Source organism: Schistocerca nitens, chromosome 1 (assembly GCF_023898315.1).
Source record: "Schistocerca nitens isolate TAMUIC-IGC-003100 chromosome 1, iqSchNite1.1, whole genome shotgun sequence".
NCBI classification, from domain to species: Eukaryota; Metazoa; Arthropoda; class Insecta; order Orthoptera; family Acrididae; genus Schistocerca; species Schistocerca nitens.
The window spans coordinates 551,367,981-551,512,159 of NC_064614.1; the positions used below are offsets into that span (position 1 = coordinate 551,367,981).

General features: G+C 40.6%; 1 protein-coding gene across 2 annotated transcripts; it reads right to left on the reverse strand.

Moving 5' to 3' along the window:
* Positions 1-9,294: 9,294 nt before the first annotated feature.
* On the reverse strand, positions 9,295-111,652 carry LOC126254371 (polycomb protein EED). 2 transcript variants are annotated; one of them, XM_049955306.1, is made up of 8 exons: positions 111,367-111,651; positions 87,647-87,792; positions 51,569-51,740; positions 43,330-43,465; positions 30,871-31,034; positions 30,535-30,774; positions 19,073-19,225; positions 9,295-10,140 (listed from the first exon to the last, which is right to left on the reverse strand). In XM_049955306.1, exons 1-8 carry the CDS (start codon positions 111,463-111,465, stop codon positions 9,937-9,939), a joined length of 1,314 nt encoding a protein of 437 aa, XP_049811263.1. In that variant the 5' UTR covers positions 111,466-111,651; the 3' UTR covers positions 9,295-9,936. The 2 variants fall into 2 exon arrangements, with proteins under 2 accessions (XP_049811263.1, XP_049811264.1); XM_049955307.1 differs by lacking the exon at positions 87,647-87,792 and having other exon boundaries at positions 111,367-111,652.
* Between the last annotated feature and the right edge of the window lie 32,527 nt (positions 111,653-144,179).

Consider the following 144,179-nt stretch of genomic DNA (forward strand, 5'->3'; position numbering starts at 1 on the left):
TGTACAGTGCTTCATATCATTCTGTGAAGTGTTAATTTACATGCAGTGATATAGTTATTATTTGACTTAGCTTTTGTTAGTTATTCCATGCTGTTCATGTCTACACAATTCATTCATGTGTGTGTAGTGTTAAGTTATTGCTAAATATATGTGGGAATAAAGGAATTGTTTTCTCCAACACCCACATTTGGTGACCCCGATGGACTACGTTAACACCCGCGTCGGCTTCAGCATGTAACGAAGTTCTGCAACATTCACGTTTGTAACTTCCGCGGCGCGCTCGTTCCAGCACTATAACGACCGATTCGCCAGTCTCAATTCAACCTGAAGCCAGCAGTGCAATTAACAGGGTGACGATAAAACCTCCACCATTCTGGTTACATAATCCTCTATTGTGGTTTGCCCAGTTAGAAAGCCAGTTTGTCCTCGCACAAATATCGGCGGACGAAACTAAGTACAGCTATGTGGTTGCAGCACTTACAGAAGATCTAGCAGCAGAAGTACAAGATATCCTAGCCGCACCACCGGATACCGATCGTTATGCATCCATTAAAAACACATTAAAAACGCGTTTGTCACAATCAGAGGCAAAACGGCTAGAGAAGCTACTGTGCACTGAAGAACTCTGATATCGCACTCCATCACATCTCTTACGACATTTGCGCACACTGGCAAGTAACACTGTAACTGATGATGTGCTACGAAATATATGGTTGTCTCGGTTGCCGTCAGATACTCAAAAATATCTCACGGTATGTGCAGGCGATTTAAACGCACTGGCACAAACGGCCGTCAGGTTAATTGAAATGTACCCCACATTAAGTGTCTCAACATTTACGCCACAACAAGAAAATTCGCCCACAGTGACACTAGTCTCCCTACAATCACAACTGGCAGAGTTGACCGCACAGGCATTACAAACAACGCCGTCGACGGTCACGAAGTCGCAACCAATCACCATCACTACAGAACTTATGCTGGTACCACAAGACATTTGGTAATGATGCTCGAAAGTGTACGCCACCTTGCAAGTGGAAACATGAAGCAGACACTGTAGCAGCGATAACTTCCAGTGCAAACACTCGCTGACTTTTTGTGACAGACCGCGAAACAAAACTACAGTTTCTCGTCGATACAGGCGCAGAAATGTCTGTATATCCAGCAAACCGCCTATCACGCCGGAGCTGCGACGACTGTTATCTATTCACCGCCAATGACTCCAAAATTAGAACATACGGTCGAGTAACATTATTCCTTAACTTGGGGCTATGCTGTGTGTTTGAATGGCAATTTACAGTGGCTGATATATCACAGCCTATTATCGGAGAAGATTTTTTGTCCTTCTACGACTTACTGCCAGATCTGCGACGTCAGCGACTAACAGATTTTACTACTAGTCTACATACAACAGGAAAAGTCCGTTGTATCACACCACTAGAGGTACGCACAGTCACAGGCGACACACCATATATACGATTACTGAAAGGATACCCCGAGATCACACAGCAATCTCCTACTCTCCCACCAGTCAAGCATACAACCGTCCACCACATTTTGACCATGTCACGGCCGCCAACTCACGCTCGGCCTAGACGTTTAACGGCTGAAAAGCTAAAAGTGGTAAAGCAGGAATTTCGCAGCATGCTGTCACAAGGTATCTGCAGAGTTTCTAGTAGCAGTTGGGCATCCCCAATTCACATCGTGCCTAACAAGAAGAATGGATGGCGCCCCTGCGGTGACTACCGCCAACTCAATGCAAGGACCATTCCAGACCGGTACCCAGTTCCACATATAGAAGACTATTCTGCAAATGTTCACGGTAAGACTATATTTTCTAACATTGATCTAGTTCGAGCTTACTATCAGATCCCTATAACTGCAGAAGACATTCCTAAAACAGCGGTGACAACACCATTCGGTCTATTTGAATTCACCCGAATGCTATTCGGACTATGTAATGCCGCCCAGACCTTCCAACGTTTTATGGATGAGGTTACAAGAGATTTAGATTTTTGCTATGTGTATATAGATGATTTATTGGTGATGTATGCATCGGAAGAGGAGCATTTACAGCATTTGGCACAAGTGTTTGACCGCCTACACACACACACGAACTAGTAATTAATCCTGCCAAGTGTGTTTTTGGTGAGAAAGAGGTCCACTTTCTAGGATATTTGGTGAATGCACACGGTATTCGACCGCCACACAGTAAAGTAGAGGCCATAAACAAATACCCCCACACTGTCATAGTCAGAGAATTACGACGATTCATTGGAGTAGTGAATTTCTACCAACGCTTCATTCGCAATCATGCACTGATAACTGCACCATTGAATGAACTACTTAAAGGTGCACCTAAACCTAACCACAGTGTGCATTGGACTATCGAGGGGGACACCGAGTTTCACACTATAAAAAAAGCTATAGCAGAGGCCGCACAATTAGCACACCTGGTCGCGTATGCTCCACTCGCTCTCATGGTTGATGCTTCGTCCACTGCCATTGGTGCCGTACTTCAGCAACAAATTGATCAGTTATGGCAGCCCATTGCATTTTATAGTAATAAGTTGTCACCATCTCAGCAACACTGGGCAACATATGACCGTGAGCTGTACGCTGCTTATGCGGCAGTAAAAAAATTCAGACACGCATTAGAAGGGCGACAGTTCACGATTTACACAGATCATAAACTGCTTACCTATGCCTTTAAGGTAAAGCCAGAGAAAGCATCGCCCAGGCAGCTGCGACACTTAGATTATATCAGCCAGTTCACGACCAGCGTTGTGTATGTGGAAGGGAAGCTAAATGTTCCAGCTGATGCACTTTCTCGCATAGAAGCAGTGTCCATAGTAGCAGATGACATTGCACAGGTGGAAGCAGTGACAAAGGCCATTGATTACGACGCCCTCGCGCATGCGCAACAATGTGAGAGAGAGTTGCGTGATCTATTGCAACAAGAGAAAGGATTGAAGCTACACCTCATGACATTTCCTGAAGCAAGCATCGAGTTGTACTGTGACGTAGCAAGAGGAAAGATACGTCCATTTGTGCCACAGCAATTCAGAACACAGGCAATTGCATCAATGCACAATCTGTCACACCCAGGAGTAAGAGCCACACTCAGATTGGTCGAACAAAAATTTTTATGACTGTGTATGCACACAAACTGTAAAACATTTGTGAAGCAATGCTTGGCGTGTCAGAGGAATAAAATCACACAGCTCGTCAGGGCACCATTAGGCACATTTCTTCCACCAAATCAGCATTTTGACCACGTGCATGTTGACATCATCGTCCCACTCTCGACATCGGAAGGCTACAGTTATTGCCTCACGGTGGTTGACAGATATACTAGGCGGCCTGAGGTATTTCCGATTAAGGACATTACTGCAGAAACTATAGCTCAAAAATTTTTTCTTGGTTGGATTGCCCGGTTTGGAGTTCTACTGAGAATTACAACTGATCAAGGACGATAATTTGAAGCCTACGTTTTCAAATCACTGGCTACGTTATTAGGTACGAAACACATACGCACCATCCCGCATCAAATGCCATGGTTGAGCGTCTTCATCAACAGTTAAAGGCAGCACTGAGATGTCACGCAACACCGAATTGGACAGAGACACTACCTATCATACTTTTGGGTCTACGAAAGTCATTCAAAAGTGATCTGAAAGCAACAGTAGCAGAACTGGTGTATGGACAAACGTTACGCCTACCTGGAGAATTTCTGCACAGCATGGCAGATGATACAATTACAGCCTCAGAATTCGCCACAAGATTAAGAGAGCATATACGCCAATTGAGACTAACAATGCCTAGAAACCAGCTTGGAAAGCACTCGTTCGTTTTTGCGGAGCTAGACAAGTGCACACATGTATTCTTATGCAATGATACTGTGCGTAAACCACTGCAGCCACCATATGACGGACCATATCTGGTAGTCAGTAGGGATACCAATACTTTCCGCATGATTAACGGTACACCCACCACAGATGCAGTGGACCGTAGCAAGCCTGCATTTCTGGACGCAACAGACACCACAGCTACCACTGAACACAAACCAGAGAAGACAGGAGAAGCTACAAGATGTGTTCCTGTACCCCATGAACACCACAACGCTCAGCGAACACCTGTCACTGCAACACCAAGATCGACGTCGAGGACTACTACACCACTCCCTGACACAACCACTGACACACGTGATGCACCGCCCAGTTTCAAGAAAGTAGTAGTTACGAGAGCTGGACGGCGTGTAAAATTTAATCTGTGGTATTGTTAGCATTAAAGGGGGGAGTTATGTAGTGACCTATTTCTGACAATCGATCCCTACAAGTGAACAGTGCTTCATAAACATTCCGTGAAGTGTTAATTTATGTGCAGTGATATAGTTATTCTTTGACTTAGCTTTTGTTAGTTATTCCGTGCTGTTCATGTCTACACAATTCATTCATGTCTGTAGTGTTAAGTTATTGCTAAATATATGTGGGAATAAAGGAATTGTTTTCTCCAACACCCACAACGTTATTCATGAATTTCCAGCATGAGGAATATAGCTTATAATGTTCCTCGATAGAATGTGAAAGAAACTTCTGCCAATCTCTGCCTCTGTACTTTTGAGATTAGAAATACATGGTGCTGAGCCACACTGGGCAGCTGTTTTCATAGGTTAGGGTCGACCACTACAACCACAACATAAAACATGAAAGCATGTTGGTAATGTGGAAACATGTAGCATCTGCCCTCTAGAGTGCTGCACTGCACTGGGGTTAGTAGAAAATAGTTTTAGTAGTTCCTATTTGTCTCAGTACAGAGCAGTTACTAGTATTACATCGCATGGTGTTTCTATTTTAGATGTACATATTGCTAAAATAATCTTCACTCACTGATAATTATTCAAGGTTATACAGAACAATTTCAGCTCCAACTTGTATGTGCTAATTAAATGGTTGGATCAATATTTTGCAACCAAGATGAAAAAGTTGGTCCAAAATTTTGCAACAAAGATGAAAAACTGCTGTGAAATGCTTGACAATAGGCAATCTTGTTGTCCACACTTGAATGGAGATACAAATACACTCAATGAACAACAGAACAGTTTCTTTAAAACAATAAAGAGTCACATTCTTCTTGCAAGATTATCAATGTGAGTACTGAAATTTGATACAGAAATAAGGAAACTTCATTGTAATTGGTACAAAAAATTAAAATAGGATTCAAAATTCCTCGCAATAATTCCATTATGTACACACAGATTGTTCAGATGACTAAGCAAATGATTGAAGCAGAAAAGAAAAGTCAGTAATTTATGTTAACACAGTAAGCGAACTGGAATTATCGTTGGCTGTTCAAATGAGCCTTCGTTCTTCTGATTCCAATAATGGTACAGGTATCAACAAAGAAATTATGACTAAGTCACAATTGCGAGCTGATAAATATAAAGCAGCATCATTAAAATTATCAGCAACTCCCCAGTCATTAAAATTTCTGCAGATGAGGTATTGTCCAATGTTGTTGAACGAAAGTTATCTAAATATAAGTACATGTTTATTATAAATTCAATGAAAAAAACACAATGCTCTTATTTACCCCACTTATGAAAAAATAGTAGCAGCCCAACTTCAGTGTTACCAATTAGATACACACATAATGGAGACTTGTGCTGAAATCAGGGTACAGCACTCTTTAATCATAAATCAGAAAGAATTTTACACGTTTGAAAGAACAGTATGAAAACATAATCTCCAGAAATTTTAAAAAAAGTGAGGATTGTCAGTAAAAGGGGGTTTCGTTGGTTCTACGGGGCACAGCAAGTTTACCTATAGAAGTGATTCAGATGCTTATATTTTTATTACTTAATTGGTTCCACTGCAACCAGTGTCCACAGATAATCTATTACAAAAGGAAATAGTTACATGGAAAAACCCTGCACCTTCGTCACCTTGTTTTTGTAAACCTGTAAGACTAAAATTTTTGCATGAAAATGCTGGCTACTTTAAACGAGGAAAAGTATATTAACAATAAAATTGCATCTCTACTTCCTTTCGGAACTGTCTGGTACAGAAAAGAAATAATGATACATTATGAAATGATTTTCATAATGACTGATGGAAAGGTCTATAATGCTATAAAATCTACGAGATCATCTATGCACAGCTGCTTTTGCAGAGCAATGTCAAAACATTTTAGTATCTTGATTTTGTAACTATTATTATAGTGATACATTTTTCTAATTTTGTTACGGATTATCAACCTTACGCACATGGATTTGCTGCATTGAGTATTTACTTGACCTTGGATAAACACTTGAAAGTAAAAACTGGTGATCAAGCTCAACTGAAGACATAATGTGTTTTGATGATTCAGAAAAAAAGGATCCTTAGAAGGGGTATCAAATTATCAGTGTCTGCTTAAATCCTGGTGCTGGATGAAGACTTCACTCACCAATTTCACATTATCTTGCAGATCATGTCAAAGGGCTACTATGTGAACATCGAAGAATTTCAAAAATATTGTCCTGATACTGCAGAAATGCACGTAGACAAGTTGCCTTGGTATTAAATGTCTACAACAGTTCATAAAATCTTAATGCACAGAGCTCAGATAATAGTGTCAGCTATGTTGCCAATAGGTCAATTACCTGAAGATCCATAGGAAGCCACAAATAAAGATATCAGAAAATACTGTGAAGGATTTTCCAGGAAAAGTTCGCCACAAATACAACGGAAAATGTCTTTGATTGTCTCCTGGTATCTCTGGATCCACTTACATTGAGCATTATAAAAAAAAATGGAATACAAAAGAAGTAACGATCTGTCAATGGATGCCCTAGAACTTTTGCTCTTTCCTGATGAGGGGTCTGAAATTTTTCTAGAAATTTCTGATAAATATGATAATGACTTTGCTTTTGAGCCCGATAACTATCCTGACAGTGAAAGCGATTGATTTTTATATATTTTTATTTACACATTTTTTTAACTGTACACATGTGATAGCTATTACCTCAACAATTTTGAAAATAATTATTTCACAATTGTAATATTGTAACTGTCATTTCCTGTTTTAAAATTATAATATGTAATTTATGAGAGAATGTATAAGTGGACAAGGAAAAAAAATCCCCATGTTTTTCCTGGTTAGAAAATACACTTCCTCTGAGGCAAAAATATGCTTTTTCCATGTTAAGTGACAATATACCATCCCTCAGGATTGTAAAACTTATCCTTTGAATGGTTAAGGTTTTATACACTGGTGTAGAACATCCCGCCACTTTAGGAATCGAACCAAAAACTAGCATTTTGGAAAGATCTTTGATTTGCAGCAAAATTAATTAAAGCCAAATTTTGTTAGCATATCGACAAAAATAACTTCATTGTCTTGCAAGGCAATTAATAATCAACTACCAAAAACCTGGAAATAAAATCAGAAAACTGAAACTAACAACACATATTAGCTTTGCATAATTATGTGAATATTTTAATTCATTTTATAGCTCCCGACTACAGAAATACATTTTGATCTTGAGAGCAGTAAACCAAGAGGAAACAGCAAACTCATTAAACACGGTCCACGTGGAGACTACCTCCATCCCACTACAACTCTGACTGCTCTGCGCATGTGCGAATCTTGCAACTTGGGTGCGCCAGAAAAATGTTTCCAGGTAGCATCTGGCTGCTTGTTGCTACTGCTCATAGAGCTCGAGTCTAGTTACCTTGGATACAGCTAACGGCCACACTTCAAGTAGCCAGAAGCGGGAGAAGGTACTGAAGCAGTTTGTTGTTATTAAGTAATGCATAGTCTTCGTTCCTAAAGCCTTTGACACATTTTGCTGTTGGCAGACTCTTGTGTGTGCGCTGTGTTTTGTTGCTATAAATTGCGCATTTCTTGTGCAACTTAAGTTTTATTTTTTTCCCTTGTTTATGTTTTATTGCTGCTGTGTTATATTGCAGTAATAGGCTTAAGTAAAATTCTTTTTTAGAGTATCAGTTCTTACCAGTCAAGCCCACAAAAATTTAACTGAAAACTGAAACAACGAAAAATTCCCGGAATTCTTAAAATTTCCTGGGTTTTTCCCTGAACGTATACACCCTGTATAATGAACAACCTCAAAAACCTTTATACAACAATTTACATGTAAATCTAAAGCTTTTTTTCTACTTTTGGCCAACATTTCTGAGATCAAGGCCACTGTCTGTTGGTGTATATCAATGTGTAGCAAGGTCCATTATTCCACTTGACCTTTTTCCATGTTTCAGTCAGGCGACTGCAGTGTTCCTGCATTCAAGGCAATCTGTGTGGCCTTTGAAAAGTTGGGGCAGTGACTTCTGTAACCATAGCAAGGTGGTTGTTCAGGACGGAAAGGCTGTTTACCTGTTGTTCAGAACTGCATTGCTGCATTGTGGCCCATATATTCACTGCTGCTACACTTTATAGGCAATGGTGCCTCTGTCATTAACACAACTGCACACTTCCATTGAAACTGGCAGTGTCCATCTACCTCAAATCGAAGTACGTACAGTAGACTCTAGACACAGTTGCCCATGAAGTCTAGTGCTGCACAACCTCGGAGATGGAGTGACCCATGTATCATCCAGCCATGATCTGTACACAGTCAAGAAAGTTATATTTATGTTTTTTATCGTGTGGTCCATTCTAACCCTCGAGCAGGCATGCCAATTTCCATAACAAGAGCAGGTGAGCAGCGTACTTTGTACACATGTAAAGGATAGCTGTCTTTATGTGACCAAGGTAAACATGAATGAGTGAAATCACAGTTTAATCAGACCTCACCCAAATGTATTAAATAGCTAACTGTCTTGCAAACAACTGTGGAACTGTGCTGTTAGCTCTGAATCTGGGGAATTTTCTTGTGCAGTTGTAATTTTTTTCCTCACATATCTCAATCTGTATTTTATATCACTGCTGACATATGAACACGCAACTGATCACTATGTTAGCTGAAGCAGTAATGAAGAAATAGGTATGGGGCCGCAAATGTGTAACAATGGAATGGGACAAGACAATGTAATTTGTGGTTGGCACACTTTATACATAGCTGCATCCACCCAAGAGTTAAAGCCAATGGGCAATAAGCAAGGTCTGATGACATCCCTGTCACATGACAAGGAGCTTTTTCTTATTAATAGTAACATTTTGTGACTGCTATCAAATCTGAAACTTTCCACAAGAAAAGCACAACTGTAAGGCCATTGGTAATAAACCATGATAAAAACTGTCTTTTTTTCCTAATGGTTTAGGAATGATCTGTCAATGGAATCTCATTCAGTCAGTAAGAATATTTTCTTTTATTACAAAAGACATTAGTAGCCACCACATGGGTGGCAATGTAAATACATCAAGTAAAAATCAAGCACTCATTGGTAAATTCTTTCTAAAAAATTCTTATATTAACCTAGAATTATTATTTCTCATGAATACAATCATTTATTTCTCTGGACCTTAAATACATGGTGGTTGTGCCTCTTCTAACACTAAAACACACACACACACACACACACACACACACACACACACACACACACAGACGTACACGCACACGGGTTTATGAAGATATAAAAGCTGTTCTGTGTACATATAAAAACAATGTTGTCTACTCACTACAGCAAAATTAAGTTTCCCAGTCACAGAAAGAGTTGAAGTGGTGCTCTTTCATCCAGTTCCACATTAGACCGAAATTTCAATCCACAAACACACACTTGCTGTAACAACAATTCACTCCTGTTCATTAGCACCTTGTTTGCTAACTCACAAGTACTGCAGGCAGCTATTCAAAATGTGATTTCCCGAGAATGTTTCAGTAATTAAATGACACAGAGCCTTTTCTTCTATAAATTTTAAGTGACAAGTTGCTGCCTGAAATGCTGCCATTTGCTTGCTAAAGGTGTGTATGACGGTTTACATGTCCTCTAGATCTTGTTAGACCGGGATACGGTCCCATCTCCATATGGTACCATCATCACACACACACAGCAACACTGAGCCATCACGGCTAAGACTAGTTTGTCGGATTGCAGCAACACATCGAGGATGTGTTAGTGCTGTACAGCGTGACTGGCTAGGATCTGATACATCCAGATCCCAAACAAAAGTTTTCCCTACTTGGTTTCCCAGTGCCAGAATCTGCAAAAGTAAGAGACCACTATTAACTATTTTGCCTTGCTGTTCCAAAAATGTGGAAATATATTACCTGCAGAAATGATATCTTTACATATTGTATTTTAAAATAACTGCCACACTAATGCCTATTGTACATTTGTGCAAAATGAACTCCAGTGGTACATGTATTTTTACACATTTGTAAAACTCTCACTTATATGTTCGAACTTTCTCGGTATTAGAATATGTGTAGTGCAATCTTGCAGCTCCACACAAATTTAAGACACTAAAGCATTTCTTGCCAACAGGAATGAATGCTTAACTAAATGGTGTGTCAATCCAAGAATGATGACATGCATGATAAATTAAAATAGAATGAGAGAACATATAATATGGAATCTGAAGGGACTCTAGAATACTATGTAATATGGCTGGACATTGAGACAAGCAATAATAATGCAGCTGATAGGAAACCAAACTGTTTTATGCATATTTCACAAATGGTCACATAATAATGCTCTGTTAGATTTCCACATCACATCCAGGTGTCTCCATATGAATGCTGTGTCACACTGTAGTTTAATTTTCAACTGATATCAAATATTAATCCTACACCGAGCCTCAAATGGGGAAAATTTATCTGAGGAATGGTACGCAACAAAAATATGTTATCACAATTTAGAAAGATTTATAAACACAGTAATGGGAAGCCCTTGGTGAAATATACATAATGCAAGGAATAAAGGTAACAACTTACCTTGTAGTTGAGGTATTGTAGGGTCGATGGGCACATCGACCCAAGGTTTCGGACAGCATGTCTTTCTTCAGAGCAAATTAGTACATAAAACAAACAAACAAACACACACACACACACACACACACACACACACACACACACACACACACACAGGTTGGACAAAATTATGGGAATTCCATGAGAAATGCAAGCTTGAACATAAATGCAGATGCTGGCCAAGCTTGTAGTTTGAGCTGTTGTATTTAACCACAAACAGCACCTGTGCAACATCCTTAATGTGTTGCAAGTGTTAGTTGTGGTCACGAGCAGTGCTCTGTGTAATTGTGAGTGCATTATGCCGAAGATAAGTAAATTCAAATGCAGGCAAATTGTTGGTGCTTGTGTGCTGGTGGCTTCCATAACCAATATAGCTGAAGTGTTTGGTGTTTCAATAGGCACCATACTGAAGATTTATACCACATACAGGAAAGCAAAAAAACATTATCTGTTAAGTCACAACACGGATGAAGGTGTGTGGAGAGACAATCATTGAATAGGACTAAAATGACAATGAGAGGACAACAGCTGCAAAAGTCAATGCACAACTGAATGTCGCACTCGTGAACCCTGTCAGCACCAAAACAACACATAGTGAGCTCCATGAACAGGGAACTGCAAAGCAAACTGGAATTCCACAACCACTCATCAGTGATGCAAATGCCTGTAACAGAAAAACATGGTGCCGAAGTCATAAAACCTGGACTATGGAGCAATGGAAGAAAATTATTTGGTCAGATGAGTCTCACTGCACATTGTTTCCAACTTCTAGCAGAGATGACGTCCAAGAGGTTAAACGTGGCAGGAGTTCTGTGATGACTTGGGCAGCCATATCGTTGTATTCCATGGGCCCCATCAGTACTCTGCAAGGTCACATTACTGCAGAGGATTATCTGACCATTTTGGTAGGTCAGGTCCATCTCATGGTGTAATGTTTATTCCTTAGTGATAGTGCTGTGTTCCAAGATGACAGGGTGCCTTTTCACAAAACTCGCATCATCCAGGATGGTTTTGTGAGCACAGGGATGAATTGTCGCATCTCTCTTGGCCACCAGTCACCATATCTCTATATTAGTGAGCTTTTGTGGCCTGCTTTTGAAAGAAGAGTTTGTGATCGCCATTCATCTCCATCATCATTATTTGAACGTACCATTATTTTGCAAGAAGCTGTTTTTAATGCCAATGGTTTTCCTACATCGAAAGAGGCATGTAATGTATTTTTTTCTGTAATTTCCATACTTTTATCCACCACATGTAAATTGTCCTGGCCAACAGTTGAGCTGTAGTGTTGGTACAATATAATTGGATGGGACATTGCAGTCAGTGATACTCTCTTAATGGCTCTACCTCTCCAGGGGACAGTGCTTTGTAGAAGCACTATTCATAGAGGCAGAGGAGCTAACAAGGGAGTCTAATACTCCCACTTCTCAGAATATCCAGAAACAGCCGAAATGGGAAATAGGGAAAAACCCATAACACTGGAGTTTTAGTTTTCAGGATCCAACAGGGACATCCACTGGTCATCACAACCACCACCTCACATGATTGGAGGGTAATCAACCAAAAGGTTGTACTGGTTAGCAAACCCTTACAAGGAAAGCCAGCACAAAATTCCTGGCTGCAGAGTGAGAACAGTGCCTGAAACTGTACTTAAAGAGTTCTCGTAGGTCCGTCAAGATAATGAAAGCTATAGAGTGACAAAGGTGCTAACGCAGACACTGCAAGTGATATGGATAAACCAGCAACACCATGAAGAGACAATTGCTGTCCTGAATCACCTTCTAGGACGACAGGAGCCGGATGTGGCCCTGATCCACCAACCCTATCTACATAAAGGGAAGTTCTTAGAAAGAACTGGAAGTAAGTTGATTTATGCTAGAAATCCAAAGAACTCGAGAACATGTATTTCTATTAAGATGGAATTTCATTCATGCCAATGGTGGACTTCTGCTCCAGGGAGTTAGTGACCTTCAGTATGAAACAACATGACGAAGGAAATTGTATTGGCATTAGTTAACTTTCTTTACAAGGACAGTAATACTACTACTCAGCAAGTAAGGAGAGTGGTAGATGGCTAATAACAGAGGGACGAACAACTGCTGATTGGTTCTGATGCAAACACCCACAATTTGGTGTGGGGAAGCAGCAATGCCAACAGCAGAGGTGAGCACCTACTTTATTTCTACTGGAAAATAATCTGAAAATCTTGAATAGGTACAGGGAAACTACCTTCAGAAAGAGAAGAAGGGAAGAATAACTTAGATAACTTTCTGATCCACTCAAATGGGTAGTTATGTCATACAATGGCATATGGTGTATCTAGCCATCCTTATTCGACCACATGTACACAGATAAGCCAAAATATTATGACCACCTGTTTAATATCGAGATGGTCCACTTTTCAAACACAGTACAGCAGCGATTCTGCTTGGCATGTGTTCTGCAAGTACTTGATAGATTTCCAGAAGTATGTGGCACCAAATGTCCACTCACTAGTTACTAAATTCCTGCAAATTGCGGGACGGTGGTTTGTGGGCACGCAGCTAGTGCACGATGTGTGTTCCAATGGGTATAGATCAGGGGCATTTGTTAGCTAAGACATAAATGTGAGTTCACTATCATGCTCCTCAAAGCACTGCAGCACTATTCTGGCTTAGTGTCGTGGAGAGCTATCCTGCTGGAATATGTCACTGCCATATGAGGAGACTTCAATCATGAAGGGATGCAGTCGATTCGCAATAATGTTCACGTAGTTCACTACTGTCCTGGTGTCTTCCAGTACTACCACAGGTCCCACAGAAACCCAACTCAATGTACCCCATAGCATTATTCTGCTCTCACCAGCCTGCATCTGTGGCGTGGTACACATTTCCAGCAACCACTCACCCAGACGACAGTGTTTAAGGACCCAACTGGTTGACCTGGTCTAACAATAAATGTGATTTATTCAACAGGTGACACATTTCTACTGATCCACGGTGAAAACTCAATAAAGCTGTGCCCAAAGCTATCATAAATGACAATGTAACTGAAACAACAAATGAACATGTAAGGGTTGTGTGAAGTGGAGCTCCATGTTCAACAAAGGCCTTTTGAACGGTGTGCCCCAAAACATATGTGCCTAACCAGTCTTGTACTCTGTCGTCAGATTGGCCACAGATCACTGCCTATCCTGGATTGCACAGTGGGGGATCATCCAACTACTACGTTTTGTGATGACACGAGGAAGTCCAATACCATACAGCCTATTCATTATTTCACCATCCTTCAACCTCTTTCCTTAGGTCCTTATGACAATAGTACACAAACAGGCAACCAAATTCGCCATTTCAGAGATTCTAGTTTCCAGCCGCAGCGCCACAACAATATGCCCTTTGTTAAAACTGCTTATATCAGTGGATTTCTAAATCTGGGGCTTGTATCTTCGTTGTAATGACTATCCATTTGTCTCTTCTGCTTATATTCTTTCTTTACTGTGTCACGTGCCCACACCACCACCAAGAGGCACTCAACCTCGCAGAGGCCAGTGGTCATAATCTTTTGGCTCATCAGTGTATATTAACCTTTTGTTTGGAATGTATGTTAAACAGACTATGGCTTGTAGGAACCCTAGGAAAATAGACTGGGATTCATATAGGCAAGACCTAAACTCACATTTATCTGAAGTCGGAACTTCAAAAAGGAGCCCGGTAGATTTTGACGAAATGGCAGAAAGTGACATCTGCCAATAAGACCACTTATTTAAAAAACTGCACAGTCATCAAGAATGCGCAAATAGAACAACAATCTGGAAGTGTAAAGGAAGCAGTTCAAATTACTGTCCAACCTTGCATGAAAGAAAGGAGAATGGGTAAAATATTGGGGGCCCTGGTCAAAGATAACCTTGCGACCAAGCAAGTGAAGCTCTCTTCCTGAAACATATTCTGTGAGGAAGCGGAAGGTACAGCTACTTGCACTAGGCTTTATAAATCTTTGCTGAAATACTAACTAATCTTGGAGGTACTTTAAGAAGGATGGTGAGTATGCCAGGACAGTGAGTGAGATGCTGAATGTGCTGCTCCTCAAGACTTACTTCCCTCAATGCACTCTTGGCAGATAAAAAAAGATGAGGAGTCAGTCCTGAGAGACACTTGTTTACAGGTGATCAAAGGGAAAAGTGGGACTTAACTAGTTAATGTGCACATTAGAGACAAGAGGTTAACTGTGGTTCCTCTACATGTAAAGCAACACACACAACAAGCAGATAAATTACTTTTAAATTAACAGCCTCAGTTGCAATGTTTACCTAGATTTACCTAGGTTTCAGTTGGGATAACCCAACCTTCTTCAGAATAAGAGGAACTACGATTTTTCCATAATGGACAAGGTCTAAAACTAAAAACTATAATATAGTAATACATCGTCATATTGCAATAACTTATCTGGGAAACAGCCTTGGCCCCACTTCGCGACCGCAGTATGGCAGCAATGGAAGTTGTACTGGAACTGGCTGTAGCCTCGAGAGCGCATGCGCAATGGTGTCTCATGCGTACTTGTTAACACTGGTACCAACATGCACTCCTAAACTTAAAATTTTTGAATAACCAGGTGCGGCTAACAAAATTGACGTATACGTTATCCTGTAAGGAACAAAGATATATCAACTGTCTTAACATTTTTAATAATTTGTTGTACATCAAAAGTGAAGGGAGCAATGCGTTTACTATTTTAAGCCAGCCTAGCATATTCGGGCTGATCGTCGAACTTGACTGCATGAGGATAACTACGGGTTTGAAATACCAAATAATCCCAGCTATTCAGCAAATGGGAGTGCTAAAAACATGTTGGCAAGGGTATAATGATTACTCCCTAAAATTATGGCGGATGGAATGCTAGGCTGGCTTAAAATAGTAAACGCATTGCTCCCTTCACTTTTGACGTACAACAAATTATTACCAATATTAAGACAGTCGATATATCTTTGTTCCTTACAGGATAACGTACACGTCAATTTTGTTAGCCACACCTGGTTATTCAAAAATTTTAAGTTAAGGAGTACATGTTGGTACCAGTGTTAACATGTACGCATGAGAGACTATCGTGCATGCGCTCTTGCGGCTACAGCCAGTTCCAGTACAACATCCGTTGCTGCCGTACTGCGGTCGCGGAGTGGGGCCAAGGCTGTTTCCCAGGTAAGTTATTGCAATATGACAATGTATTACTATATTATAGTTTTTAGTTTTTTACCTTGTCCATTATGGACAAATTGTAATTCCTTTTATTCTGAAGAAGGTTGGGTTATCCCAACTGAAACCTAGGTAAATCTAGGTAAACATTGCAACTGAGGCTGTTGTTAATTTAAAATTAATATTTACACAGTTGCTGACAGGGCCACGAAATGTTAAAAATATTAAAATCACATATATCATGTAAAACAGCAATTCAGCAACTCCTTGGGAAGGCGAGGAGAGCTCTCCACATCTTCCTGGATATCGGTGGTCAGTGGGGTGGGGTGGTCGAGAGCTTTTTAGTTGTATGACCTTTGAATCTATGCTTAAATCTGCAGAAGAGCATGGCACTGAGATCACCACATGCAGGTGGCTTAAGACCACACTAAGTAGAAAAAGGTAGAGGCCACTTCAATGGATGAAAAAATGGTGATCAACACCACCAGGGGATGTCCACAAGGACTATGGAACCTGGTGGAAAGTTACATACTGTAAGCTTTTTTTCTTCTTAAGATACACAGACAATTTGGTCATAGTAATATTTAGCAAATTTGCTAGTACTGTTAGAACAGTGACAAAATGTGCACTAGACATTATGGAAAACTGTGCAAAAATAGGATCTAAGGGCCAGTCCCATGAAAACTATTGTAGTACCATTTACAAGGAAGCAAATCTAGTACACATCCTGGAATCTCTAGCACCTTAATGCAACTCTACAAGTAGAGGTGGTAGTGAAGTGTCTAGGGACAACCCTGGATGTGAAACTATCATGGACTCATTAAGAATATATGTTCCAAGGCAAAAAGCACTCTTATGAGCAGTAGAAGAACCTGTGGTAAAAACTAGGGTCTACACCCCAGGAGTACGTAATGGATAGACACCACTCTAATGAGACTTATTTTAATTCATGGGGCTACAGTATGGTGGAATAATGAACAGCAGAAGGTGGCTGCTAAGGAGCTTGGCAAGGGGCAGACATTGGCCTACTTAGTCATAACAGAAAGAATTAGCAGCACACCCAGTGCTGGGATGGAGATCATCCTGGCAGGACGTATCCCCATTACAGCTTTGGGTTACAATGGAAGTAGTGGCAGAGGCATATAGGTTAAAAACTGGAAATAACTGGATTCCTTTAAGATATCCAGACTCACACACCAATACATTGAGTATCAGCTCTGAAATCTATATCAGCCCCTGCAGTGTGATCAAAGATCATTCCAAAATGCCCTTGAGACACGGGGGAAAGTAAAAGGATTAATCTGGCTGTGGGTCTCCAGTTATCAGAAATTAGTAGCAGCAAACAAACTAAAACTATGTATCTGTATTATGAGGCAGCACATAGAATATTGGACTACATTCCAAAAACAAGAACATGGCAACCTAATGATGCTGAAACTACAAAAGAAGTCCTGTAATCCTGAACTTGAACAGGAAACAGCTTAAACTCATGATAGGACTCATGACTGGTCATGGTAATTTTAGCGAACACCTGCACACCATGGTCCAGAGAAAGAAGCCCTTAATTGTAGGCTATGTTGTGAGGAGGATGACACCACACCACACTTAATCTCCCAGTGTGAAGTTCTGGAGGGCAAAAGACACAGATTATTCAGGTCAGTAGAGCCTGAAGAAATTGTGTCTAATAACGAACTAGGAAAGAGTCCCCTACAGCTTCTTATGGGTACCAGTTGATTTTCCTACAATCAGTGAGTGAAACCAACATTAAATTCAGTTCTGGTGTGGAAAATATTGGGCTAAGACCACTGTTCTTTTTGTCTCCCTGCATTAACCAAATTAAATCAAATAATGGCGTTAAATTCTTCCTGGACACTTTGGTTTCCAAACTTCATCTGTTGCTAGGATTTTTTAAAAAAATATCGAACAATGGAAACTGTAGATAGGAATATCAACAATGCAGGAAAAGATAGATCACTACTTACCATCAAGACCTGTCAAGTTGCAGACAGGCACGATTAAAAGACACTCACATATAGCTTTCGGCCACAGCTTTTGTCAGTAAAGCGAGAGAGAGAAAGAGAAAGATAGACACACACACACACACACACACACACACACACACACACACACACACACACACACACCTGCGTGCGTGACCCCCAACTCCAGCGTCTCAGGCCAGATGCTTTTTCACAGTTCACCTGAGGGTTACAATTTTTAAAAATATTTCCCTCCAGTAGTTTCTCTGTTAACATCTTTTGCAGCCCCATTTGTCTTATAATGATTCCGTGAACTCAGTTTCAGTGCAGTTAATCTACCAATAATAACCACCTCTACTGTCAATCAATAAACCTATGCTGCATTCAAATGATGAAGTATTTGGGCAGTTTCCCCACAGATCAAGCATTATCATAATTCTACTTCTACAGAACTGGAAGACTGTCACTGACAAAACAAAGCCCAGAGTTTCCCAGAAACATTTATTCTATTTTGATTATACAGTGGCTGCTGCATATTCTTGGGTTTTGTCATGGAGGATAACAATATTTCTAAAGAAAAATTTCCAGTCAGTTTAGGAACATTGTGGACATCAACATTAACACGTGTCAAGTGTCCAAGTGTACAGAGAACTTAAATATCTTTAAAAAAGTTGAGTTCCAAACTGCACTATTTCTCAATATAATATTTGATAATTTTATACAATTTCTCACCAAAGTACTGACTTTGTTCAGTTCTACTGAGTGCCTTGACAGTGTGTGTGTGTGTGTGTGTGTGTGTGTGTGTGTGTGTGTGTGGGGGGGGGTGCGCGCGTGTATGTGGATGTGTTTGTGTGTGTGCGCGCGCGTGTGTGCGCGCGCGTGTGTGCGCGCGTGTGTGGGTGTGTGTGGGTGTGTGTGTGGGTGTGTTTTCATCCTTCTGAGCCATAAACCAAAAATAACCTTGTAATTGAGCTTCGACTCAAAGTGTACATATACAAACAAAGCAAAATTTCACAAACCTTTTGCCAAAAGTCCATGGCGAATCTGACAAACCATATTTCACACTCACGGTACTCAAAACGATGAATAATTGTAACGTTTGTGTCATTAGTTTTCAATTCTTTATCTTCTAGCCTCCCAGGTTTCCAACAGACAATACAGTTTTCACATGACTGCAAAGAAAATAAACACACAATTAATTACTTGAAATTAAAGCTACAAATCTCTCTCTCTCTCTCTCTCTTTTGCACACATGTCCCCATCCCCCCCTCCCCCATACACACAGTAACAAAAATTATGAAAAGTTTGTAGCTTTAAGAACTAAAATCATAAAAATTTATAAAAAATAATTTTCGCTGTGTCATGAAGATGTGAATGTATATAAAACTTATTTATTTCTCACATTTGATTTAGAAAAGTCACAGAAGTAACAATACTATAAACCAAAAGTTTCGTTAGGGTTCAACATTTCATGGATCATGAATTCCAGTTTTGACATGGATTTGGTAAGGAACACGCTTTAGCTTTGTCGAAATAAGGATCCCATATTTACCTGGGGAATCCTAGGAAGTGACGCAAAATGCTCACAGTTTTGACATGGATTTGGTACGGAACATGCTTTAGCTTTGTCGAAATAAGAATCCCATATTTACCTGGGGGATCCTAGGAAGTGACACAAAATGCTCACACGGTCAGGAAGACAGCTTTTAAACAAAAACCATCCAAATAATGCAAGTCTAAAAAACACGGTGATGTTTTGTACCCGATATTAAGTGCCACAGAAGCACGTAACAAAATTATTTCCTGAAAGAACCATTATGATTGTTCGCCTTGTATCTTGTATCATGTTAACTGACTGACAATTTATTTTTAGGGGTGTAATTGTGTTGAACATACTGTAGTAATGGACATTTGGAATGCAAATGGAATTGCTAGCACGTAATTTTCCTTACAATTACAATATCTATGAATATTTAGAAAAGCCAAACTTTAACAATTTCAGGTAGAAATCTGCAAGGTACAGTCATTACATCTGTTAACAGTCTAATATAAGAAATGACACACAATAAAAAAGATTACCGGGGGGGGGGGGGTAGTCAGAACTTTACTTCCAGTGAGTTGCTGGTTTGCCATTTCGGTATGCAAAGCACTTATAATGTGTATTTCACAGATATACAAGAACCATAACAGACAACAGAGCACCATACAAAATGCTTGTACAGTGCTGGAAAAAATTTAAGACAATCACTCAATATCACTTACCTCAATACTGTCATCAAGTTTACTTCTAGTTTACTTTCATAATAACTGTCATATTCTGCCTTGTTAGTGAAACACCTTGCAAATAAATAAATATATAAATAAATAATCAAACAAATTATCTAACTCAAATAATTAAGAAGTAATAATTTTTTTGCATTTTTAAAAATTATGATTAATCACCTAATTCTTAAGGAGAAAAGTGGTCTAGCTCTAATGCGGCTCATCATAGGACTCTGAATTTTGGTACAAAAACAGAACATTGTAAGTCTTTATTACTGTGCATTATACATAAATAAATAAATAAAAATAAAATAAAACTGTTTTATCCTATTGTTTTGGGGATTTGGTTCTTAAAAGGGCACCTCGAGACATTCCAATACCAAGCAGGCAATTCACCAATAAGGCAGGTATACAACTTTCAGGAAGAGCAAAACATCTAACTGACATCTGTCAACGACACAAAACCAAGTGGTATATTCAAAAGAAGTTGGAAACGAAGGAAAATCATGAAAAATAGAACATTAACAAAACAATGGAGATCAATCAAATTGTGTAATTTGTTTTGTAATGCACAGTAATGAACACCTCATGTTGTTGTTGTTGTTGTTGCTGCTGCTGTTGCTGTCTTCAGTCCACAGGCTGCTACTCTATCTTGTGCAAGCTTCATCTCAGAGTAACCTACATGCTGCTGCAACCCACATCCTTCTGAATCTGATTACTGTATTCATCTCTTTATCTCCCTCTACAACTTTTACCCTCCACACTGCCCTCCAATACTAAATTGGCGATTCCTTGATGCCTCAGAACATGTCCTACCAACCAATCCCTTCTTCTAGTCAAACTGTGCCACAAATTCCGCTTCTCCCCAATTCTATTCAGTACATCCTCATTCCCCCCATGAACCATAGACCTTGCCATTGGTGGGGAGGCTTGCGTGCCTCAGCGATACAGATAGCCGTACCGTAGGTGCAACCACAACGGAGGGGTATCTGTTGAGAGGCCAGACAAACGTGTGGTTCCTGAAGAGAGGCAGCAGCCTTTTCAGTAGCTGGCAACAGTCTGGATGATTGACTGATCTGGCCTTGTAACACTAACCAAAACGGCCTTGCTGTGCTGGTACTGCAAACGGCTGAAAGCAAGGGGAAACTACGGCCGTAATTTTTCCCGAGGGCATGCAGCTTTACTGTATGAATAAATGATGATGTCGTCTTCTTGGGTAAAATATTCCGGAGGTAAAATAGTCCCCCATTCGGATCTCCGGGCGGGGACTACTCAGGAGGACGTCATTATCAGGAGAAAGAAAATTGGCGTTCTACGGATCGGAGCGTGGAATGTCAGATCCCTTAATCGGGCAGGTAGGTTAGAAAATTTAAAAAGGGAAATGGATAGGTTAAAGTTAGATATAGTGGGAATTAGTGAAGTTCGGTGGCAGGAGGAACAAGACTTTAGGTCAGGTGAATACAGGGTTATAAATACAAAATCAAATAGGGGTAATGCAGGAGTAGGTTTAATAATGAATAAAACAATAGGAATGCGGGTAAGCTACTACAAACAGCACAGCGAACGCATTGTTGTGGCCAAGATAGACACGAAGCCCACGCCTACGACAGTAGTACAAGTCTATATGCCAACTAGCTCTGCAGATGACAAAGAAATTGGAGAAATGTATGATGAAATAAAAGAAATTATTCAGATAGTGAAGGGAGACAAAAATTTAATAGTCATGGGTGACTGGAATTCGGTAGTAGGAAAAGGGAGAGAAGGAAACGTAGTAGGTGAATATGGATTGGGGGTAAGAAATGAAAGAGGAAGCCGCCTGGTAGAATTTTGCGCCGAGCATAACTTAATCATAGCTAACACTTGGTTCAAGAATCATCAAAGAAGGTTGTATACATGGAAGTAGTCTGGAGATATTAAAAGGTATCAGATAGATTATATAATGGTAAAACAGAGATTTAGGAACCAGGTTTTAAATTGTAAGACATCTCCGGGGGCAGATGTGGACTCTGACCACAATCTATTGGTTATGAACTGTAGATTAAAACTGAAGAAACTGCAAAAAGGTGGGAATTTAAGGAGATGGGACCTGGATAAACTGAATAAACCAGTGGTTGTACAGAGTTTCAGGGAGAACATAAAGGAACAGTTGACAAGAATGGGGGAAAGAAATACAGTAGAAGAAGAATGGGTAGCTTTGAGGGATGAAGTAGCGAAGGCAGCAGAGGATCAAGTACGTAAAAAGATAAAAAGATGAGGGCTAATAGAAATCCTTGGGTGACAGAAGAGATATTGAATTTAATTGACGAAAGGAGAAAATATAAAAATGCAGTAAATGAAGCAGGTAAAAAGGAATACAAACGTCTCAAAAATGAGATCGACAGGAAGTGCAAAATGGCTAAGCAGGCATGGCTAGAGGACAAATGTAAGGATATAGAGGCTTATCTCACTAGAGGTAAGATAGATACTGCCTACAGGAAAATTAAAGAGACCTTTGGAGAAAAGAGAATGACTTGTATGAATATCAAGAGCTCAGATGGAAACCCAGTTCTAAGCAAAGAAGGGAAAGCAGAAAGGTGGAAGGAGTATATAAAGGGGCTATACAAAGGCAATTTTCTTGAGGACAATATTATGGAAATGGAAGAGGAGGTAGATGAAGATGAAATGGAAAATACGATACTGCGTGAAGAGTTTGACAGAGCACTGTAAGACCTGAGTCGAAACAAGGCCCCGGGAGTAGACAACATTCCATTAAAACTACTGACGGCCTTGGGAGAGCCAGTCCTGACAAAACTCTACCATCTGGAGAGCAAAATGTATGAGACAGGCGAAATACCCTCAGACTTCAAGAAGAATATAATAATTCCAATCCCAAAGAAAGCAGGCGTTGACAGATGTGAAAATTACCGAACTATCAGTTTAACAAGTCACGGCTGCAAAATACTAACGCGAATTCTTTACAGTCGAATGGAAAAACTGGTAGAAGCCGACCTTGGGGAAGATCAGTTTGGATTCCGTAGAAATATGGGGACACGTGAGGCAATACTGACCCTACGACTTATGTTAGAAGCTAGATTAAGAAAAGGCAAACCTACATTTCTAGCATTTGTAGACTTAGAGAAAGCTTTTGACAATGTTGACTGGAATACTCTCTTTCAAATTCTGAAGGTGGCAGGAGTAAAATACAGGGAGTGAAAGGTTATTTACAATTTGTACAGAAACCAGATGGCAGTTATAAGAGTCGAGGGGCATGAAAGGGAAGCAGGGATTGGGAAGGGAGTGAGACAGGGTTGCAGCCTCTCCCCAATGTTATTCAATCTGTATATTGAGCAAGCAGTAAAGAAAACAAAAGAAAAATTCGGAGTAGGTATTAAAATCCATGGAGAAGAAATAAAAACTTTGAGGTTCGCCGATGACATTGTAATTCTCTCAGAGACAGCAAAGGACTTGGAAGAGCAGTTGAACGGAATGGACATTGTCTTGAAAGGAGGATATAAGATGAACATCAACAAAAGCAAAACGAGAGTAATGGAATGTAGTCAAATTAAGTCGGGTGATGCTGAGGGAATTAGATTAGGAAATGAGACACTTAAAGCAGTAAAGGAGTTTTGCTATTTGGGGAGCAAAATAACTGATGATTGTCAAAGTAGAGAGGATATAAAATGTAGACTGGCAATGGCAAGGAAAGCGTTTCTGAAGAAGAGAAATTTGTTAACATCGAGTATAGATTTAAGTGTCAGGAAGTCCTTTCTGAAAGTATATGTATGGAGTGTAGCCATGTACGGAAGTGAAACATGGACGATAAATAGTTTGGACAAGAAGAGAATAGAAGCTTTCGAAATGTGGTGCTACAGAAGAATGCTGAAGATTATATGGGTAGATCACATAATGAATGAGGAGGTACTGAATAGGATTGGGGATAAGAGGAGTTTGTGGCACAACTTGACTAGAAGAAGGGATTGGTTGGTAGGACATGTTCTGAGGCATCAAGGGATCACAAATTTAGTATTGGAGGGCAGCGTGGAGGGTAAAAATCGTAGAGGGAGACCAAGAGATGAATACACTAAGCATATTCAGGAGGATGTAGGTTGCAGTAGGTACTGGGAGATGAAGAAGCTAGCACAGGATAGAGTAGCGTGGAGAGCTGCATCAAACCAGTCTCAGGACTGAAGACCACAACAACAACAACAACATCCTCATTAGTTACGTGATTTGCCCATCTAATCTTCAACATTTTTCTGTAGCACCACATTTTGAAAGCTTCTATTCTCTTCTTATATAAACTACTTATCGTCCATGTTTCACTTCCATACATGGCTACACTCCATACAAATACGTTCAGAAAAGATTTCCTGACACTTAAATCTATACTTGATATCACCAAATTTCTCTTCTTCAGAAAAGCTTTCCTTGCCATTGCCCGTCTACATTTTACATCTTCTCTACTTCGACCATCATGTTATTTTGCAGCTCAAATAGCAAAAGAGATCTACTACTTTAAGTGCTCATTTCTTAACCAAATTTCCTCACCATCAACTGATTTAATTTGACTACATTCCATTATCCTCATTTTGCTTTGTTGATGTTCATCTTTTATCCTCCTTTCAAGACACTGTCCATTCCATTCAATTCCTCTTCCAGGTCCTTTGTTGTCTCTTACAGAATTACAATGTCTTCAGCAAACCTCAAGGTTTTTATTTCTTCTCCATGCATTTTAATTGCTACTCTGAATTTTTCTTTTGTTTCCTTCACAGCTTGCTCTATAACAGATTGAATAACATCAAGGATAGGCGACAACCCCGTCTCACTCACTTCCTAACCACTGCTTCCCTTTCATGCCCCTCGATTCTTATGACTGCCATCTGGTTTCAACATTGTCAAAAGCTTTCTCTAAGTCTACAAAGGCTGGAAATGTAGGTTTGCCTTTCCTTAATCTATTTTCTAAGGTAAGTCTTTGGGCAGTATTGCCTCACGTGTTTCAGCATTTCTACGGAATCCAAATTGATCTTCCCCGAGGTCGGCTTCTACCAGTTTTCCCATTCATCTGTGAAGTATTTGTGTTAGTATTTTGCAACAATGACTTATTAAACTGACAGTTCAATAATTTTCACACCTGTCAACACCTGCTTTCTTTGGGATTGGAATTATTATATTCTTCTTGAAGTCTGATGGTATTTTGCCAGTCTCATACCTCTTGCTCACCAGATGGTGGAGTTTTGTCAGGGCTAGCTCTCCCAAGGCTATCAGTAGTTCTAATGGAATGTTGTCTACTCCCAGGGCCTTGTTTCAACTTAGGTCTTTCAGAGCTCTGTCAAATTCTTCACACAGTTTATCTCCCATTTCATCTTCATCTACGTACTCTTCCATTTCCATAATATTGCCCTCAAGTACATTGCCCTTACACAGACCCTCTATATACTCCTTCCTTTCTGCTTTCCCTTCTTTGCTTAGAACTGTTTACCATCTGAACTCTTGATATTCATGCAAGTGATTCTCTTTACTTCAAAGGTCTCTTTAATTTTCATGCAAGTAGTATCTATCTTACCCCTAGTGATATATGCCTCTCTATCATTACATTTGTCCTCTAGCCATCTCTGCCTAGCCATTTTGCACTTTCTGTCGATTTCATTTTTGAGACATTTGTATTCATTTTTGCCTGCTTCATTTACCGCATTTTTATATTTTCTCCTTTCATCAATTAAATTCAATGTCTCTTCTGTTACCCAAGGAGTTCTACTACCCCTTGTCTTTTTACCTACTTCATCCTCTGCTGCCTTCGCTATTTCATCTCTCTTCTAATGTATTTCTTTCCCCCATTCTTGTCAATCATTCCCTAATGCTCTTTCCCATGCTCACCTCATACCATTCTATTTTTGTACCAAAACTCACAGTCCAATGATAAGTCACTTTTGAACTAGACCATTTTCCCCATTAATCAGGTGATTCAAAATATTTGATAGGGCAAACATCTGCAACTGAGAAACATATTACTAAAATGAAAATTGTTTCAGTTGCTAGAAATTTTTTATTTATTACACAACTGATTTGAAGTCTGAAGCTTTATCTTCATGTGCCATCAACTGCGAACAAGATGAGGAGCAACTACCTTACAAGAACTATGGGGTTTATGTTCCAAAATGTAGGAAACACAAATGTGTGGCAGGCACAGCAGCCAGTCATTAGAGGTGAAATCCACACCAAACAAACGCATGGGACCAGAACAAAGATGCTGACATTGAGGGAGGGATCTGGACAAATCGAACTCGATAGTAGAGAAATAAATAAGAAACTACAATTATGCATAAGATCAGCAACTGGGGTGCCTGCCTCGACAGCCAACACGGAAGTGCACCCTGCCAGGAAGCCAGCTGACCTTCGTAGGAGCCACTGAGGCAGGGAACCGAAGCCGAAAAAGTGTGGTAAATAAGCTGACTGGTCTGCCTGCTTATGCATGTGTGGATTACGGGGTCGATAAAAATAAGACTACAAATATGAAAATAAATGTAATAACACATAAACACAAGTATTAGGCAAAAATGCCTGGAAGTCTGCATGACAGAACACACAACAATAAGAAGATAAAAGATAACAATGTAATGTAAAGGGAAGATGCTATTTACCATATAGCGAAATGCTGAGTTGCAGATAGACACAGAAAAGACTGCCACCAATAAATAAAGCTTTCGGCCATTAAGTCTTCCGTCAGCAACACACACACACACACACACACACACACACACACACACACAAACGACCACAGTCTCAGGTAACTGTGTGTGTGTATTGTTGACTAAGGCCTTAATGGCTGAAAGCTTCATTTATTCGTGACAGTCTTTTTGTTGTGCCTACCTGCGACTCAGCGTCTCCGCCATATGGTGAGCAGCAGCTTTCCTTCCAATAATATTGTTACATTCCATCCTGGATTTTCCATTGTTTGAGAAGATAATACAACTAAAACAGGGGTGTGAGTAGTATACAGAAACATATTTAAAATTAAGTAACAAGATCGTGACTGGTGAAGTGAGGCAGGAAAATGATGCCAACCATTAAGATTGGTAATCATGTCTAGACTCATTGTAAGGAGCTAAAACAGTCTTAATATAAAAAACTTAGGATTAAAGTGACATACACAACAGGAATAGCGATGTAATCATACCAAACACCACCGAGCATCTCCACACTATCAGACATGCTTAGGCGCTTGTCTAAGTTTTCAGAGCTTCCATTTTTTAGTAATAAATCAATTGTTTTTAACGCTGATACTCCCATCTATTTAATACTGCTTATGTAATTCCATCTTAATGACTCAGTTACTTCATTAACCATATTGTGCCAAAATTTTAGTGTTCTCTTCCACTATAAATAGCCTTCGTTTCTTTACTCACTTTCTCTAGTTCTAGTTTGTAGCCTGTTTTAACTTCTCACTTATTTGTATTACGTCTGGTAGTGTGTGGATGCACCGCGGTATTTTGTATGATTACACTGCAGTTACTTCTGTGTACATCATTTTAATCCTGACTAAGCTTTTTATGCAAAAATTTTTTTGTGATGCTTTAAGACAAATCTATAGACAATTACTGCACTTGAAGGTTGGCATCATTTTCCTGTCACACTTCACCTGTCATCATCTTATTGCTTAATTTTTACATATTTTGTTCTATACTATCCGTATCCCAGTTCAGTTGTATTTTACCCTTTTATCTTTTATTGTTATGCATTCTATCACGATGACTTTTAGGCATTTTTGCCAAACACTTATGTTTATTTGCTGTTATATTTATTTATAGATTTGTAGCTTTATTTTTTACACTTGCAAAAGAGGACAGACCAGTCAGTCCGTTTCTTCCACTTTTTCAGTTCCCCACCTCATCGGCTCCTACATCAGGTGCTTCTGCTGTCATGATCAGCTGGCTTCCTGACACACTGCACTAGCCACTTACGTGTTGGCTGTCCAGGCGGGCATCGTGGTTGCTGCTCCTATGCATGAGTGCTGTTATTCTTGCATTCATTTTTGTCAAGATCCATCGATCTATGTGTGTCTTTGTTCCAGTCCCATAAGTTTGTTTGGCATGGGTGTGACTTCTCATGACTGACTGGCCCAACTGTCAAACATTTGTTTCCATAATTTTGTGAGTAACAATTTTCATGGCTTTACCTTTCATTTTGCTACATCAACATCACAGTTCTTGCTCCTCCTCTTGTTAGCAATTGGTGGCATCCGAAAATGAAGCTTCAGACTTTAAAACCAATCATGTGAAAATAGAAATTACTGGCAACTGAAGTGGCTTTTTATTCTATTAATAATTAGGTGATTAATCATCAGTTTTGAAAATGCAACACAATTAAAAATTTGTAAAGAATATGAGTTAGAGAATAATAAAAAGCATACTTTGCTAACATGATGGAATTAAAAAAAAAAAAAAAAAAAACGATATGAATGTAAATTAGAATTACTTTTAAGGGCATCATTGAGGTACATGATTTTTTTGAGGTGCTTCATGTAAGTTTTTCATCTAATACAAGCCTGAGTAACCCAGCGACTGTTTACAATAGATATCTATGTGATTGGATATGATTTCAGGTAAGATAAAATTACAATTAACATGACTGCAATAACCACACACTTACTTCACTAAAGTATCCTACTTACGCAACTTGGGAGGTGGGAGCAAATGGTATTTCCCCAGATCTTAGTAGGAATTGGTCTCCACACATGTGGATGCTATCCAACTGAATAAAGTTTGTTGAAAAGTACTAACTCCATATGTACACTTACAGAAAACCATTGTCCCAAAGGACTTTGTGCAGTTTTTAATTCTTGCGCACGCACGCGCGCCCACACACACACACACACACACACACACACACACACACACACACACACACACGTTTAGCTAAATTGGATTCACAGAATAAGAACTACACTTCTTCGTCCTACACATAATTCCACAATTTAGCAAACACAGGTGTCACTTGCACGGGAAACAGCAACCATTGGGAATTAATGTACAGAGAAACTGCCACATGCTACTTATTATTTGCTTTATTACTAGTTTTTCTTTACAATGAGAGCATCAACTGATATTCAGTGACCTGATGGAAACACATTAACGGTTGAAATCTGCTTGCCACCATTGACAGCATGAAATTCTTGCTCTTAAGATGAGTGCATCTTCAAACACTTAAAGCCATGGACTATTTGTTGACTATAGTGCCAAGCAGAGCACTGACTAACATGTTACCACTGAATCAATGAATACTTGAAGATGCTATCATCTGAAGTGTGAAACTAGTAATAACACAAATAATACAATGGCTTGTTGAACTCTACTAGAAATGTGGTCAACTATTATCAACATGACATCTCTGTGTTGGAAAATGGGCTAATGACTGCACAGCATTCTGTTATTCTTGGCAATTAGTCATTTTAGTGGTTTTATATTGTGTACCCATCTATCAAACATATGAAAGTAGATTGGGATCAGACCATGACAGTGGAGGTTGTCTGCAGTATTCCAATGAATTAGCTTTGTCAGGGCAGGAGAGTATAATCACGTACGAATGTTGAAGAATTATCCCAAAAGCAGTGCTGATGTATGTTGCACGCCCACAGTTTAGGATACTTATGTCTGACTCCATGAGGCTATCAGTTACCTTACCTTTGTGGCAGGTGGGAATTTACTGTGTTAAAATCTCTGACAAGCACCTATGGGCAAAGCATACAAATGGAATTTTAAAATAATGAAGAGTTTCCTATATCAACAAGACTCTACTGTTACAGCAATAATTTGGGAGCACCGAACTGCCTGCTCTCTTATTATGCTTCTACTTAGCAAGATCGTTACATATTCAAATCTATCATTTCATGCAAAGTCTTTTTGAGAAGTTTCCAACTCTCTTCATGCAAAAATTGCAGTTCTCTAGTGCACACATCACCTATTAGACCCAACAATATTTAATAAATAATACTGTATTCTTAATTTCCATGGTCTATTCAATTCAGATGACAGTCGCCAATACAGTGTCATCCGATTATACAGGCAGTTGCTAAGGACTAATTTCAGAAATAATACTCAATTTGAAGAGTGATATTCTGAGAATTAGTTATTGTGGTATTCTGTCAATTTGCAGCCAGTTATTGACATTTTATGAATCCCAAAGAAATAAATAAAGTTTTCACATTATTAAACTGACAGAAAAATTAAATGTGCACTGTGCTTACCTTTGACAAAACAAAATCTCCCAGCCATCTAACACAATCAACATAATTGCGATGGATATCTCTAGTTGAGAAATCTGGAAAATGCTCCTTTAGGGAGTCAAATGGTCTCAGGCTCCTTGCTGAATTGAAAAGATATGAATTCCTGACGGCTTCACGCATGCTGTCTTTATCTAAACGCCACAGTTTTAAGGAATGGTCCATACCACATGACATTATGCGCTCACCTAACAAATCAAAATCCTTAAACACACAAAAGATTTAATTAGCACTGTTAAATAATGACAAATATGATGCATTAATATTGGTACAAATAACAAAAAACATATTCCAGCTTACCGCACTTAATACTTCATCTCTGTGACCTTCTACGCCCCCAAAAATAGCAATGCACACATCTGTTTTAATATTCCACAATCTTAAGGCATGATCCTTGGATACTGATAACAGGAGATTAGGATCTTTAGGATGAAACTTTAACTCATTTATTGCATGTCCATGACCTGGAAAATAAAAATGGCATTAAGAAATTATATTCTGAGTCCACAGAACTGCATTTTAACTCTTAACTTTATTTCTCAAATAAAAGAGCACTGCACTAATAAAGAGCGCGTGAGGGGGGGGGGGGGGAGGGGAGAGATAATGAGAGCGATAATTGTTAACATGCAACATATTTCACACTGTTACATAAGATATGGCTTACTGAACAATGGGATCACCAAAAATTACAGTTGACACTAACACTGAATTTATAACCTGAAATTTAACCCGTGACATTGAAAACTTAAAATCTCAGCAAATGTTATAAGATTTCAAATGGAAAAAATAAAAAAAAAATGTGTGTTGTTGTTGTGGTCTTCAGGCCAGAGACTGGTTTGATGCAGCTCTCCATGCTACTCTACCCTGTGCAGGCTTCTTCACCTCTCAGTACCCACTGCAGCCTACATTCTTCTAAATCTGTTTAGTGTATTCATCTCTTGGTCTCCCTCTACGATTTTTACACTCCATGCTACCCTGCAATACTAAATTGGTGATCCCTTGATACCTCAGAACATGTGCTACCAACCGATCACTTCTTCTAGTCAAGTTCTGCCACAAATTTCTCTTCTCCCCAGTTCTATTCAATACCTCCTCATTACTTATGTGATCTATCCATCTAATCTCCAGCATTATTCTGTAGCACCACATTTCGAAAACTTCTATTCTCTTCTTGTCTCTATTTATCACCCATGTTTCACTTCGATACAAGGCTACACTCCATATAGTCCAGTCAAATTGCAGATATACCTTGCAAAAGGTGGGGTAGAAGAGTTTATTTTTTCAGCTCATTCATATGGTTGGAAAGATTAAAAAACCGAGTTTTGCCAACAAAATTTCGCTTGGGAAAACTTTCTGCAGTCAAAAAACTTTGAAAATTTTGGCCTTTTTTCAGTTTTTTCAAAATATCTCAGTTTCATTTGCTCCTATCGCTTTAATGTCCATTTTCTTTTTTAAAGAGCACAAAATTCTCTACAAATCCGATTCTTGCCATTTTTTTCTACTCCCAATATCTAAGGCGCTACAGCGCCTAAAAAAATACCAATTTTTCAAATTTTGAGCATAGTGGCAAGATACCTTATTTTTGAACACTATTTTTTCTGTTTCTGTTTGTGTAGTATAAATACATTATACATCATGTTATATGTTGGAATTTATCACCTCACTTTCAGGTATTCAATTTCTCTGTATGCAACATCAGGATTGCTGGGCACCCAACTATTGTGATTCTTACATCACTACCTCAAGTTCACTATGGGGCACATCTGCCCTGGTATTTGTAAAACTATAAATATAAAAATACATCATTAAGACACACACACACACACACACACACACACACACACACACACACACGCACGCACGCACGCATGCACACAAATTAATTTGTCTCAGGAAACTGAACTATTATTAGCTGCAATAGGCAACCTAATTAGGTAGGTAATTATTCTTGTGTATAAAAGCCACGCAGTTCACATTAAAAATAAGTAGCTTTATTACAATTACAATGCATTGTCAGTTACTAAAAAATGTTGACAGTTCTGGGTGTGCAATACTTGTAATATCGCACTTTAGCGCACTTAAGACAGATATGAGCATCACTTCCAACGTTTTGATGGGCCAGGTTCCTCAATGTCACCAGTTACGGATTCAGGGTCTGTACATAGAGTTGATCCCAGATTGACCTCTTCTTTAAACAGCGAGTCAGCCTCAGCAAGTTCGTTGATTTCGTCAGCGGTTTCCTCAACATCCTCCATAACATCTTCTTCACTGTCTTCATACAAAAATTTTGGCACAATTTCACAGTTGACCCCAATACATTTCTTACGAATTGAAGAACATTTCAAACCCGATTTTCTGCAGGAGCACGCTCCGCCACAGTTCAGCTTGCATGAGCATGAAACAATGTGAAGAAGTGCTTGAGGTGCTTGATCTTGGCTCATTATAACGGGTATTGGACCGTGGTCACTGTGATTCCAGCCCCATTTCTCAGGAGGTTTCCAGTTTCCCATCCAACTTTGGACTTGTTGGTAAGTCCACAACGAATGACATTGTGCAGCATCTTGTGTAGGTGGCAACCGGGCAAGATTCAGTTTGCTTTTTGTGGCAGACTTGGCGAATAGGTGGTACCGCAAATGGTCTAGTGTGTGGGAACTGCTGACACCTCCACTATACAATGCGATAGTAACCTGTTCTCCTGCTGTTATTATTTCTACACGGGCAGCATGTGGTTTATTGAACATGCAAAGGGCTGAGGTTAGGTGTTCATTTTTCGCAACAATATTGCAGCACTTAATTTTTCCTTGACCAAAAAAAGCGGATGTTGTATCACATCCGCTAAAGATGTAAGTGAACAGAATATATTAACTGTCAAACTTGTAAGCTGCAGTGGAAAACCACTTGTCTTCTGCATTTCTTCTTCCTGGCTTTAAGAAAAATAAGTTTTCAATGCCTTGCCCCAAACCGGTCATGAGCACAAGCAGGTCAACATCTTCTCCTACAATGACAACACTTCCAAAATCTTTGGTTCTTGAAATGGCAGATATTACAATCATATGTCAGCAGCTTCTTGTGCCTGGAGCCATTCAATGCTACACTCCAGAAGTTCCTTTTTAAGAAGTGTGATCAAACGCATCTTGTTTCGTTCATTGTACAAGAACTTGTCCTGAGGGACTTGGTTCACCATCTCTGATTCAACCACAACGTCAACCGAAGAATGTTTTTTGGACCTACAAATCCTCTCAGCACTCTTTGTGCTACATTTGTCTCCCTCACATGGATACCCATCAAATACAATAGCAAATTGAGATCCAAAATGACATTGCAGGTAAGAAACATAGCTTTGGGCTATTGACTTGAAGCAAACATTTCGAGTCCAAGTCACTTTGTGGATAAGGTACCCTCCATCAATGACAAAAAATTTACTCGGTCCACCTGACTTCACATCTTCCAGTGGAATGAAGGCCAAAGAATAAATACTCTTTTGTCTGCTAAAGAACAATTCCTACATACTTTTTCTTATAACTGATCATTAACGTCAATCAACTGTAGAAAATGTATGGCACCCGCATGCAATCGTATTACATATTGTAACACAAATAAACTTCACGCAATCCGACATGAATGTGTTCGTAATTACTGAATATGATGCTGTTTGTCCTGGCCCTGCAGCAGAGTGAGATGGTAAATTCCTATGAATAACATGAGTAATATGTTTATACTACACAAATAGAAACTGAAATAACAGTGTTCAAAAATTAGGTAATTTGCCACTTTGCTCGAAAATTTGAAAAAAAATGGTATTTTTTGACGTGCTGTAGTGCCTTCGATACTGGGAGTAGAAAAAAATGGTAAGAATCAAATTTGTAGAGATTTTGTGCTCTTTAAAAAAGAAAATAGACATGAAAGCGATAGGAGCAAATGAAACATATTTTGAAAAAACTGAAAAAAGTCCGAAATTTTTTGACTGCAGAAAGTTTTCCCAAGAGAAATTTTGTTGGCAAAACTTCGTTTTCTAACCTTTCCAACAATATGAACGAGTTAAAAAAATAAAATCTACTACCCCACCTTTTGCAAGGTACAGGCTTTTTTTCTGACAGTTTCACTGAACTAATACAAATACTTTCAGAAACGACTTCCTGACACTTAAATCTATACTCGATGTTAACAAATTTCTCTTCTTCAGAAACACTTTCCTTGTCATTGAGAGTCTGCATCTTATATCCTCTCTACTTTGACCATCATGAGTTATTTTGCTCCCCAAATAGCAAAAATCATTTACTACATCTCATTTCCTAATCTAATTCCCTCATCATCACCCGATTTAATTTGACTACATTCCATTATCCTCATTTTGCTTTTGTTGATATTCATCTTATATCCTCCTTTCAAGACACTGTCCATTCCGTTCAGCTGCTCTTCCAGGTCCTTTGCTGTCTCTGACAGAATTACAGTGTCATCAGCGAACCTCAAAGTTTTTATTCCTTCTCCATGGATTTTAATTGCTACTGTGAATTTTTCTTTTGTTTCCTTTACTGCTTGCTCAATATACAGATTGAATAACATCGGGGATGGGCTACAACCCTGTCTCACTCCCTTCCCAACCACTGCTTCTCTTTCATGCCCCTCGACTCTTATAACTGCCATCTGGTTTCCGTACAAATTGTAAATAGCCTTTCGCTCCCTGTATTTTAGCCCCGTCACCTTCAAAATTTGAAAGAGTATACCAGTCAACATTGTCAAAAGCTTTCTCTACAAATGCTATAGTTCAATTCTTTTATCTTGGTGGCTCGTGCATGCCCGCCCAGATGCGCGAGATTGCTGCGTTGCCAGTTGTACACGCCAAGAGAGGCAGCGCCATAGTATAGCAAAGTTCGCAAGCTTACGTTTAGGGGGGAGCGCGCAGTACATGAAGTAAAGCCACCACGACCGCATTAACCCTTTCGCTGCTACAAAGACGTGCTCCCTGCATTCCGTGCTGTGCGCGATTTTGTCACTGCACTGCTCGCCTGTGCAGACACATGGTGTTTCGACTGCTTTGACACTCTTATCATTCGATTCCACAAAAACTATTTGGCCCAAAAATTTGATTTTTACACATTTTCTTGACTGATACCTTCTCCCCATAAATGACTTAATTTTGTTTCGATGTTCAACGCAGTTATTATGCAGCATTAAATATAATAAAAGATTGCACGAAATTTTGAAGAGTTTGCAGAGGTATGGTCGATTTTAGTTGCCATAATGTTGAGAATGAAATGTGGACAAGATACCTAAATTTCATATAAAATTTATTGTATAACAATATCTCATTCAATTTAAGTACCACATAGGTGTCGTATGTAATATAGAGAAATATTCCATCTTTCGCGACTGTAACAGAAGTTTTATTTGCACCGAGCACGTTTGGCTTTATTTTAAAGCACTTCAATCAATCAAAAGGCAGTAGACAAAATACTTTAAACAAAACTGTGGACTTACAAAAACATTAGGACTTGAATATACCGTCTATCAGTGAAGTGCTCTGAGCTATGTCAAATATAATTTCTTGTGTGTGGCACACACAAACAACATGTAACGCTAAATGAACTAACAGAACTGGCGGCAGACCGAACGAAGAATTCCTGCCCCACATCACAGTGAAACAGAACGACAGACAAAGCGCTATGCAAGATACATACAACGGTCCTTTTAGGGACCAACTGACAAAGGATCTCGGACCATGCATCCGAATCTGCCATTTCAACACTGAGGGCATAAGCAGAGCAAAATGTCAAGTATTGCAGAGAATTTTACACGATAACGACATTGACCTGGTAGCCATACAGGAAAATCATGCTGAAAATAGAGTCCAACTTGAAGCTAGAGGAAGGATACTGGGATATGATCTACTTGGAGCCACGTATGACAGACACTATGGCGTTGCGACATATGTGCGTGGGGACATAGAGGACGCCTTTCTAGTTGAAGCCTCCATTGCAAATGATATCCATGAAGTTGTCATCAAAATAGGAGAAGTTACAGTAACTAACATCTACAAACCTCCTGCTACTACATGGCCAGCTGAAGTGATAAAGATCCACCCACACCCAAACGTATACGTTGGGGACTATAATAGTCACCATGAAATGTGGAAATATAGTTCGAATGATAGCAATGGAGACATGCTGGTCGATTGGTCCGAGGAACAAAATACATATCTGGTCTTTGATGCCAAGGACCGAGGGACATTCAGATCAGCCGCATGGAACTGCGACTATATCCCGGATCTGTGCTTTGTTTCGAGGGATACAAACGATAAACCACTGACAGCCTCTAGAAGGGTCCTGACGGACTTCCCTCATAGCCAGCACCGCCCTGTGCTTATTAATATCGGCATATCCATCCTGATAATAAGGTCTTACCCTCGACCAAGGTGGAATTTTACAAAAGCTGACTGGACAAAATTCTCTGAACAACTTGATTATACCTTGAGCTGGATCCCTCCAACCAGCAAGAGCTATGAGAGGTTTGTGGGAGCGGTCATTAGCTCTGCGAAAACAGCGATCCCAAGAGGGTACCGCAAAAAATACATTCCCGGTTGGACAGGGATATGCGATGACCTGTACGCGGAGTTCCTCAAGAATGGGGACCGGGAAATAGCAGATGAACTATTACATAACATCGACTTTATTTGACAGAAAAAATGGGAGAATACAGTTGAAAATCTAGACTTTTCAAAGTCAAGCCAACAAGCCTGGTCCTTACTGCGTAAACTTGGAGGCGCAAATCCACCTGAACATAGAAAGGACGAAATATCTCCCAACAAGGTTGCATCCCGCATAGTTTCGGCGTCTAGAGCCCCACGAAATAGAAAGCACACAACAAAAGTGAAGAAAGACTTAAAAACATTAAAAAGGACCCGTGCAATGGACTCAGAATATTCATCAGATATTCGCATCGAGGAGGTTACCAATGCCCTGAAGAAGGTTAAATCAGGCAAAGCTCTGGGTTTCGATGGTATCCACCCTGAGTTCCTCATACATGTTGGAGCCTACACAAAACAATAGCTGGCTAAGTTCTTTACGGACATTCTCCAAGTGGGTAGCATTCCTCCCTCACTTAAACGAGCAAAGATCATCGCAGACCTGAAACCTGGTAAACCAGGCGATAGACCAGAGAGTTACCGCCCCATTGCCCTTCTCAGTATGGTCTATAAATTACTAGAAAGACTGCTCCTCAACAGAATAGGCCAGACTATACTCAAAAAAATCCCTATCGAACAAGCAGGATTCCGTCCATATCGCTGCTGTACAGATCAAGTCCTATCACTGACAACATATATAGAGGCGGGGTTCCTGAAGAAACATAAAGTAGCTGCAGCATTCATAGACGTAACAGCAGCCTATGATACAGTTTGGAAACAGGGGCTCATGTACAAATTAATCTGTGCCATCCCCTGCAAGAAGATAACCAACCTCATTGATGATATGTTGTCAAATAGAACCTTCCAAGTAATAATGGGGAATGAGAGAATAAACAGATGAAACTCAATAATGGACTCCCACAACGCTCTGTCCTTGCGCCCCTTCTTTTCAGCCTTTACATCGCTGACATGCCTGCAACCAGATCGTGCAAATTTGGTTATGCTGATGACTGGGCTCTAGCAACAGCCCACAGAAATATAGAAACTGCCGAAGCTATCCTTACGAGTGACCTAGGGATTCTCAGCGAGTACTTTAGAAAATGGAGGCTACAACCTAGTGCTACAAAGACGGAAGTATCTGCCTTCCATTTGAACAACAAAATGGCCAACAGAGAACTACAAGTCTGTCTAGACGGGAAATTACTAAATCACAACAAACACCCAAAGTATCTTGGGGTTACCCTAGATAGGACACTAACATTCAAAGAACACCTGACGAAAACTGCAGCGAAACTTAAAACACGCAACAACATATTGCAGAAGCTCTGTGGCACCACTTGGGGCTACACAGCATCTACCTTAAGAATATCCGCACTTGGCTTGGTGTATCCAGTGGCAGAATACTGTGCCCCAGTGTGGCTCAACAGCAAACACATACACATGGTAGACAGCCAACTTAATGCAACAATGTGTATTATATCAGGCACAATCAGGCCAACTCCTACAGTGTGGCTGCCCGTTCTCAGTAACGTAGCCCCTCCTAACCTGCGCCGTGAACACGCTCTGGTTAGAGAAATTAAAAAAAATCATGACCAACCCTCAATTACAAATCCATGAAGATACTCACGACATCCAAGGAAACCGACTCCGGTCTTGGCATCCTCCACTAAAGACCGCACAGGCTCTGCACCAAACCAACTTTAAAATAAATGAGCGATGGAAAGAGGAATGGGAGAGCAGAACAGCAGTAAACTGCCACAGTATGCCATGCATCTTTAGTAAACCAAAAGGATTTGATTGCCCTCGCAAAGTTTGGTCAACTCTTAATCGCATCAGAACCAACTGTGGGAGATACGCCGACTCCTTACACAGATGGAGTAAACTTCTTTTGGCCGCTTGCGACTGTGGCGCTGAGAGACAGATGGTCAAACACATCGTGCAGGAATGCCCACTAAGGGCATACGAGGGTGACCCACAGGATTTCCTAATGGCGACCCAAGAGGCAATCGACTATTTACTATCTAAGCTGGACGTCTGCTTGTGATTGCTCTTCTGTGAGTGTAAATTTACAATTGGCGGTGTCCTTATATACAAACTGTTATGTATTGCTCTGTTTATACACATGCGATTTTTTTTTTAAAATCGTGTTGTTTCTGTAATTTTTACTGTGATGTTATGAGCCATACACTAAATAAATAAAATAACAAACAACATTTATTTGCTAAAACACTTATCAGCCAACACAAACGTTGAATATTGTTTTACCGCAGCACAAAGGTGACTTGGCAATGGAGGAGACAAAATACTGTCCACTGAAGATGCTTCAAAAGAGAGAAACGTGTCTGGTCTAAATAAGTCGCTTATTACAGTTGGAGAAGGGGAATATATTTCAATACCATTGGTAAAACCGACTGTGGAACAAAAACAAGAAAGAGAACATGAGTACCATTGTGTATGTGCAATACCTTTCATTGATTGAAGTGCTTTAAAATAAAGCCAAACGCGCCCGGTGTAAATAAAACTTTTATTACAGTCGCGAAAGACGGAATATTTCTCAGTATTACATACGACACCTATGTGGTACTTACATTAAATGAGATATTGTTATACAGTAAATTTTAAATGAAATTTGGGTATCTTGTTCACATTTCATTCTTAACATTGTGGCAACTAAAATCGACCATACGGAAAGTATACGCTATGGACTTTTACCTCTGCAAACTCTTCAAAATTTCGTGCAATGGTTTACTACATTTAATGCTGCATAATAACTGTGTTGAACATCCAAACAAAATTAAGTCATTTATGGGGGGAAGGTATCAGTCAAGAATCCGTGTAAAAATCAAATTTTTGGGCCAAATAGTCTTTGTGAAATGGAATGATAAGTGTGTCAAAGCAGTGGGAACACCATGTGTCTGCACAGGCGAGCAGTGCAGTGATGACAAAATCGCGCACAGCGCGGAATGCAGGGAGCACGTGTCTGCAGCAGCGAAAGGGTTAATGAAGAGACAAAGCACTAGAAATTTCAAAAAGTTGCAGTCAAACGAATAAAATTCGTGAAGTATGGCACTTCAATACTGTTTTTAAATAAGGAAAATATCAAGCACAGCACAAGGATTGAACTCATAACCTTTCACATAGAGGCCAAACACCTTCACTGTTACGCTAACGCAGCTCGTCTGACCACATAACTCCTTGAGCACTATAACACGTGACGCAAAATACTGACAAACACTGTTGGTATCACTATGAATATTCACGCTACGTCTAAGTGCAATAGGAAATAAACAATTACCGCTGTTCTTTATTGCGAAAAAGCGGTTCGTGAGATTGATACAAACACCTTTCCTTGCTATCGCCTGAATTAGGAGTCTTATTGCTTGTTTGGTTTAATTAATTAATAGAATATGAAGCAATTGGTATAAAGAATGCTTTTTCCAAACTTTCTATAAAATAAAGTCTGCTATCAAGACATTGCTTTTGTTCTATTACTTTATTTATGACTGAACGTTTCTAAAACTGAAGACAATCGTCCATGATCTGCACTGGAGTCGAGATCTGGCAACGTCGTTCTCTGTTCATTGGCTGACTGTGTTTTGTGACGCCAGATGCGCAGAACAAACCTAAACTCGGCTGCCAACATAAATGACGCACACTTTAGAAACGTAGGTTTGCCTTTCCTTAATCTATTTTCTAAGATAAGTCGTAGGGTCAGTATTGCCTCATGTGTTCCACCATTTCTACGGAATCCAAATTGATCTTCCGCGAGGTCAGCTTCTACCAGTTTTTCCATTCTTCTGTAAAGAATTCATGTTAGTATTTTGCACCCGTGGCTTATTAAACTGATAGTTCGGTAATTTTCACATCTGTCAACACCTGCTTTCTTTGGGATTGGAATTATTATTTTCATCTTTAAGTTTGAGGTTATTTCACCTGTCTCATACATCTTGCTCACCAGATGGTAGAATTTTGTCAGGGCTGGCTCTCCCAAGACTATCAGTAGTTCTAATGGAATGTTGTCTACTCCTGGGGCCTTGTTTCAACTTAGGCCTTTCAGTGCTCTGTCAAACTCTTCAAGCAGTATCATATCTCCCATTTCATCTTCATCTACCTCCTCTTCCATTTCCATAATATTGTCCTCAAGAAAATTGCCTTTGTATAGCCCCTTTATATACTCCTTCCACCTTTCTGCTTTCCCTTCTCTGCTTACAACTGGGTTTCCATCTGAGCTCTTGATATTCATGCAAGTGGTTGTCTTTTCTCCAAAGGTCTCTCTAATTTTCCTGTAGGTAGTGTCTATGTAACCCCTAGTGATATACGCCTCTACATCCTTACATTTGTCCTCTAGCCATCCCTGCATAGCCATTTTGCACTTCCTGTCAATCTCATTTTTGAGACGTTTGTATTCCTTTCTGCCTGCCCCATTTACTGCATTTTTGTATTTTCTCCTTTCATCAATTAAATTCAATATCTCTTCTGTTACCCAAGGATTTCTGTTAGCCCTCATCTTTTTACCTACTTGATCCTCTACTGCTTTCACTATTTCATCTCTCAAAGCTACCCATTATTCTTCTACTGTATTTCTTTCCCCCATTCTTGTCAATCGTTCCCTAATGCTCTCCCTGAAACTCTGTACAACCTCTGGTTCTTTTAATTTATCCAGGTCCCATCTCCTTAAATTCCCACCTTTTTGCAGTTTCTTCAGTTTTAATCTACAGTTCATAACCAATAGATTGTGGTCAGAGTCCACATCTGCCCCTGGAAATGTCTTACAATTTAAAACCTGGCTCCTAAATCTCTGTGTTACTATTATATAATCTATCTGGCAACTTCCAGTACCTCCAGACTTCTTCCAAGTATACAACCTTCTTTCACGATTCTTGAACCAAATGTTAGCTATGATTAAGTTATGGTCTGTGCAAAATTCTACCTGGTGCTTCCTCTTTCATTCCTTACCCCCATTCCATATTCACCTACTACGTTTCCTTCTCTTCCTTTTCCTACTATCGAATTTCAGTCACCCATGACTATTAAATTTTTGTCTCCCTTCACTATCTAAAAAATTTCTTTTATCTCATCATACATTTCATCAATTTCTTCGTCATCTGCGGAGCTAGTTGGCATATAAACTTATATTACTGTGATAGGGGTGGGCTTCATATCTATCTTGGCCACAATAATGCGTTCACTATGCTTTTTGTAGTAGCTTACCCACACTCCTATTTTTTTATTCATTGTTAAATCTACTCCGGCATTACCACTATTTGATTTTGTATTTATAACCCTGTATTCACCTGTCCAGAATTCTTGTTCCTCCTGCCACCGAACTTCACTAATTCCCACTATATCTAACTTTAACCTATCCATTTCCCTTTTTGAATTTTCTAACCTACCTGCCCGATCAAGGGATCTGACATTCCACGCTGCGACCCGTAGAACGCCTGTTTTCTTTCTCCTGATAACTACGTCCTCCTGAGTAGTCCCTGCCCGGAGATCCGAATGGGGGACTATATTACCTGCGGAATATTTTAACCAAGAGGACGCCATCATCATTTAACCATACAGTAAAGGTGCAGGGCTTGGGAAAAATTACGGCTGTAGGTTCCCCTTGCTTTCAGCTGTTTGCAGTTCCAGCACAGCAAGGCCATTTTGGTTAGTGTTACAAGGCCAGATCAGTCAATCGTCCAGACTGGTGCCTCTGCAACTACTGAAAAGGCTGCTGCCCCTCTTCAGGAACGACACGTTTGTCTGGCCTCTCAACACAACAGATACCCCTCCGTTGGGGTTGCACCTACAGTATGGCTATCTGTATCGCTGAGGCATGCAAGCCTCCCCACTAACGGCAAGGTCCATTGTTTACAGGGGGTGCTTTATTGTGTGTATGAACCAAAAATCATTCAATAAACTGACAATCTAATCCTTCACACACATTCCAACAACAGAAGAAAGTTAGAAAACAAGACAGAATGCATATCACACCTACATAACTGTTTATAAAAGTTGCTCAAAAACATAATCTCAAACAAGACACACAGCCCTCTACAAATATAACACGCATCTTACAGCAGTGGTTACACAGAGTGCAAGTTATAGTTTTTTTTTCCATCCCATTACACATAAAATTTTACTTTACTTACCGATATAATGCCGTATACATGACAGTGTGGCGGGACTAAATATTCTAATAATGCCCCTAGATCCAGCAACTGCAAGTAATGGTTTCCCAGACTCTTCCTCATATGACCAGGCACAAGTGTAATAATTTTCATCGACCTGGATGTCAGTCAAGGCCTTTTCATGTAAGCAATTAAGACTCCTATAAAATTCACAAACTGTTATTTTTATAAAATATTCTTTATAATCTTGCCTCAAATGACTTATTTTATTTGCAGAGAATATCAAAATGACCATCTTCAATAGGAACCAGACAAATCCTATGAATCAGAAGAAAATAACAAGTGATGTGAATAGAAATAACTAATCTGGTACATTAATTTAAGGTTAAAGCACTTATCATAGCTCACAGTTAACTCAAATGATGAACTAAGTTCACAGACCTATTTTTTAAACACTTGGTGTCCTTGTTAAAGCAGTTTGAAGAAGTTCTGCCTACAACACATTGGTTCTGTACAAAAACTAGCTGTACTGGTGTTGGTTGCAGTGATAATGGCAGCAACAACAAGTGATCAAACTTGAGTTGTTATGTACTTCTGATTTTTCCCCCTTCACTGTGGTTAGGATTCCCACCAACACTGAGATTATCAGAGCTTATAAATAATTTAGGAGTCACACACACACACACACACACACACACACCTGTGCAAGAACATTGTGACGGTGGAAAAAAAGGTGGAAGTGGGAGGCAGGGATGGGAAGGGGAGGCTGGTGGCTTGAAGCAAGGCAGGTGTGCAAGATAGCAATACAGGAGGGAGAGGCAGAAGGTGCAACGGATAGGAATGCAACACATGAGTACCAGACCCAGTGCATTTTTGCAACTCGTGGTGTTGTGGGGGTGGAAAACAGAATAGAGGAAGGAAGGAAGGACGGACGGACGGACGGACGGAGGATGTATTGCAAGAATAGCTCCCACTTACACAGTTCAGAAAAGCTGGTCCTGAGGGGAAGAATCCAGATGGCATGAATTGTGAATCACTGAAATAGAGCATGCTGTACTCAGTAGTGCATTCAGCCACTGGATGGTGAACTCTGCAGTGGCTACTCATTCATTTGAATCATTAGTTGGTGATAATACACACAAAAAATGCTGTGCATAAATTGCAGCAGAGCAGGTATATACTGTGACTGCTTTCACAGGTGGTCCTGCCTCCTGCCTACAGGACTGGAGCAAGGTGTGCTGGATTGATGAACTGGGTAGGTTTTATACCTTGGTCTTCTTGGTTATGACTCTTGTGGCAAAGGAGTTGGGAGTGAGAGTGGCATAGGGATGGAGAAGGATCTGGTGTAGTACGTGTGGGCAGTGCAATACCACTTTAGGATGGGTGGGAAGGGCTGTGGGTAGGGTGTGTCTCATTTCCACACATGATGACAGTCAAAACCTGTGGAAGATCCAGGTGCATGATATGCCCAATCCACCCATCCAGCATTTTCTGTTCCAGTCCTGTCACAGGCTTATCCTAATGCATCAGAATATGGGCTACATAAGAAAGCAGACATGTCACATAACAGCTCTGCCGCAATCATTGCACAGTTTTTCCATTTGGTATGACTGCTAACCAGTTGTCCACCAGAATGAATCGCCATCACCCAACTGTGACCATCAAGCAAAGTGGACCACCCTGTGGCACAACATGCAGCTTACCATAAAATGCTTGATTTCAATGGCTAAATCAAACTATGGAAAATTCAGGATGGAATGCAACAATATTATGGAAAGGTTAGTTGCTGTTCACCATACAGCAGAGATGCTGAGTCACAGATAGGCACAACAAAAAGACTCCAGAATGAGATTTTCACTCTGCAGCGGAGTGTGCGCTGATATGAAACTTCCTGGCAGATTAAAACTGTGTGCCCGACCGAGACTCGAACTCGGGACCTTTGCCTTTCGCGGGCAAGTGCTCTACTAAGCACGACTCACGCCCCGTCCGCACAGCTTTACTTCTGCCAGTACCTCATCTCCTACCTTCCAAACTTAACAGAAGCTCTCCTGCGAACCTTGCAGAACTAGCACTCCTGAAAGAAAGGATACTGCGGAGACATGGCTTAGCCACAGCCTTGGGGACGTTTCCAGAATGAGTTTTTCACTTTGCAGCGGAGTGTGCAGATTAAAACTGTGTGCCCGACCGAGACTCGAACTCGGGACCTTTGCCTTTCGCGGGCAAGTGCTCTACCAACTGAGCTACCGAAGCACGACTCACGCCCGGTACTCACAGCTTTACTTCTGCCAGTACCTAGTCTCCTACCTTCCAAACTTTACAGAAGCTCTCCGCTGCAGAGTGAAAATCTCATTCTGGAAACATCCCCCAGGCTGTAGCTAAGCCATGTCTCCACAGTATCTTTTCTTTCAGGAGTGCTAGTTCTGCAAGGTTCGCATGAGAGCTTCTGTAAAGTTTGGAAGGTAGGAGACGAGATACTGGCAGAAGTAAAGCTGTGAGGACCGGGCGTGAGTCATGCTTCGGTAGCTCAGATGGTAGAGCACTTGCCCACGAAAGGCAAAGGTCCCGAGTTCGAGTCTCGGTCGGGCACACAGTTTTAATCTGCCAGGAAGTTTCAACAAAAAGACTGCCACAAAAAAGCTTTCAGCCAACAAAGCCTTTGTTAAAAAAAGAAAAAAAAAATAGATCTCTCTCACACACACACACACACACACACACACACACACACACACGACCATAGTCTCTGGCAGGTGAAGCCACGCTACGAGCAAAGCAGCAGCAGTGCATGACGGGAGAGGCAACTGAGTGGGGGTAAGAGGGAGGCTGGGGTGGGGAGGGGGAGGTATAGCAGAGTAGGTGTGGGGGACAGTGACGTGCTGCTAGGAAGCGGGCAGGGATGAGGTGGGAAGAGGGTAGGGTAGCTAGGTGCAATTGGGAGGTTAAAACAGGGGGCGGGGAGATACCGGAAAAGGAGAGAGATAAAAAGACAGGATGCATTGGTGGAATAGAGGTCTGTGTCGTGCTGGAATGGGAACAGGGAAGGGGCTAGATAGGTGAGGACAATGACTAACGAAGGTTGAGGCCAGGAGGGTTACGAGAACATAGGATATATTGTAGGCAGGGTTCCCACCTACACAATTCAGAAAAACTGTTGTTGGTAGGAAGGATCCATACGGCACAGGTTGTGAAGCAATCATTGAAATGAAGAAGGCGTTGGACAGCGTGCTCAACAACAGGGTGGTCCAGTTGTTTCTTGACCACAGTTCATCAGTGGCCATTCATGCAGACAGACAGCTTGTTGATTGTCATGCCCACACACGATGCAGCAATGTGATTGCAGCTCAGCTTGTAGATCACATGACTGGTTTCACAGGTAGCCCTGCCTTTGATGGGATAGGTGATGTTTGTGACCAGACTGGCGTAGGTGGTGGTGGGAGGATGTGCAGGACAGGTCTTTTATCTAGGTCTACTACAGGGTATGAGCCATGAGGTAAGGGGCTGGGAGCAGGGGTTGTGTAGGGATGGACAAGTATATTATGTAGGTTCGATGGACAGCAGAATATCACTGTGGGACGGATGGGAATGATAGTGGGCAGGACATTTCTCATTTCAGGTATGGAACAGTGGCAGCTTCTGTACAGCCTAGCCACCCGTGGTCATCGCCTCTGCAGCGAAGAGTGGTCCTCTCGAAACATACTGAGGGTCTCACTGAAGCCTTTACAGGCTGTAATTATCCTCCCAACTTTCTACAAAAGCAAATTTCCCGTGCCTTATCTTTCCATTCACCCACCACTTCCTAAAGTCTCACCGTCCGGCCGCAGAGGAGCATTCCCCTCATAACTCAGAACCACCCAGGACTGGAACAACTGAATTACATTCTCTTCCAGGGTTTCAACTACCTCTCGTCATCCCCTGAAATGAGAAATGACCTTCCCACTATCCTTCCCAACCCTCCCACAGTGGTATCCCGCCATCCACAGAACCTACGCATATACTCGTCCATCCCTACACAACCCCTGCTCCCAATCCCTTACCTCACGGCTCATATCCTTGTAATAGGCCTAGATGCAAGACCTGTCCCATACATCCTCCCATCACAACCTGCTGCAGTCCGGTCACAGATATCACCTATCCCATCAAAGGCAGGGCTGCCTGTGAAACCCGTCATGTGATATACAGACTAAGCTGCAACAACTGTCCTGCATTCTATGTGGGCATGACAACCAAAAAGCTGTCTGTCCACACAAAAGGCCACCGACAAACTATGGTCAAGAAACAACTGGATCACCCTGTTCCTGAGCACGCCACCCAACATGACATTCTCCATTTCAATGATTGCTTCACAGCCTGAACCATATGGAAGCTTCCCACCAACACCAGATTTTCTGAATTGTGCAGGTGGGAACTCTTCTTGCAATAACTCCTACATTCCTGTACCCCTCCTGGCCTCAACCTTTGTTAGTCATTGTCCTCACTCATCTAGCCCCTTCCCTTTTGCCATTCCAGCACTACACAGCCCTCTATTCCACCAATGCACCCTGTCTTTTTACTTCCCTCATTTTCCGATAGCCCCCCTCTCCAACCTACTGTCTAGCCTCCCGATAGCACCTAGCTGCCCTACCCTCTGCCCACCTTATCCCTGCACACTCCCCAACAGCACATCACTGTCCCTCATCCCTATCATGCCATCCCTCATCCGTATCATGCCATCCCTACCCCTCCCCATCCCAGCCTCCTCCTTACCCCCACCCAGTTCTCTCTCCCATCATGCACTGGTGCTGCTGCTCGTAGCTGGCTTCAGCTGCCAGAGACTGTTGTGGCCATGTGTGTGTGAGTGTCCTTTTCATAATATTGATTTTAATGGTTACTTCACTACCTAGACCATTTGGATCCTTCCCACCACCATCAGCTTTTTTGAACTGTGCAGATGGGAGTTATCTTTACAAGACATTCTCCACTCCTGAAATTATCCCAGCCTCAAACTACGATCATCTACTGTTCCCACACCCTCTAACCAACAGTTTCTGCCTCCTGTCATATGCCTTCTCCCAATTCAAGTACCCTCACTCTCATTGTGCCAATGCACCCTCCAGTGTTTCCCCTCTATTCTCCTCTCCTTTACTGCTCTTCCCCCCCCCCCCTTCCCTACAGCCTCCAAACGCTGCCCTTGGCAGCCTTATCCTACCACCTTCTAGTCCCTACACTCACCACCAGACAGCACTCTTCTCTCCACCCACCCATTTCCTGCCATCTCTCGCTCTTCTTGTTTCATTTTCCATTGCTGCTTTCATTCAACGCACCAGTTGTAGTCTGGCTAGAAGGGCCAGAATGAGGGGTCATGTGTGCGTAAGGTGTGCCTGCTTGTGTGAATGTGTGTGTATTTTCCTTTATTTTCTGAAGAAGGTTTTGGCCGCATGTCATCTATATGGTGAGTAACAATCTATCCTTTCCAATACTGGAATTAAGCTAGAGCAAAAAGCTCATGGTGTGCTGCACTTTTGATGTATGCCCACATTGCTCATTATTCGTCAAAATATCCGATTCTCAAAAGGAAAACTACCCAGAATCTCAATAATAGGAATATGGAATTTATAAAGCTACACTTAGTGTACACACCTGGCAGAAGGTAAAGCAACAAAAGACAAGAATTACATGAACAGGTATGTCAGATTCAGACTGTTCTTTGTGCAATAAGAACACACCACAGTGCAAACTCTAAGGCCACAACACACTTTGATGATAGCATGTGGGGTAAACCAGCACTGGTTGTGTAGGGGGAGGGGGGAGGGGAAGACTGGAAAGTGGGGGCAGAGATGTGGGCACCTGAGACAATTAAAGAATCGAACTCCCATGTATAAAACAACTTCAAACATCTGATTACTTACAAATAAATTACAGTATTTAAATGTTCACTTTTAAGCAACCGCCCTCCCCCAACCCAACACACACAAAGCACTTGTGTGGCCACTGTCTCTGGCCAGCGAGGCAATATTTATTGGCACAAGTTACATGTAGGATAACAATTTATAGTTTTTTTTATAAGACAAGATGAAAGCAATGGTGTTCACAAATGACTTGATGATCAGGGGAAACACAGGGGAGGATATTCAGGAACAGCTGAATGCTTGGGAAGAAACTGTGAACAGTACAGAATGAAATTTAATGTAAGCAAATCTGCGATACTGGACACAATTAGAAAGAAATAAAGACCAACTAGTGGAGTACAGACCGGAGATGAACAATTGAAAAACGTGGGAAGTGTGATAGGGGAAAATGAAAGAAATGTGGCAGACAGGCAGAAGCAATCTTGTGAAGTGTTAGGAGCCTGGCTTGGAAGAAAGATGTCCAGCATCCCAATACTGACCTACACATCTGGAACATGGGTAATTAAGAAAAGAGATGTAAGCAAATTACACACATGTGAAATGAATTTTCTCAGAAGTAGGATAGAAGTAACAAGGAGAGAAAGGTTGAGGAGTGAAATGGTAAACAGTATTGGTTAAAAACAGTCTTGGTTGCAATTTTAGTTTTTTATTTTTGAACTACGCATTTCGCCTTATTTAGGCATCTTCAGGTTATCTTAATTTGGTATTTCTTAAAAGGATCCTTTAGTCAGTGTAGACAAAGGACATGGTCGAATATATCAGGCCAACATCGCCTTCGTTAAACTCAGTAAAAACTTTTCTAGATGGATGCAAGTGACATCAAGACCTGCATAACGTGTTCCCGTTCACAGGAGCGAGTAACGAATTAGATGGGGCTCAGGTAGTAAGCATAATGCACCATGCTCCTGTGAACGGAAACGCGTTATGCACCTCTTGGTGTCACTTGTGTCCATCTAGAAAAGTTTTTACTGAGTTTAACGAAAGCGATGTTGGTCTGATATAATCGACGATGCCCTTTGGCTACACTGACTAAAGGATCCTTCTAAAAAATACCAAATTAAGATAACCTGAAGATGCCTAAATAAGGCGAAACACATAGTTGAAAAATAAAAAACTAAAATTGCAACCAAGACTGTTTTTAACCAATACTGTTTAGCACTGGTTTGCTGTATGCCACATACGAATTGGAAGAATTTCTGAAAGGGTAAAGGAAATACTGAAACACGAACCCTTGCAGAGCAGGATAGAAACAGCAAGGCTAAGATGGTATGGGCACTTAAAAAGAGGCTGGACCAGAGTGAACACACAAAGATGGTGGGAACACAGGACTAGATGGCAAGGCTTATGTTCCAAACACACCCGGCCTGGGGCTGGAAACTGTTCGAAGATGATGATGATTCACAATTTCACTTTTGGCTGTAGCCATATGTGATCTGTCTTAACCTCAAGAGGAAAGATGTAATTAGATGTTAACAGGTTATTATGTTTCCCTTTTTTCACAACTATACATTCAAACAACCAATACTACCACAACAAAATAACAATTATGAAAAAGAAATCAATAGACTGTACCTATTTTCTCCCATATCCCAAAAAGCCTTCTTCGTGTAACCTGTGAAATGTAAGTCATATAATGAACGGGATACTCTAGTAAGCTTGTTTCTCTTGGCAATGAAATATTTTGAAGTATGTAAATGCACACACATTCTGTAGGTTTCAAATTATTAACTTTTTTGTTTTAATAAATATGTATTGTTGCAAATAAACCTCTGTATGAAATCAAAGACATCAACAACAGAGGAACAGCAGTACTTCATCACACAGAATCCATCATACTGATACACTTGTTTAAACATCCAGTGATTAACACTACACACGGAATTACAGCAATATGAAATGGATAGGTGTGTGTGTGTGTGTGTGTGTGTGTGTGTGTGTGTGTGTGTTTTCTCCATCTAACGACTTAGTTTTATAGGTGATTTCTAACAGTCCCCTCCACAACACTGTCAGCACCACTACCCATTTAATGTAACTATGTATTTGATTGGAAAATTCAGGATGGAGTAACAGCAATATTATGAAAAGGATAGATTGCTACTCACCATATAGAGAAGACACTGAGTCGCAGACAGGCGCAACGAAAAGACTGCCATACATTTGAGCTTTCGGCCAAAAGGCCTTCTTGTAAATAGAAAACAAACAAACACACACACACACACACACACACACACACACACACACACACACACACACACACAGAGAGAGAGAGAGAGAGAGAGAGAGACCATTTCTGACAACTGAGGCAAAATTTATTTGCTTAGGTATGCAAACAAGCTGCACAGAGGATAAGAATTTACAGTGTTTTATCCAAAGGATACATCAGGATCAGCGTAACACTGCAACAGCTTAATGCCACTGCCTTCTGGACATTCATAAACTGTCACACGGTTGCTTCCCACAGCTGCAAATATTAAAGGCTGTCCTTCCTTTAAATGATGGTTAAACTGAGCTCCAAATAGAGGCTGACCATGGTCTTCCTTTACACTTGTCCTGTTGACAAAAACTTGTATTAGGAATGTGTGCGATACTTGTTATCTAAATTACACACTGAAATGCAAGTGTCAGACCCTATTTTTCAAGTATTAACCCTTTTATAGCATGCATTCGCAGAACTAATATCATGGACATACAGAACATTTTTGGAAAACCAACCTCAAAGCCACAAATGCACATGTTCTTGCACTAGTGACACAAACATTTAGGTCTGGGGAGAAGGGGATTCTAATGAATTTTACAATCCAATTACAGTCAATGCCTTTGTCAAGCTGAATGATTACGACAAATGAGTAGTAAAGTTCAGGAGAAAATTGTATCAAATAAAACATATTGCTCATATTTAAATAACGCCTTATGGAGAAAAAAAAAACCAACTGGAACAATGATTAAAAAAAAATGGGGGCAATGACATGGCTATTCACAATTGGAATAATTATACAAAACAAAACAAAAGCTGCTAATAGGTTCACTTATCACTGTTCATGTGTGTTTCAGAACATAACTTATAGACATATATAACACATCCTTTTGAGTCATCAGTTTTCTGACTGGTTTGATGCGGCCCACCACGAATTTCTCTCCTGTGCCAACCTCTTTGTCTCAGAAAGCACTTGCAACCTACGTGTTCAATTATTCACTGGATGAATTCCAACCTCTGTCTTCCTCTACAGCTCTCTCTAGTACCATGGAAGTTATACCATGATGTCTTGACACATGTCCTATCACCCTGTCCCTTTTTCTTGTCAGTGTTCTCCACATATTCCTTTCCTCTGCTGTTATGCACAGAGCCTCCTCATTCCTTATCAGTCCACATAATTTTAAGCATTCGTCTGTAGCACAATATCTCAAATGTTTCAATTCTCTTCTGTTCCGGTTTTGCCACAGTCCCTATTTTACTATAATACAATGTTCTGCTCCAAATGGATATTCTCAGAAATTTCTTCCTCAAACTGATAACTATGTTCAATACTAGTAGATTCTCTTAGCCACGAATGTCGTTTTTGCCAATGCTGGTCTGCTTTTGATGTACTTTTGCTACGTCCATCTTAGGTTATTTTGCTACCTTAATGGCAGAATTCCTTAACTTCATCTACTTCCTGAGCACCAATCTGGATATTAATTTCTCTATGTCCTCATTTCTGCTATTTTTCATTACTTTTGTCTTTCTGCAATTTGCTCTCAGTCCTTATTCTGTACTCATCAGACTGTTCATTCCATTCAGCAGATCCTGTAATTCTTCTTCACTTTCACTGAAAATAGCAATGTCATCAGCAAATCTTATCACTGACATTCTTTAACCTTGATTTTTAATTCCACACTTGAACCTTTATTTTACTTCCATCATAGGTTCTTCGGTGTATAGATTGAAAACTAGGGGTGAAAAACTACATTCCTGTGTCTCACCCTTTTTAATCCCAGCACTTTGTCTTGTCTTTCATTCTAGTTATTCCCTCTTGGCTTTTGCACTTGTTGTGTATTACCCATCTCTCCCTATAGCTTATCCCTATTTTCCTCAGAATTTGTAACATCTTGCACCATTTGACATTGCTGAATGCTTTTTCCAGGTCGACAAATCCTATAAACGTGTCTTGATTTTATTGTCTTCCTTCCATCATCAGCTGCAATATCACAACTCCCTTTCTAGTGCCTTTAACTTTCCTAAAGTCAAACTGATCGCCATCTAACATATCCGCAATTTTCTTTTCCATTTTTCTGTATGGAATTCTTGTCCACAACCTGGACGCATGAGCTGTTAAGCTGACTGTGTGATAATTCTCACACTTATCAGCTGTTGCAGTTTTTGGAGTTGTGTGAATATTTTTCAAAAAGTCTACAAACCAACACGAAATCATTTTGTTGTCACTTCCCCCAGTGGTTTTAGAAATTCTGATGAAATGTTATCTATCCCTTCTGCCTTATTTAAATTTTGATTCTAATACTGGATCCCCTATCTCTTCCATACTGACTCCTATTTCTTCTTCTATCACATCATCACACAGTTTTCCCCTCAAAGAGGCCTTCAATGTCCTCTTTCCACCTATCCACTCTCTCCTCTGCATTTATTGCTTGTAATTTCACCGAAGGTTGTTTTGATTTTACACTCCTGGAAATTGAAATAAGAACACCGTGAATTCATTGTCCCAGGAAGGGGAAACTTTATTGACACATTCCTGGGGTCAGATACATCACATGATCACACTGACAGAACCACAGGCACATAGACACAGGCAACAGAGCATGCACAATGTCGGCACTAGTACAGTGTATATCCACCTTTCGCAGCAATGCAGGCTGCTATTCTCCCATGGAGACGATCATAGAGATGCTGGATGTAGTCCTGTGGAACGGCTTGCCATGCCATTTCCACCTGGCGCCTCAGTTGGACCAGCGTTCGTGCTGGACGTGCAGACCGCGCGAGACGACGCTTCATCCAGTCCCAAACATGCTCAATGGGGGACAGATCCGGAGATCTTGCTGGCCAGGGTAGTTGACTTACACCTTCTAGAGCACGTTGGGTGGCACGGGATACATGCGGACGTGCATTGTCCTGTTGGAACAGCAAGTTCCCTTACCGGTCTAGGAATGGTAGAACGATGGGTTCGATGACGGTTTGGATGTACCGTGCACTATTCAGTGTCCCCTCGACGATCACCAGTGGTGTACGGCCAGTGTAGGAGATCGCTCCCCACACCATGATGCCGGGTGTTGGCCCTGTGTGCCTCGGTCGTATGCAGTCCTGATTGTGGCGCTCACCTGTACGGCGCCAAACACGCATACGACCATCATTGGCACCAAGGCAGAAGCGACTCTCATCGCTGAAGACGACACGTCTCCATTCGTCCCTCCATTCACGCCTGTCGCGACACCACTGGAGGCGGGCTGCACGATGTTGGGGCGTGAGCGGAAGACGGCCTAACGGTGTGCGGGACCGTAGCCCAGCTTCATGGAGACGGTTGCGAATGGTCCTCGCCGATACCCCAGGAGCAACAGTGTCCCTAATTTGCTGGGAAGTGGCGGTGCGGTCCCCTACGGCACTGCGTAGGATCCTACGGTCTTGGCGTGCATCCGTGCGTCGCTGCGGTCCGGTCCCAGGTCGATGGGCACGTGCACCTTCCGCCGACCACTGGCGACAACATCGATGTACTGTGGAGACCTCACGCCCCACGTGTTGAGCAGTTCGGCGGTACGTCCACCCGGCCTCCCGCATGCCCACTATACGCCCTCGCTCAAAGTCCGTCAACTGCACATACGGTTCACGTCCACGCTGTCGCGGCATGCTACCAGTGTTAAAGACTGCGATGGAGCTCCGTATGCCACGGCAAACTGGCTGACACTGACGGCGGCGGTGCACAAATGCTGCGCAGCTAGCGCCATTCGACGGCCAACACCGCGGTTCCTGGTGTGTCCGCTGTGCCGTGCGTGTGATCATTGCTTGTACAGCCCTCTCGCAGTGTCCGGAGCAAGTATGGTGGGTCTGACACACCGGTGTCAATGAGTTCTTTTTTCCATTTCCAGGAGTGTATATACGCTGAGTCAGTCCTTCCGATGATCATTTCATTTTCGATTTCTTCACTTTTTTATGTAGCTATTTCACCTTAGCTTCCCTGCACTTCATTTTTATTTCACTCCTCAGCAACTTTTATTTCTCTGTTCCTAAATTTCCCTGCACATTTTTGTGCTTCCTTCTTTCATCGATCAACTGAAGTATTTCTTCTGTTACCCATGGTTTCATTGCAGTTACCTTCTTCCATTTTTTATTTATTTTTTTCCCCAACTTGAGTGATTGCGCTTTTTAGAAATGTCAATTTCTCTTCAACTGAATGCCTACTGAGCTAGCCCTTATTGCAGTATCTACCACCTTAGAGAACTTCAAACGAACTCTTCATTCCTTAGTACTTTTGTATCCCACTACTTTGTGTATGGATTCTTCCTGACTAATCTCTTAAACTTCAGCCTACTCTTCATCACAATGAAATTGTGATCTGAGTGCATATCTGCTCCTGGGTGCACATTACAACCAGTATCTGATTTCGGAACCTCTGTCTGACCATCTTTTCCAAGTACACCTCCTTATCTTGTGAACCTTGAACAGGGTAATTTCTATTACTAGCTGAATTTACTGCAGAACTCCATTAGTCTTTCTCTTCTCTCATTCCTACTACAAAGCCCATATCATCCCTTAACCTTTTGTTCTACTCCTTCCCCTACGACCGCATTCCAGTCCCCAATGAACTATTAAATTTTCATCTCTCTTCCTACATGCTCTTAAGCCAAGTGTGAAATTCACAAACCTAAGTAATATGTGGATGACCCGTATGTTATTTTAAAAGCATCTTGAGAAGTGTATCTCAATATCAACCTTGTAATATAAAAATACATTCCACAATATAATGAATTCACAGATGTTCTTCAACCCACAGATGAAGCATCAAATTAAAAACCTCACATTACATTACAGTAACCTAATAATAGACAGGTCAATTCAACAAAAAAGACAGCATGTTTAGATCTGGAAAGAGGCGGATTGAATGGCTTTTTAATATTACATCTGCTCCACTCTGGTACAGCTTTCAAATCAGAACACAATGCGGATTGGCAAGACAAAAGTTTTGAGATAATCATGAGGCAGTAGTGCTATCACAGTTTGACAAGCCCTATCTCAACTTAATTTATATACATACTAGAAGGTAATTAAAGTACTTGTAGTAGTGAGTGCCAAATAGACTGAACAACAGAGAGCTGGGAACGCTATCACTTTTCTGTGCAGATAATCTGGCACAGGCTGTTGTATGTCATACATCCTGGTTGTCAACAAGAAACAAAGCACACTGGTTGTAGTTTAGTATGTTATGAGCTGTTGTTAAGTAACCTTTAACTACAGTGGCAGTTACATATGCTTGTCAAGGTAAGTTGGGTAACAGAACTTCCTCCCACATTCAACTCACAAAATAACCTTGACAGGAAAATAGGGAATAACAAAATGACCTTTGCAGTAAAACAGGGAATAATTGGAGCCTTCCTGACAGGCATTCACAAATGGAACAGGAAAGAGGTGAAATTATAGTGGTACACTAAGTACTTTACTCGACATGCCTAAGGTGTTTGTACAAGCCATAGATGTGAACCCTGCCTCCCATACTGAACTATATGGCATCGTGTTAGACAGCTGAATGATGTGAGGATATGCATCCAACAGCTTTCCTAATAACCATGAAAAAGAACAACTTAAAGAGAAACCTTCTGTGGACTGTATTATTAGTAAACTCTCACTGTCAGGTCTCTCTGTCATCTAATGTTGTGTCTTTCTTTCACAGAATTTATTTCACACTGGAAATAATAGAATTTTCCTTGGAAGTCTCAGAACTGGTTCTTTGTTAATCTCTTAAAGACATAATTTCCATTTCCACTACTTTACTTCTTGCTTTTGTTTCTATTGAGCATTACAGAGTACTACAATTTTCCATTTACAATCATGAGTGTTAATGCATGTAAAGTAAGAAAGGACAGATTAAGGCTAAATGTTCCATCGATGAAAAACTCTTCAGAGATGGAGAACATACTTGGATAGATTAAGGATGGGGAATGCAGCTGCCTGTGCCTTTTCAAGGGAATCATCCCAGCATTACACCTCATCTTTAAGATTTATTACTCTGTAACTACAAGGAATGATCAGAAGATGGCTACACTGCTCCACTGCCCAAAACCAGTCGATTTGAAGTAATAAAAACAGCAGCCAAAAACTGTAAAATAAGTATATTTTCTACATAAAAGGATAATGGGTATTTCCCTGTGAGAAGTACGTTCAGTTCTGATAATTTAGAGAAATTATACAAAACCTAAATCACAACAGCCACTCCTCCCCAATGGAAGTTTAATGTACTAACAATTGTAACCTCAGATTTTACTGTAATGAAGAAGCATCACTCACACAAATTCTAAATAGTTGGATAGCATACAAAATCACAATACCATCAAAGGAATGGCCACATAAAACAAATAGTGGCCTGAACCTAAATTTGAAAAGAGCTCTTAAAGTCAGTTGCTGTGAATGGGTTTCCTAATGCTAAGCTGTTAGTGGGAAATGTAAAACTGGAGACAGCACACTGAGTACTGCAAGGAGGACATTATCACATGGTGCCTTTTGAGGCACACAATTCAAATGTCCAATTACCTCTAATCAAAATGCAAACTACCAAATTGTTGGCTGGTTGTAAAAAATGAGAACTGATCAATTACAAATTCATAGACCTATGCAAAGCAAGTACAAGTTGTTAGACACATGACTGCCCAAGTATAAGCACATATGCTTACATCGATCTGAATTTTCCAAGTGGAATGTTGAAGACCATTCTTATGCAGGTGGAGATAATTAATTATTTCTTTAATGCTGCACATGAAAGTTGGGTAAGAATATTTTAGAATAAGTATCATTATATAATTGACCAATTACATGCACGACAAAAAGAATAGAGCACAGCTAAAGAAAAATTTTAGGAGCATGGTCTTACAGATTGCTGAACATGCTACAAGACCTACTCATAGCCCTCAATATTTGATCATTACAGATTGCCTCTGCACATAATGCAAGAGTACACAGTCCTTCCACTTTCCAACAGAATATTAAGTTGCTTTCATTACACAACAGTTTGAAACTGTTTTACATGCCTTCCTAAATTCAAGTAAGACACTATAATCTATACATTCTGGGTCTCAGGGACGAACAGAACAAGCCGAGTTTTGCAAGATCTCTGCTTGCAGACCTCATATTTATTTTTAGAGAGATTTTTCTTCTCCATGAACAGTCATAACGCATGAGCATAAAACAAGTATCATAATTCTACAACAGACTGTTGTCAGCGATCAGGCCTATAGTTATGCGCATCTGTGCAAACATCCTTTCTTGAAAATGGCAAATACCTGCACCTCTTCCCACCCCTAGGCACCCTTCGTTGCTCCAGTGGGAGCTGCCAGGAGAAGCTGCCAGGAGAGAAGCATGTTCAGCAACATAATCTCTGTAGAATCTCGCAGGCATATTTCCAGTGTTGAATAGTTTTAGCTGATTTTCTATTCCAGGATTACTTAGTTCATTATCACCCGTTTCGGCATTTATGTAATGACTGAAAGAGGACCCATATTACAGTCTTCTCCAGCAAAACAATTTCATAAGACCGAATTCAGTATTTTGGCCTTCTCTGTCATCATCTTTCTCGGTGTCAGTATGGCCACTGAGCGATTGAATAGATGGCCTCTACCTGCTTACTGACTTTACATCGGACTAAAACTTCTTAAGATTTTCAGTTTGATCATTTGGAAAAATTTTACTTCAAAATTCACTGAATAGTTCTTGCTTTTCTCCCCCAATTCTCATTTTGGCTTCATTCAGCTTCTCTCTATCTACCAGGCTTTGACTGCTTAAATGGGAGATTAAGCTCTCTTTGCTTTTGCAGCAACTCTAGCATGACTACTGAACCATGTTGGGTCTTCTCCATCCTTTACAACTTCACTTGGCACATTATTGTCTAATGGATATTGTACAATGCTTTTGAGTTTTACCCATTTGTGCTCCACATCTTTGTCTTCTGACCTGAATATTCTATGTTGAGTACTTAAACACTCTGAAGTACTCCGCAATTTCTCTGCTAACCAATAATATTTCCATACTTTATTAACATTCCTTGTTACACCCTTACTCACTAACCCTGTCACAGCTTTATGATCACTGATCCTCTCCTCGATGCAAACTGATTTTAGAAGTTCTGTTAGTTACTAGGTCTAACACAATGGTTTCTTTAACTATCTACATGAAGTAATTATCAGACCAGACATTCGAACAATCTGTTATTTGTACCTGAAGGATGATGGGGTGGGACCAGTGCCTAGTGTTACACTCGTCCCTGTGAGAAGAAAGCACTAGATGGAGACTTTTTTTTAGGGCGCACAACTTCAACGGTCATTAGCGCCCAGACTACGTTAGGAATGCACCGCGAGTCAAGTTTAAAACAGCAATGAAACGGAAAACACGATAAAAGACAGACTGACAGGCATAGGATTAAAAAAAGAAAACAGCATAATCAAATGTCCTTAGAGAGGGTTGTCAAATTGATAAAATGAAGAACGCGAGCAGCTGCTCGTGGGTCATCCGCTAAAATGGCTTCTAGAACACATGGCAGGCCAAGATCAAGACGCAGTGTGTTAAAATCCGGACAGGACGTTAAAATGTGGCGGACCGTCAGCAATTGCCCACATGGGCAGAACGGCGCCGGCGCAGCCGTCAGCAGATGGCGATGGCTGAACCGGCAGTGTCCAATTCGTAACCGGGCCAAAACTACCTCCTCCCGCCGAGAAGGGCGTGAGGAGGACGTCCAAGCCACGGGAAGAGGTTTCAAGGCCCGAAGCTTGTTGTCTGTAAGTGCAGCCCAATCGGCATGCCACAGCGGTAAAATGCGCCGACAAATGACCCTGCTACAATCTGACGAAGGGACACAACAAGAAGCTGTCCGAGGCTGGAGGACCGCAGCCTTGGCCGCGGCATCTGCAGCTTCGTTCCCAGGGATACCGACATGGCCAGGAACCCACATAAAGCTAACCGGAGAACCGACGTCCACCAGCTGCTGAAGAGAGCGTTGGATCCGGTGCACGAAAGGGTGAACCGGGTACGGATCACTGAGGCTCTGGATAGCGCTCAGGGAATCGGAGCAGATGACATATGCAGAATGTCGGTGGCGGCAGATGTAAAGAACAGCCTGGTAGAGGGCAAAGAGCTCAGCTGTGAAGACCGAACAATGGCCATGGAGCCGGTATTTGAAACTTTGTGCCCCGACAATAAAAGAACACCTGACCCCGTCATTGGTCTTAGAGCCATCTGTATAAATGAAGGTCATATTAATGAACTTCGAACGAAGTTCGACAAAACGGGAGTGGTAGACTGAACCGGGGGTAACCTCCTTCGGGAGCGAGCAGAGCTCAAGGTGGACGCGAACCTGAGCCTGGAGCCAAGGTGGCGTGTGGCTCTCGCCCACTCGAAAGGTTGCAGGGAGTGAAAAATTAAGGTGCTGAAGGAGGCGACGAAAGCGAACTCCAGGGGGTAGCAGGGCAGAGACATACAACCCGTATTGACGGTCGAGAGAGTCATCAAAAAAGGAACGACAAGACGGGTGGTCGGGCATTGCCAGTAGCCGACAGGCATACCGACAAAGCAGTATATCGCGCCGGTAGGTGAGTGGCAACTCACCAGCGTCAGCATGAAGACTCTCGACGGGACTAGTATAAAACGCTCCGATCGCAAGTCGTAAACCCCGATGTTGTATGGAGTTGAGGCGGCGTAAGATGGATGGCCGTGCAGAGGAGTATATGAAGCTCCCATAATCCAGCTTGGAGCGGACGATCGACCGATATAGGCGAAATAGGACGGTTCGATCCGCTCCCCACGACATACCACTGAGAACACGGAGGACATTTAGAGAACGGGTACAACGGGCAGCCAAATATGACACATGTGGAGACCAACTAAGTTTCCTGTCAAATGTAAGACCTAAAAATTTTGTTGTCTCCACGAATGGGAGAGCAACGGGACCGAGTCGTAAGGACGGTGGGAGAAACTCTTTGTAGCGCCAGAAGTTAATACAGACCGTCTTCTCGGCAGAAAAACGGAAGCCACTGGCGACACTCCAGGAGTAAAGACGGTCAAGAGAACGCTGAAGACAGCACTCCAGGAAACACGTACGCTGCGCGCTGCAATAGATGGTAAAATCGTCCACGAAAAGGGAGCCTGATACATCAGCTGGGAGGCAATCCATTATTGGATTGATCGCTATGGCGAAGAGAGCGACGCTCAAAACTGAGCCCTGTGGCACCCCATTCTCCTGGCGAAAGGTGTCCAACAGGACAGAACCCACACGTACCCTGAACTGTCGATCCATTGAAAAGGAACGAATAAAAAGAGGGAGGCGACCGCGAAGGCCCCATGTATGCATGGTGCGGAGAATGCCCGCCCTCCAACAGGTGTCGTAAGCCTTCTCCAAATCAAAGAACACAGCCGCGGTCGGGCACTTCCGCAAGAAGTTATTCATAATGAAGGTCGACAAGGTAACCAGATGGTCAACAGCAGAGCGGCGCCTACGAAATCCACATTGTACATTGGTAAGTAGGCGTCGAGACTCGAGCAGCCAAACCAATCGAGAGTTAACCATTCGCTCCATCACTTTACAGACACAGCTGGTAAGCGAGATGGGTCGATAACTGGAAGGCAAGTGCTTGTCCTTCCCCGGCTTAGGAATCAGGACAACAATAGACTCGCGCCAGCATGCGGAAACGTGATGGAGACTCTATCAGTTGGCTGTGGTAGCTCATGGTCCACACGCTTTGTACACTAAACAGTGAGGATGTATACTTTGTTTTGCAAATGTTAACTTAACTGTGAATAATAAGTGAGTCTCTAACACTGCAATCTGAATGGATTCGAATCATACAGTACTGAATTCCTGGTCCTCCAGTAACATTTCCATTTTTGTCTGTGGACACAAACATTTTGGTCCTTCCAAGCCTGATGGATGGATTTGACGAAGTGACATGCGGGATCAGCCATCCATTGGTGGAATGGCAGTGACTAATTTCAATGAAGCAGCAAGGACACACAGCCAGTAGCATCAACACAGTGCATGTATAAGCTAAGTTCCTGGGTCTGGCTATCCTACTTCCTATAACACTCATTCTAACTGTTGCTTCTGCTGTTGCCTGGCACTACAAGCTTTCCAAGATGGACAAGGTTTTAAGAAAGAACCCTGCTATTACATGACTGTTGGTGAAAGCAAACTTTATGCAGTTAATGTTTGGAAACAAAGTAGAAATAACCAGCAAATAGGACACTTTGGATATTACAGTCAAGCTAGAACAGTTGTGAAAGACTGCGGAGAAGTAAGAGAATGTACAGTCACAGTTCAAATTGTTTTAAGATGTAGATATGCATGCTGAGGAAGACATTATTATGATTTTGTGTTTGAAGGGAATAAACTACTGGGTCATTAGTCTCTCCACTTCACAAGTGAAACACACAAAAATGTAAAAAGCGAAAAAAGTGGGGATTTGGTTGCTCGAACTATAAAAGCAAGTCAAGGAGTTTTAAAAAGGGCATGACAGTAGTAGTAACATGATAGGTAAAAGAAAATGGAGATAACCCAGGCAGCACCTTGCACAAGAGAGTCCAAAGACACAACAAGGTGAGGGGGGAAGGAAGTAATGTGCGGTCACACAGAGGGTACCCGCTGCTGGGGGAGGGTATCCCCACCATCCCACAACCACCCTTAACACTGAATGTGGGGGAGTATTATAGTTTAGTGTAAAATACACTCTCCCTCAGGAAATGCAACACTTTGGTTGTGGCTGTCTCATCATCCACAAACATCTGAGGTACTGAGGTACGCAAGCTGAGAGTGTGCCGCAGATCACCCAGTAGAGCGCACTCAACAAGAACATGAGCTATCGTCAGTAGACTACTGCAGCTGAAGTGTGGATAATCCTCCCAATACAGAAGGAACTCGTGGGGGAGTCTTGTTTGGCCAATGTGTAGTGGGCACAACACAATGGCATCTTTCTGAGAGGCCTGGAAAGAGGTATGCCACACTTTAGTGGACTCTTTAACTGCTCTCAACTTGTTTTGGGTCATAGTAGCCTGCCATTTCAATTCCCACAACCGCAAAATGTGGCATCGAAACTTTAATTGTAACTGGATCTACTGTGGCTGCGTCTTTAGCTAGATGGTTGGCAAGTTCATTTACTGTAATACCCATGTTGCTCACTGTCCAGATGAAGGTCACTGCCTTTCCAGAGGTGTAGATGTCACAATAGGTCCTGGATGTTGGCGATCAAAAGATTTTTGGGATAGCATTGGGACATAAGCAACTTGTGGAATCGCTACAGATTAGAAAGTTCATCATGGTCATGAATTTGATGTACTGCAAAACCTGAGATATGGCAAACTTTGGAGTGTATACTCCTGCAGGCACTCGGCATATGTGCTTATGGGGTCCCCTTGCATGTCCAAAGGCGTAACCAACCTTGTCATTGACTTTTGATCTGTTTGTGTAGATACATACCGAATAGAATAATCATGGAGGACTGAATGAAACAGGTGTTGGAGAAAGATAGGACCATCATCCTTCATGAGGCCATAAAAGAGGTCCATCCGTATAACAGGACAGGGAGCTCTAGGAACACAGACTAAAGAAGACTGTTTGAGGTCCTGCAGTGGAGTACTGAGTCGGATCCCAGCTGGTCTATCCAGTTTTGTACAATGTGCAAACAGTCTGAAATAGTGGTTGTGGAGTACAGTTGAGTGACACAGGTGAGTAGCATACGACAGATTGAGACTACTTAATTTGCCAGAGGGTGCTGTCATTTAACCCACTGCAGTTGGACACCAGCTTCTGCCAGCAAGCTGTCAACAGTGCTCATATGGAAGGTCCCACTGCCAACCAAACACCAATGTGGTGAACAGGGTACAGCAAGTTCACGACGTACGATGCCGCCGATCCATAGGAAACACATCTGTAGTGCAAATAGGATAAAATTAGTGCTTTGTAAAATCTCAGAAGAACTATGCAGTCCACATCCCACGTGGCGTTACTAAGAAAATGGAGAACATTTAGCTTCTTCATGCAAGTTGCCTTGAGCTGGCAGACATGTGGCAGCAAAGTTAGCTCGTTGTCAAATAAAATACCTAATAACTGAACTTAAGAGACTAGTCCCCAAGGTAAATTTCTGGGCGCAGGTGCATAGTCCAGAGTCAGCAAAAATGCACAATTCATGATTTTGCAGGAGAAAATTGATAGCCGAAGGGCTTAGTCATGTACTGCACAGACAACCCCCTGAAGTTGGTGCTCAGCAGTGGGCAGTGATGCAGAGGCATAATATAGGCAAAGATCATCCACACAGTGACAGAGAGACTGTGGGACCCACTACATTTACGATACCTTATATGGTGTTAGCAAACGGCATTATGCTCAGAACAGATCCCTGAGGGGCTCCAGCTTCCTGTACATATTGGTTCTTGAGACTCAAGCCCATCCAGACCTGAAGAAGTCGAAGAGATAGGAAATTTCAGATAAAAATGGGTAAATTGCCCTAAAACCCCACTCGTACATTGTATTTATTTATTTATTTACTGTTCCGTGGGACCACATTAAGGAGAAGTCTCCATGGTCATGGAACGAGTCAATACATGAAATTATAACACGATTGTAGAAACAGATAAAATGAAATAGAAGAAACATATTCAGTTGTAGATTATAGAAACAGATAAAATGAAATATAAGAGACATATTCAGGCGACAAGTTGTTAGTTTAAATAAAGAAAATCAAGAATGTAACACTGGAATTTGCTTAATTTTTTAGCTCTTCCAGGAGCTCCTCGACAGAATAGAAGGAGTGAGCCATGAGGAAACTCTTCAGTTTAGACTTAAAAGTGTTTGGGCTACTGCTAAGATTTTTGAGTTCTTGAGGGTAGCTTATTGAAAATGGATGCAGCATAATACTGCACTCCTTTCTGTACAAGAGTCAAGGAAGTGCATTCCACATGCAGATTTGATTTCTGCCTAGTATTAACTGAGTGAAAGCTGCTAACTCTTGGGAATAAGCTAATATTGCTAACAACAAACGACATTAAAGAAAATATATACTGTGAGGGCAATGTCAAAATTCCCAGGATATTGAATAGGAGTCGACAAGAGGTTTACGAACTTACACCACACATAGCTCAAACAGCCTGTTTTTGAGCCAAAAATACCCGTTTTGAATCAGAAGAATTACCCCAAAAAATAATACCATATAACATAAGCGTATGAAAATATGCGAAGTATACTACTTTTCGTGTTGAAATGTCACTTATTTCAGATACTGCTCTAATGGTAAATAAAGCGGTATTTAGTTTCTGAACAAGATCCTGAACATGGGCTTTCCACAACAGCTTACTATCTATCCGAACGCCCAGGAACTTGAACTGTTCCGTCCCGCTTATGATATGCCCATTCTGTCTGATTAAAATATCAGTTCTTGTTGAATTGTGAGTTAGAAACTGTAAAAACTGAGTCTTACTGTGATTTAGCATCAAATTATTTTCCACAAGCCACAAACTTATTTCATGAACTACATTATTTGATAGTGTTTCAATATTACACACAAGATCCTTCACTACCAAGCTGGTGTCATCAGCAAACAGAAATATTTTTGAATCACCTGTAATACTAGAAGGCATATCTCATTTATATATAGTGGCCCCAGCACCGACCCTTGGGGAACGCCCCATTTAACAGTGCTCCATTGGGACTGAACATCACTACCACTCTCAATATTGCAGAGAATTACCTTCTGCTTTCTGTTCTTAAAGTAAGAGGCAAACCAATTGTAAGCTACTCCCCTTACTCCATAATGGTCCAACTTCTGCAGTAATATTTTGTGGTCAACACAGTCAAAAGCCTTCGTTAAATCAAAGAGACCACCTAACGTTCGCAACCTTTTATTTAATCTGTCCAAAACCTCACAGAGAAAAGAGACTATAGCATTTTCAGTTGTTAAACCATTTCTAAAACCAAACTGTACATTTGACAGCAAATTATGTGAATTTAAATGCTCCAGTAACCTTGTATATACAACCCTCTCAATAACTTTAGCAAACACCGATGGCATAGAAATAGGTCTATAATTGTCAACATTATCCCTGTCTCCCTTTTTATAAAGTGGCTTCACTACCGAGTACTTTAATCGGTCAGGAAACCGACCACTCCTAAAGGAAAAGTTACAGATATGGCTAAGTACTGGGCTAACATACATAGAACAATACTTCAGTATTCTGCTAGATACCCCGTCATATCCATGAGAGTTCTTGGTCTTTAGTGATTTAATTATTAACTCAATCTCCCTCTTGTCAGTATCATGTGGGAGCATTTCAGGTAACAGTCTCAGAACACTTTTTTCTACGAGCGCTATATGATTCCCTGTTGGGACTAGGTTTCTATTTAGTTCACCTGCTATATTCAGAAAGTGATTATTAAATACTGTACATATATGCGACTTATCAGTAACACGGACATTCCCACTACGCACTGATTCTATATCCTCGACCTGTCTCTGCAGACCAGCCACTTCCTTTACGACTGACCATATGGCTTTAATTTTATCCTGAGACTTAGCTATTCTATCTGCATACCACATACTTTTTGCCTTCCTAATAACTTTTTTAAGCACCTTACAATACTGTTTGTAATGGGCTGCTGCATTTAGATTGTGACTGTTTCTAACGTTTTGATATAATTGCCACTTTGTTCTACAAGATATTCTTATCCATTTAGTCAGCCACCCAGGCTGCCTGTTTGTGCTAGTACCCTGTTTTGAACGTTCTAACGGAAAGCAACTTTCAAAGAGCATGAGAAAAGTCTTGAGGAAAGCATTATATTTATCGTCTACTGTATCAGCACTATAAACATCTTGCCACTCTTGTTCCTTGATAAGGTTTACAAAAGTCTCTACAGCAACTGGATCAGATTTCCTAAAAAGTTGGTAACTATATTTAACATAGACTTAAAATTTGTGCATCATGATCTGAAAGGCCATTCACCTTTTTGCTAACAGAATGCCCTTCTAGTAATGAGGAATGAACAAAAATATTGTCTATGGTTGTTCTACTGTTCCCTTGCACTCTCGTTGGAAAGAATACGGTTTGCATAAGATTATATGAATTAAGGAGGTCTACCAGCATCCTTTTCCTTGCACAATCACTTATACAATTAATATTGAAGTCACCACATATAACTAACTTTTTGTATTTCCTATAAAGTGAACCAAGAACCTCCTCTAGCTTTAGCAAAAATGTTGTGAAATCGGAGTCTGGGGATCTATAAATAACAACAGTAAGAAGTTTAGCGCCACTAAATTTAACCACACCTGCACAACATTCAAACACCTTTTCAGTGCAGTACTTTGAAACATCAATTGACTCAAATGGGATACCGTTTTTCACATACATGGCTACTCCCCCACACCGCAAAGAGCTCCTCGAAAAGCTACCAGCCAACCTATATCCTGGTAAAGGAAGCCTCTGAATTATCTCCTTATTTAAGAAGTGTTCAGATATACCAATAATTTCAGAGTCAACATCTATAAGAGGTTCACTAACTTTATCTCTAATACCTTGTATATTTTGATGAAATATACTAATTCCCTCATTAATCGGATACCTAAGCTTTGTCGAAAGTGGTTTCTTTGTTAGAGAGACTTCCCTTAAGCAGGAATACCTATCAGCTGACTTCAATCTAAAAAAGGTACAGCTCTAACACCCACAACTACCGGAATTTTCCCATGAGTGATCCCACCACCCCCACCTAAGCTGTCACCTATAAGCTTTGCCAACCTCCCCTTTCCATACCTGTTGAGGTGCAAGCCATGTCTAGTGAAACCCATCCTGCTGATAGACTCCACCGACACCACTGAAATGTGACTCATGCCTTCTGTCATCAGCGCACCCCCAAGTCTCATGTTATTACACCTGATGGCTGTATTAAGATGAGGCCGATCGTGACGCTGAAACAGTTCCACGAAATGCACATTCGTGTTGCCAGTCTGAGTGGCTATCTTTTCCAGGTCACCATCTATGTCATACTCCCCTTCCCTATCATTACTATTACCAGCCCCACCCACAATCACTACCTGATCCTCTTTAGTAAAATCCCTACATAACCCCCCTATGTTAACAGTCACCTGAGCCAATCCGGCATTAGGCTTCACAATGCTGGTGACCTGGTACTCACTCCCCAAAACTTCCTGCAACTGCTGGCCTACACCTCTACCATGACAACTACCTAACAGCAGAACCTTCTTCTTTCTCTTAGACTTTGCAACTGTCCTAGCCACCGTAACTGCTGAGGTCTGCTGCATACTTCCTACATCTACATCTACAGCTACTAGAGATTCCTCTCCACTAGACTCTGACAGTTGGTCATATCTATTACAAACACCAATAGTAGAACTATCTGAAAATCTCCTTCTCCTAGCAGATCTCCTGCCAACAGCCAGGATATGATGTTGCCAGGTGGTATCTTATGCCTTCTGTAGGTCAAAGAACACAGCAATCATACGTTGGTGCTGTGCAAAAGCATTGCGCACTACAGATTCCAGATGAACCAGGTGACATGTGGTGGACCAGAAAGCCTGGAGGCCTCTTTGGAATAGTGATATATGCCCTCCAGCTTAAAGGCAATAACAAAGACAGCAGTTGACCATTCGTTCAAGTAGCTTCTCATTCGTCAAGAGAGGTTGGCCAGTAGTTGGTTAAAATATGTGAGCTGTTTCCCAGTTTGAGGACAGGAATAATATCTTCCCACAATTGAGAGGGAAATTTGCCTTCCCGCCAAATATGGTTAAAAAGCCCGAGGATATGATTCGTGCTGTTGGCACGAACATGTTCGAGCATTTGATTGTGGATTTTGTCAGGTCCTCCATCCTTATCTCGACACACTGCCAAAGCACTGTGAAGCTCCCATTCACTAAAAGCAATGTTATATGATAAGAGAGCCGTGTGCGTGGAAGGATAGCAGGTGGCGCTCAATAAGGTGTTTCTGGGTCAGGAAATAAAGATGGTAATTACTGCAAGTGAATACTTCAGTGAAGTATGCCACAAAACATTCAGCAATACCACAGGATAAGTGCAGATGTTACCATTGACAAGGATGCCAGGAACTGCTGTGGGTGGTGGATGGCTGCAAATGCAGGAGAGTTTAGTCCATGCTTGGGACAATGGGGTGTGGGATCGCTTAGAAGATAAATATTGCTCCCAACACTCCTGCTGCCTTCTCGTTATTAAAAACCGCACTTTCACCTAGAGTCTCTCGAATGCTATTACATTATCCATAGAGGGATGGCGCTTGTGCCATCTTCAGATCATCACTGTACTGGCAGTTGTCACCATGAGCCAGAGAAGTAGGAGCATGAATAATAGTATCATTAGTATCCTGTACCTCTTTATTGATATCTGTCTCATGAATGACTGCAAAAGTGGATGTAAAGGAGAAAGCCTGCCAGTCAGATTTGCAATGTGACCAATGTAGAGCATGTTCCAGATGTATGTATGTGGAGAGGGAGAGAACAATAGGAAAATGGAAGCTACAACAAAGATTGCCATGGATACACCACTGAATCAGGGTAAGATTTTCGCACTGCAAACTGTGAGGTCAACAGTGTGTTGAGTAGACAGGCGTCCAATTCTGAAAGTAAGTGTTATATAGTACGTGGCCTCTGCGAGACATAGTGTCGCCACCCCACTGAGGATTATTGGTATTAAAGTTCCCCAAGACGAGGAAGGGTAGTTGTTCCACTAACTCATAACAGCTCGTGATAGTGGAAAGGACCGTTGGGGGAGGGGATAAACATTATACATCGTCATTCAAATTGACAGGTAGACACTAACGGCCAAGGCCTCTAAATGCATTGGTAAGGGGCACCTGCTCACTGGAAGCATCAGAGCTTATGAGAGTATAGACCCAACTGGACGCTCTCTCAACATTAACACGATTGGTACAGTAGGGTTTGTTGTTTCTCAGAGCAGGGAGGCATATTGCTGCAAACCGTAGTTCCCGAACTATTACGCCTATTATGGAGTAAGTAGCTATTAAATGACAGAGTTCAGTCAGATGGCGATAGCAGCTGTTACAGTCCAACTGAAGAAGCATCGGAGTCATGTCTGAGCAAGTGGCAAATGGAAAAAATGGGTGTGTGTACTTTGCTACCAGGTCATAGTTCAGCTGATTGTGTGATCTGTTGTCAGTGTGCATCGGCTCAACCTCTGCAAGGAGGGAGAGCAAACATCCGAAGCCTCAGGAAGTAGTTTACCTTTGTGTTTTACCTCTTAGACTGATTTCTGTGGAGATTTCCCCAGTTTATCTTCCGGGAGTGAAGAGGACCTACTTTTCTTCAGCCCTCAGCCTGTGGTTACTGGTCCTTGTCTTGAGAGGGGCGGGGCGGGACGGGGGGCACCTTGACAGCTTTCCTTGTTGCTGATGATGCCAGAGGGTGTTTAGGCACATCTGGCCACACTGATGGTGTGCGAACCGCCAGTGCTATAGGAGCAGGGGGTGAAGGAGCTCACATTCCCTCCCCCATCTGTAGAGCAGGCCCTGGGATACAACCGGGGTCAGGTGGTGCCGTGCGAGCCCTTGTTGTCACGTGAAGTATGGACTGTGAGACAACAGTTGCAAAATTTAAGACCATGTTAGTCAGATGAAGTCTTCCAAACTTTTTCTTTGCACATTGATAAGACAGGTGGTCAAACGTTTTATACTCTGAATTTTCTTCTCCCTCTTGAATACTGAGCATTGCTGTGAACAAGGTGGTCTTGGTTTCGGACAGTTAACACACTGGTGTGGTTGATCACAAGGGCTGTCCACAGGGGATGCCAGTCCACACGCTTTAGAGATAGCCTCATTAGAACAGCAGGAGGACATGTGTCCAAACCTTTGGCACTTAAAACATCTCATCTGAACAGGAAAGTAAGGTCCAACATCATATCTATAAACCATGACCTTAACCTCCTCAGATAAAATGTTGCCTTCAAAGGCTAGGATAAAAGCTACAGCGTCCTCTTTGGATGCGGCAAACAAAATCGCCACCACACTGCACCAGATTAATACGTAGCTCTTCACCAGTTCGTAGCATTAGGTCCCTTGAATTCTACTGAGCTTGTTATGAGGAGAAATGGTGATTGGCACATCTCCTATCCTGACACAGGTCTGAAGTGCCCGTGTTTGGTTAGCGTGCAAGGTTTTGATCGACAAAGATTCGTTTCTCATCATCTCTATTGCAGCAACCTCCCCAGTACAATCTTCAATATTTTCAACGAAAAATAGTGGCTTTATTGTAGCAAAAGATCCGCTGTCAGTTCAGGAACAAACAAGAACTAGGCAAACTGTCCATTTCCATTTCTCCTTACCTGTCTCTCGTCTTGAGACATGGTTAAAGACGGAAATGCCATAGGATTGTAAACCTAAGCATTAAAATCACTGTTCCTGACTGTTGAGAAAGCCATGTTGGCATGGCCACCGTTAAGTTTGATCCATTTCATTGTGGAACATCCACCCTGATGCCACTCACTTCGATCTGAGGCTCTCCCCATGGGTGTCATCCCACCAAGGCAAAGGCCACCTGGCACAGTAGCCGTTGCCCAGAGTCCTGGTAGCCTGAAGCAGATAGATACCTACTCCTTGGCTGACATGGGGAGTATACAGCTCAGGCATTGGCAGTGCAATCCTTGCATTGACAGTCGGCTGCCAACAAGAGGGTACATGACAACTCGCCTAAAGTCAAACTGACTACCTTGCTGGATTTCGGGTAACAGAGCACAGTGGAGAGTTAATGCACCACAGTAAGCCATCTTTGCCCAAATGACCCACACTTCTGAAAAATTTGGAAAGTGGAGTTCAAACTCAAAATGGGGACCAGAATTTAAAAAGCCAGAAAAGGTGAGGGGAAATGCACTAAAAACAGCAAAAACCTTCATATGCCCAAAGGACAGTCAAAGCACAAATACAAAAATGTGACCAAATAAAAAGACTCCTATTCGTCACATCTTACGACAGGCAAGAAATGACCATGGGTCTATTCTAGCTCCTGACACCACAAGGGGAAGGACAATTTGAAGTCAGTTTGAGTTCAAACAGCTTTATGGTATTCAACAAAACATGAGTTTGTCTCAAAAACAAATGAAAATCATTAGAAATCATCAAGGCTACAGTATGACCATGTTAAGGTAAACCTGGTAATAAACATCATAATATGCTTCCAACACAAGCAATTTGAGTATTCAAGACAGAATTGTGTCACTACTAGTGTTGCATGTATCATGTGCTACCAGTCTCATGTGTTGCTCAAGTGCAGAAAATTCAAGCAAGATGCATGTAGTGAACACTTGTGCGAAAATTGTCTGAAGTGGCAAACACCAGTCAAGTACATACAGTTACTGTTTACTGAAGATATTGTTCACTGAAGATCAATCCAAGCAAACAAATGCTTTTTGTGACAGTAAGAAGTTGCAAGACAGCAGTGGCAAATGACAGACTTGTGTTCTATTAGATTCTGAGTCAAAGTCAGGCTTCGTATCGCAAAAATATGCACATCACCTCACATCATCAAAGGTGGCACAGCAGAGTGGTAGTTCAAGGAATAGGTGCAACGCCTCACCAACAAAACACCCTGTATAAGTCGGCTCCTGCATAAGCAAATTCATGCTGTCTGCTGAATGTTTAGTTTAACAAAAGACAACTGACACCTTGGAGGCATAAATAATTGATCCCAGAATATGTAACTTGCCGAATATGCAACATGCTGATCCAGAGGCTTTGGTCACCTGGCAAGATCGACTTATTGCTATAAGCAAAATTTTGTCTTTACATTCAAAGTCAAGGGCTATCTCCTTACCAGCTACTCATGTGCTTCAAGAAACAGAACTAGGTTGGGTGATGTTGGACAACAGAGAACACCAGCTTGTCATGGCAACCGGTTAAGTCTAGCTTTGTAAAAAGGCTGACATTCAAATATGTTCAATTCTGGGAGATAGAAAACTGAAATCAAGTTATGACGACAAAATAAAAGTAACAGTATGAAGCACAATTTGTGGAACACATGACACATAATTCCACAGGTATATTTGTTGTCGGCTTTTTCATTTCATGAAAAGCCAAGTCAGTTGACTCTTTCCACAAGGCAGCAAGAAGTTTCTCTCAAACTGAACAGTGACTAGTGAGTGAACAGAAGGTTAAGGGAAGCTGCATTTAGTTCATGAGGCAATATGAAAACATTTGTGGGGAACCACGACTCTGAGATACAGGAAATAACTGCAGCTGTGGCGTGGAACCATCTACAGTGGAGAATCTACATCTACATCTACATCTATACTCCGCGAGCCACCTTACAGTGTGTGGCGGAGGGTACTTATTGTACCACTATCTGATCCCCCTTCCCTGTTCCATTCACGAATTGTGCGTGGGAAGAACGACTGCTTGTAAGTCTCCGTATTTGCTCTAATTTCTCGGATCTTTTCGTTGTGATCATTACGCGAGATATATGTGGGCGGTAGTAATATGTTGCCCATCTCTTCCCGGAATGTGCTCTCTCGTAATTTCGATAATAAACCTCTCCGTATTGCGTAACGCCTTTCTTGAAGTGTCCGCCACTGGAGCTTGTTCAGCATCTCCGTAACGCTCTCGCGCTGACTAAATGTCCCCATGACGAATCGCGCTCCTTTTCGCTGGATCATGTCTATCTCTTCTATTAATCCAACCTGGTAAGGGTCCCATACTGATGAGCAATACTCAAGAATCGGACGAACAAGCGTTTTGTAAGCTACTTCTTTCGTCGACGAGTCACATTTTCTTAGAATTCTTCCTATGAATCTCAACCTGGCGCCTGCTTTTCCCACTATTTGTTTTATGTGATCATTCCACTTCAGATCGCTCCGGATAGTAACTCCTAAGTATTTTACGGTCGTTACCGCTTCCAATGATTTACCACCTATGGCATAATCGTACTGGAATGGATTTCTGCCCCTATGTATGCGCATTATATTACATTTATCTACGTTTAGGGAAAGCTGCCAGCTGTCGCACCATTCATTACTCCTCTGCAGGTCTTCCTGGAGTACGTACGAGTCTTCTGATGTTGCTACTTTCTTGTAGACAACCGTGTCATCTGCAAATAGCCTCACGGAGCTACCGATGTTGTCAACTAAGTCATTTATGTATATTGTAAACAATAAAGGTCCTATCACGCTTCCTTGCGGTACTCCCGAAATTACCTCTACATCTGCAGATTTTGAACCGTTAAGAATGACATGTTGTGTTCTTTCTTCTAGGAAATCCTGAATCCAATCACAAACCTGGTCCGATATTCCGTAAGCTCATATTTTTTTCACTAAACGTAAGTGCGGAACCGTATCAAATGCCTTCCTGAAGTCCAGAAATACGGCATCAATCTGCTCGCCAGTGTCTACGGCACTGTGAATTTCTTGGGCAAATAGGGCGAGCTGAGTTTCACATGATCTCTGTTTGCGGAATCCATGTTGGTTATGATGAAGGAGATTTGTATTATCTAAGAACGTCATAATACGAGAACACAAAACATGTTCCATTATTCTACAACAGATTGACGTAAGCGAAATAGGCCTATAATTATTCGCATCTGATTTATGACCCTTCTTGAAAATGGGAACGACCTGCGCTTTCTTCCAGTCGCTAGGTACTTTACGTTCTTCCAGAGATCTACGATAAATTGCTGATAGAAAGGGGGCAAGTTCTTTAGCATAATCACTGTAGAATCTTAAGGGTATCTCGTCTGGTCCGGATGCTTTTCCGCTACTAAGTGATAGCAGTTGTTTTTCAATTCCGATATCGTTTATTTCAATATTTTCCATTTTGGCGCCCGTGCGACGGCTGAAGTCAGGGACCGTGTTACGATTTTCCGCAGTGAAACAGTTTCGGAACACTGAATTCAGTATTTCTGCCTTTCTTCGGTCGTCCTCTGTTTCGGTGCCATCGTGGTCAACGAGTGACTGAATAGGGGATTTAGATCCGCTTACCGATTTTACATATGACCAAAACTTTTTAGGGTTCTTGTTTAGACTGTTTGCCAATGTTTTATGTTCGAATTCGTTGAATGCTTCTCTCATTGCTCTCTTTACGCTCTTTTTCGCTTCGTTCAGCTTTTCCTTATCAGCTATGATTCGACTACTCTTAAACCTATGATGAAGCTTTCTTTGTTTCCGTAGTACCTTTCGTACATGATTGTTATACCACGGTGGATCTTTCCCCTTGCTTTGGACCTTAGTCGGTACGAACTTATCTAAGGCGTACTGGACGATGTTTCTGAATTTTTTCCATTTTTGTTCCACATCCTCTTCCTCAGAAATGAACGTTTGATGGTGGTCACTCAGATATTCTGCGATTTGTGCCCTATCACTCTTGTTAAGCAAATATATTTTCCTTCCTTTCTTGGCATTTCTTATTACACTTGTAGTCATTGATGCAACCACTGACTTATGATCACTGATACCCTCTTCTACATTCACGGAGTCGAAAAGTTCCGGTCTATTTGTTGCTATGAGGTCTAAAACGTTAGCTTCACGAGTTGGTTCTCTAACTATCTGCTCGAAGTAATTCTCGGACAAGGCAGTCAGGATAATGTCACAAGAGTCTCTGTCCCTGGCTCCAGTTCTGATTGTGTGACTATCCCATTCTATACCTGGTAGATTGAAGTCTCCCCCTATTACAATAGTATGATCACGAAACTTCTTCACGACGTTCTGCAGGTTCTCTCTGAGGCGCTCAACTACTACGGTTGCTGATGGTTGGTTGGTTGGTTTGGGGAAGGAGACCAGACAGCGTGGTCATCGGTCTCATCGGATTAGGGAAGGATGGGGAAGGAAGTCGGCCGTGCCCTTTCACAGGAACCATCCCGGCATTTACCTGGAGTGATTTAGGGAAATCACGGAAAACCTAAATCTGGATGGCCGGACGCGGGATTGAACCGTCGTCCTCCCGAATGCGAGTCCAGTGTCTAACCACTGCGCCACCTCGCTCGGTGGTTGCTGATGCAGGTGGTCTATAGAAGCATCCGACTATCATATCTGACCCACCTTTGATACTTAACTTAACCCAGATTATTTCACATTCGCATTCGCTAATAACTTCACTGGATATTATTGAATTCTTTACTGCTATAAATACTCCTCCACCATTGGCGTTTATCCTATCCTTGCGGTATATATTCCATTCTGTGTCTAGGATTTTGTTACTGTTCACTTCCGGTTTTAACCAACTTTCCGTTCCTAATACTATATGCGCACTATTTCCTTCAATAAGAGATACTAATTCAGGAACCTTGCCCTGGATACTCCTGCAGTTTACCAATATTACGTTAACTTTTCCTGTTTTTGGTCTCTGAGGATGGACGTTCTTTATCAACGATGATAATGTTCTCTCTGGTAAGCCGTCAGGTATTTTATCGTTTCGCCCAAGGGGGGGGGGGGGGGGGGGTCCCTCTAACCTAAAAAACCCCCGTGTGCATGCCACACGTACTCTGCTACCCTAGTAGCTGCTTCCGGTGTGTAGTGCACGCCTGACCTGTCTAGGGGGGCCCTACAGTTCTCCACCCAATAATGGAGGTCGATGAATTTGCAACCATTATGGTCGCAGAGTCGTCTGAGCCTCTGGTTTAGACCCTCCACACGGCTCCAAACCAGAGGACCGCGATCGACTCTGGGCACTATGCTGCAGATATTAAGCTCAGCTTGCACTCCGCGTGCGATGCTGGTTGTCTTCACCAAATCAGCCAGCTGCCGGAAGGAACCAAGGATGGCCTCAGAACCCAAGCGGCAGGCGTCATTCGTTCCGACATGTGCTACTATCTGCAGCCGGTCACACCCAGTGCGTTCAATAGCTGCCGGAAGGGCCTCCTCCACATTACGGACGAGACCCCCCGGCAAGCACACCGAGTGCACACTGGCATTCTTCCCCGACCTACCCGCTATTTTCCTGAGGGGCTCCATAACCCGCCTAACGTTGGAGCTCCCTGTAACTAATAGGCCCGCCCTCTGTGACTGTCGGGACCTTGCCGGAGAATCGGCCACTGGCCCAACAGGCGAGGCATCCTGTGGTGGCTCGGAAACGATGTCATCACCACTAGGAAGCACCCCGTACCTGTTGAAAGGGGTAAGGCAGCTGCCACGCGGCCAGATCCCACCTTCGCCTTTCGGCCAGGCACGCGCGAGCCCACCACTGTCCGCCATTCACCCTGGAGTGATGGCTGACCGGTAAGATGCTCACTGCCGGAAGACGCAGCGACATCAGGGGTTCCATGTGATTCCAAGGCCACCGAAGTAGGCATAGGTCTCACCACAGTTGCCCCAACGCCACTACGAGCCAACGCCTGCGCCTCGAGCTCGATGAGCCTAACAGACAAAGCCTCCACCTGCCCCCGAAGAGTGGCCAATTCTCCTTGCGTCCGCTCACAACAACCACAGTCCCTACACATGACTATGTTTACCCTACTCTATACGGTGACAAATTCCCAAGATAATCTTCTGATGAGCTACTCTGATAATCAAGAAACACTCACTGAAATACGAGACGCGAAAACTACACTAGGTTTTCCCAGAAAAACTATTTAAAAGCTAAGCGCAGCAAATAAGTACAAAAACGCTTTATACAAACAGTACTCGCTGCTGCTGGTGCTCTCGCTGTCACAAGACAACTGCTGATTCAAGTGACTAGTGGCTAACGGCCGCGAAACAAACAAAAGACGGTTTTAGGGCGCTTTCTGTTCTAAACGTTCAAGAAAACACTAAGAAATCTAACACGAAAACTACGTAAAGTTTTATCAAGAACTGTTGGTTACTATGCAGAGCAGATAAACACAAATAGAATCCCTTCCTTAGTGGAAGGTCGTAAACAAAATGCAAAATTAACGCTTTATACAAACAGTACTCGCTGCTGCTGGTGCTCTCGCTCTGGCTGTCACAAGACAACTGCTGATTCAAGTGACTAGTGGCTAACGGCCGCGAAACAAACAAAAGACGGTTTTAGGGCGCTTTCTGTTCTAAACGATGAAGAAAACACTAAGAAATCTAACACGAAAACTACGTAAAGTTTTATCAAGAACTGTTAGTTACTATGCAGAGCAGATAAACACAAATAGAATCCCTTCCTTAGTGGAAGGTCGTAAACAAAATGCAAAATAAACGCTTTATACAAACAGTACTCGCTGCTGCTGGTGCTCTCGCTCTGGCTGTCACAAGAATCTGACAGTTCGAGGAGTATCTCCTGCAGACATGCATGAAAACCGCCTGTGGTGGGAGGGATCTACTTGGCTTAAAGATGATGACACTTTACTTTCTGTATTAGACACCTCTAATGTTTCTCCATTTCAGGAGCTGCTATGGGAAAGAGGTAAAGTCCTCTGACATGAGCAGAGCAATCTGAGGCAAGGAACACATCAATCATCACTTTGTTCCTCCAACATCACCAAGTTCTAGCAGAACATGGGAATCAGGAGTGAAGTTCTTCAAATACCACTTGCAGCAAACAATGGAAACCATATGTCCAACATTCAAAGAGCTGACAACCTGCTGACTTGTCAAATTCAGGCTTGCTTGAACTCTCATTCTCTCATGCCACTGTCTTGCAATCCTACTGATTCTCAACTCCTCATTCAGGTAATTTCCTAATTCAAACAGCAATCACAAGTATCCCTCAGCAAGATTTAGGTACACCCCAACTGAGCATGCTTGCAAGGTGGGAACTACTGTAACAAGGACTGCAGATCTTTTGGCGCCGCTGGTCATCTGACTTCCTGCATCATCTGCAGCAGGGAGCCAAGTGAGTGTAGTAAGAAGAGATAACTTGCCACCCTTGTACTGGAAGCTGGCCATCACTGAAGGAGTACATCTTGGTCATGACAGAATGGTGCGAATGGCTAGTAATCACACACAATGGGTTTTCAGGACAGTAGTCTCAAACTAAGTCCTTTACCGAGTGAAATGATACAAAAGTAAACAGATGCTCAGGTTTTTTACCTTTTACGTTTTCTGTTCTGTGTGTCCCTTCGCTCAGCAGACTCAGGATATTTCATCATTTTTTTCCAGTGTATTTTTTATTTATGTGATTGTGATTTTCGGGTGTCAGTTATAAACTCTGTTGATAGAACTGCTGACTGAAAGCTGCAATGATGTATGTATTTCCATGTGTTCTTTTTTAACCTTTAGCAGAACTTTTATTATTTTGGAGAGAGTAATATTTCCTTTGCAGCCAGTATGTTTGGTCATTACATCAATATGGGTCCCAGGAGAGTGCTGCCCTCTCTGGCATTATTTGTAACTGAGAGACAATCATGTTCAGCAGCAACCCATCCCAGGGCATCTAACAGTACACTCGTCCCTGCGAGAGAACAGTGGTGAATGGTGACTCAGTTGGTCGACTGTTGTTGCTAGTGGCCCCTGAGACTTGTATGTTAAACAACAAAGATGTACATTTTGTTTTGTGATTGCTAACTCAGTTGTGAATAAAAAGTGATGTCCTTTTTGGCAGAATAATATAATTGGCTAGATTAAAAATCTACTTGCCAAGCGGTGGCATAACACACACATAAGAGAAGTTTATAATTAGGCAAGCTTTTGTAACCTGTGGCTTCTTCTTCAGGTAAATCTCCCCCATCCCATCTAGTAAGTCCCCATCAACCCGCAGTTCTGGGCGACTTTCCCAAAATTTACCCCTTTTTCTAGACCTCTCCAGTCCTTTTACTTCGCCTCTCTTCCTTCCCCTTCAACCCCCTGCCTGAGTAAGGAGCCACAGCCTCCGAAATCTTGCCTAATTATAACCTCCTTTTATGTGTGTGTTGTTCTGCCGCTTGGTGAGTAGATTTTTTTATCTATCCAATTATATTACAAGTGATTCTGTAATAGATGTCGTCATTCACTGCAATCTGAATCTGTCTGAACCACTCTACAACCTTCCCAGCACCAGCATCTTCTCCCACTACTATCCCTCCCCACACACACTTCTTTGTTAACTCCACTACCCACCCCAGCTAGACTGCTGCTAACGTCAGACGCAGCCGCAGTCATGTCTGAGTGCTTGGAAACAGTGACCACTTGTGTGTGTGTGTGTGTGTGTGTGTGTGTGTGTGTGTGTGTGTGTGTGTGTGTGTCCGCTATTACAAAGAAGGACTTAGTTCAAATGCTGAAATATTTCTAACATTCTTTTTCATTGTCCTATATGCAATTCAGCACCATCTGTATGTGGTGAGTAACAATCTATCTTTTCCACAGTCAGTAACTTCTGAGGCATAAAAAATTAAAATATAATGTCGATTTCTTTAATATTAATGGATATGGTACAAATTAAGCCAAATTCTACTGCAGTTACAAGAGATGCTTTTAGCTTGAACACAGAAGAAGTGTTGCTTAAATAAAACTTTAGCAGATAACTTGTTTTATGGGAAACAAGTAACAAAAAGTCAATCACTTACTATGTTAAGTTCTATATTTCTTGACTTCATAGTGTGCTTGTTACTTGGGATGGCAGAATCAAATAACCTGGTCCACTGTCGAAGAAACTGAACTAAAAGCTTAGTTTTATTAACTGTATAGGTTTGAATGAAACCAGTTGGCTTAAATATTTTCTTCCACTAATACATTACTCACCTGTGTGTTCGTCATCACAAGCGCTATTTCATAGGAGCACAAGAAACATAAGAGTCTATAAAAATAACACAGAACGAGTTTTAAGTGAAACACATATTCCATAAACTTCCAGGCAGGCTAAAGCAGTGCGCTGGATTGTGACTCAAACCTAGAACCTCGCCTATTGAGGGCAATACTAGTCCACCAAGGTACGCATGAGGGTTGCTGTAAAGTTTGTAAATTAGGGGAAAGGCGTGGTCAGAATTGAAACCAGGAGGGCAGGTCATGAGAAGAGCCTGGCAAACTCAGTAAGAGCACTGCCCATATAATACAATAAATTGGGTTTGAGCTTTAGCACACCTGTTTCTTTTTCTTTCTTTTTTCTGCCTTCATTTTAGCGATAGGTCATATCACTATCTAAAAGTTAAATGCACTTTACCACCAAAGACAAAGTCGGACAAAGATTTGCATTACTCTCTACACATTCTTTTGCCCCCCCCCCCTTTTTTTTGGTAGAGGGAGAAGGTGCCAGAGGAGTTAGTTCTAATTTGTCTCTAAAAGCAGGAAGAAACTTTTTTTAACTGGTCTGCCATTATCACATATTTGTCACTACAACTTAACATTATTAATTAAATAAAACATACAATTTAAATTACTGCAACTGTATATTCTAAATAATTCTGCTCACCAAGGAATAAAAAAACTCTGAAAATTCATTCCTGAGTCTTCTGCGTATTATTAATGGTAATTAATTCTATATTTCCAGAACCAAACCACAAATGACCAGCAAAACATTTTCCTAGTGCAAAGTACAAAGCCATATAGTACTTAACTTTTCATTTATATGAGACAAATCAGGTAAAGAAAGTATCAAAAGATATCACAGTTGTGGTGTTGTCTATCATTTGAGACCCACACCTCCTTGGAGTTGCAAGGTGCCATTGCCACAGTCATTATGAAATATGGCTGCAAGGGACATGCATGGCAGTTCCGTATGTGTTGAGTTCTGTCCAGTTGGCAAGTGTCTGTAACAGCTGCATTTCGAATATCCAGAGACTGAGGTCTACACACCTGCCATACCACACAGCTCCATGGTCTTTGGCTGCTTCTATGTATTCTTTGAAATCACGAGTCATGTCTGTATAAATAATTCCACGTCTGTTTACTGATTCCACGTCTGTTTACTTCAGTCACAGCAGTGGAGAGCTACAGAAGGTAAGTGTCTTTCAGTAGTAAATAAAGAGATGTGTTATTTGCCTATATGTGTTAATCAGCTGACTGCTCTTTGTCCACCTGATTGTACATGGACACAACAGCAGTGACAGGGTGGGCACTCTCTTTGTTCACTATGGCAAATTGTACTAAGTCGTCTTTTTCAGTACTATTTTTGAGTTTTAGTTACCTAATGCTTGGCTTCTCATCAACTCAAATTGTACAGTTAACAAACACTTCAAGGCATGTTACAAGCAGCAGAACCAGCAGCAACCCCCTCCCCCCACCCCCGTCAATTTGTTCAAGTTCAACCAGCGCAGCAATTGGCATGAGACTTTGTGGGGCATTTTTAGTGGCATCGTTCCCAGTTGCTTTATAGCAGGATATATGCAGGGTGATTCTGCATTGTGGGCCACCAAAGCATCAGATAAGTACTCAACTTATGGTGACCCTGAGAAAGTTTTTTCGCAAAATACTGGTCAAGAACCCACCAAGGAAGATTGTATAAGGAAGTATTTAACCCTGCTATGTGCAGCAGTAAGCAAGGCACTTTGTGTGCTTACTTTGAAAGATACTGAAATAAAAACAAATCAACTATTAAACTCATGAAATGGCACTGATTGGTGTGTCAAAAATATTAAAGGGGAAACTCCTGACATGCGTCAGAGAAAAAGCAGTTCTGTCTGCAGGAACAAGTGCAACTGATGGGGACCAACTCAATCCACGCATCTAAGACATTTGCAGTGCCAATGGTTCAGTAACAACCATTCAATATAAAGTATCTAAATCATGTCATATTTATGATCAATAGAGTGTCAATTTGCAAAGTATTCTAACCATTACGATGAGTTATTTCAAGAGAAGTCTGGCATATAATTAATTGTTATAAATGCAAACTAGAAGATGAACCTCACTAAACCTTCAATTTGTCATCAAACCTCATCCTATAGGCAGAGAGATCTGTAATTTTTTGTAAAGTATATGTTACATGAGGCATTCATTGAACAGTCTATCCATTACACCCTATTCTTCCAACAAAACTGCTAAATTTGTACCATAGACATTCAGGGACCTCACCCACAAGCAAAGACTGGAGCCCACTAAGTGGTAGCATTATATTACAAATTTAGTAAATATTTACAGCTGTATACAGTCAGGAATGAGACAAGTACATCTCTAATCAGATGCATACAAGCTGGTTGTTTTGAGAGAATTGGTCAAGCTGGTGTTCTGCTCTAAGACTTTCCGAGTGACAAAAGCAATATTGCCCTAAGGAACAGTGGGATATAACTAGTTTTAATTCCAAGATATCATCAGGAAGGAAATCCACTTAGCAATTTTTCCACAAATTGTCTCAACTTGTGTGTCCATACTTATAATGAGACCACATGCAAACTAAGAGGACAGAATACATTATCTGTTGAAAAGTATCTGGAATTCCCAGTGTAATCTGAAACTGAGCACTAGACATCACAACAGGTGGAGTCAGCCAGAATAAAAAGAGGCAATGAGTACTGTGTTGCAGTAACATCAGACAGGGTCAGTCAGAAGAGTTCAGCAACATCTGACAGGTACTACTCATTGGGTATCACCTGACTAACAAATCTATCAAGGACATTTCAACCCTTCTAAAGTTGCCCAAGTTGACTGTTGGTGACAAGATTGTGAAGATGAAATGCAGAGGAATAACCACAGCTAAAGAAGACCATGCAGACCTCGTGTACATGGAGTACAATGGTCGAGTAGCTCCTTATAAATGGGAAGCGACACTTGATATGCTGCAAAGAATGACACTATTGGACAATGGATGACTGGAACCAAGTTATTTGTACTGAATCATGTTAAAACATGTGGAAATTCAAAGGAAGGGTTTGTGTTTGGCTAATGCAAAGAGAATGTTTCCTGTCATAATCTGTGTGCCAAGAGCAAAGTACAGAGGAGGGGGTGTTACAATGTGGGAGTGTCTTTTGCGGTCAGCATGTGGTCTCCTTATTGTGGTTAAGAAAATGCCAAATGTGGAGGGAATGAACACATTTTTCAGCATTGGGTACCTTATGCAGTACAGAAACAGTGTGGAGACGATGAATGTTTGTATCATGAGAAGGCACCCTGTGGTAAAGGAGCAACTATGAGGCAATGATCTGCCAAACACAACAACAATTTACTCATCATGTGAGTTGCCGTTTGACAGCCTAGAGGGCCACAAAAAGTGCAAACCCATTCCAAAGCTCAAACGAGGTAAACCATGCTGGGTGGATAGTCACTCAGACAAACATTGACAAACTTATCTGCGAAAGGAAACAAAGAATATCATATTTCAATAAAAAAAGCCACAAAAATATGCACGCGTAAAGGTTGGTGACTTAGTTTTAGTTCACTATCATAAAACCTTCCCTAATAGCCAAGCAAATAAAGAAGTATAATTATAGACTGTGTGCGGCTCAGCTTTCCCAGTTCAGGGAAAGTAAAAGGATTATACATGTATGAGCATGTAAAACCATATTAAAATGTATAAAGAAAGACACGATTCATGCCTTGCATTGCAAATAAATATATTTTGACAATATGAACTACATGATTTATTGTCTAGCATAACTGTATTCCTCGCTTGCAAGAGCAAGTAGGGTGTTTTTCACATGTTAATATGACAATAACTTGTGATAGCAGATATAGAATCCACATGCTGCTTAGTATTTTTTCCATATGTAAACTGTACTGTTGTTTAAGATTTGGGGGGGGGGGGGGGGGGCAAGAAAATTTAAGTCTTAACTGGGCATGACTGTGCCCCACTTCTTCTTCTTCTTCTTCTTCTTCTTCTTTTTGCACTTTCGAGAATAAACTCAATACCGATTTTGCCTCCGAAGGACTGACAATACAAAGAACCATGATAGTCCGGGCCGAAATTTCATCCATATAACAAAATGGTTGATGTGGTTCTTCCTACTGAAAATAAATACTACATGTAAAAAGAGATGTGGCAACAAATTCATAGTTAGTTTGCTGTTGTTAGATTAATTCTAACAGGTCACTTTGATTTGCTATGATAAAGAAAAGTCAGGTAAACATGTAATTCATTGTGTCTTTCATTGTGTCTTTCGTTGGAGACATAATGTTTGTAATGATAAATGTATGTCGAGGATTGACACATTTACTTTCAGTGAGTGCAGTGTGTCCCATGTCATGGGTGTGCATGTGTTAATTGTGCTGTCAGTAATAAGAGCTTGTAGCTTACCTTTTATTGGACAATCTGATCTGCCATTCAAGGTTTGTAGACTGAAAACTCACTACATGTACACAATTGGTAGCGAACTTACAAACATTCTTCAAGTGACATAACAACTCACTTGCCACATACCTACATCCACTGTGCCGTGGAGATGGGTAAACTTTAACAATATGCCTAGAAATACTGTGTGTATTGACTGTTCCAACAAAGTGGTGATCTGTGTTTATTCAACCGCCATTATACACTAAGCAGAAAAGTGACTGCGAGAGGCTATCTGGTAATATGAAAGCAAAAGTGCCATGGAAATACACTGGCATTTCTGATAAATAAAGGAAACATACAATGCTTTGTAGAAATATTTCCATGCTTTTTTTACATTTAAAAGTATAAATTGCACTTTTAGGCCAATTGTATTAATTGAAATTGTTGTTTTATCTTGTTTGCCACATGTTTTCTTTCCATGCAAACTACAGTAGACGACAAATACATATCGCCATAGAGGTCACTGGGACCATTATGTTGATTGTAATGAATTAAACTAATATTTCTCACTCAATTTATTAAACACGAGCTACGTCACGAAATTGCAAAGCCAGATTCGTGTTGACAATGCATTCTGTCATCCCACATCCTAACTGCCTCCTATCAAATTTGTACGGGAAACAATGTATTGACATACTACAAGATTGCCAGATCACACTCTGCTATTGGTTTTTGGGATGGTTTTCCAACAGCTACCAGTGTGAATATTAAGACCTCCATCCGCATGCAGTTCAATTTAATTGATTCCTGGGATTGACAATAAAAATCATGTACTGTCAAAGTATTTATACAAAAGCAACAAAAATAACATCATATGTACTTGTGAATGTGTTTAAACAAACTACTATCAAAGGAAAGGAATATATATAAATGTAGGAGGAGATCTGAGTATGTACTTTAAGACAAGATTCATGAGGCATTTTCCCTACCCATTTGTGTTCATAGTCTTATGTAATGCCTGTGAAAAAAACCTATTTTAAACAAACAATGTGGTGCAAATAAATAAATAAATAAAAATTATTGAAATAGTGTGTAAAGTAACATGCAGTGAAAAAATTTTTTTTGCTTGCATTTGTTGAACTTCATAGCAAAGCTATGTGATAAGGATGAAAAACTGATTCTGATGTACTGTGAGAAGCAATATGTTTTCAACAAACAGTTTTTTGTCTCCTGCCTGCCCCTTCCTAGTACACAATAAGGTGTTTCTCATTTGCGTTTGTCATAGAACAGCTTAAAATTTCATAAGCTTTATTTAAAAGACTGAACGGTAACAGTCAAAGCACCTCAAAATTTGAATAGTAGACTTAGTCTTTACTTCTTTGACATCTCTGCCAGTTAATGAAAAATAATTTTCAATAAGAAAACAAAGACACAAATTTAGGCAGAAATGATTTGAACTGAATAATTTCTATCTACTAGAGGGCAATGTAAAGTGTATTATTACTATTATTATTATGATTGTTTTTGTTTTAACCTCCAACATAACAGCACATAGCATCGATACCTAAAAATTAAATGGATTTTACCACCTCCAACAAAGTAGGCCACGGATCTGCATTGCTCTCTACACATTGGTTTGTCTCCCTCTTTTTGAAGATAGACACAATGCCAAAGAAGTTATTTCTAGTTCATCATGGAAAGCAGGAAGATGCCTTTTGTTAACTGGTTTGCCATTACAGTGTGATGTAATTAACATAATGTGGTGTACCAAACATTATTGTGAAAGCAGAAATACAATATACATTACTCCAAGTACATACTTAGAATAATTTTGTGCACCAAGGAAAATAAAAAAAGCTAAGATAATTTAAAAAATCATTCCTGTTTCTTCTGTGTAATATTAACACAAAAGAATTTTTTTAGTCCCACGTCGGAGGCTACACAGTACATAACTATCTAATTTATACGAGAGAAATAGGGTAAAGAAAGTATCAAAGGACGCCATGGTAATAAATAGGCTAAAAGAAAAATATAAAGGAGTACCATAGCGTCGCAGTCCAGCACAAAATTTTAATCTGCCAGGAAACTTCAAAACACCACACACTCCAAGTTGTAGTGAAAGCTTCGTTTTGAAAATATATTCCATACTGTATCCGCTAACAGTTGTTATTTTTCCATTATTCAATGCATATTCTTCACTTTAGAACAATACAATTAGAATGCTATTTTATTTACTGAAGGAAGCTGTGAGCAATTTGTAAATATGTCACTCACGAAAATTTGTACTGAAGTTTCATATTGTTAATTTTTTGTTGAATTTTCTTCCTACCACGTCGACCTTTTCTACCTCTATTGGTAGGAGTTTCACTGCGTGATGTGTTATCTGTGGTTGAAGTACTTCCTACACTTGATGTTTCATCCTGAAAAATTAGAAATTAATTGTTAAAAATATTGTGACAAAAACTATATTATAGTAAACAGTCAGAATGCACACCTATGGACTGACAAATTTTAGTTGCTTTTTATTACTGCAAACATTATACTACTAAATGCATGACACGCCACAACTGTGCTGGTCCAGAAGTAATGCTGACACCTGCCACTCATCAGCAGTACTCTACCTACCAACCAAGCCATCTAAGTAATATGCCTGACAGACAAATTTGAAACTTCAACCTTCCACTGTCTCTTCTCCATTGCTTCCAAATTCCACATTACCATGACACTATGAAATTAGTACCTTCAGAAAAATTGATATAACACATAGTTTAGATACAGCACAGCCTTGGTATTCACCAGATGTGAAAACTGCGATCTGGATGGTAGAACAGATTTCAAATCTTGGACAAATACAACTCCATGTTCGTAACAGCGGCCACTTCATTTTAAAGTGTATCAATTCATTATCAGCCAATCCAACAGTTTGAACTTTTCATACATAATCACACAAATATGAACATGTTAGACATGTTGTCCCTTTTAATATCCCGTCCAGACATTATGGCAATGTGGGATCATATACCGGCGTATGAACGTCAATAACATAGTTCATCCCTGAACCCATACATATGATACTGTCTGCGAATGCACTAAAAGTGTGCATGCCTGGGGAAATTTAGTACCAGCAACAGTCCATTCCCAATAAGGAACGTGACCACCTCTGGCATTCTACATATACAATCATACCACAGCGGTTAGTGTTAGGTTCTTCACACCTACCCATTCATCGACTGGGACATTCACAAAAGCCAAAGGGGGGTCACAAATTGCACTCTGCACATGTCACAGATGTCGTGGACCCTCACATTTGTTCCACCATACACCCTGTGTATGGTATCAGTGTCAGGATCAATTTGTGTGCAATGGTTGACCAAGTGCTATTGGATGCTGTGATTCTGATGACGTCTAGCCCCTGCACACCACTGTCTAGTATATTGGCAATGTGTGGCCCAGCAGTAACTATATTGTTGTTCAGCCCACAGTGATTTAATACCATTCATGCCACATGCACCCATATCTTAGTTGCACTATTTATAAATTTTTAACAAGTGACACAAGCTACAGTTTTTTTGCCTAATCATACTATATCTGAACCATTATAATAAGGAGCAATCAAACAGTATACATCAAGGACATTAGTCCCTTTTTGCTTTCATAATAAAAGCTGAAGGTTTACAAGAGGAGAAAAAGGTGGACAGCCAACTTGAACTTCTGCATCATCATCTGAGGCACAAAAGAAGGTAAGCTTTAAGGGGAAAAAAGCCATAAAAACTAATACAATACAGTAGGATGAGGGACAAGCACCACATGAAAACAGCCGGAGACCCCTACCCCTGTTACCTTGTAGCAGGATGTCAGCTTCTGCATCCAACTGACAGCCCCCCCCCCCTTTCACTGTCTAATGTAGGCAGAATGTTAATGAAATAGTAAAAAGTAAAATAACTAAAATAAAAGTGAGGATGAATACAAAAGCATAAAAACATTGACAGGGGCTTGTGTCACAGTGGTGATCTGTTCCTTACCAGCTAGACAACTATCCGAATCTAGTGACCATATAGGAAGTGTGGCAAGAAGAAGAGCAGAATAAAATGGTCACAAAATAAAATATTATGAGGTAAGGAAGGTGCGCTGGCAAGAAGCTGCTGGAGATACCCGGTGTCCTGTATCAAGAGGTCAGCTCACTTAACCGAATGGCAAACCTACAGTTGCTGTAGAATTCTGAAGTCACAGAATGGTAAAAGTGAAATGACAAATAATTATGAAAGCACAGACAAGCGTAGAAGCACAGACATGCATAAAAAGGCCACGAGACTGGCCCAGGCACTGTTCACAAGTGGCTAGGCAGCCAGTTCAGTCTTCAGTAGTTTCATTTGTGGTGTAGATTAAGACAGAAGGTAAAGTGGAGGCAAAACAATTGTTGAAATGTGATGAAATACTGTGAGGTGGGTGAGGCGCACTACACAGAATCAGCCTGAGTCATCTGCGATGAGTCCTCCAGTGGTAGGCCAACTTCTGATCTTGGCTGGCAGTTCGCTGGTCACTGCAGATTCTAGCAAAATGGTAAAAAGAGGTGATGGGACCATGATGACAAACTCCAACTGAGGGTATATTAACCAATCTCTTGAATAAAAAATAAAACCATATATACTTTTAGGACATTACCACCTACCAGCAGAGGCAATGAGTCTTCAAGCGTTAGTGTTCACCTCAAAGTAGCAAAGCCTGATCACTCTGACAGGGTATAGGCCACTGATAGCAGGGTGTCACAACAATGGGAAGGTTTGCTCTCACCTGAAGATGTAGCACAAGCCGTACAGGTGTGGCCAAAGTAGATGCCAACAAAAGATAGTATATTCCCTTTGGGAAGGACAAAAGGATGATAATTAGGCTGTGGAACCTTTTCTTGCTCATATTGTCCATATGGCGCCATTCCCCATTCCAAGCCTCCAAAAGCTGGAAAAAAAACCACACTGACTGCAAGCTGGATGCCAGTATTCCCATCTAACCAGCTTCCTTTGTTAACCTATCAGTAAGCTTGTTTCCTGAAATACCAATGAGAGGGTCTACATGAATGTAATCCTGTCCCAATACTGCGAAAGTCACGAAGAAGATCAGGTCATGTACTGTCCAAACTGATGGCTTCCTGGGATAGCATCTGTTTATGGTCTGTAGATAGGGAATTCTCATGAGCTGAAGTGCAGGAATAACAAAGCAGTTTGATAATGGCCTCAAATTCTGCTGTAAAAATACTACCCCCAGATGTTAGAAGTGTTGTTAATGACTCCCAGAATGTGTGAAGACATAGCCAGTATCATCATCGACCTTCAGAGCTGTCAGTATTCACTGTGGTGACAGAAGCCATGTGATACCGCCCTTTTATCATTTCTGACCTGCTACTGCCAGCCGTTGTGCAACATGGTTTGGACCCAACAAACTGTAAGTCCACCGCAGAAATATTTAACCATGCTGTCTCTACTCCTCTTCATGGTTAGTCTGGACAGTCTTCGCTCTGACCACCTTCCTCCACTGAACCCTATTGTCAAGTCATATTTGCAACTCACTCCATAATCGCGGAATATTCCCGGTGCTGGATTTTGTGCATGAGCTGACCTATCCATTATGTCCTGTAAATGTTCTATAGGATTCACACTGGGCGAGCTTGGTGGCCAAACCATTTGTTTGAATTGTTCAGAATGTTTCCAAACCAATCGTGAACAATTGTGGCAAGGTGACATGGTGCATTGTCATCCATAAAAACACCATCGTTGTTTGAGAACATGAAGTCCATGAATGGCTGCAAATGGTCTGCAACTACTCGAACTTACCCATTTCCCATCATTTGGACCAGAGGACCCAGTACATTCTATGAAAACTTAACTGACACCATCATGGAGCCGCCATCACCTTGCACAATGCCTTGACAACTTGGGTCCAGGGCTTCATGGGGCCTGCACCACACTTTAACCCTACTATCAGCTCCTACCAACTGAAATCAGTGCTCATAACACCAGACCGCAGTTTTCCAGTCTATGGTCCAACCCATATGGTTACGAGCCCAGGAGAGAGGCACTGCAGATGATGTCGCATCTGTCGTCTGCTGCCATACCCCATTAACACCTAATTCCCTATAATGTATGAATGTCTTCACTCTAGCTAAAGATGGGGGGGGGGGAGGAGGTGTTAGTCACCATGCACCATACTTGCAAAGTTTATTGTCATTTGAAGTGGATGTGAGTATACATATTTCGTGGTTCAAAATATAAAAAATGGAGTAAGGTTTAGTTCTGCTGTATCTTTCTTTTCTTCTCTAAAATGAGGAGGGGAACATAGCTCTCCACAGTTGATACATATTGACAGTTGGTGGCAGGGAATATTCTCATGCAATTCCCACCACAATCTCCACAAGTCAGTTATTTTGTGTAAGGAGATACACCCAAAACACATTCATTTAAAATGCCAAATGGAGAGCAGAAAATATGGCTCCATATTACATTGGTTTACCATTGCTATTACCTTTCAGGTAATACAACTCATCCAGAAGCTAAATTAAAAGCACCAGTATCCACCTTATATTTTGGTCCCATCAGATATGGCTACAAAAATGGACACCCATTCACTCCAGGTTTGTATGCAGTTCATTAGTCTGCAATGTGAGGTGGTTGTCATGCACTAGACCCAGTGTAAGTGGATGCAGAAACTGTTAGAATTTGTTTAAGTATCAGTGGATGAAAAATGGTCAGATACAAGATGCCCCCTCCTCCCCCCCTCATTATAGGGCATGATGATACATAACCAAAGCCTGATGCAGGGCATAGTTCAGTCATATCAGTCCAGGGCCTATTGGGTGACAATGGTGGGGGGAGGGGAGGTGCTTCTCTGTGGTTGGTTCTTTGTAAGGCCTTCAGCTTACTGGGCGAGAGATTTCTCATCACTGCAGATGTGCTAGGCTGTATAGGAGGGATCTTTTGGTGTGGAAGGGGTGGCAATGCCAAAGTGCAGGTAATATTGATGATTGGTGGGTTTGACATGGACTGAGGTGTGGAGGGAGCTACCTGAGGGGAGAAGACCAACATCTAGGAATGTGGGATGATGGGTGGGGGAAGACCAGCTGAAGTGGATGGGAGAGACGGTGTTGAGGAAGAATGAGTATAAGGCATCCTGGCCTTGGGTCCAGATTATAAAGATGTCAGCAATACACTTGAACCAGACCAGGGGTTTGGGGTTTTGGGAAGCTAGGAATGCTTCCTCTAGATGGCCCAGATGAGGTTGACACAGGAGGGCACCATGCAAGTGCCTACAGCTGTGCCACAAATTTGTCTGCATACCTTCCCTTCAAAGGTGACATAGTTATGGGTTAGGAAGTAGTTGGTTAGGTGTACGAGGAACGAAGTGGTGGGTTTGGAATCTGCAGGGCATTGGGAGAGGTAATGTTTAACTGCAGCAAAGCCATGGGCATGAGCGATGTTGGTGTATAGTAAGGTTGCATCAACAGTGACGAGTAGGGATCCGGCAGGTAAGGGTGTGGGGAAAGTGGAGAGTTGTCACTAACTAGCCACACTGGGATGCCCATAATTGCTAGGTTTCTAGATTTTGGGGAGCATGTAGAAGGTGGGTGTGCGAGCTGTTGTTGGGGCAAGTAGAGAGATGGATTCAGGGGAGAGGTTCTGAGAAGGGCCTAAGGATTTCAGCAGGGATTGAGTATTATGTTGGACTTCTGGGATGGGGTCACTCTGGCATAACTTGTAGGTGCAGCTGTAGGAGAAGTGGCAGAGGACTTCTGCCAGGTAGTCTCTCCGGTTCATCACAACGGTGGTGGAACCTTTGTCTGCCAGGAGGATGATACAGTCAGGATCCATTTTTAAGTTTCTCATTAGGGAGGGAACTGAGGAAGGATGGTGGGGCCAGGTTGGATGTTAAGAATCCTGGAAGGTGACCTTGGAATGGTCAGGAGGGACTGTGGGTGTGTCACTGTTGGATGGTGGGGCTGAACAGGGACAGGAAGAGTTCAATGTTGTGACTGGATTGGCTTTGGTTAGAGGGGTTAGTGGCAAAGATGTGCTTCGACTATAGGGCATACGAGAAGGAGTATGTCTTTCACAAGTTCCAACATGGTTAAACCTGGGTGTAGGACTGAATGTGCGGCCTTTGGATAGTATGGAAACTTCTCTGGGTCTGACGAGTTTGGTGGAGAGGTTAACAACAGTGTTCTGGGATTGTTTCGGCACTAGATTTTGTGGAGTGTTGACAGGGGTTTTTGGATGATGCTGTAGATTACAAACGTCAGCTAGGCAGGGTCCTGGTGCTATGATGGATTGACAAGAAGGAACGCTGCGGGTAGGATAGGGGTAGGACAATGGTGCCCCAAGGTGGGAGTAGGATGTCAGCAGGCTGGATAACTTGTGGAGGTGGTATTTGGAATTTTCTTCTAGCTGTTTGAGTGTCATGATTTCCGTTTGGGTGATGAGGTGTATGTAGTTTTGATTGCATAGTAACAGTATTTTGCAGAGCGAGTGGAGGCAGTTGAGGGATGCGTGTGACATCCCCCTAAGGGGATCTGCATTCATTTGCTGAGTACAGGTTTGGTGTCCCCAGAATTCCTGAGCTGGGGACTTCTAAGAGCTGTCAGTCCCCTGTCACTGTAAGCTCTGGGCATGCTTCAGCGAACACCATATGGTGCAGTGGTGGAACGTTGTATGTCTCAGGGAACGGGGATCTTGGCTTGACTGGCTGGATCGCGAGAATGGAATAAACCTCTATTAAAAAAATAAAAACCTTCAATCTCAAGGTGTGCTGCACACTGATAGGATGCATGGCTGCTGAGATGGGGCAGTCATTAGTGGGCAACCTCTGGGGAACATGCTGCACCTCAGTTGTATAAGGCTTACTCAGGCTCTGTCTGAGTGGACCCTTATTTCCCTAGCCGCTCATAGGATCGAAATGGAAGCCTTTAAATCATCATATTCTCTCCTCCCATTCATCCAAGAGAATGAGAGAGGCTAGTCTTCCTGATAATAAGAATACTTTGGACTTCAGTAACAGGGCTCATCGAGTCATGAATAATAATGTGTTTTTGGTGATAAAGAGGAGGGAGAGGACATTTGAAAATGTGTCCCCCTTCTGTATCCATTAGGGTTTTCAGACGATGCCACTCCATTTGCCACACAAACCTGCTTCTACAAAAAAACATCTCCATGTCACATGCATCCCTCAACTGCCTCCACTCGCTCTGCAAAATTCTGTTACTATGCAATCACAACTACATACACCTCATCACCCAAACTGAAATCATGACACTCAAACAGCTAGAAGAAAATTCCAAATACCACCTCCATAAGTTATCCAGTCTGCTGACATCCTACTCCCACTTTGGGGCACTACTATACTACCCCCCATGCTACCCAAAGGGTTCATCCTCATTAACCCCTCATAGCACCCAGACCCTGCTAGCTGGCCTTTGCATCCTACCACTTTCTCCAAAACCCCCTACCAGCAATATGAAATCCGGAGTCCATCAGAATTCTCAGCCCCACAGAAGTTTAAGTCCTATCCAATGGCCGCATTCAGCCCTACTCCCAGGTTAAACAATGTTGAACTTGTGACAGACCTAATCTCCTTCTCTCGTTCCCCAAAGTGGAAACACTTTTTTGCCACCAATCCCTCCAACCAAAGACAATCCAATCCCAACATCGAACCCTGCTTGTCCCAATTCATACCGCCATCCAACAGTGATCCAGCCACAATCCCTCCCAACCATCCCCAGGTCACCATCTAGGAATTCCTAACTTCAAACCTGGCCTCACAATCCTTCCACTGGTCCCTCCCTAACGACAATAATCTTTCAACAGAAGAAAGGACTGGAATACACAATCTAAAATAGGATCTTGACTGGATCACCCTCATGGCAGACAAAGGTTCCACCACTGTTGTGATGAACAGGGAAAAAAATGGAAATGAGGAGGGACTACCCGTCAGGAGGCCTCCGCTAGTTGTCCATCAGCTCCACCTGCAAGTTCTGTCAAGAGTGACCCCATCCCAGATGTCTAACATAACCTCCAATTCCTGCTGAAATCATTAGGCCCTTCTCAGAACTTCTCCCCTGAATCCATCTCTCTACTCACCCCAACAGCAAAGCACACCCACTTTCTATAAGCTCCCCAAAATCCACAAACCTAACAGTCCTGGATGTCCCATTGTGGCTGGTTACAGTGCTCCCACTGAAAGAATCTCAGCCCTGGTTGATCAACATCCCCAACTAATTTTCCAAAACCAAGCCTCCCACATTAAAGATACCAACCGCTTCCGGCACCAGCTTTCAACCAGCGCCACATTCTTACCTCCCAGATCTCTACTCGTCACTGCTGATGCAACCTCACTAAACACCAACATCGCTCATGCCTATGGCTTTGCCACAATTAAACATTACCTCTCCCAATGCCCTGCAGATTCCAAACCCACCACTTCATTCCTCATACACCTAACCAACTACTTCCTAACCCATAACTACGTCACTTTTGAAGGGAAGGTATACAAACAAATTTGTGGCACATCTGTGGGCACCTGCACGTTGCCCTCCTATGCCAACATCTTCCGGGCCCTCTAGAGGAAACATTCCTAGCTTCTCAAAACCCCAAAACCCTGGTCTAGTTCACGTGTACTGCTTACATCTTTATAATCTGGACCCAAGGCCAGGATACCTTATCCTCATTCTTCCACAACATCAACACTGTCTCTCCCATCCGTTTCACCTGGTCCTCCTCCACCCATCATCCCACATTCCTAAATGTCTATCTCTTCCTCTCAGACAGCTCCATCCACACCTTGGTTCACATCGAAGCCACCAATCACCAACAGTACTGTCATTTTGACAGCTGCCACCCCTTCCACACCAAAAAAATCCCTGCCATAAAGCCTGGCCACCCTTGGTAGACACGTCTACAGTGATGAGAACTCCCTCACCCCGTATGCTGAAGGCCTTACAAAGGTCTTCACTGACAGGCAATACCCTTCAGACCTAACTCACAAACAGATTTCCTGCCTCATATACTCATAAATACCTGATTCTCACATCCACTCCAAAAACCAACCCAAACAAGCAGCTTCCTTGTCACCTAATACTACCCTGGACTGGAATGACTGAACCACACCCTTTGTTAAACTTTATCTATCATCATGCTCTGAAATGGGGGATGTCCTACCCAAAATACTTCCAACCCCATCCAAAATGGTATTCTGCTGCCCATCCAACCTGCATAACATCCTAGAACATCCCTATGCAATTCGATCATACCCCTATGGCAAACCCAGATGCAAGATCTGTCCAATCCACTCACCCAGCACCACTTACTCTATTCCCGTAACAGGCTTATCATACACCACCATGGGCTGCCCCAGCCGTGAAAGCAGCCATGTTTTATACCGGCTCTGCTGCAACCACAGCACAGCAATTTACATTGGTATGACAACCAACCAGCTATCAACTGGGATGAGTGGCCACCCCCAAACTGTTGCCAAAAGCAAGGTGGACCATCCAGTGGCATAAGATGCACAATTTCAATGGCAGATTCATGACCAATGTCATCTGGATCCTCCGCACCACCACCACCACCACCACCACCAGCTTCTCAGGAGCTGTGTAAACAGGAGCTATCCTTACACCACACCCTTCACTCCTGTAACCTTCCTGGCCTAAACATAAGGCAAGTAACTGCCCCACCCCCCCCACCACCCAATAGTGTGTACACCATCCCCTGCTCAGTACCCCCAGCCCAATTTGTGTCCCCACATTAGCTAGTTGTGTGCTGTCATCTCATGTCCTAGTCTATGAAATTGCATGCCCCACTATCTGGCACCTGCTTCTTCTACCGATACACCCCTAGCTAGCCCACAGATGGCTCCTCGATCTCCCAAGTGCCACCTAAATGCTTCTTCCCCCACCCCCTCCTTGCCTCCCACCTCTCTTCATCCATCCCTCACCTATCCCTCAGCTCAACCCCCCCCCCCCCCCCTACACATCACCCCAGGACACTCACCGTGGGCCAGTAAGGAGCTGACAGTTGACTGAGCACAATGTGAGGAGACCAGAGAGAGAGAGAGAGAGAGAGAGAGAGAGAGAGTGTGTGTGTGTGTGTGTGTGTGTGTGTGTGTGTGTGTGAGGAAGTGCATTCCGAAAGATAGCCATGCTCTGGACCTTTCTTCTGTATGCCTGTTAGATGACACAGTGCTTCTGCTTTTTGGTGAGTCGTCTCCTTTATTCCCAAACAATTTGCTATCTTCAACCCGAACTTTCCATACATTATTAAATAGTTTTTTGTTTGTTTGTAATTACACCTGCAGTCCTGGTACACATTTTAAAAAAACATGCACCACAACCTGTCACTAGAGAACCCAAAACAAAATGGCACGATACCTTTGATAAAGTGGAGTAATGTGTGGTAGCTCATTTTCTGCATTTGAAGGGGAACAATGCTGCAACAATCCGTGCAGAGTTGGGGGAAGCGTACAGAACAACGCACCATCATATGACTTAGTGGTTAGGTGGTACAGTGCTTCCAGTGTGGCCAACAGTCTGAATGAAGAAAAATGAAGGGGGAAGACCATCTCTCAGTGGAAAACCAAGACTCCCAGTAGAAGTGGAGGAACTGATGCTGGAAAAATTGAGAAACAGCCATGCGTCAGTTTTCAACACACTGCGGAACATTTTTAAATATGATAAACGTTGCCGCTGTGCCGGGTTCCATGACCGCTTGCACCAATTTAAAGAGCCTGCCAGACTGAGGCAGCTGCAGGAATATTTCAGCCATTTCTGGCCAATCCTGAGGACTTCATTAACCACCTGTTCAACATGGACAAATCCTGGGTGTATCACTATTCCCTTGGGACGAGGGAGCAAAGCAAGCAGTGAAATTATGTCCATTCACCAGTGCTGAAAAAGGTGAAGACCCAACCACTATTGAGTAAAGCGATATCTGGCTTTCTCTCTCTCTCTCTCTCTCTCTCTCTCACACACACACACACACACACACACAGAATGCTGCCAAGGTGAAGAGTCGTGCAACCCTGCCCGAAGGTGTGGTTTTTGTTCCACGAAATCGCCCCAGCTCAAATTTTGCTTCACCTCCTATATTCTCCTGAAATAGCTCCCGTAGACTTCTTCCGCTTTCCTCGCATAAAGAAACCATTGCATGGTAAGCATTTTCAAAATGACAATGAGATGATTTCTGAGGTGGAATGTTTCGCGAACAGCTGAAATGCAGCCTTCTACAACCAATGTCTACACCAAATCATCCATTACTGGCAAAAATATAGGACACTGAAAGATGAATATGCAGACAACTAACACTATCACACAGTTTTGTGGTTGCTGCTTGAGTTTTTTGAGGTTATAATTTTATGACTACCCATTGTAAAAATCATCTGTTAATATAAGAGTAACAGATGTCGATATAAATCTGAAATATTGCTAAACAGTCTTACGCACTTCTTTTCTATGAAAGGAAGTCCATTATAACACTAGTTCTCTCTCTCTCTCTCTCTCTCTCTCTCTCCACACACACACACACACACACACACACACACACACACACACACACACACACACACAAAATAGTCTTGCCAGTGCTACTAACTCACATCCACGCCAAACATTATTGTCTCAGCTGCAAAAATGGGTCGTCATAATAAGTGTGTTCTTCGTCTTTCTCCTTTTCTGATCGAGTGATATCGGAATTCATTAGAGTAATTCACTGGTTCTTTCAGGCAGATACCCGGAAGGCCCCAGGAAGAAACTGAACCTGCAAGACCAGTGCATTGTTTGGCAACTCTATATCTGTTTCACAATTGATATTTTCAGTTGCACTTTCACCTTTTATTTAATGTTCTGGCACACAAAACTGTCTTGCTTGACATCCTGCTGAAGCAATATGTTAAGTTCCAGATGGCAACATTTGTATGCTTTTCAGACAGCATGGGGCACAGGTTGTGGGCATTCCTGCAGTTGCATTTGTATTCAATGGTGTTATACTTCTCAATAGGTTTTTGAAGAGCTTGATAAATTTAGTCACACAGGTGGAGGCTGCAGTGCATTTGTAACACAATAGAGATATTTTCAATGTTTTCTCGAGTTCTTGTACTTTTCACATTACTCCACGGCAAGTGAATCATATCTGCTAGGTTGGCAACATTGTTTCGTCACAATAAAGCATCTTCTCACAATTACTTCAATCTTATATGACAGTGTTATGCAACTGAATCACTGGTATTTAAGATAAACTTTATTGTGCATACAGATACTAAAAGATTAATGAGGACATCATCAAAGAGGTCACCCAAGAACAGTGCACAAAGTTGCTTTTCTCACCAACACCCCATCTTTTCGTTTACTTACATCTTAATTACCACTCAGGTACTGAACAGCATTCAGACAAAAGCAGTAAGTCAAAGACAACTGCCACACACCCTGCTTTCCCTTCCTCTTCTTGCCTGTTTCCATGTTATCTTGACAAAAAACAAATGTCTTGAGTGGAATAAGAAGTGATGTGTGTGTTCCTTGCTGAGCTATTTTAATGTCGGAAATGTAGCTGGTAGTGTCTGACTCAAGTCTGAAGTGTTAGAAAGTAAATGGCCTGTCCAGACAATGCACAACAGTCTAGACTCATTGGTTTGGAACACCGGTGGGAGGAACCAGTAGTGCAGAATGGAAAGGGAAAGAGATACCAAAAAGAGAGAAGGAGTTGGAAGTGACCAACAGAAGCTGAAGGGAAGTTAAAGAAAGACCAGAAGGGCAGAGCAACTGTGGGATGTTAAAAAACTAAGAAACATCAACAAGTGGTGAAAATCTGGGAGGCAGAAGAGGAGTAAGTGGAAAGGAAAAAGGCAGATGGATGCAGAAAATGCAGACTTGTGACAAGACCGAGGACTGAAGTCGTGATAGGCAAGGGTAAGGTAGGGTGAATGTACAACATAGCTGGGTCAATCCAAATGAAATGGTCCAATAAAAATTAAGTTGGTTGCTCGACCATTTTTAAGTATTTTAATTTTTTTATATGATTATTACCATATAACTGAGAAGTTCAAAACAGTTTTTTAAAAAATTTTACCTTTCACCTTTACTGAATGGCAGCCATTTTTGTTTGTAAGTGAGCGACGATGTTTCAGTTTAGAGATGTTAGCAAAAATATGAATATCTCTGCACTGGGTTAAGTTACAACATTGCAATTGACATGACTGTTTTTAAGAAACCGTCCTCTACAACACTGTCTATTACACAAAATACCCTAAATTCAAAAATAACCAGTCAAAATGACCTCCAAAGTTTGGTATCCAAATTTTCAAAACTCCACTTTTTAGGCCCAAAAGTAACAAACAAGCAGGGGTTGTGTGGCGTGGGCTGGGCGGTTTTTTAGGTTAGATGGCCTTGGGCAAGTACAGAAAGGGCAACAGCCTCAACGGGTGCGGGGCAAAGTCAGGACATGCGGGGACCAAGCAGCAATCGGTATTGTAATTGTCAACTGTCGAAGCTGCGTTGGTAAAGTACCGGAACTTCAAGCGCTGATAGAAAGCACCGAAGCTGAAATCGTTATAGGTACAGAAAGCTGGCTTAAGCCAGAGATAAATTCTGCCGAAATTTTTACAAAGGTACAGACAGTGTTTAGGAAGGATAGATTGCATGCAACCGGAGGTGGTGTGTTCGTCGCTGTTAGTAGTAGTTTATCCTGTAGTGAAGTAGAAGTGGATAGTTCCTGTGAATTATTATGGGTGGAGGTTACACTCAACAACCGAGCTGGGTTAATAATTGGCTCCTTTTACCGACCTCCCGACTCAGCAGCGTTAGTGGCAGAACAACTGAGAGAGAATTTGGAATACATTTCACATAAATTTTCTCAGCATGTTATAGTCTTAGGTGGAGATTTCAATTTACCAGATATAGACTGGGACACTCAGATGTTTAGGACGGGTGGTAGGGACAGAGCATCGAGTGACATTATACTGAGTGCACTATCCGAAAATTACCTCGAGCAATTAAACAGAGAACCGACTCATGGAGATAACATCTTGGACCTACTGATAACAAACAGACCCGAACTTTTCGACTCTGTAAGTGCAGAACAGGGAATCAGTGATCATAAGGCCGTTGCAGCATCTCTGAATATGGAAGTTAATAGGAATATAAAAAAAGGGAGGAAGGTTTATCTGTTTAGCAAGAGTAATAGAAGGCAGATTTCAGACTACCTAACAGATCAAAACGAAAATTTCTGTTCCGACACTGACAATGTTGAGTGTTTATGGAAAAAGTTCAAGGCAATCGTAAAATGCGTTTTAGACAGATACGTGCCGAGTAAAACTGTGAGGGATGGGAAAAACCCACCGTGGTACAACAGCAAAATTAGGAAACTACTGCGAAAGCAAAGAGAGCTTCACTCCAAGTTTAAACGCAGCCAAAACCTCTCAGAAAAACAGAAGCTAAACGATGTCAAAGTTAGCGTAAGGAGGGCTATGCGAGAAGCGTTCAGTGAATTCGAAAGTAAAATTCTATGTACAGACTTGACAGAAAATCCTAGGAAGTTCTGGTCTTACATTAAATCAGTAAGTGGCTCGAAACAGCATATCCAGACACTCCGGGATGATGATGGCATTGAAACAGAGGATGACAAGCGTAAAGCTGAAATACTAAACACCTTTTTCCAAAGCTGTTTCACAGAGGAAGACCGCACTGCGGTTCCTTCTCTAAATCCTCGCACAAACGAAAAAATGGCTGACATCGAAATAAGTGTCCAAGGAATAGAAAAGCAACTGGAATCACTCAACAGAGGAAAGTCCACTGGACCTGACGGGATACCAATTCGATTCTACACAGAGTACGCGAAAGAACTTGCCCCCCTTCTAACAGCCGTGTACCGCAAGTCTCTAGAGGAACGGAGGGTTCCAAATGATTGGAAAAGAGCACAGGTAGTCCCAGTCTTCAAGAAGGGTCGTCGAGCAGATGCGCAAAACTATAGACCTATATCTCTGACGTCGAGCTGTTGTAGAATTTTAGAACATGTTTTTTGCTCGCGTATCATGTCGTTTTTGGAAACCCAGAATCTACTATGTAGGAATCAACATGGATTCCGGAAACAGCGATCGTGTGAGACCCAACTCGCTTTATTTGTTCATGAGACCCAGAAAATATTAGATACAGGTTCCCAGGTAGATGCTATTTTTCTTGACTTCCGGAAGGCGTTCGATACAGTTCCGCACTGTCGCCTGATAAACAAAGTAAGAGCCTACGGAATATCAGACCAGCTGTGTGGCTGGATTGAAGAGTTTTTAGCAAACAGAACACAGCATGTTGTTATCAATGGAGAGACGTCTACAGATGTTAAAGTAACCTCTGGTGTGCCACAGGGGAGTGTTATGGGACCATTGCTTTTCACAATATATATAAATGACCTAGTAGATAGTGTCGGAAGTTCCATGCGGCTTTTCGCGGATGATGCTGTAGTATACAGAGAAGTTGCAGCATTAGAAAATTGTAGCGAAATGCAGGAAGATCTGCAGCGGATAGGCACTTGGTGCAGGGAATGGCAACTGTCCCTTAACATAGACAAATGTAATGTATTGCGAATACATAGAAAGAAGGATCCTTTATTGTATGATTATATGATAGCGGAACAAACACTGGTAGCAGTTACTTCTGTAAAATATCTGGGAGTATGCGTGCGGAACGATTTGAAGTGGAATGATCATATAAAATTAATTGTTGGCAAGGCGGGTACCAGGTTGAGATTCATTGGGAGAGTGCTTAGAAAATGTAGTCCATCAACAAAGGAGGTGGCTTACAAAACACTCGTTCGACCTATACTTGAGTATTGCTCATCAGTGTGGGATCTGTACCAGATCGGGTTGACGGAGGAGATAGAGAAGATCCAAAGAAGAGCGGCGCGTTTCGTTACAGGGTTATTTGGTAACCGTGATAGCGTTACGGAGATGTTTAATAAACTCAAGTGGCAGACTCTGCAAGAGAGGCGCTCTGCATCGCGGTGTAGCTTGCTCGCCAGGTTTCGAGAGGGTGCGTTTCTGGATGAGGTATTGAGTATATTGCTTCCCCCTACTTATACCTCCCGAGAGATCACGAATGTAAAATTAGAGAGATTAGAGCACGCACGGAGGCTTTCAGACAGTCGTTCTTCCCGCGAACCATACGCGACTGGAACAGGAAAGGGAGGTAATGACAGTGGCACGTAAAGTGCCCTCCGCCACACACCGTTGGGTGGCTTGCGGAGAATGAATGTAGATGTAGGTAAGGAGTGATTTATGACAACCAATACAGAAGAGTTACATGTTTGCATCTGTTACTGTCCTTCAAAGTAGTCACCAGCATTGTGTAGAACCTATTGCCAGGTGTAGTATACCATCAGCAAAGCCTGTTCTGTTGATGGTGCTAATGGAGCGGTCTAAAGTTATGGCGATTCTCATGTACGACTGTGATTGCGTTATACTAATACATTATGTTCCTTCATGGCAGACTGTCAATGCAAAGTATTATTGTTCTTTTTTGGAGCATCCCCTGCGACCAGCTTTGCGAAAAAAGGGGCGACACTTTCTGCGCAACCCACCCATCATTTTGCACGACAATGCGCAGGCGCATACAGCGCAAGATGTGGCTGTTCTGGTGAGTCGATGGGACTGGGAAGTACCGTACCATCCACCATACTCCCCAGACTTCAGTCCTTGTGACTTTGATTTGATTCTGAAGATGAAGGAACCAATTTGTGGCATTCGCTTCAAAACTGGTCCAGAGATTCGACAGGCAGTAGACCGCTCCATTCGCACCATCAACAGAACAGGCTCTGCTAACGGTATACTACACCTTCCACATTGCTGGCAATAGGTTCTACACAATGTTGGTGACTACTTTGAATGACTAGTGCAAACATGTAACTTTTTTGTATCGGTTGTGAATAAACAGTTGCCACTATAAGTTCCAACCCTCATATACACTCAAGGACTAAGTTTTCAGTAAAAATGAATGTATCTTTCGATTGGATAAAGTACAATCGCTATGTGTTTACACTAAATTTTAGACACACTCAAAAATACAGTACTTTCGCTAATCTGGCACCCACATGTGCGAGGAATGGTCGGTTTGGCAAGAGTCTAGTGCATTAATTTTTGAAATGCAGTCTCCTCCAGATAATTTATAGCTCTGACTTGATATTTCATAGCCTGAAAAATGTTGCTAGGGTAAAAGTTATTAATTTTCACAGTTAATGTTCGATACTGCTAAAAGTCACAACCAAACTATCAGCTGCCACATAACTGTTTCTCCCCCTCCCCATCACTAAAGCAACATACAAAACACAAAGTGTTCTTCATAAAACAAGAATCCAAATGAAACATAGCCTTTTTATGAGCAAGCAGTGCTCTTATTAACCTACACATCTCCAACAATTCATACACAGTTAGTTAGTTACATGTTCCATTGATCAATAGCACGGAAAACCGTTATGATGTGGAACGTGTTTGTAATAAGCCTAATGATATCAGATGACCGAAATGGGCAAGTAATGTGCTGTTTTTAGTGCCTAATGTGCACAAATGCCAAACTCTCTCTCTCTTTTTTTTTTTAAGAAGAGCGCAAATTAACTGGAATTAATTGTTCTAAAAGAGAGAAAATAATGAACTACTTGTTAACACTTGCAATGGTTGTTTTCCACCAGAAATCTAGTTGACAATGTTTTCAAAACAGGTCACACAGACTTCATAATCACATTTAAGAAACGTCCCCACTTACATACATGAAAAATAAAAAGATTTGCAGCAAATGTTACCTCACTAGGTAGCTGCAAGATGTAATTTTGAAAGTTATGACAAAGAACACTAGTGACAATATGTTTTTTCTGCAGAGTATTAACCATATAGCAAATGAGTCACCACTATTAACATTTTTTTTTTTGACATGGAGCCTCATTTTTTTTTTTTTTTTATCTTTAGTGACTTACGAGTGATAAGCAGCAACGTTAGTTGGAAACCTATGAAGTGGACTTTCATATATATTTCAACTGTCAAACTATCGAGACACCAGTGTGGATAACAAGAGTTCTGGGCGAGGGGTATTCTTGTTATTAACATCTTCAAAGATATTTAAAACACGAACATATCAGACTACAGTACGAAAATTTGGTTTTTCAGTGGTGTCATAAATTTAACTATGGGTTGAACAACACTTTCATGCTGTCATGACGCATTCACTGGCTTCATCAAGTCAGAACAAAATTATCAATTTCCAACTTACATTAGATTTTAGGCTTTGCTATAGACTGCAACCAAAAGTTGCTTCTTCCTCTTTTTCGTCCTAAGAGTATTGTGAACTCACTAAACTCAATTTCTAGCGTGTAACATGCTTTAAACATCAGGTAATCCATCACTTAGCTAGCAAATTGTGCTAAAATATAACTGACTATATTTTATCCAATAACAAAGAAACTGTTTAGGATGAGGCAGTCATAAACAAGTTAAACTTTCAAAAGACAATAGGGATATTAAGATGCAGATCAAAAGTACATACAGACTCATCAGGCAAGATATTAGAAATCTTAGAGTATCAGAATTTACTTAAGAACTAGATATATTCAAGCAATGAATACAGCATCTACAACATTAAGGATATACAGACAAACAAGAAACTGGCAATTATTGAATAAACACACTTAAAGCATCAAATGATGTTACATGTACAAAGAAAGCAAAAATATAATCTCAAATAGACTATGGCAACTACTGATAATAAAGAGATGAGAACTTAAGAAACTGATACTAGGAACATCGAAGAATAATCCGAATTATCCAAAATACTTTGGAAATGTCTTCAAGAGAATGCAAGATGATACACTGAAAATTTTATAAGATTAACTACTCAAAACAATAAGAGTATGAAGAAAAGTAAACAGAAACTTAGGTGATCGTACGTTTCATTGCTCAATATGGCACTAACAGAAAGGAAACAATATAAGTACTCAACTATCTCTTCAAATGTTGGCATAATTTAAGAGGGAATCAGATCAGAGAGAGCTGAATATGAAAATAATTATACATAAAGCCATTTGACGCATAAATACAAAAGCACCACAAGATGATGTTTCAATACTACTGATAAAAGCTGAAAAAAAAGTATGTCAGAACTTGCAATTTATTTTACAAACTATAGATCCATCTGAATCATTTCCACTATTTACAAGATATTCACTAAAATTGTCAACAGCACAGAAAAAAACATAGTAACTTAATCAGACAGATGACCCAGCAGGCTTCCAAAGTTGCTTTAGCACAAATGGGTCACAATAACAAGATTGTAAAAGTCAGTAATAAATATGAAAATTATCGATTTGAGATTCATAATTTTCGGAAAGTTCTTTAACAAATAACCCTTGAAAAACAGGGCACTGATTCAACTTGTATTGGGAAAATACATAATCTGATGTTACAGCTCCCATTAGACTTTACCAGGATAATGCGGAATTCAGAATTGAGAGAGGTGTCGCCAAAGTGTTCTCAGCAATACAAAAGGAAATTTACATACCCTTAAATTGGGAAATTTAAGGAGCAGTATGATTTAATAGAACACTTACAAACCATGTTCATTTTTGTAAAGTCACTACCGTTCGTCTCAACTGAAGATAAACAACAGTTAATTGAAGTACTTAATACGGCCATTTTACAACTAGCCCTGAAAATCAACTACAATCAGACTATAAAAAAATAATGTGCAGCCAACACGCTGAGAAAAAGATTTTACAAGTTCATAATAAAATCATGGAACTTGTTGACGAGGAATTTGGTGCATTTGAAGACGACTGGATGGGCAGTTAAGAGAATAATCATAAGATTAAAAAAATGGCTTGGAATTTGTATGTAGTGGCGAAAAAAATTGGTGAACTGAGTGTCGTTCCGCAAGGTATGAAGATACGAATACTGGCAAGTACTTGAGGTGTGTTGTTTAACAAGGTATGACGATATGTATATCAGCAATTACTTGACATGACAGGAAAACAGTGGATTTGGAAACAGACTAGCAAAAGACATCATTGTGACAGTAATTACAATGAAATGGAGGTGGCCCAAACATTTAGCCTGGATTAGATCAGATTAGATTAGTTTCTCGTTCCATAGATCCGTGCTGAGGAGATCCTCATGGATGTGGAACATGTCCATTTTTTTTTAAGCTGAAATAACAATACTAATAGTATGAATATATACAATACATCATTTGTTTCTATTAAAAAATTCATCAATGGAGTAGAAGGAGTTGGCCACTAGTAAGTCTTTCAGGCTCCTTTTAAACTGATCTTTATTTGTAACTAAATTTTTTATGTTTACTGGCAAATTATTGAAGATGAGTGTTCCTGAGTAGTGGACCCCTCTTTGAACTAAAGTAAGTGCTTTTAAGTCCTTGTGCAGATCATTTTTGTTTCTGGTATTGTATGTATGAACTGAGCTGTTTGTTGGAAAAAAGAGATATATTATTTAGGACAAATTTCATTAATGAGTAAATATACTGAGAGGCAGTAGTTAGTATATCCAGTTCTTTGAAGAGGTTTCTACAGGACGTCCGTGAATTTACTCCACAAATAATACGTATTACACGCTTTTGGACTCTGAAAACTTTTGTTTGACTTGAAGAGTTACCCCAAAATATTACACCATACGACATTATGGAATGAAAGTAGGCAAAGTATGCAAGCTTTTTCATTTTTATGTCGCCTATGTCTGCTAACACTCGAATTGCAAATACAGATTTGTTAAGGCGTTTCTGCAGTTCTGTGGTGTGCTCTTCCCAAGTGAATTTATTATCAAGTTGTAATCCCAGGAATTTAAGACTGTCAACCTCTTCTATCAGCTCTTCCTCGTATTTTATGCATATGCTGGGTGGAAACCTCTTACAGGTTCTGAATTGCATATAGTGAGTCTTTTCGAAGTTTAATGTCAGTGAGTTGGCTTTAAACCATTTATTAATATCCATGAAAATATCATTAGCAGGTCTTTCTAGAACAACACTTGACATACTACTTATTGCAATACTTGTGTCATCTGCAAACAAAAAGAACTCTGCTTCTGGCAGTGTAACTGATGAGAGATCATTAATGTACAGAAAAAAAAGCAATGGCCCTAAGATGGATCCTTGTGGGACACCACATGTAATTTCTTCCCATTCTGATGATGATTTAATTCACTATTCCCTTGCACTGACACCCTTTGTTTCCTGTTAGTGAGGTATAACTTGAACCATTTTGCAGCACTGCCTGTGACACCATAGAATTCTGATTTATTTAAAAGGATGTTGTGGTTCACACAATCAAATGCCTTTGACAAATCACAGAAAATACCTGCTGCCTGTAACTTGTTATTTAATGAACTAAGTACATTTTCACTGTAGGTGTAAATAGCCTTCTCGCCAGAACCTTTCAGAAATCCAAACTGTGTTCTTGATAATATGTTATTTGTGGTCAGATGGTTGAGAAGCTGCCTGTACATTACTTTTTCTAAAATTTTTGAGAATGCTGGCAAAAGTGAAATCAGTCTGTAGTTTGATGGTATATCTTTATCCCCTTTCTTGAATAGAGGCTTAACTTCTGCATATTTTAGCCAGTCAAGAAATGTCCCAGTTATAGTTGACTGGTTACACAAGTAACTTAGAATTGTACTAAACTCATAAGAACATGCCTTAATTAACTTTGTTGATATTTCACCGTGCCCACTAGAATTCTTTGTTTTCAAAGATTTTATTATGGACGTTATTTCTTTTGGTGAAGTGAGTGACACATTCATGTACCTGAAGCTATCTGTAAAGGCTAGTTTCAGATATTCAAGGGCATTATTTACTAATCCTGACAATCCCATTCTATCAGTAACGGATATAAAGTACCTGTTAAATAGATTTGCCACACTATGCCCATCAGTTACTAATGTGTCACATACCCTTAGTGCTATTTGCTCCTGTTCCTTTCTGGTTCTACCAGTCTCCTCTTTCACTATATCCCATATTGTTTTTATTTTGTTCCCTGACATTGCTATCTTCTTCTCTTAGTGCATTTGTATAGATGTCTGAATTACTTTTTTTAATATTTTGCAGTAATCCTTGTATTTAGGCCTAGCTAAATCGTCAACATTGGAGCTATTCTTGGTTGAAAGATACATTTTACTTTTTGTCTTACAGGAATTTTTATTCCTTGTGTAATCCATGGTTTTATTATAGACTTCTGTTTAATTTGAGTAACTTTTAGAGGAAAACAGTTTTCAAACATGGTACTGACATTGTTCATGAATGTGTCATTTTTCATTCATGTCACGAGCCCTATAAATATCCTTCCAATTCATATCTTTGAGCAGTTTTCTAAAACTCTAAATTTTTGGTTGATTGACTACTCTCCTGTACTCAGATTTAGCAGTCTTGACAATCTGCTTAGAATTTACATCTAAAACAAGGAGCTGCATGTCATGATCTGATAGTCCATTTATTGTAGGTTTTATGATAGGATTTTGTTCCTTTGATTTGTCTATAAAAATGTTATCAATGGCTGTCCTTGAGGATTTAGTGAGCCTAGTTGGAAAGTTTACAGTGTGAGTTAGATTGAAAGACAACATTACTAACTGCAGCAAATGTTTACTGGAAGATTGCATTAAAAAATCTGTATTAAAGTCACCAGCAATCAAAATTTCTTTGTTTCTTCCTGTTAAATAACCCAAAAGAGCTTCTAGATGATTTATGAATAGATTATAATTTCCTGCAGGTGCTCAGTAAATAGTTACTATTATATAGGATCTGTTATGGAACTCTACTTCTGTTGCACATGCTTCTAGATGTTGCTCTAAACAGAATTTATTAATGTCAATGTTCTTGAATTTATGGCAGTTTTTAATAAATTTGGCATCTCCTCCTCCACCCATATCTACTCTGCAGAAGTAGGAAGCTAGCTTAAATCCTGATATGTCTAACATATCTATACGAGTGGTCACTTGATGTTCCGGGAGGCAGATTATGTCAATTAAATGGTTAGATGAATTCATTTCATCGATACAAATGAGTAGTTCATCAACTTTATTTCTGAGTTCCGGAATGTTCTGGTGTAATAAAGACAACTGATACTAATGGGATTACAACTGCTTTGGCAAAGATGAACTGGCAGTTTCTGATTACTTTCTGTTAAACATTGTTTAAATGGAGTGGTATGCTAAAATCTGACTCCTGTTCATCTGTTTTCTGTCTGCCAAAATAGTTTTCTTTCCCCCTTCCCTATCCTAAAAAAGGCACACCTGTGACCACTTGTGACAGTGTCCACCCTTAAGTTTTCTGCAATCAACCCAGACAGTTTTCCCTTCCCTTTCCTATTGAGGTGAAGGCCACGTCTGTACAAGACGTCGAATTGCTAATGAATTAATCACAAAATTTCTTCTGGGTAAATTAACTGTTTTGTACATCTATTCATTAACAGAAAGTAATTCATGCATCCAATCAAAATGTATAGTCTTACAATGGTAATTTAGGCTGCGGAATTAGTTATTCGACTTCAATCGAGAAACTAAGCAATAAAAATGAAATCAGTATGCCAACAATACAAGGTTTCTTTGCACATGCATGTAATATCTGCAAAGTTAAACACATTTCATAACAAAACAACACGTATGGGGCCACAAACAAACGCATGCGCCACTTATACATGCAATTTACCCAAGTCAGGCGATATAATACACAGAAACGGCGGTACCGACAGTCTTACAGAATCATACACATGCCACTGGTTGTGAATCACGCCAATACGACAAAAACACTACCACTGACTCACTCGCACCGTGTAAAGTTATCCACCTGATGCTCAAAATTAGGTCTTTTATTCCTAAAGCTGTCATGTATGTCATCAAATCCCTTGTTAATGCAGGTAGGTAATATTTCTTTTTAATTAATCTCATAATTCGCCTTGATCCACGAATTCAAAGCCACAGCACACAGCGTCAGTTCTTACCGCGTCATCCCCTGAGTCTTCTGTATTTGTGGATTGCTCTGAATGAAAATGAGAGTTTTTCATTACTTTTGATTTAGCTGAACTCGTTACCGGTGACATATTGACTGATCATTGCCCACTATACTTAACATCTATTCCTAAACTTCATACTACATTTCAATCTCATCAGAAACTTTCCTTCAAAATAAACACCACACTACACACAACCGCACAAACCAATACAAAACGAATTAATTTCAAACGTATCCCACACTTGCCCACGCCACACTGCCAGGTCTACCAACATTACAACGATACGATTACATGTGTCCACTAGAAGCAAGTAATTTCCGCAAGTAATGTGTGCAAGACTTTGCCGACGTGTTTACAGTAGATCAAAAACTTGCGTAAGTGGAAAGGAACTTGCTTCAAGACATTGAGGTAGTGTTTACACTAGAGTCACGTTATGAGATAGGCAAGTGGGAGTTCAAAATCTTGTCTGCAAAAGCCTCAGCAGCTGCCACTGTTATTATTGAAGAAAAAACGCGACGAACAAAATTTTAAGAAAAGAAAGAATTGCTTGGGTTAAGAAGTGGGTACAAAGGCGTACATTTTTTTCCGAGATAGATCATCGAACGAACTAAAACCAAAGGACTCTGCTGAATTTAAAAACTTCCTGAGAATGTCTTATGCAAGTTTTGAACAACTTTTGTCTATTATAGAATTAAATAATAGAAAACAATATACGAAAATGCATCACGCTGTTCCACCAAGAGATCGATTTTTAATTACTCTTCGATTTTTAGCAAACAGGTAAGAGGATAAAACACTTAAATATAAAAACGAAGTATTTATTTAGAATTACTACATACACTGATTTATTTTATATGTTTTCAGCAGAGTCCTACCACTCCTTCACGTATCTTTCGTGTGCCTGCCTGTAGGATTTCTCGAGTCGTACTGGACCGCTGTGAGGCTCTATAAAGATGTCTGAAAAGAGAATATTTAAAGGTTAGTATTTTGACACTTCACAAGCTCACTCATATAATTCACTTATGCAGAACGTTTTGAGTGACTCACTTAGACGCTATAAGATAAAATAACATCATGTGATGTAGTGCACACTGTAGCAATAAGGTTTCTGTCGTCAGATATTCAAATGTTGCTACTACAATAACCTCTGCCAAAATTTCCAAAATAGATTTCTGGATTCTATAATTTAACTTTTTTAATTTGCTCTTGTTTCAGTGCTTGACACTCTGAAGCAACGTAATCTCCAAATACTTGTAATTCATCATTTGGTTTCTGCATCATTACCAAGATATTTTTCAAAACAGCGTCAGAAACAGACAGTGCCAGTCTCTTCCTTTTGCACGTTGTCCTTTTGGCTTCCGTTTCTACGTATCTTTCCTCTGAAATAATAGGTCTGTTTGTGTCAAATTCATTTTCTTTGTTATCTGTATCCGCTATCTGAAATACGAGGGCTATTCGGAAAGTAAGTTCTGATCGACTGCGAAAGTGAAAATCCGATGAAGTTCCACATGTGTTGGACAGTGTCTCTTAATATATCAGTCGATCGCATCACGTTGCTCTTTCCAGTACTGAGCGCACAGTGAGCGCGTAAAGTTACCTAGTAAATAGTGTCTCCCGCCAAGTATGAGTGACTGTGACAGATTTCGCCTGATTTCATGCAACACACACAATGTAAATGTCATGCAGACTCTTCTTCATGACAATTCTCTGCCGCACACTGAAGGGGCTCCTTCTGATTTTCATTTCTGCTCAAATGAACCACTGGATATGAAGACATTTTGGCACAACCAACATGCTGCAGGTCAGTGTAGAGATGAGAGTATTGGAACAATGCCACAATACATATCTTAGTCGAAATGGAGACCCTGTAGAGAAGTAGCTGGAAGGTGTAGTTAACTGTTGCAAATAAAACATTTTTGATTTTCACTGTGGTTCCCATTTCACAACTAATCAGAACTTACTTTCCAAATAGTCCTCGTAAATAGGATATTGTAATTCGTTTCTTAGTGTTCATATGAAGTATTTTAGATAAAATTCTTGATTTCTGTATTTTGAGGTACCTTCAGGAGAAGAAGAATGGTTAGAAAGTTGCCAATGGATTTTTAAGCAGATAGGATTTATCAGGCTGTATTGCTGCTATGGATGGCAGACATGTAGTCATAAAGGCTCCCAAGAAAGAAGGCAAAGTCAACTTTAATTATAATGGCTCACATAATACTGAGCTATTAACACAGCTGGACCTGATTATGGAGTTGTACACTTTGATGTGGGCAGTAATGTCTAATGATGGAGTTTTTAATAATTGTAAACTGTCAGAATATCTTGGCACAATGCTCTGAATTTAGCAGTTCCTCGAATTTTTCAAGCACAACTGTTCAGACAACGCATGTTATTCTTGATGATGATGCATTTGCTCTTAAAAATATGTCATAAAGGCTTATCCTTTTAGAGGTCGACCAGTTCAAAATCAAGTGTTTAGTTATCAGGTCTCTAGAACAAGAAATGTGTTTGACACCTTTTTTGGTCTTATCTCCACACAATTTCCATTATTACAAACTGCAATTCTATTGACCCAAAAAAATCAAGGAAAATTATGAAGACAAATTCTTAATGACAGAGAAATGTAGCAAGTCAATTATGCATCATTTGACACATCTGACACTCAAGATTCACAAACTCAAGGAGACTGGTATAAAGACAGATGGGCAGAAACAAATTACCACTGGACCCCTAAATGTACATAATTGGCTACAGTCAACCAAGAAAGTGCAGAATGAATTTACAGATTACTTTGTTTCACCCAAAAGGGAAGAAGACTGGCAAAACTGACGTATTTAAATTTGGGCTGAGGTTTTTCATGTAAGAATACACACGCATTTGTAATGAAAGTAATAAATACTATTTGTAAAATATAAAATTTGTTTCATTTTGCAACTCATTCTCTGTTTCCTTGCGTGAGCAGAAGTGAAGCATAATTTCAGTGAATCGAAGTACTCTGAGTTAGTGGCGTTCTCATCATCCACACTCTGTCCACTGTTTGGTTTTATCATTTTGTTCACTTCTTGTCTGTATTGAGAGGGTAAATTATGATTTTTATGCGATTTCGGCGTCTGTTGTGCCAAAATCTGTCACAATATTTTTGAAAGTGATTTGTGTTTTCATTCTACACTGTAAAAAAAAAATGTGGACCTAGAAAGACGACGTCGATTTTGATCTCATGATGCCATATGGCACCTGAGATATAGTAGATGTCTCAATAATGGATTAAACATCGTTCTCCAACAGATAGCGTAGTGGTAAAGCTATCAGAGCGCCACCAGTGCTTACCCTATAATAGGGAATGCTCACAGCCAGAAAGCTCAATTTGGTGCAAACATATGAAGCAAGCAGACAACCATGCCACAGATACACACTTGTGCGTCCTACAGCCAACCGAGCGAGTTTGAAAGGGGTCAAATTGTGGCCTTATGAGTGGTGGTATGGTCCTTTTGGAGAACTGCCACACAAGTTGAACATGCCCTGCCAGTTGTGCAACAATGCTGGCGCAGCTGTGTCAACATCAACTGTTGCGAACTGGTTATTAGCAGTGGAACTATGGGCACAAACATCTCTAACCCGTCTTCCTCTGACACGACAGCATCAATGTGCATGGCTCAATTGGTGCCATCAGAGGATCACTTGGAAGATGTAACGGCATACCGTGGTCTTTGGTGACGAAAGCACATTCTGCCTGTATGCAGGTGATGGTCGTTTGTGCATATGATGTAGAACTAGTGAACCCTGTCTCATAGAGTGCAATCACCTAAGACACACTGGCTCCATCTCAGGTCTTATTATCTGGGTGCAATAAGCTATAACACTCATTCACCTTTGCTGTTTCTAGAGGGGACACTTTCCAGTGCTTGGTATGTCCAGAGTGTTTTTAGATCTGTTCTTTTGGCGTTCTTGCAACAGTAAAGTGATGTGTCGTTCCATCAGAATAACGCTTACCCACATACTGCCTGTGAAACTCAACATGCTCTGCAACAAGTACAGCAACTTCCCTGGTCAGTACGATCTCTGGACTTGTCTCCAATAGAGCATCTGTGGGATATGACGAGAAAAACTTCTGACAGCTGGCAAGTTAAGCAGGTAGTTGCTGCAAGTTGCACTACATTGTAGCCAATAACTTGCGGAAGTTTCTTCTATAAGTCGACAAAACTTGTGGACATCGACTTGCAGTGAGTGTTTTACATCACAGAACTTCCAGAAACAGCTGCTGCAAAAGACTTGAACAAGTTTACTTGCTAGTGGATACAAGCATTAACGTTGAATGAGCTAAACGCCTCTATCTTCAAAGCGCCAAAGCATCACAACTCACAGATAAAAAATAATTACATTGCAGTTTAAGGTCTGCATTTATCCAACAATAGCTGGATCATGCTTGAAGAAAACGCAACTGTAACACAGCTTCAGATCCCAACTTACAAGGTCCTGTACTGTTGTACTGGTAGTACGATACAGTTCAGTTCCATGAGCGATCCTTTGTGTTGGAGGTAGCTCTCTTTTGAAGGCAATAGTATCTGACAGGTACAGTCATTTCAGATATGAAAGAAATTCGTTTCCCTACTTTTAGAATCGATTTAGCAAGATGCATGCAGTCTGTGTGCTCCTGCATCTTTCAGATCTCTCACAAGAATTTTCATCTAAAAATCGTTAGCTATCAGTAGATATCACACCATCAAGCAAAGGAACTGAAAACACAAAATTTGGACTTCTGTAAAAAGACGTTTGAAACATGTAATTCTGACAGATCAAACTATATATTCTAAACCGTAAGTGGTGACAAAACATTGCTGCTCCAATTTGATCAGCAGACTAAATTGCAGTAATGCATTTAAATACTCGATGGAGATCTGGAAGAACAATGACGAGAATTCTCTTTGCTGCTAGAGCATGCACAGCTGCATTAGCTTTCATTTCAAGATTTATATTATTTGGATGAATTACTTATGCCAACCACATACTTACAAATATGGTACCTCATGACAATCTCTTGCTTTAGTAGCATTCATAGATTTAATTGAAACAATTAGAAATGTTATTCAGCCTGAAACATTAACAATATATATATATATACTTGAAGGACACTTACTACTAACCCTATTAGGAAATACATGACCCTGAATATTAATAAATTTAATCTCACTATTAATTAATATACAAATATTGTTATTAACCCTAGAGTAAGCAGCAGCAATAATTCAATCTTATGTATTTTCAGTTTCAAAAACTCTGTAATCTATGTAAGTATACTAAACTTAAACTGAGAACTAACTCAAATCCCCCATTTCACCTAGTAGATTGTAGGCCTTGATCATTAACAGGAGCATACAGAGCAATAGCCTAATATCAAAACTAGCTAAATGATTTAACTTATTTAATATTAATCTTTTCATAAATGGATCTGAAATTACTTACAGTAATTCAATGATGATGAGATGTAGTCTGGAAATGGGAATATCAAGAATTATATACAGGAATTATTTCAACTGGAATATGATGAGGGATAACCTATACAGGTGCCATTCATTAATACAGCAATTCTTCTTGCATCGGGAGTAACTGTAACATGAGCTCATTATAGACTTTTAAAAATTTAATCACATACAAACATTACAAGGTCAGTTCTTCACAGTATTACTAATATTATATATCAATACACTACAAGCTTATAAATACTGAGAAGCACCTTTCATCATCTTCCTAGTTCCTTATAATAAGTTAACAACAAATATTATAAGCAATATATGTATATATTCTAATTCCATAAATATTGCAAAAATTTCATAGGGTCAAAAACATGATCCATTCTGTCGTCGTACATTGTAACCTCCAGCCTGGCTGCGCCATATAAAATGGAATTATCTGACATTAAAATGGAATTTCTAATGGAAGAGCTGACTGGGATATTGCAACAGCTCTGTCTAGACGATTATTAGCTTTTGAATTTGGACATAACGCAAGATTTTTCAGGAATTTTTTAATAAAATGGAAAAGTGTGACTATCTACTATTAAACCATGACTTCTGCATTGAAGCAGACTGCCAGGGAAACAACAATATGATTGTAAACAACTATATGACAGTTGGGATAGACTGCTTAGTGTGGATGACCTCCAATTATAGAGTAAAGGTATTTAAAAATTTATATGCAAAACCACAAGTGCGAGAGTGGACAAAGACATTGGTAACCACATTATGGATTTTATAAAGTGCCCAGACATGCGTCTATGAGAAACATTTAGGGCCAAAATGTGAATTTATCACCTTCTTTTATGTAGGGAAATAGATCTTAATCAGATGGGGAGGATGGGGCAGAAAAATCCCATGACTTATCAATGATGTCATCAATGACACAAGCACACCAGAAAATCATAACCATTCTCTCCTTACCCTACTACTGTCAACTACATAATGTTTGTATAGGGTTGATTGTAATGAACCCCTTTACATAACCAATTCTTGGGAAAATATATTTGACCTTGTTCGTGTGTGCCTGACAGACAGTAAAATTTGGCAAGGCTATCGTTTTCCAAAGGAAAATGTGACATCAATTAAGGGGAGAGAAGTTTACAACAAGTGATCTCTGAGGACAACTTATTCCACCTGCTCTACTTCAAGTTAAATTTAGTTCAATTATCAAAAATTATGCAGTCATTCAAGTATTGTTCCAACAAAAAGTGGTACAGTGGAACTACTAAACAATAAATTTTTCTAACACCTTTGGAAAAAATGAAAAGAATGGTCGCCAGCCCAACTGGGCACTGTCTGTTCACTAAGTAATTGAAATTGCGAAGATCAATGAATAAGAAATAATTTGAATACATGTTACGACAGAGGGGTACACACACATCTGCAGTAACAAAACACCTCACAAAATAATAATGAGATAGAATTTCAGTTATTACCACACTCATTATTAAAGACAATGAAACGATTTTGAAATAAATAAATCTCATGCTAACTGGAGGCTACCTACTGTTATGCTAAATAGTTGCATAAACTTAGAGTAGCGTTCACTCATTTTTGCTAACTTGGGAATTGGCAGAAAAACATGATAGAAAACTTCAATTGACTTGAGAATTATTTAAATAAAAGAACCACAACTGAATATCAGCACAATTGCAATGCCAAAATACGAACCAGGATAACACCCAAAACAGCATCACAAGTTTACATAAAATTAACAAGTATGAATAAATTGCTTTCTTTTAAATAAAATCTTTAGTTTTAAGTCCCAGGAATTAATTTACTTTCAGATAAGTGAATTGACTTTTGATCTGTAAAAAGAACTTTGCCTCTACACAATTTTTATCTCAACAGTGATGATACTGAGGGGCATTAACAATACTTTTACCTCTGTTTCAAAGTTTATTAAAAATGTAGAATGAACTACCACTGAAGTTAATTTAGATGTATTTCTTTCTTTTCAAATAAATGAAACTCAGATCGTTTCAATAATAACAAATGGCATCGGAACTCCTTGGTAATAATGACTTGGGATGATTATCAAGTTAAAGTTTCTAAGCTTTTGCAGTAATTATTATTAAAACTAAAAGTTAAACAGTATCACTGGGTTTTGTCGTTACAGTTCTAAAAAACGTGTTGCTGTTGAAGAGATGAAGCTGTAGACATCATTGACAATGGTGCAGTAGTTACAGATAAACTTTGCGAACACAGATTTACTATGCAATGTATCTTGATGTAAATGGAGCTACCTTTTTTAACTTCCCATGCTCATCAATTGCTATCATGCCACTAATTAAAACTTCTCACTTTAAATTAGTACACAACTTGCACATCTGATAACATCAGAATCTGCAGCCAAGTGTTTGTGCAGTGCATGCATTCTGACATCACATCACTCACATCGAGAGACACTACTACACATGTCCCTAACATTTCCCAAACCACCACTGACCTAGTATACGAGTAGATTATAATTGTTTACATTACTATTTACACATATCAATGAACATTATTTACATAAACATACCTTTGAATGTTTACAAGAAATTCGAAATATAATGTTTATAGTACACAAAGGAAATTTTTTTAAAGGGTACATCTATATGAAAGTGTTATATGTGTCCCATATTTCATGAGTCTATCCTGAAAACGAGAGGCTTAGGATTGTTGAAAAAGCAACAGTAATGCAGATGTGCAATTAAACTCATGTATTGTTCAACCTGTGTAGCTGTTTACATACTCTTACTTACTATTCATCACGTCAAGGCAAAACAGTCCGCAAAATAAATACAGCAACTTCATACAATTGAAGGCAGTCAGGTTCCAATTTCAGAAGAAAATGTACTTTGTGTAAATAAATATCTTCAGCATCAGTGGTAATATAACAACATAAGCATAACATTTGTAGCTTTGTGTTTCATACCTGAGGTAAGAAAAAATGTTTACAATAAATTAATTAAATAATTTTACGAAAAAATTATTAATTCAAATAAAGTCAGCATAATTCACAAGTCACATTCTAAAAAAATCTAAGCCAGAAAGGCGATGTCATGAAAATTTGTAAATAAGATAAGATATCTTATTTACGACATCATGAAAAGTTGTAAATAAGATAAGATAAGATAAGATCTTATTTACAACTTTTCATGACATCACCTTTCTCGCTTAGATTTTTTTAGAATGTGACTTGTAAGTACTGCATCTCTTTCCAGTCAGTACACACTTTAGTTTATTAATGTCTTATATACCTATTATGTTTTAGAACAGTTAGTTTAATTCTGAAGACGACGCTCATAGTAGCGTCGAAACCTGGTCAATTTTGAATTAAGGCAGAAGGCGAATTGCCATTTACCTTGTTTGTCATTTAAATCTAATTTCTTTTAATGTGTGGTGTAGAATAGCAAAGAAAATTTCCAGCTCTCTCTGGTCCTTTAAGTTTCTCTGTTCATAGTTGCTATGTCTAACATCCAGTCGTGACCAAACATAATCACAACACATACAAGTTAAGTGGCAATGCAAACTCAGTTCTTAATCTTGAGAACGCTACGCCTTCTGCAAACGATTTCAGGTGACATATAAACAATTACATACAGTACTTTAGTTTTTGAAAAGTCTTTGCTCTTCCCGCCAAGAAGTGGTGCAAAACTCACAACAGATTTATGAATCTTCACAAGATAATACTAATTTAATCAAAATATTAATTTTTTTAAAGAAAAAACACCACACTTGGCGCTCGGACAGTGACTCAACTGAACTCACGAAAATCAGTCCTCTAGTGTTTGCTGCTAATGTAGATGTATCTAACAATACATTTATTTTTCATGTGCATGCTATTCGCTTAAAAAATTGTGGACAAAAATTTCAAAGAGGAAAGACGAGCCAACAGCAGAAACGGAGAAATTTAATATTCAGTTGCCGATCTTCAAGACATCAAACGTAAGTTACGAAAACATTTTCATATGCACTTGTGATACTTCAGTACTACAGTTGTCTTTCGAGCTACATTACCATTCTTCCTTTTATTTCCATCTACACATTTAAAAAATTAGCTTAAAATTATTTTTTTAGCCAAAATTTAGTAGGATTTGCAATGTAGTGTCTAAATCCCATTGTTGAGTCTTGACTTCGTGTTATATGTAAAACGCTAGCGCTGTGTGCTAATTCAGTTGTTTAATGTGCCCTTCTTCCACCTTGTCTTCTTCGCCTCAGTTCACTGTCGTTTGTTAGGCGAGTGCAACTCCCATATTTGACAGACAGCACGTGACCGGATGTCACAAGCAAAGGACAGACATACCACATTGCAGACCACGTGTAGCTGAAATAAAACTGTTGACAAACAGACACCGCGAGATAGCGGAGGATAATCCCGACAGCAGGTGACAGTGACGTAATGAACAACACTCAATATTCGTTGCGCTCAGGTGCAATTAGCATGTGAGTGGAGGTGGAGGCTAACGCTGGTGATATGATTGACACAGATCAAACAGTTCAAACGATTCCCGCAGGTAGCAACCTAACTGTAGATACGAATGCAATGCTCCTTCAAATCCAAAATTGGATGGCAAATAATGATAGGAAAAGGAACAATTGCGGTTAGAAAAGGAAAAACAAGCAAGAGAGAGAACTGAACGAGAGGAAGAAAACAAAGAAGAACTAATGCGAGCTTTTACCGATTTAAATAAACAATTTGATGCGGTAAATGAAAAATTTGAAGTGGTAAATGAAAAATTTGACACAGTAAAAATTGAAATAACTACAGACTTGAAAACTGATCTGAATACCCAAATGGGCGAGGTCAAGTCGCAAATAAGTGGACAAATTGAAACAGTAAAAACTGAGGTCTATAAACAGGTTGAGGCTGAGATGAAGCAGGTATCTAGTAAATTTGATGCAGCACTAGGAGCTGCCACGGGTGAAATTAATGCCACGATAGAAGCATACCATAGCAAAGCTGTAGCATTAAAGGGAAATTGTGACACCATGTCAGTAGTAGTGGGTAGATTGAGTGCATTTGCAGATAATTTAATAATGTTTTTAATTTTCTTATAAATAGCTAGGCTGCACACACTAGCCACTTATTTGCTAAAAATTAAAATTTTAAAAAATTTTCAACTAAAATTCTGCAGCTACAAAAAAATTCCAGATCATGAAATTCGTTATCATTACTTTTAGTTCTTTTCATTCCTTTATATTTTAGTTTAATTTCACCATCTTTAAAAAAATTGGAAGTCCCAGTTATCTATTATTTTATTGAACCTTTCTGGCAAAATAATTTAAATTTATTATTGAGCTCGAGAGTAATTTTATCACCATATCTAGTTATTAAAAGTTCACAGTCAGTAATTTAATAGCACTCATTTACCTTTAGCTAACTAATCTTTTTAAACAGATTAGAATTGCTTGCATTATTGAGCTTCTTCAGTAGAGTGTCCATTTATATAGAACTGTAGAGGACAAGGGGCTATTTTTCGGAAATATGGTGCGAAATTGTGATTTAGTGTGTTTCAGTGCGCCATGTGGCAGCCTCATGGCAGACGGCAGACGAAAGCTGGTGGGTGTGTTATGCAGGTGACACAGTTTTGCAACGAGCGACGGTATGTGTGTACGTGCTCTGCAGCCATCAACAGCCAGAACGCAGCATTAGCAGAATTACGCAGGCGCGGGCCGTGTGTGGCGCGGTTGCGTTAGCCAACTCATCGAGAACATTCTAATAAACATGGCGCCGCGTAACCGGCGGAATCAGCAGCGGTCTGTACTATTTAAGGGCATCAGAGGCAGGCATCGGCATCGGTTCGACCGATTGGGCATTCGGCCGCTGTTACGTCGTCGTCATCATTGACGCTTTCCCCGAGGACCGGTCAGTAGAGGGCGTTGCCTGCTGATGCACTGGCAACTCCCAGGGTCGTCACGAGCTGCAGCGTCTGCAGGAGGCGAGCTAGGCCAGGCCTCGTGCTGCTAGCCTCCTACCGCCTGTGCAGCCGCTGGCCGAGCACAGCCTCACGTTCCCCAGGCTGTGCGCATCAGCACGTCTCCACCACAACACGAGCGGTGGGGCTGAGCTATTGGAAAATGTCTTAGAAGAACCAACAATAAAGAGGTAGATTGCTAAAAACAGCCACCTTCTTCGATCCAGCCACGCCCTACAACCCCGACCACGTCATCCACTCCGGTCATCCTATTACAAGTGGTGTCAATCATGCAACCAGCGCATCACCCACTCCTGTTTCAATTGGTGACACAAGCGGTCTTGTCCCTAGATTTGGAGGAAATTGTGGCTGGTAATCGACGAGGATATGTGGCACTTGAGAAGGGCAACAATGGATCAGCAACTCCTGCAACATGACAAGTAAGTGCCAATTTTTCGTTTGATGGTTTGTCTGAACCTGTAGAATAGTCCATCTTCCCTTCCTGTTCTTCTTTCTGGGATTACTGTAGTCTTGATTCGATAACTGGTAGTGATGGAGCAGTCTGTGTCCTCCAAGGTGCGTATCCAGCAGCTATTTGAGCGAGTGTCAAAATTAGAGATAGAGCTTGCTCGGTCTTAAGAAGTGAACAAGGAACCGTTTCCTGTTAATGCAATAATTCTTGACACTAACGCTGCGTCTTTGGTCACCCCTTTCTCGGTAAAAGCTGGGGAGGATGTTATGATTTTTTTGAGAACCTTAGCACAGCCGCTAAATTGGGAAATTGGGGTGCAGAAACACTTTTGCATGTGGCTAAGTAGAAAGCAACTGAGGATGACAGAGCGGACGTTACATGCCATGAAGAATTAAGGGCTGCTCGGACATTTGAAGTATTCAAAAAAGGGTTGCTGGAAAGGTATCGGAGGAAAATTACGTCTAGATATTATCGGGAACAATTGAATAGAATGTATCAAAGGAATGGGGAATCAATTGAAGCTTTTGCAGATAGAAATTCGAAAAATTAATGTTAATATTTATGAGCTAAGGGATTCCAACACGGTTAATGAAGGCATTCTGCAGGAAGCTGAGCAGAGGGCACTAGACGCATTTTCGCGGGGAATACAACCCGAAACCTCCCACAAGATTATGATGGAATTCCCTAAGACTCTCAATCAGGCAGTTGGAATCGCTGTGGCGTTAGAGGAATTTGAAGCAGTAACAAAGACGCGGGACAGGAAAGCAGTGTTTAATGCAGAAATAAAATGTTTCAGATGTGATCGGATGGGACACATTAGATGCGATTGCAAGGAAGTACAGTGCAGGAAATGCAGACGTTGGGGTCATCGGGAGCGTAATTGCAATGGATCCTGGCAGAAACATGATAGGAAACCGCAAGGTGGGCCTCACCCCCCTCAGTTAAACGGGGCAGGGGGTGGTGTGTCCACTGTGCAACACCCTCGGTAAGGATTAATGATAGTGCAGAATCAGTGTCAGACTTTTTTCTGACCAGGTTGGTGAGGGGCAGACCGTGCAAATTTTTAATGGATACCGGGTCTCAGGTATCCATGGCAAGTAGAAATGTACTCGGTAAAGTAGAATTAAAACCACCACACTGGGCGTTATGTAGCGTGGGTGGGGGACAGGTAAGGTCACTCAGATCAGTAGTGTTAAACTTCCAAGTGGAAATGAGGAACTTCCAGGTGAAGGTAGAAGTTCTTCCAGTTGTTGGCAGCAGCTATGATGTCATACTCGGATTGGATTTCCGGGTTGCGTATCGCGCAAAAGTTAACCTGGAACGGCGTACAGTAGAACTGGATGGAATACAATTTCGCCTAGGTTCTGCGGCCAAAAAACCATTACTGTCGCAAGGAACCGCCCAGATGTCAGGTGGGCCACCTAAACGGCGTACTAGGTCCCTTAGGGTTAACTCGCGGGATACTATACCGAAGGGTACAGGGAAAATAATCTGGGCAGATGCTGGAGCTAGCGTGCCGGTAAATTCGTTGCGTGTCGTTGAACCGTTGTCTGAGAATGAGCCGCTGGATAAAATGAAGTGTTTTGCGCGCCGTAGCGTGTCCTATGTGCGGGAGATAGAAGGAAAAATTATTGTGCCTGTCAGTATTGATAATTTTGCCCTTGAAGAGGTGCCGTTAGCACGGGGTACCGTAATAGCGAATCTGGAGATAATAGGGGAAGATGAACTGCATAAGGATTTCGCAGCAGATTACACAATGCCAGGAGAGTCTGTCAGCTGGTCTGCACTGAAGGGTAAAGTAGCACATTTTGAAGGGCAAGACAGAGAAGTCATGGAGAACCTTTTGACAGAATATAAAGTTATTTAATTCTCATGGTCCACTGCCCGCCACACTGTTAGTACAGCATTACATCCCCACTAGGAATGAAGCACTGGTGTATAAACGTCCATATCGTGTTCCAAAAAGTTTACAGCCTGTCATGGGAGAATTTATTAATCAACAGCTTAGTGATGGGATAATATGAACCAGTAGTAGTCCCTGGTCCGCTCCTGTCTTAATAGTGGGTAAAAAATCACCTGATGGGGACAAGTCATATCGTTTTTGTTGTTATTATCATTTCCTGAATCAAAAAACTATATCGGATGTATATCCAATGAATAATGTCACTGAAACTGTGGATAGTTTGGGCCAGTGTTGGTACTTCACGACCTTGTATCTTCGAAGCGGGTACGACCAGATGGAGGTCGCCCCAGAAGACCGACCGAAGACAGCTTTTTCAACACCTACAGATCATTTTAAGTATCAGCGAATGCCTTTCGGACTCAAAAATGCTCCGGCAAAAATCCAACGGTTACTAGATAGCATGTTACGAGGGCTGAAACCTAATCAGTGTATGGTATATTTGGACGACATAATTGTTTTCTCAAAGGACGTGAGAGAACATGTGCGATATTTGCGAGAAGTTTTCGAATGCCTGACAGCGTCGCAGTTAACTCTTCATATGGAAAAATGTCATTTTTTGTTGCAAGAAGTCTGTTATTTAGGTCATATTATAGGACAGGAGGGTGTCCACACGGATCCAAAACTTGTAGAGGTGGTAATGAATTTTCCGACACCTACAAAAGTAAAAGAGTTGCAACCAGGGAATGATAAATCTTCTCACAACCGAAATAGAGAGTTTGGAGAAAGATGTGGTTAATAATAAGTGCCAATTGAGAGCTTTGGCCATGACCTTGATGTCCCACATTAAGGCCACAGCCGACACCACCAGTCACGACTGGGGTATAATCAAGTACCGGTTGGATAACATCGATTCACAGCTGATAATCCCTAAGCTGCTCCGTTTTTTGCTGATAGTATTACGGAAGCATGCATAGAAGCCAATGAACTACAGGAGGCTTTGTTGCATGCAGTGCACGGGTACCTAATCCTGGTACTTTTACCTTCGAGACAACTTCGGGAAGGATTACGGAATGTTCAATCGGAGCTGCCCGCATCCCTGGAGCTACTGACGACATTAACAGACGAACATTTATCTCTGTACCACAAAATGGCCACTGTTACCAGTACGCGGACAAGTACCCTGCTGAGAATTCATATCATAATACCATTAACATGTAAGGATTGTAAATTTGAATGTTACGCCTTGCATACGTATCCATTGAAGTGGGAAATTTTGCAGAAATTCATACAATTAACCGTATGGGAAATACTGTTAGTGGCACGTAACAGACAAGCAAACGCGTTACTCACTGCACAAGACTTGCTGCATTGTCGAACAGATCCTGTTACCATCTGCCCCGTGAAATTGCTACACACTGTTCCCAAATCTTGTAAGTATTCTCAAGAACCAGTCGCAGAGTGCCCTAAGGATATTATAGCAGGCACGGTGCAGTTCTTTCAGCAAGTGGGTCCACATTGGGTATTTTCAGTACTGGAAACCACAGTCGTTATTTGCGTTTGTTACGAGCAGGGTAAGCAAGGGAGTAAGGCAAAGAATAGAATTGCAGGGGCAGGGACTGTTAACTAACGGCACACAGTGTGACATTTCAGGGCCAACTTTCCGTTTACCAGATGTAATTACTTGAGCTACAATAATGAACATAAGACGCACATTGATCTATGTACCTGACCAACCGGTGCACCTCGTCACGAAAGAAAATCTCATTCTTTTTAACAGCATATTAAGCCCGACTGTGCTCGCCTCTTTGGACCGGATACTAGCAGCTCAGGATGGACGTATAACTATGGAATATCTTTTTCAACGAGTGCATGACTACCGCAATGAGCATAAGCAACACTTAATAGTTACTGGATTATCAACCACCGCCACCAGTATTTTTATCTTTGTCGTAGAATTGGTGTACTACCAGCTCAAGAGGAAGGTAGACAAAATCCCGCCACTTCCAATCTTTAACCTAAGGATCCAGAAAAAATCACTGAGCAGTTGTGAGGTACTGCAGCAGAACACTGAGTAATGTTTATGAACAAAGATTAGACTGAGGATAGAAGTGAATGAACACAGTGTAAATAGTGAGTCAAACGCATTTTGTGGTGTTTGTGACGTGAACTGTAGTTCTTTTGTCTTTTTGGTTGAATTCAGGGTCGAATTCTTTCCGTACCAGGGAGAAATCGTAGAGGACAAGTGGTTATGTTTCGGAAATATGGTGGGAAATTGTGATTTAGTGTGTTTCAGTGCGCCATGCACCAGCCTCACGGTAGACGTCGGATGAAGGCTGGCTGGCGCGTTATGCAGGTGACACAGTTTTGCAACGATCGATGGTATGTGTGTACGTGCTCTGCAGCCATCAACAGCCAGAACTCAGCATTAGCAGAATTACGCAGGCGCGGGCCGTGTGTGGCGCGGTTGCGTTAGCCAACTCATCGAGAACATTCTAATAAACACGGCGCCGCGTAACCGGCGGAATCAGCAGCGGTCTGCACTATTTAAGGGCATCAGAGTTGGTCATCGGCATCGCTTCGACCGATTGGGCGTTCGGCCGCTGTTACGTCGTCATCATTAGTGACGCTGTCTCTGAGGACCGGCCAGCAGAGGGCGTTGCCTGCTGATGCACTGGCAACTCCCAGGGTCGTCCTGCAGCGACTGTAGGAGGCGAGCTAGGCCAGGCCTCGTGCTGCTAACCTCCTACCGCCTGTGCAGCCGCCCGACAACCCCGACCACGTCATCTGCTCCGGTCAATTTATTAGAGAACAAAATTTTAATTATATTTTAAATTTTTAATCTTTATAAATATGACTAATGTACAGGACGAATTTCAATTTGACATATTTGTCGAAAGAAGTAATAATCCGAGAGAGAAACAAATTGAGTGTAATATTTGCAAAGAATATTTTTTATTCTGACATTAATTATAGAATGCTCTAGAAGTACGAATCATACTAAAAATATTGGTTTTTTTAAAGAGCTTTTTTGGAGAACACTACGAAAAGTACTTTGATAGCTATGAGGAAACAGATATATGGGAGAAAACAGAAAATTCGGATTCTATCTTTTCTATGACCGTAAAACAAATAATGGATTCTAATTTGCCAATTAAAATTTACCTACAAAATTAAAAAATTACATTAAAACCTATTCTTTATTTTTAAAAGTTTATCCCTCTATAACCAAATAGTTAGACAATATAGAATATAACAAAATCCAACTAACTAATTTATTCAGTTTGTATAAGGAATGTGGTATGAATTTTTATTTACATTAGAAAATATAGAATAAAAAGTTTAACAAGATTAAAATTTTAAGATTATTAAAATCTGTTATATAATAAATAATTTTCAATATCTATAGGGCACTGTATCATAGTTATCTAGAGCAATTCTTTTATCATACTGAAATGAAAATTCTTTCTTAACCTGTTTGTTGACCAGATCTTTAGTATCAACATCTCTTGTTATCTGATTTTACTCTAGCTGTACCTTTTATTTAAATTCACTTTCTATTAACCTTATTATCGATTCGCCATTCAACTTTTGAGTATTCTTGTAATTTAATGTGAATCCTTTCACCTTCATTTCTGTTTTTCAATCATTATTCTCGTAATAGTAACTTTTCGGACCTGTTGAAGCCCAATCTGAGATCCAATTATTTCCTAATTAGTCCATTCACCTAACATACAACCTGTTTCCACAGTATTTTTTACCATCATCTATATATACTACAGGATCAGTATCAAAATATGCAACAGATTCTCCTAGTTTATCTAACATATCATACAATCTAAGGCTTGCATTTGATGTAGTGAATGCAGCTATGAAAATATTAGTAGCTGCATTGTTTTCCATGTAGTAATCCTTGAAATTGTACCTGATCTGAACCATCTGCTCTGTAATAAAATTTACATCCAAGTTATCTAATCGATCATCCAGTAATAACTCATAAAGTCACTGTAAATCGGTTACATATACTGTTTGACTCATATTACCTTTGTCCAAATTTGCCCCAGAATGAATTAAGACATATCTCTTCAACAGCTCGTTTTCCAGGTTTTTCCTGTATTCTATCACGATCTAAGTCTATATCCAATTTCAGTTTAACTATTTTGATGCATTCTTCATCACTTTCAAAATTATATGAACTATTTTCTAATTTTATTTGCATAAAGTCCTTCACAAAATTTTTAAATAACATATTTCTTTTGTTTTTAAAATCCCATACTTTATAGACTTCTAAAACTTTATATCCCTTTTCTGCAGCTTTCTTTACTTCATCTGTTACCCAAGTTCCAATAAAACTTGTTTCTTCATCACTGTGATTACATTTACTTACTTGTTCTTCTGCACATTTGACACACAAAGGAGACAATAGTTTTTCTCTTTTTATCGATTTGCATTTGCACAGGTAACACAGGATGATACAATCGTCTAAGAGCCAATACTTTACATTTTATTAAACCATACCAATTTTTAGAATAATATCTTGGTCTATATATTTCTCATTGATATTGTTCAGGATATTAATCATAACATTGCACAGTAGGATAAAGACTACATACATCAATGTATTTTATTTTTGAGCTAATATGATTTGCTTTAGCTCTTAATTTTATTGCATTTGTTCATCCACCATAAAATGCATCTCTTGGATTCAATGGTTCAATAACTTCTGGTAACTGTTTTAATTTGTTAAGCCTTTTATTCTCTACTGAGTTCAGCCAATCAAATTCCCACATTTCTATCAGATTATATCCAGCATTTCGTATTTCTACACTTCTTGTTAAAGTCTTTTGACAAAGGTTATCCATCGTTTCCTTATTATTGTTGTTAATTGTTTTACTTTTGAAACATTTTTTACATCCATGCCAATAACAACCATGGTATTGATAAACAGTATTAGTTTCCTTATCAAATCCATCTACTTTTGCACCAGCTATTCTAACTTCACCACCATTAAGAGCAAGCAAGTTATTATTGTTGTTTAAATTATTCAACCATGCTATCGATTGTTTACTGTAATTCTCCTTCTGTTCTTTATCCAATACAGCAATTGTATTTTCTGGTAAATATTTCGACCTGTAAATTGCCATACAAACGCCAGCAATTGTTAAATAAGAGAATGGCTCAATGTTAGCAATTTCCAGAAATTGTTTTCCAAAGAAGCTCTTCTTAATATATCTACATCAGCATTACAGTACTCGTTAATTTCTTTCTTCATATTGAACACATAATTTTCTTTACCTCTGTAGCTGTGCCATTTGAGAAATGCTTCTCTATATTTTGGTTTCATAGAGTCAACACAGTAATATTGAGTATCAGGAATCGGTCATATGTAGTTTTCATTTTCTGGCTTATTGAATAAATGTGGAAAGTAGATTTTCTTCAGTTCTTTCAAATCAAAACTTTTTGGAACACTACAAAGTGGACGTTGTACAAAATTACTGCTATCTAAAATTTTTATACCCAATTGTTTGATCTCCAATAACATTAGTTTATTTCCCATGTAGATGGTATATGGCTTTATTGTATTTTCGACACAGTACTATAAAATGAATTGTGAGTAATAACCTTTTGCATAGTGAGCTATGAATGTGTGATAACTGTTCTTTTCAGATATCTTTCAACTACAGAATTCATCATTTGTCTTAAATTTATAAACAGTATCTCCTTTAAAATTGTGAACAATTTGGAATATGTGTTCCAGTTTCTTGAGTTGCTTCATAATCAAACCACATGTATCTTTCACTATAGGTACAATTCACTTTCTTTGGAAAGCTTTTTTTTACAACATTTAAACTCTTTGCCACCAACCATTTTATTACATTCGAAGCACTGGTAAATATGAAAATCTTTGAATTCTCCATTAACATAGCAACCTTCTTTATTACAATTTTGGCAACCTTGCACTATAAATTCCTCACCAAATCTTCTTTCACAGATACCACCATTTTGCAATACAGGTTGCATATGACATTTATGATTTCCAATTTCCACTACTTGTTTACAATTTCTGCAAAGTTCAAAACCACATTTAAGTGTTTTGGATATTAAACAAATGTTTTTACATCCTTCACACTTGTAAGCTGTATCACAAACTTCTTGGTGATTGTTCAAACATTATTCATTATAACACTATCTATTGCATTTCTCACAATCAATCTTATTTTATTCACTTTCATATTTTGGACTTTTGAATAATATGCATACTTTCTACATCTGTGAGTATCCTTGTTGTTATATGGCTTGTTGCATTTATCACAGAAGTATATTGATCCCAAGAAAGCAGTCATACTGTTAATTACATCGAAATGGTTGTTATCTTTGTACAGATAATTCTTTATTTCTTTCTCAGAACCACTATAGATAACAGCATTAAAACTTTCAGCACTTACAACATTTATTTGAATATCTAACAATTCTTCAACATTTTTAATGTCATCTAAAATAAAACCTTCATTGTATTCACCAAAATGATTACATAATATATCAGTTAACTCTTCCTGTAATTTGTATTTATCTCCTTTTCTGATTTTAATTTCATTTGTATTTAGTTCTCTTCCTAAAATATTTGTTAGGTATGTCAAAGCCACAATTACAGCTGTAGGATAGCACAGATTATCATAATTTTTAATTCTTGTGATGCATCTCTTTGTCTTCAGATACATTTATTTTTTTTTTACGTCTTTACCTTGGACTCTAGGAATTGCTATCATCTGAATATTAAAGATGTTTCTCTCATCAGATCTTAAGATATCCCTCATTTTATTGCACAAAATTTTAACAGATTCTCCAGTATTATTTGATGTATTATAACCTGTAGAAATGGGATAAAACATTTTTGGGTTATTGACTGTTATATTCAGCTTATCTCCTTTTCTGGAATTAGTCCTCTTTATAGCTACATTTAACATGGAATTGAGTGCTTTCATTACGTAATCTGTTTTCTCACTAACAGTATCGAGTTAAAGACAATTTTATAGTCAACAGACCAAGCTTAAAATTTTTTATTAAATATCGATCTAATTTCTTTAATCTCAAATAAATGCTTTTCAGATGTCTCAGCTTCCTTTTCTTGATCAAATATTTTACTACTAAAGGGGTAAATTTGAACTAAACTTACTATTTTTTCCTCTGTTGGTGTATGAGGCTTTTCAATAATATCATCATCAAATCTGCAAAAGTAATTTATATTCTGCACATTCTTTTGTCTTAATCTAGTTTTTTGAAATACACCGGGATGAAATGTAAACTCTTGTAATACAATGGCATTAATTAACTCTAATTTCTTTAATGTACTGTGTCCTTTAATAGTAAGATTTTTAGCTTTAGCTTTGAGTTCAGTTACTTTCAATTTTTCGAGAGTTCTTATGGGAAGAGGCAAATTATTTGAAGTAATTAAGTTGATAAGGCCATCCTTTCTAAATGCTCTACATCCACATAAATTATTCCTTCTGCAATAATCACGAATTTGACCAACTGTAAAATCTCTCAGAGAGGCTTCCATATATTATAGAATAAAAACCATTAGCTTTGCAAAAAATGATACTTTTCATTTTTAATGTGTCTATTTGTCTGTAAATGTCTTCTGAGATCGTCTTTAACTTCTTCTTTTCCACACTTACATACTATTTTTCTTTTTTGTCTACATTCTAGCTGACAAGTCTTACATCTACTTGTAAGCTTGTCCCTAGATGTATGATTTACTTAAAAACAGCCAAAATCTTTAATTTCTTGACAGTCAATACATTTTTTTAAAATGTTGGAACTCCCGTTGTTGTTGTTTCTAAAAATGAAGAGAATCTTTCATATCCTTAAACAATGCCAAAGGATTCTTATAATTAGATATAAACTGTTCAAAACGTTCTTTTTTACTATTACATGTATTTTTTGTAAGCATTTTATAACATTCTTTATGCATATGTGAATGTTTATCCTTTGTATATTTATGTGAATGAAAGTTATCGATTGACTTCTGTACTTCGCATTTTGTACACTTTTTGTGCACTTCCATTTATTGAAACAAGTTTTTATTATACTAATTAAAATGTATCCTTAATAAATGAATCATCTTTCATGTTGCTGTAGGCTTGATAACTGTATAGATAAAGTATTTACACTCTTAATTTTCCTTCTATCACTAGTATTTCTACTGTGTGTTTTTTATTTCATTTATGAGTTTTTAATACAATACACATTTCACGAAAAGGAAATTGTTATCTTTAACAACACACTTTTAAAGAAATTGCAGATGGAATTCTGTACACTAAATTATTAACATATCATGATAGTGACTACTGAAAAGAAAAAAAACTTAATTTACTAATGTGTTTCTATTCTATATAAATGGCAATTGTCGCTAGTTCAGAGCTGAACATTTTCAAAATCATTCAAGAAAGAAAGTATGAATTAAGTTTAGGAAGTTGGTTCAAAGGCATTTGGCTTCCTTTGTTTAATAAAAAATTATGTTTTGATCACAAATGACATTTTTTGCATCATTCACTATGGAATTGCAGGGTTCTTGAGTGAGAACCCTGGAAATATAAAACAAATTAAAAGACATTTAATTAATTCTTTGCAAAATTATGACCTCTTGTACAAAGAAATCAAACATGATGATCCTCTTGCTTTAAAGTGCGAATACATCCTAAATGAAGTAAAATCGTTAGCTACTCACTATTTAGTTCAAAAGACATGGATTTTTTTGCCTGTACGAAACTTCAAGAAGCTCATCATGATTATGCACCAAAGTTGCTAATGAAATTAAAGATTATTATATAACAATTGAGGAATTATTAGTTGACTATCTTAATTACACAACATCTGTCAAAAATTATTGAACAACATGCAATAGAATTAAAAGAAATGGAAAAAGAATTTCTGCAATTACAAGATGTAATATCTGATGTAGTGGAGATGAAGGAGGAACAAATTATATATATTTCCACAACCAAGCAGTATGCTAAGAAAAATTATTTTAAAGTTGGTGCCGTATTATCTGAAAATCATGTTTCAAAAAGATTATCAAGCTATAATAGAGGAAGACCTAAAGACGATAAAATATTTTATGTCAGAAAATATAAATATACTGGTTATAAATTAAGAAAGCAAATGCTTAATATTTACTTTAGTATACACAGAGTAGATAAAAGAAAAGAAATATACAATGTATCCTTCAACACTCTATCTTACTTTGTTGAGAAATTATGTGACCAATCCAACAATTTGTTGATGAAGTAAATGAGGAGAGTAAAAATGTTTATGATGAAATTTTAACTGTCCCTGCTGTAGAATTTTAATTTACTAATGTATTTTAATTCTATATAAATGGAGGCACTTATTGATCTAAAGAATAATAAGCTCACTTATAACAACCAAAATATTTTAGTAACTATTGATGAAAATAATAATCCATAGTTAAAAGCAAAAGATGTTTCTTTGATTTTAGAATACATTAATCCACAACAAGCTATCAGAGCAAATGTTGATGTTGATGATCGAATTACATTAGAAAATTTATTAGAACAAAGGTTGCTATCACATAGCACCCAAAAATACAGTATTTATCAATGAATCTGGTCTGTATTCTTTAATTTTATCTTCTAAAACAGAAGAAGCAAAAAAACTTAGCAAATGGGGTACATTAATTGATGATATAATGAATCTTCTTCATCAAATTGAATTAACGTAAGTCAGTGCTGGTTTTTAAAGCATTCATAAACAATACAAATTTCATCTCCTTTGAGATTATATCAATAATTGACACTTTCATCTGTTAATTGATTTATGAATGTAGAGATTCTATCATCATCAGGATAATATACAGATAGAAAGGATGAAAGTGTGAGTTTCCTCATTCGTACTACTTGGTACATTTATATAGAAAAATTCTGCGAATTATCAACACCTAACCATTTAACATAAACTTGGTTACCTTTCTTTCTCAAAACTTTTTCAACTAAGTATACATCTGGATATTTCTTTTTCTGTAGCTGTACCTGTTGATATATATCAACATCTGTTGACAACTTAAGGTCTTGATTTAATTATCATTTTATAAGCTAATGTCCTTCCTGAGTGGAGTTGTGTCTCTTTTTTGTCTTATTACACATTGATGGGTACTGAAGTTTTTATTGATGCATAACACAGAAAGAACAACACGACTAGCATGTGGTCAATAAAAGAAATGTTTGTTTTAATAGAGCTGACGTAGAAATTCGACACGCCTTCATTTTCGTGAATAAGCGGTATGGTTTCGAGCCAAATAAAGCCGACAGCTGTTTCTGTAGTTCACTGAGAGCTCGAAATCACTTAACCACATCGTGGCGTGCGTCGATGGCGCTGTGTCTCTTGACACAGGATACCCGTCTGCGTGCTCGTCAGTGTTAGCTGCTTCATCCCATGGGCTGATGGCTTAATTGTTACTCTACAAGGTATGCATCACACCTTGAGGAATTACTCCCTCTCCTGAAGAAACAGTGATCCATTGTTTCAGAGGTTCTCATTGGAGCCGACTACAGCACCTTGGAACTAAACTAGATGAGAGGTCCTTTGTATTGCAGCATTGAAGGATCCTCACGTTCTAGTCACATTCTTCACTGTGATGTGCATCGAACGTAGCCCCTCCCATCAAAGCTTTGTGATCGTCAAGTGTGCCTTTGGTTTCCTTGCATGAGAAGTCCACATCATAGATCTGCTCCTCAAGACTGTAGTAGTGCTTCATATGGAGGACATAGATGGTGTCTATTCCTTTTTATCTCAGTCCTAGACTTCGCGTATGGTGTTCTACAAGCAACGATGTAGAGCTTGAGTAACTTATCCAGAATCGCCTCTTTCTGCAAAGGCATGAAAACGCATACCAAGTCTCCCAGGCTGTATCTCACTTGCCAATGCTTGGTGATATAGTGCTTTTGGTCCTTCATCTGGGCACCCAGGATCCATATGCAGGCCAGCTTGCTTCTTCAATCCTGGTGACGATGTGTTTCATCTAGTCACACTGAATATCGTGTGGTTGAAATGAAAGCAGTGTATCCAGTGTCTTTTCGGCCATGCAAATTTGGAGTAGAAAGAACGGTTTGAAGGATGTAGTACCTTGCTTTTCTGTGTTACATCTGAATGTCACGGTAGGCAGTATTATATCCCAATTGCTCTGTTTGAGATTAACATGCATCGACGCCAAATCTGCCAATGTCTTATTAAAGTGTTCTGTGACCCATTAGTCTGTATGAGATGGGCAGTTGTCATTGAGAGGATGTAGTCGCTGAAATATTACAACTCTACTGGAAAAATTTTCCATGATCAAAACTCGTGACACAGGATGTTCCATGCATCACAATGATGTCTTCTACATGGAACTTCGCAATTTTCAGAGTGTCAGCCACTGGCGCAGCTTTGACGACAGGAAAGAGGGTGATGTAGTCAGTGCAGGCTATTCCGTCGACTCCCGTTTGTTGATTTCGGGAACCTCCTTAAGAGGTCGACTACAATTCCATGGAATGGAGCTCTGGCAAGTGACATATGCATACCTGTGGCACGTGCTTCCTTGGTGGCATTCCTTACAATAGCTCAGATAGTGTCCAAGAGATCAATAGAGATTTCGCCAGTGAAACCTGTGACTGATTCTGTGTAGAGTCTTCACGAATCCCAGATATTTGAGGACCATGGAAATACTTCAAGATAGCTGGCTGTAGGTGGGCTAGGATTCCTCTCATACAGTATTTGATTAATAATTGGATTTCTCCTTTGGTCGGTTCTGTGGTCGTAAGCACAGCACGCACTAACAGGCAGCACCACAGGCGTCGATAGGTCGACAACTCATTCCAGAGATTAGAAGTGATTGTCGCATCATGTAGTCACAGCCGTGGTTCGGCCACAGAAGTGATATGCCCCAAACAGCAGAGCAGGCAGTTCCAAGTCAGCTCGTCTACCTAGAAGACCGTCTTCTGCTTGTGTATTTTAAGCCGCATTGTCTGCTTCTAGCGAGTCCACACCAGCCCGTCTTCAGTGAATATTTTAGTGGAACAAGAACTGTTTGCTATCCAGCCTTAGCTTCTGGAACAGTAGTTGAACTTCAGGATCTGCTGCCTGAGCAGATTTGTGCAAAGTTGAGTATTCGTCAATAAATGTGTGTGTTCTTGTCACTAATCATTATAAGTGTTTCAGTGTCCTCCTCGTTCTCCTCTTGTAATGTTTCCCTCAGCACACTATAAATAGTTGAGGGTGGCAACGAATGCAATGTTCTCTCATGGTTGTATCAAAAGTACGGTACAACTGCTTTCGTCGAGGATGACAAGCATTTGTGCAAGTTACAGAATTAATTTTTGTTTTTGGCCACCCACCCACTCTTGTTACTTCTTATTTATTTCTTACTGTTTCTTTTTATATGCCTATTACATTAGTGTGTGGACATTTTGTTCAGTACGGACACTACTACTGAGACAAGTGTTTTATTTTGTGTGCACCGTCTAACCAAAATTCCTTTCAGCCATGGCTTCTGCGTTACAATACGGTTCTCTAAAGCGTGTTATTCAGTTACAGAGAGAGCAAATCCAGCAGTTGCTGAAATCTGTGGCGCAGCTAACACAACAACATTAGCAGAATTTACAAGCAACACAGCCGCCTCAACTGCAGCCTCAAGCAGCCATTCCACCATTCCGCAGTTTCAGCAGATAGAATGAGGACTGGTCGGAATACTTAGCTCAGTTAATGAATCATATGGAGGCACACCAATTGCAAGGTACGAAGAGCAAATCATTTTTTCTCTCCATAGTGGACACAGAGCGTTACAGGCTCAAAGTGAAGTTGTTTCCTGACAAACATCCAGAACAGTTAAAGTTTGAGATGTTAGAAAGTTTTTCCCTCCCTCTATTTCCGAGTGGATCAGGAATGGAAATGACAAGTAGTAATACAGGGTACCCTCCGCCACGCACAGTACGTTGGTTCGCGGAGTAGCTATGTATACAGGGTGAAAAGTATTTAAACCCACAAACTCTGGGAGGTTGTAGGGGATATCAAAACAAATATTTTTCCCTAATGTCATTTTTTCCTATGAGGAGTGTTTAAACCAGTGGAGGCCGTATTACGCACTTCAGTTGTTAGAGGCCGTATTACGATCTTCAGTTGTTAGAGGGCGTATTACGCTCTTCAGTTGTAGGCAACTGCTGTCCACCAGTGTAGTAGTTCATTGTCTCTGTTTACTAATGGAGCGATACACCTGGAGTGAGTACACTGATATGGTTGGTGTGTACTACGTAGCGCACCACAACGGACGAGCTGCACAGCGGGTTTATCAACAACAATATCCTAATCGCCGTATCCCGCATCATGCGACCTTTGCTGCTGTGTGCCAACGTCTGCGTGAGACTGGGTCATTTATCAGATTACCTGGACACGGACGCCGTCGCACAGTAAGAACGTTGCAATTTGAGGAAGCTGTCTTGCAGCATGTGGAGCGGGATCCTTCAATCAGCACTCGTGCAATTGCACGTAACATGGGGACGAATCAGACGAATGTAAGAACAGTCCTTCGAGAGCAATTGTTACGTCCATTGCACTTACAGCGTGTCCACAACTTGGAACCAGTTGATTATCCATCGAGAGCACAGTTTTCGCAGTGGTACCTGGGACACTGAAATGCATCCTACATTTCCATCCTCTGTGTTGTTTACCGATGAAGCAACGTTCGGGCGTGATTGAGTTTTCAACATGCAGAATTCGCATGTTTGGAGTGAGGATAGCCCACATACCACAGTTACTAGCGCTCATCAAGTGCGGTTCTTCGTTAATGTGTGGGTCGGAGTTGTTGGGGACTGTTTAACTGGGCCGTATCTGCTACCTAAGCCATTAAATGGCAGGCACTATTTCAATTTTCTCGCCAGAGCATTAACAGAATTGCTGGAAAACGTTCCGCTCCCTACAAGACAACGCATGTGGTTCCAACATGACGGGGCGCCGGCACATTTCAGTCGTCGTGTGCATCGATTCCTGGACCGACGGTTCCCAGAAACGTTGATTGTCAGAGGTGGTCCTGTACCATGGCCTGCTCGATCCCCAGATATGTCCCCTCTGGACTTTTTTGTTGGTTTAATTAATTTGTCGCCAGAGATATCTTCCTCTACCGGTTTAAATACTCCTCACAGGAAAAAATGACATTAGGGAAAAATATTTGTTTTGATGTCACCTACAACCTCCCAGAGTTTGTCGGTTTAAGTACTTTTCACCCTGTATGTAGATATAGAACTACTTACTTTGATGAACAAATACTCGTGCAAGTGCAAGGTTCAACTTCTCCCACCTTCAGCAGACAGCGGGTCAAACTCATAAACAGACGATCACTGAATTACAAGGTTTAACTAGGAATTGTAAATATCTGTCGTGGACAATCATAGAGTGATGTCATCCGCGAGACGCTATAACTCAAAATACTTCGGACAATAGAAATCGTGCTGCTATTTTGAGACAGCCTGGTCCTTCTTTTAGTTACAGTGTTACAGTTGATTGAGGCTCAGGACACTTATGGTTTAGTTTAAGTGTGAGATGCAAATGTCAAATATTAACGAAATGCATAGTGACAGTGTTATTAGTGCTGTAGAACGTAAACAATCCCATGCCCGCCCGACACGTGTGACACTTTGTGAGAACGCCGGTAGACACAAAATCGTAGCAAAGTTTTGGCCAAAGTGATTTAGTCGCCATAAGCGTACTCAGTGCCCAAGACGCGACGCTACTTGTTATTTTTGCAACAAAAGGCCATGTTCAGTAAATGTGCATGAAGAAGCTACGTGGGCAGCAAATTCCTAAGCGACGTGCCACTAAACCAGTTTATATCATTAATGTTGTCACGGCACACCAGCCACGAAACAGTGCGACCCGGTGGCTGTAGTAAATGTGGTGAAATGTCGCCCAAGTACAGAACATAGTAAACAACAGTCGAGTGATTTTCATGTGACAACATGTCACGGCGACGCATAACACAGGTCAACTACTAAATCTTGGCCCACTTCACCTGTTATGCATAGTACTAGCTCAAAGCCATGGGCAGGAAGTGATAGTTCTCTCTTAAATGTGGAACGCAGTCGGGACAAGGTGTTTGTTACTTTAGCAGTAGCTAAGAAAGATGTTAAATTGTAAGAGTACATTAGTGCTTCAGTTACACTTGTGAACAAACTTACTTATGAAAGATTAGGTTCACCAATACTGTGTCCATCTACACATGCGTTGTCAGCTTAGAGCGGACAGGAAATTTCAGTTTTAGGAACTTTCGGTATGTCAGCTACTTTTCAAGGTATAACGAAGACAGTTGTATTCACAATGCTTTCTGCCAGATCTTCTCAGAATATTTTTGGTTTAGATCCTTTTGATATTTTCGGATTGTCGGTCCACAAGTCAGTGTTGCAAATTTCAATAGATGTGCCTCCAGACAGGTTTCGAGATCTGTGTGATAAATTTAGTGAACTTTTTAGCAAGGGTCTCGGCTGTGCGAACAATTTTTTAACTCGTATGTCACTCAAAGACAACGCACAAACAAAGTTCTGTCAAGCTACGCAAGAGCCTCTTGTCTGTAGGGAACAGGTCGCTGAACAATTACGGCAATGGCAAGGTGATGGGGTCGCCAAGCCAATCAGTGCAACTCAGCGGTCTCTTTCCCATTAGTCATCCTTCGCAAACCTTCAGGACGTCTTCGACTGTGTGTTGATTTTAAGTCGACTGTGAAATCCCAGACAGCGATAGCAACGTAACCTTTGTTCCGCCCAGAGGAACTGATGGACAGATTAGGCGAGGGTCATTATTTTTCCAAGATAGACTTAGCGGATGCTTACCTCCAATTGCCTTTGGATGACTACTCAAAGAAATTTTTGGTTATTAACACTCATATCAGGCTATTTGAATTTCAACGCCTGCCCTTCGGTAGTGCCTCAGCACCAGCGACGCTTTTTGCAAGTGACTGCCAAGGTGCCTTCTCGCTCAAATTACTTGGATAACGTTGTCGTATCTGGCCGTTTTGCAGAAGAGCATTTCGCCAGATTCCAGTGCCTTTTTCAAGACTGTCATCGGCAGGCCTCAAGTGTCGCAAAGACAAGTATTCTTTTTTACAGATATCTGGGACATGTCATTAATGTGCAAGGGATTCATTCCACCCAGATTCATTTGCGAGCACCGTGTTGTCAGACACATGCTCTGGACTGCGGAAACAGTTCACAATTTTCCCAAGGACTTTTCGTCGCATAGCACAAGAGACAGCTGTAGATGCAGATTTAAGCACTGTGCTGAATTACATGCTCATATGGTGGCCAAGGAGAGTGAAGGACGTCTTTCGGGTGGAAGTACGTCGATACTTTACTCACTGTCAAGCATTGTCAGTACAGTGTGGTGCCTTACGGTTACACACTGAGAATGATCTGACCTGTGTCATCATCCCTCGCATCATTCAGCAGGATGTCTTAAGATTGTTGCATCAGGAACCTGAGGTATTGTGAGGGCAAAGCAGCTTGCTCGACGTCATTGTTCTTGGTCAGGGCTGGACGCCCAGACTGAAGACGCTACGCCTCTTGCAAGGAGCAATAGGCGGCTCCATCTCAACGCTTTTCTGCCTGGCACGCCCCAGCGATCCGTGGAAACACATACACATTGATTTTGCTGAAACTTTCTGGAACATACGATGGCTTATTGTAGTGGATGCCTTCAGTAGTTTTCCTTTTGTGGTTCCAATGAACTCTGCCATCTCGGCCAGTACTATCGGAACACTTCTTCAATTTTTGTATCGAGTTCTTCCCGAAAGTGTTAGTGTCTGATAATGGGCCGCGGTTCACCTCACAGGAATTTGAACAATTTTGCACAGACAACAGTATTGAAAACATGGCACAACATTGTTCCATCCGCAATCAAATGGTGGAGCTGAACCTTTCGTGCGCACATTCAAGGCACAGATGAGTAAATTCCGTGGATGTCACTCACAGAAGCGGGCCTTGCAGCTATTCCTGTCCACCTACCATGCAATGCCTCGAGACGGACCTTCCCTTGCTGAACTCCTGCCCAGCCATAGGCATTGCACCCTGCTTCATCCGCTGCACCCACCAACATAGAGTACCGTTTAGTACAAAGATTCTCGGTTTCAGATCTAGGACATAGTACTCTTCAGGACCTTCCAGCCCAGACACCGTGGCAACAGGGGACTGTTTCACGTATCCTTCAACACAATCTGTTTTGGTTTCTTCCCCTGCAGAGTCGCTGCTTAAAAGACACTGGAACCGGCTTCACTCTCTGAGACTGTGATCCTGCTGCTGATTTTCGTTTTTCGGCTTCAGCACACAGCCAGGATCCAGGGCAGTGGCCATCCCATGGAGGTGCTTCCGAAGGAGGTGGACGCGACCTCATTCCCAATGCCATCATCACAACAGCCCATGTGGATGACCCCTCTGCGCCCTGCTGCCTTCCTTTCCAAGGAGCATCCTCCAGCAATTGGGACTCGGGTGCCGGATGCAGGCGTGTGCCCTCCCTGTGGTTTGCCAGGCAGTCCCGTGGGGACTGAAGGTGAATGCCAGGTCACGGATGGGAGCCTGTTGCTGGCTTCAGTCCCGATCCCCATCCCATCATTTGTGCCTACACCCAGACCTCCTCCTAGCTGTTGGTCTGCACAGCAACCATACGTGGTAAGGAGATTTAGATGGGAGGAGTGTGATGTTGTACACACAGCACATACCACCAGGCAGCACCATAGCGTCGAGGGGTCGGCAATCCATCCCAGAGACGATGTATAGCCAGCGATTGCCGCACCAAGAAGACACAGCAGTGGCGCTGCCAGAGAAGTGCTATGCACTGGTGCTACAGCAGAGTAGGCTGTTGCAAGTCAGCTCGACTACCGAGAAGACCGCCTTCTACTTGTGTACTTCCCACCACATCGTCTGCTTCTAGCGAGTCCACAGCGACCTGTCTTCAGTGTGCACTCTAGTGGGACACAAACTGTTTACTATCCAGCCTTTGCTTCTTGAATAGTAGCTGAACTTCAGGATCAGCTGCCTGAGTTGCTTTGTACAAAGTTGAGTATTTGTCAATAAATTTGTGTGTTCTTGTCACTAATCTTTATCAGTGTTTCAGTGTCCTTCTCGTTCTCCTCTCATAGTGTTTCCCTCAGCGCACTATAAACAGTTGAGGGTGGCGATGAGTAAAATCTCCTTGTGTGGTTGTATGAAAAGTACGATACAACAGGTTACTCCTTCTTCAAGGCCTCTACGGTTTTCAGCAAGGCTGGATCTTCCCTTTGTTCAGCATCAGTATCAGCTACGACTGAGATTTCATCCAATCTGTTGTGTTCCTGCATAGGATTCCTTCAAAAGAAGTCAATGTCGTTGTGTTTGCACCCGTTTTTGTATACTGTTATGAAATTGTACTCCTGAAGTCTCAGTCCCCATCTCACCAGTAGACCTGATGGATCCTTCAGTTTAGTCAGCCAGCATACATTATGGTGATCCACACAACAGTGAATAGTTTTGCCAAATAAATCTGTCTGAACTTTTTAATGGCTCAGACAACTGCAAGGCACTCTTTCTTGGTTGTAGAGCAGTTCACCTCGGATTTGGACAGTGTACTGGAAGCACAAGCAATTACATATTTAGCACCTTCCAGAAGTTTCATTAGTACCTTAACTATAACATAACTGCTAGCGTCGTTGTGAATGTCAGTCTCGGAACTCTCGTCATACAGTGCCTGAAATGGAAACGTTTTAGTACCCTCTTGAGGACAATAAAATTTTTTTCTTGTGCCTCGTTCCAGCCAATTTGGCATTTCCCTGCGGTAGTTATTCCAAGGGATGTGCCTTGTCAAGCCTCTCTTTACATTCATATCCAATACTTAATTATATAACAAGCCACACAAATTATTTCTTTGAATATATTTATGTTATATTTTCTGCCAGTGAGAACAATGAGGGCATGCTGAAAAACAGTGCCTCTGAAATTTTTATATGA

Bases quoted from the DNA above. Each gene is read 5' to 3' on its own strand.
- LOC126254371 (XM_049955306.1), bottom strand. From the start codon at position 111,465: ATGTCACCGGTAACGAGTTCAGCTAAATCAAAAGTAATGAAAAACTCT. The intron at 19,226-30,534 runs GTAAGCACAGTG...TTTTCTTTGCAG, and splicing joins GAGATTTTGTTTTGTCAAAG to TCATGTGAAAACTGTATTGT. The intron at 10,141-19,072 runs GTTTGTGAAATT...TTACTTTTGCAG, and splicing joins CCATGGACTTTTGGCAAAAG to ATTCTGGCACTGGGAAACCA.